This window comes from Chaetodon trifascialis, chromosome 7, assembly GCF_039877785.1.
Source record: "Chaetodon trifascialis isolate fChaTrf1 chromosome 7, fChaTrf1.hap1, whole genome shotgun sequence".
NCBI classification, from domain to species: Eukaryota; Metazoa; Chordata; class Actinopteri; order Chaetodontiformes; family Chaetodontidae; genus Chaetodon; species Chaetodon trifascialis.
Genome location: NC_092062.1, coordinates 20,521,437 through 20,658,889, shown reverse-complemented (window position 1 = coordinate 20,658,889; position 137,453 = coordinate 20,521,437). Strand labels below are relative to the sequence as shown.

Below are 137,453 nucleotides of genomic sequence, written 5' to 3'. Positions count from 1 at the left end.
ACCACACAAATTTTGCATAAATTTTACACATTAAATGACACTAGACCTGTCTGTGATAGTGCAAGGTAACTAGGTGTCTAAACCTCAATTTCCTGCACTCTATTGACTAAAGCATTGTTTCCTTACGTAGGGATACTTACATACATTTTACACATGAAAGGCACAAAAGAGCGTTACATAATTTACAGTATTGACCTATTAATATTCATGTCTGTTGGTCTGACCTCTCTGTCCTCTTTTCTCCATACAGATTTTCCACAGATGCAGTGTATCCGAGCTTTTGTCGCCCAGCAGCCCGATGAGCTCTCCCTGGAAAAAGCTGATATCATTCTAGTGCACCAACAAAGCAGTGACCGTAAGACCACCACTCTACCTTTCCCATCATTCCTTTTGCTTGATTGTAGAACTGCCCTGAACCTGCTATTATTATAGAATAAGCATTTAGTTACTCTATGTTGGGTGCTTTCTTCTTCCCAGATTGGGTAGAGGGGACCAGACTGTCTGATCGTCATCGTGGATGGGTGCCCGAGTCCCATTTGGAAACCATAACCAACTCAAGGGTCCGACAACGCAACCTGTCAGATGCCCTCAAACTGACAACGGCCACAGCTGCTGTTTGACCAGGATACTTAGAGTGGGACTAAAGTGAGGGACGTCCGGGATGGCTGTTGACTACAAACTGCTGGAAAAAGGACTATGGAGATTCAGTGCTTAGGCATTGAATTGTTCACAAGTGTGATGCAACTGAAATGCTGTAAGATTGCATCTCAATGTAGCATTGGGTGTCCCTTGTTTCACTTGGTGGAACAGTGCATTGCCTTAGAGCAATGTGTGAAGGCTGAGGCCTGCCAAAAAGACATTAAGGACAATGTGACTCTATTAAATGTTGTCTCCAGTACATTCCAAACATTGTGTGTACTATAATACATCAATAAACTGGTGTTTTAAGAGAAATAGTTTTAAAGGGAAATCAACTTTTTCCAGGAAATGTTATTTTTGGAAAATGTATTATTATTTGTGTATATTGAATGTCCATTGAAGAGTTCACCCCTGCATGCAGGAGTGCTGACGGGAATCATGCAAAATATGCAAGGCAGTTCAAAGATGCACAGGGCTTGCCCTGTTATAACATTTCAATAAATTCAGATTGGTGGAATAAAATCATTTTTCAACATGTCCATGCCTTCTTGAGAGTGGTCTGTAGCACATTTCCTTCATCATAAAAGCTGTTTTGGTCAATTGTAGATACAACTGTGACAAACTGTTCGTCAGCAGCAGTGTTGCACGTTCACAGCAAGCCTTTCCTGTGAGTTATATGTGACTGCTGGCATGTGTATGCAGGAGTTATTTACAGAACAATGAGAACAGTACATTTAATGAAAAAACGCCTCTCACGCTAAGCACGTAGCTCGGCAGAGGCGTTACCATACGTCGTACTGGCCCATTTTTTAAGACGTGCTATTGGTTTCATCTGCCATCACTCATAGAGAACGGGGCGCCAAGAAATGGAGACGGTCCGCAGCACTCATCCAATGAACGCGCTGTAACCCCGCCTTTGTCTTCTATTGAATGGACAACTTCTACTGTCAGTCTACATACTTATCTCTGATTGGTTACAGCTGTGGTCGGAGGGCGTTTCAGTATTTGTTGTTGTTTTCTTTCAGCAGTTGAGTCGACTAGTCGACATCTTTGATGTAGGTTGTATGCCATATGTAATGGCAGTATTTTGAGCTAATAATAAACCCCAGGTATTATTTTGAGAAACTTGACGACACAAGGGACCAGCGGAGATTATCTGTATTAGTCCTGTTTGGAGTGAAACTTGTTTGTTTTGTCTTTTTTGAAGGTACGTGAACAGTAACGTCTTGTTGACCCATTAGCTGCAGCTGTTAGCACTACTGTTGTTAGCTAGCACCACAAACAGCTGATTTCGGTACAGATAGCAAAAACACGCTTCACGTGCTGTATTACAGATGTGGAGACGTAGGTAGTTGATTACAGCGATTCGTGTTATTAAGTGGTTTGGTTGCTCTCTATGTAAGTATGCTAGAAGGTAGATAGTTTCACGTTAGCTGATCTCAGGACTGTGAAAAGTGACGTGGCCTCATTTCACGATGACCCAAACCATCGCGAGCTCAGAAACTCGTGATATGCACGCCGAAAAAACGAGTTTGGTCGACGGTATTTCCTGATCGTTAAGGGACATTGTGTGGATGAGTGTTTTCATCGTTAGCTGTACTCTCGAAGGTTACCCACCGATATTGTTATTTACTCCGCACCCAGCTAGCGGTCAACAGGGGCGTTTGTTCGGAGGTCCCTGATATAAAGATATTTGAAACGGAGACTGTTTAAGTTACAGACACTCCCATTTCTGACTGTATGTCGAGGAGTAAGATCTTCAGTCATGCGATGTGTATTTTATATCGTGATATCAGTGTATGATTATATATTTATCACATGTAATTATGTAGGAAATTAACTTGAGATTCAGTTCATAGATGAGCGGATTAGAATGTCTGTTTTGGGGTAAATCCTATTGGATTGCTACAAATGATTACTTTGATTATTGGTTTAAAAACCTTATTAAAATGTCTCGTTTTGATATTCAGTTCACTTGAGACACGACATAATTAATCAAGCGATTGCAGAATATTTTCTTTATTTGCCGAAAAATGGATTGAGTAATCCTTTCAGCTCTTAATTAAATACTTAAAAAACAAACAATCAAGTCCTCACATTGACGCAAATTTCCTATCAGTCAATTCATGCTATAGAACAGTCCTGCCCACTGATTTTCTGTTAGAGCTGATACTTGTGCTTCATTGAGTAAATCAGTCAATTGAGTAAAAAAAAAAAAATTATTGTCAGCAGTCTCTAATGAAACCATGGCTGCATTTCATCTTGCTGTAAACAATGATGTGCTCTTGAGGTGGTCAGTCACTTGCTGACTGAATGCACTGGTTGGTGAAGTCAGCCTGTGCTCTTTCTCCTTTGTCTGCCTCTGCTTGGTAAATAATGCCATTGTGAGGGACTTCATGTTTTCTGGTGTTGTTTGTTTCCTTGTGTTGTTTTCAGATGGGCAGTCAGTACCAGCGCTCAGTGCCACTAGAGGTGAGGAGAGCAGAGGGAGAGAGAGTTCGGGCCAAGCATCCTGACAAGATACCGGTCAGTTTTATCTCTGGCACATTTTTTAATAACATGGTGCATTTACTGTTAGTGACTGCTTGATAGTCACGCTTATATGTTGACTTATATCTAAAGCAAGTTCTCTAAATACAAAGATAGATCTATGATTTCTTCAATTAATTTTAACTGTGAAGTAGTGCAAATTAATTTTATGCTGTTTAGATTTTAGCACGTGAACACATCCTCTCTCTGTTACTGATGACAGTTTGCTGTTTGGTCTTTTCAACCAGATCATTGTGGAGAGGGCTGCGAGGTCTCGAGCTCCTGAACTGGACAAGAAGAAATACCTAGTGCCCTCAGATTTAACAGGTGAGTTATGCAAACACATGTTCAAACTTATAATAACTTTCACATCCAGCAATCTCGTGAGCTAGTTGGACCTCACAGATTTCCATATTGTCTCAGACGGGAACAGTTCTATCACCTGCAGTCTTACTGATGCTTATGACCAGCAGCGGCTGGCCCATAGGGGGCGCTGGGGCTCTGCCCCACCAGCTGTGGAGGGGAAAAATATTTTTTGTGTTTTTTTTTTTATCAATGTCAGTTTTACTTAATAGTGTGTGTGTGTGTGTGTGTGTGTGTGTGTGTGTGTGTGTGTGTGAGAGCATGCCTACATGCAATTTAAATCATTTAAACAACATTTCTACCAACTGACACTCATTAAACAGTGAATTTCCACTGACAGACTGACTAACCCTAAACCGAGTTTTTGTCAGAGCTGGTTCAACCGTAAGATGTGGCTGGCAGGTTCCGTTCAATTCAATAGTCCTTTATTAGTCCCGTGAGGGGAAATTTCAGTTTACAGCAGCATCAATAGAGCAGGTAGAGTAGTCAAACAAGTGCATGCAAATTAAAAACAACAATTATAAACAGAAGAATGAGATAAGAAGAAACATCGTCCTAAAAAAATTGTAAATAGGTGCAGCCTATGCACTTTTCCGTTTCCCCTGTATCCTGTTCAGAAGTGACAAATGTGATTCGACTTGGACAAAGACTGGACTAACTGACTTAAAGCACCTCTCCGAACGGATCAAGAAGCATGAGAAATCCAAAGTTCACATGGAAAACTGAGTAAAGCTAGCTGTGTTCAGTAAGATTAGCATAGCAACGCAGCTAGATGATGGGCACCGCATTGCTGTAAGAAGGCACAATGAAGAGGTAGATAAAAAACGTAATATTTTATCCAAGATAAAGTCTTATATAGCTTTAAATTGTTACTTTTTCTGTGAAACTGGAAACTATAAGATTAAATTATTATCGTGGAACTGTAGTCATTTTCCGACTGTTCATTTGAATGCTTATGCTAGATTAGGCAGGGAAATCTGTTGGCACACCAGCCCCACCAAGAATTTTTTTCACCAGCCGCCACTGCTTATGACAGATTCATTTTTGATGCTGGTACTGACATCAATATTTGGAAGTTTAAAACAAATCTGATGAGGATACATTGGCTGATTAGTATTTTGTTTTTTTAAACATAAACACATAAACAATCTGTCTATGGTTTATATGTTTTGTTTTGTTTTTTACACATATATTCAGTTCAGACATTTTACAGTTTCAAAATAAACTTGCCAGTGCTCTCTGGTGGACAAACCATGTAATGTTGAGACTGTTTCTAAAAGCAAACACAGATATCAAAGTACATACAATAAACTAACATCTACTGATTTATCAGTCTGGCTGATTAATCAGTTACAAAAAACCACCTTTGCCCTGACAAGACACATTAAACTTCAGACACATTGAAGTCCAGCTAACTTGCTGCTGCACAGTCCAAACCTGTCATAGCAGGAGAGGCACAGGTGTGTTTAATTGCAGTAATGGTGGCGGCACTTCAGTTTGATGAGATCCTGGAATTGTTGGCTCTCTGTCATGTCTAACTGCGACACATGCCATCGTTACAATTTCCACGTGTGCTTCTCCTGCTGTGACATGTTCAAATCTCTGCCAAGAAAAAGGTCTACTGGAGAGCCAGACAGTGTGCTTCAGAGTGAAACTGTACAGGATTCAACTACATTTGCTTGTAGCTTTATGTGGTTGAGAGTGATAAGATTTCTTTTAGTCATGCACCTGTTTTGTGTCTCTGAATCTGTCTCTAAGCTGACCTGTGACCTGGCCGTGCTCCACTCTCACATGTTTTCTCACTCTTCATATGAAATGAACTCCTGGGTGTGACCCTTGCTGACCATTGCATTCTCTCAATCTTGCCTTCTGTTTTTTTAGTTGGCCAGTTGTGCTTCCTGATACGCCAACGCGTGTCTTTGAGACCGGAGGAGGCACTCTTCTTCTTTGTCAACAACTCGCTTCCCCCATCCAGCTCCCCTCTTTCTGCTGTATACGAGGTAACTGCACTCCACACAGACCATAACCGCTACTTACCTGACCCTAACCTAACACAAACCCTCACCCTAAAATTTAACGATTTACATGATGGGGACCTGCATTTTGTCTCTACAAGTAAGGCAAGTCCCCACAATGTGACTGCAAACAACATGAGGATACACATATATACGCGTTTCCGCCACTTTTGGGCTCATTACACAGACTTACATTGATTTCCTGGACATTAACCCCAACCATAACCACTACTTGCCTAACCCGCACCATTACTCTAACTCTAACCATTACTCTATTTTATTTACCCCCTCTCATTGCTGTTATTATTATTATCTGATTATTGTTATTGACCTGTGTCCTTGTGCTTAACAGTTGTTTTATGTCTGTTCATGTTGTTGTATTTATTTTTTGTGATAATGTTGTTGGGAAAGAGATTTTAATCTTAATGAGGCTTTACCTGGTTAAATAAAGGATATAAAAAATAAACCTTAACCCAAGCCTTCAATCTAGAAGTTAATAATTTACATTACGGGGACTTGCCTTTTGTACCCATGAGGAAGGTGAGGCTTTTTATGAAATTGCCTTTTCACAGCTTCGTACATAAATGCATAGTTTTAGCTTAGACAGAAATGTTTTTCACCCCTCAGCCTTGACACGGCATTCCATGTCATCACAGTCGGACCATGCTCGACAGCTCTGCTTAGACAGCAATGTTGCTTCACTTTTTTGACCACAAATAGCCTGCCAGTAACCCACAATCATTTAAATATATGTGTAAAAAAAAGACCAGATTGATGGTGCTCAGCCATCAAATAAAATCCAGTGGGTTATAGCTCGCTCAAAACAGCTTTTAAAGCACAATAAGATATAAAACCAGCATAAATTTGGAGTCATTCCAGGAAATGAATTGTCTTAAAAGCTTTGTATGCCCCAAATAATCAAATGAGGCCGACAGGTACATTTCTGACTGCGTTTATCATGTTCAGACAGTACCACTGTGGTTAGTGCGGGCATGTCAGTCTGTGTATATCTTTGTTAGTACGCTTGTCACCCTGAATTATGCATCATTCTCCACTTTGTTGTGTTGCAGGAGCACCATGAAGAGGACCTGTTTCTCTACATGACCTACAGTAATGAGAGCGTGTATGGTGCCTGAGGGAGGACAAAAGACTGGAGAAAGAGAGAGACTGGAGAAAGAGAGAGAGACTGTCTGAAGAATTAAGAGCTAAGGCTGTTTGTAACACACCACTATTATTCTTTATATTAGTTTTGTAACTACAGTACAGGGTGGAAGAAAGGCTTTGCACAAGGCACAGGGCTCTGGGAGGTTTGCTTTACTTTTGTCAGTGTTTTGGGGTGAGCATAATGCATTTTTAGTACAGTTCAAGTCATGTTGATTCTAGGTGAAAGAAGAAAGAGGAAGGATGAAAAGAAAGAAAGAAAGAAAGAAAGAAAGAAAGAAAGAAAGAAAGAAAGAAAGAAAGAAAGAATGCATTGCAAAAGGAAGTTGTTGCAATTATGTTCAGTGAGCTCTCGTTATCTTTCTCAGTCATCTGTATTTAATGCAAATAGTATTTTTTTTTGTAAATTAATATCATAAACTTTTGTGAAAAATAAAGGTGAAAATGCATACATTTCTGATTCATTCTTTTTGTTATTTCTGTACGCCCGCGTGTGCGTGTGTGTCTACATTTGCCACACCTGTGGTTCTAGGTGTCATCGATTTAAAAAAACTAACAAGCAAACAAACAAACAAACAAACAAACAAGAAAACCAATCTCGGCTTATTAATTAATCAAAACCTGCTCACAGAGAATGTTGACATATTACGTATGCACACAAGCACCTTCCCCCAGAGCTGTTTGTACACAGTATACATGGGACTTGTGGGAAGGGCAAAGTCAGGAGAAATCTTCAGGGGGAAGTGTTCTGTTTTTACCGATCAGATGAGTCATATACTAACTGGACACTTAATATTTCACACCTTATTTCGCAACTGGCACTTCATCTAGGCTGCATTCGTGTCCGCACGACAAAGGTTACATAACGTTGCCAGTTGAATAGTTAGATCTGAACAACTTCCCAGCAAACCGAAAGTTAGAGAAACAGAGGAGAAGAGCCATGGAGATGAATAAGATCACCACAGAGGAGGAAAGATATGAAGAAGGGGTAAAAGCAAGTCAAGTGATGCTGAACGGCAAAACTGAAGGTAAGAGAAATGATTTTAATTGAGGAAATGCTTGATAGTAAGGATACAAAACACATGCTTAAACTGTAGAACTGCAATGTAAAAGTTTAAAAGATTGTGCTAAAATTTAGAGAGTTTATATAGTTTACTTGTGTGTAATGTTTGGAAGCAACGTGCAGATGCTCGTGTCTCTGTCAACATGTGTCTGTCTGTATTTTTGTCTGGCTTTAGGGGAAGCAGAACCAAACCCTTACTCTAAACTGCAAAGTCCACCTGAGGACGTCTATTCAGAGGCTTTTTACGCTGGCGCTCCAGACAAACCAAAAGCAGGTACGCTTTTGTATGGTGTGTGTTTAGTGCAGCTGAAACGCCCAAAGACATCATGTTTCAGCTTGCCTTTGAGCGGGTCTTTGAGACAAAATCTCAAACCAATGCAGCATTTCAAACTGCATTTTATTTTAACTGTTCAACTGCTTCATCACATGAAACATACAGTAAGATTTCAGTTTGAAGGAAAAACAAGGAACATGTAAGGACTTTTCATCAAGTTCCTCACGTTGCTGAGTGTGCATGTTGTCGTCATTAATTTAAAGAAGTCTAAGTCTTAGTCATGGTGCTGTCGAGAACTAGCTGCTGAATGACAAGAATTCATGATTTCAGTATTCCTCAGAAAACAGATTCATGCAAAATGAAAAAGGAAGCAGAAGAAAATTAGTGAGCGTTTGGCTGGGAAAACTACGCCCAAAGTGAGACTGTTTATCGCAGCGATCATGTCTGTTTGACTGCCGATTCAGGACAGGACAGCTGGGTCACTGTGGAAAATCTTTTCACTTCCTGCAAACAAAACATTTTTACATCTTTATTCTGTATTATAAAACTGAACTAGAGGGACATCAAGGAACATTTCACCTAATTTTACCTCATCATTTTCTCTACAAGGGCTCATTTAAATTATTTTAGACGAGCAATAAAATATTTACCAAAAAAATCACCCAAATTAATTTTCTTCTCTCACAACTTTAATGTTATTTTTTAAAGATTTGTTAGAGGTTTTTGCATTTTTCCGATCTAACTGAATAACTGTACAGCCTACTGCGTATTTGCAACATCGCATCAAAAAAGTAGGAACATGTAGGAAGAATGAACAACTAACTAAGTATTTGTATTACCCAATCATCTGCTAATTGTTTATTAAATTCACAGATTAATCATTTGGTCTGGATTTAGTCTGAAAATACGCAATTTCCTATTGCTCCACATATTCACATTGCTTGTTCTTTGTGGTTTTCAGTCACGCAGGACTGAGGAAACCTGCAAATTATAACGTTTGAGAAACTGAAACCAAAGAATTTTTGGCTGTTTTTGCTTGAAAAAATGACTCAAACAATTAATTAATTAATTATGCAAATTCTAAAGTGATTGTTTCAGCTTTAGCAGTAAGCAATCATTAATTAATCATTAGAGAAATAATTATTTTATTTACGTATGTATGATGGTAATTAGACTCAGTTTAAAAAATTCTCATGCAAACACGAACCCTCTGTGTTTCCATCATGCATGTTTCACCCTTTCTGCGGGTAATGTTGGCTCCATGAACATGAAACAAATTAACATGCCAAAATACATACAAATAGATCTTTATAATAGTAATAATGATATGCATTTCTTTTACTACACAGACGAATACAAAAATAGCAATTACAGATAATTTATGTTCTTTGATACTTTAAATGTTTCGTTTACATCATTTTTTTGTGGGGACGGAAGTAAAAGTACATTTCTGATTCATGCTCAGTTGATAAACACAAGCTATTCTTCAAAACAAACCTTTAATTATACGTTTGAATATATCTGTAGTTAAGTGAAAGCTGGAAAGTTAAGGCTGGGCTGAAAAACCGTGCCTGAATTCCATTCCACCGCTTCCGTTTCTGGGTGTGGGTTCTGAATAGAGCATAGTCAGTGTTATAAGTAATCTGTTTGCTTCTCTTGCTGTGACAGGTCAGGTCACGTTTCATAACATCCTTTTAATACTGTTGGTATGCAGCAGCAGCAGTAATTTTATGAGTTGCACTTGACACAATATTACAATAAACTGTGAATACAGATATGTTCAATTCACCTCATATTTGTTCTAAACACTGTTGAGTAGGCAAGCACAGGTTTGTCTATCATGTTTTCTGGCACAGTTTATCTCACACTTGATAGACTCCATGTTGTCCACTGCTCTTCTGTCTGAATATCTGTACGTTCTGACACGTCCACCGTTCTGTACGTCTGTTTTATGTCCTTTGTCATATTGCCCTGATCTAGAAAAAAGAAACTAGGGACATGGCCAAATAGCACAGCAGTGTATGTTAGCATTTGAAAAGCCTCTAATCCAAACAGTGCTTTATCACAATCAGCTCTGTTAGCCAAGAATGCACACAGGAAAAGGACTGTGGGCATACTCGACTCCAGTTTTAAAAAGCGCTCAGTGTTGCACACAGTTCCAGGAACTTTTTAGAGGAAAGAATAAACATACAGCAAAAAACAGGGACAAGAAAGCTGAACAAAAGTAGTAATTTCAAAAATACTCTTATGATACTATTACAAGTAAGTAAAAAAAAGAACAGACATGTACTATAGCATTGAAAAATCTGGAATATATTTAAAAAGCTGTAAAATATTTGTTGGAGCATATTTTGATAAATCCCACTTACATGACATTTTGTTATTGCTGTTTTGGAACCTTTTTGCTCATTTTTATTTATTTTTTTGGTGCCGTGTCTTTGTGACACTTCTGTTTTCATCTTCATTAGAGGCTGTTGCTTCTTACAGTTTTCTGATTTTTGATTTTGGCTTATGCTGCATTTCCTTGTCTTATTTGTGCTATAATTTTGGCTTGTTGGCATTTTCGCCAGCGCCAGGACTCCAGGACGCCAGGGTTGACCAGCGAGCACGCTGGAAGCTAATAAGGAACTAAAGAAAAAAATAAAGAACATAGTGCAAAGAAACGAATAAGGAAATGAAATAAGGTCAATAAAATGCACCAAAGCTACCGCATCACAGTCAATCTTTCCTTTAACTAGACTGAATTAAATTATCACCTCTTTGCTCACAAGAATTCAGAGTGAATACTTGGAGTGTTCGGCCTGTTCATCGTAAAGATAAAAATATTTTATTTATATGTCAGGTGGCTTCAAAAATGCCTCGTGAAGAGTCTTAAGCAAAGTCCGGTTTGATATGTGATGCACTTGCATCACTTATCTAGTGTGTCAAATCGACATCAGTGCTGGCTTTATGTTCTGTCTCTGCGCTGCGTTTGACACAAACACTCATCTGAAATCACCTCAAAGGAGAAATCCTATCTGTTGTTTTGGAATGTCTGCAGACAGGCGGCATCTGTCTGTGTCCCTCTGACACACACTCGTTCCTAAAGGGAGAGACAAAGAGAGATACAGTTTAAAGTTTTTGGGTATTGAAGGACAAGTCAAGCACTGTGCTCCATGAATAGAAATCAGTAAATGCCATATTGCCATGGTGACGAGACAAGGGGGGCGTCTTAAAACTGCACTGTTGCAGGCAGACGTGAGCCAGCAGGACAGGCAGAGGAAGCAGAGCAAGCAAGCTCCTTAGCAAAATCCCAGGACACTTTTCTCCATGTACATCAAATTCTGCCGCAGTTATGGCGAGGATAAAAAAGAGGAAGCCGACGATAATGTGTCACCCAAATCCAAGCTATCTGTTGATCTGGACGGGGAAAAAGGTAGGCCAGAGCAGGTTTTTCCCAGACCTGATGGTGGTTTGTGTGGTTGTGCTCTTTAAAATAGCTCGCTAACATCCGGCTGATGTCTTCTTCTTCAGACAAACAGATTGTGGGAAACACACGTCTGTACCGTGCGGTGTGTGTGCTCCTCGCAATAATCTCCCTGATCCTGCTGCTGGTCATCATTATCCTCGGTGTGAAACGTGAGTATCTGCAGCCATGGATCTGTTTTCATGTAATCACAAACCCCTGCTGGCCGGATTATGTTTGTAACGGCAAAGCAGAGTATGAAAGTTTTTCACCAGCAGTGCAGAAATAAAAAAAAATCATGTCAGAATCACATTGTTTTTATTCTATTTTTGCAGCAGACAATGGTGCAGGAAAACAAAGCGTGTCCGATTGCTTTGCTGAAGGCGTTCCTTTTTTTCCCTCACACTCCTCCCACTCTCCTCTGATTTCTAGTCCAGAAAGGACCCGCTGAATGCCCAGAAAGAGAGGGGGCTGTAAAAGCCAACAGGCAAAGTCCTTCATTTACTTCCACCTGCAGCTATGAGCAGTGCCAGGCTCACCTCCCCAGCATTGAAGTCAAATGTGAGTGTGATGCCAGGTGGGAAAATGCAATGCAGAAAACCTTGTACAAGTCAAAGACACATCCAGATCCAAGAACAACAAACTTTCTTCATCACCATGTTTTTAGAGACGGTTCTGCTTTCACAGCTTCTTGGGCATCAGAGGAAGTCGGATCATGTGCTCCTTTTTAGAGAATTGAGAACCTTTTTTTTTAAATTTAAACCAAGATTCAGCTATTTCTTTTTTTTTAATGATTTTTTTGGGGCTTTTTTTAGCCTTTATGACAGTGACAGCTGAAGGCATGACAGGAAATGGGACAAAGAGAGAGGGAAGACACGCAGTAAATGAGCCACAGATGGGCGTTGAACCTGCGGCCACTGCAGAGGACCGACAGCCTCAATACATGGGGCGCACACCCTACCAGCTGAACTATAGGGGTGCCCAATATTCAACTAAATTTAATCTGAATCCTTTTGAATTGCAATGGCCACATGGAGACACAAGATAGGAGCAAAAAAGTTAAGAAAAATCTAGATATAGACAAGAAGGAAAGGTCCGCTTTGGAGTTGAAAGTGCAATATTTGCCTCTGTGATGTCGTGGAGTAGTTGCATAAAATGGAAATATTCAAGTACACGTGCCTTGAATTTCTACTGCAGTAGAACACTTGAGTGAATGTACTTGATTACTTTCCACCACTGAATTGAGTTCACTCTGATTTGCAGAGCGAGCTCTTGTGACTTTTCCGCACTGAGACCTCTCTCCTTCCAGATCGCAGCTGTCCGCAGTGTGCTAACGGCTGGGTGACGTTTGACGGGACGTGCTTTTTCCTGTCCACCTTCAGGCTCAGCTGGGATGAGAGCCAGAAGAACTGCAGTTCCAGAGGAGGATCTCTGGCTGTTGTCAACGACCCGCTGTTTCAGGTGGATCCGATCATACTTACTTCCCTGACCCTGAAGTATAACCCTGCAGTTCATAACATAGTCATAACAGTGTATTGTTTTGTAAATCTCAGTGGTGCTCTGTCTTCTAGTATTTTCTGACCAAGGAGGGCAAAATGAATTACTGGATCGGGCTGAGAAAGAAGAACAACGCATGGACCTGGATCAATAACGCTGCTCTGCAAAAGGGGTGAGTCTTTGAGAATGGCTTAAAGGATTCACTGATGGTACGCGATAGACTTTCTGTGTGACTGATGGATGAATGGACTAAATGTCTCAGCTGTAGCTATCACATTTTATCTGTGCAGCCCTCAGGTTGTTTTTGTCTTTTTGTGGATTTCCATGAGAGTGGGTTAGAAATATATAAATATGTGCCAGTTTTATGTTTTGTGTTCTGGTCTGTATTTCTATGTATGCAACACTCTTTCAATATAAATTTACTCTCAGTTGCCACTTTATTAGGTACACCTGCACAATCTAATGCAATCCAACAGCACTGCCATCAATTAAACCTTTACCAAGTTTATCATCTTCAGTTTCTTTGGTGCTGTACTGGACTACAATATATCAGGACCTGTTTCTATTTTTTTTGTCATCCCCATTTATACACATTTGACAGCAGAATATTGGAAACACCACTGACCACCACGAACTATGACCTCAGTGCTTAAAACATATCACTGAACCTACACATCTCCAGCAAAGTCACTAAGAACTCAACATTATGAACGTTATGATATGAGCCAGATTTACCTGTGGTTACCTTCTAATAATCAATGTCCTTTTCTTTCGTTTGCAGCTATTGGGCAGACGACAGGACAGAGGGGGATTGTGGGATCCTCAACAGTGGAGACCCACCTGAGAAAAACTGGGTGACCGCTTCCTGCCAAGCCTACACCTACTTCATCTGCCAGATGCGGTTGTGATGGCTCTATCTTTTTTGACAGAATAACAAGCATCAAAATTCTCACAACAAGCATCAACTCCTCAATAACTCTGCAAATCATTCCTCTATCCACTTCACACTTCAATCAGTAGTAGCCAGCCAAAAAAGACAAGTAGCATCTTAGATGATAGTTTCATACTAAATACTTGAAGAGCTGTTTAGTTAAATTTACTTTTATAAAGTTATTTTCTTGAAGCACTTTGTCACCTGATTTGTATTGTAACCCATCAGTCAGAATTCATCATGCCTATAAGAAGCACCAATCAGGGTGCATCACTTTGCATACTGTATCTTTGTACTGCTGTCTGACTTCTTGACAAATAAAAGCCAGTTTGTTTCAACAAGGTTTTATTCTCATATAAAAATGTTCATGCATCTACATAATAAGTTGAGTGTCTATGTTTCACTTTGTTTTAGCTTAGCATATATTACTGCTACATATTTTCTATATTGCTATAAAAATAACGCACTCTTCTCTATAGCATAATACTGCAGGAGTAATTGCACCGTTGACTATATAGACAGATTGAACCAGCTGAGTCCTCTTCTTGCAAGTCTGTGCATTGACTTTCATCAACTTTTTACATCTACTTCAAATGTTCAGGACTGTAAGATGGTGGAAGGCCTTGGAGAATTCACTTCAGGCTCAGGTAGTGTCTTTTCCTAGACATATTTAATGTCCTGGTCTTCCTCCGACTCTTCCTGCCCCATTTCCAAACCCAAAGCACTGTGGCGAATCATCTGCCACCCCGTTAGAGACCTCCTGTTGTTAAACCCTCCTCTGTTTTTAGGTCTGAGCTTTGGGGTTCCTGACATCGACCCCTTTATTGCATCAATCTTCTCTTCCTTTTCCTCGTCTCTGGAGAAAGCTTTGATGTAACGCCGCATCTTTTGAAACATTGGATCGTTTCTGTCCTCAACCCTGCAAAGAGAACAGAGTAAAAAAGCAGTCAGAGTTGCTTCAATGGAAAATATTCTCACTATGTAAACTTTCATCAAGATCTTTAAAGTGGCTCTGCAGCAGTGTAGTATTGCACGTCCCTAAACTTGACTCAGAGGCAACAAATCAAAGAATGGACGGTCAGAAATGAAGCAGCAGAAGGGAAAATATCCAGACTTTTGATTGGAGGTATTGATCAAACTCCAGACACCTCTATTTCCCATAATGCAGCTGGACAGCGGTCTTCCCTGCCTTGTAAATTTTCAAATCTTTCAAACTCCAACCCTCAATTTGTAATGCACACGTTGAATGACACCAGAAAAGCCTAGGAGTGTTTCTCAACATCAGTAGTGAGCTAGTCTTCATGTGTAAAATGGCTGGAGTGCCCCTCTAATGTTAAAACTTACATAACAGAGCAAGGGTAAAAAGAATGTAGGTGGAGGAGGTGCGATACTGATGTCATAAGATCTGTTAGAGTGAGAGTTGTGCTTCTCACTCACAGCACAGCATGACTTGCGGCTGGCGTGCATTAAAGACTACTTAGGTTGTGGTTGGTGGACAAACTTCTCCCTGTGTGATTATTTTGAGCAAAAATAGGAAGCCTAAAAAAAAGTTTGACTGCTGATGTCATTGGATACTCTTAGTTTTTTCCAGTTTTTGCTATTGAAGGGGATTTTTGTCATGTTTCTTCTTCATTTTTAAAAAAAATTCTGCCTCTTACGATCGCCTACAGGGTTCGTCATGGACACTCATTTTCTACTAACGTCCTAAAAGTTTTGACTTGTTCACATGACGGATTTCTGGAGGCGTTTCGTGCTCTTCCTGATGGTTTGAAGTGGGCGGGACTCAATTTGGGAAAAGGCGAGGTCATGACTTTCTGTGCACCAATCAGGATTTAGCAACATTTGAATCAAAATGGCATGACGGTCAGCAGGGTACGTGCTTGTATTACCAGACTGCTGTCAACCAAGTCTGATCAGATCCCATCCACACAGTCCTGAGGAGGCAGATTAGCTGAATCTTTTAGTGTTAAAGTCTGAATTAAGTTTGATTGTTGCAGTTAGTAATGAATATCTACCATTCCATAGAAAATGGCTTTAAAGCCTCTGTTTCTCCTCCTGTTACTGCAGTACTGTCTTACCTGAGATACCAGCGCTCCCTCAGACCATAGTTGAGCCCACACACCCCGAGTCGAGGCCACAGGCAGCGGGGCAGCCTCCTCTCCAGCATCAAAGTTGTAGCTACCACCTGCACAACATCATTATAGCTGTAACTATGACAGTGTAACACACCGGGACATAACAATGAGGTGTTTCTGTGCTTTTAAGTTTGTGCCTTTGGATGCTTTATGCGTGAGCGTCACCTGAGTCCTCCAGAGCTCGTCTCTCTCCTGGGCCACCCTCCAGTGTGTGTCGCTCATCATGGCTATCAGTAGGTTTAGCAGGAGGATGTAGGAGACCACGGAGAAGGTGCAGTGCAGCACGTGGACGATCGGGGGGGTATCGATGGTGTGGTCCACGGGCAGATCTATGAGGCCCACACTGAGCTCAAACTGGGAGAAGAGGGTGATGGGGAAGGAGCGATATGCAGGAATGGACTCCGGCTCCTGGGTCATGTACACCATCCACAGGGCTGAGAGGAAAATTCAAATAAAACCGTGTGAGTGGAAAAGTCTAAATCCTTACCTTACAAGCTTTGTGAGGGTTAAAGATTTGTTTGTACATGTCGCCCAGAATATACTCACAGGTGGAAAAACCAATGAGCACAATGAAACTCAGCCACATAAACTTTGTCAGGTCTCCAAATATAATCTAGGGGGAAATGAGACACATGACATGTCAGTCTGCAAACACAAATAGGTGAACCTCAAAAACCAAAACAACTGAATGCATCTGCGTCACAAACATTTTGGCACAGGTGTGTGTGGAACAAACTATGTCTGCATGACTCATGAGCTCCCATCGCATGCACCACTGTGTCTGAGCCCCGGCTGAGCTGACTCCTACCTTCTGTATCATGATGACATAAGGGCCCAGCATTTCAAAACCTCGGGCGAAGAACATGACGTTGCTCCAGCCGAGAACTAAACACAGTGCCATCACCACAGCCTCTCCCTGCACCTCGCAGGCTCTGAACACACACAGCAGCACCACCAGGCAGGCGTAGCTGATACTGGTGGAAACAACAGCAGAAAGGTTAAAAGGCATTTCAGGACAGGGGGCTTTATTTTACTGCATAGAAGTGTTTCTACTCACAGGATCACATGGAAGGGGCCTCCCAGTGCTGTCTGGCCAAAATAGCGCTTTGCCCCCACTCTCAGTATATCAGGGATCTGTTGAAAAAGGGGACACAAGAGAACGTGGCAATGAAATGCACTGTTTGTAAGAAGACGGAGCATGAAGCATGATGGAGCGTAAATTCACCTCCAGCAACAGGATGACAAAAGCTCCCAGAACGCTGATGATCTCGCCTGCCAGCCGCAGGTTGTCCTCATATGTCACATAACTCTCCTGAGGCACAGAGAGAGGAAACATGGATGTATTAATATTAAAAGTATATTATAATTAGAGTGTGTGTCAGATGCTGCTGCACAATTTGACATTTACACAACAGCTGTGAGCTAAAGTCCCTGCTTTGTATTTAGTTTTACAGTATTTGTGTGATTACAGTTTGGTTTTAATGCATCTTCATCACATTACAGTAGTAATCTGCATGAACTTCTTTCTGTGCCCAAAATAATTTGAGGTAAAATGACTCTTGAGGTTCGGTCATAGATCAAGTATTTTTACTAGCACAGTATAGAAAGACTCCAAGTAAAAGTCCTGTATTCAGTTTTTTACTCAAAAGTATAAAAATACTATTATCATAAAAATAAAATATGTATTAAATGTACAAAGCCAGTACAACAGAGCCATATTGTAACTTCGTCATACACATAGTAAAAACTAAAGGCCCCATATATGTATACATATATACATATATATAAAACAGACATGTTACAGGTACTGGTATGCACAGGGTTCACAGTCCTGCATACATGTATTACAACATATCACATTTTTATGTGGTCAGTGTGAAGTACTTTAACACACATGGAGTGTTTTCTGGACTCGGATGGTTTTGTCCATGTCTGACTTCGTGTAGTTCTCTGGAGCGTCCTTTAGAGGGCGATATGTACAACACAGTGTGAAGGTCCCGATGTACAGCAGATACAGTAAGAGCAGCAGCCTGAGGCAAGAAAAGGAGAGAAAAGCACTGTGAAAAGAGACTGGCCATGTGTACAGTTCAGATATTTATTTCAGGGGTCATTTTTTACCTGAAGTAATGTTTTCCATACAGGTTCCACTTCAGACTAACCAGCTGCCTCACAGGGGTCACCTCCAGTATCCCTCTGGCCTGGACAGCGAAAACAAGATTTGACGTTGTTACTTCTGACCAAACAGTCTGCGATTTCACTAAAACACCGCCGCTCTTGAACTGTACCTCTCTCTGGTGACTGCCCACGATGAGCTCCAGCACTGACATGTTGTCGGCCCATGAGTCGATCTCCGTCAGGTCGTACAGGTTAGAGGTCAACGGGCCCAGACTCCATTGGATTAAACGCCTTTTATTAACCAAGTGCTGGAACGCCTGAAAGAGCCAGAGGGGATCACAGCAGTGAGGATGGGATTAGTCAAATAATCTGGTGCACCTTTCATGTTGGGCTTTCACCCTGTGAGCCCCCCCCACCGGGCTTCACTCACCACAATGTTTCCCTCTTTGGCAGCCAGTTTAAAAGGTGTAAGGCCTCGGTAGTTGGGCACCATGTCGAGTGGCACCGACTGGTCCAGCTCTGCATCGCGTGCCATAATCAGGTCAATGGCCTGGCACGCAATCGTCTTGTTGGGCTGCAGAACCAAAATGTGAAGCACTGTGTTACCTAGACAGAAAACAAGGGAATACAAGGACTGAGTGTGTGTAGACAGAGAGAGACGACAGAAGGCTATTAATGATAAAAATATGAGACTGATACACAGATGGAAAATAATACTGTGCTTTTCTCTAACTACAAGACAAAGTGTGTCATACCACGGTAATCCTGGACCCTGGTGCTGGCCCCTGCGTCGATCACCATTGAGATAATGTCCTCATTTCCAGCACACGCAGCAAACGACAGGATGTGCTCACCTGTTCATCAAATTTACATTTTTAAAAAACACCATTTGTTTTGTGTCACTTAGCATAAAAAACATATATTATATTTAATTTGCTAAATGCTCTGGTCCCAAACAACTTCCATTTTTATGCAAACACAGCCATTAGGAGCAATTTGGAGTTCACAGTGGCTGCAGTCACCCCTTACATTTCACTGTGAGCTTGCTCACAGCGAGCACGCTGACTTACCGTAGTATATGAGTCCTCCTATCCTCTTCCTGAAGTACAGACCGGTGACTCGAGGTGTAGCCACATCGCCCCCACGACTAATCAGATGATGAACCATATTGATGTTCTGATTCACCACAGCGATGTGGAGAGGAGTAACACCTGAGGCAGAGCAGACAGAGCAGAGCACATCAGCAAAATGAGCTGTTTTTAAATTCGCTTGCTGTGTCAGTGAGACTTAACCCCTGTGTCACCAGCGGCGGAAGACGTATTCAGATCATTTGCTAAAGTAAAAGTAGAAATACCACACTACAAAAGTACTGCGTTACAAGTAAAAGTCTTGCATTGATACTTTTACTTCAGTAAAGTACAGAAGTACAAAATGTATGTTTTGTCAGCAGTTATTGTCCTGTAACAAGTGTTCATATTTGAGACCTTTAGAACTGTAATAAAGGCATTTTGTAATTGGATTTTTCAAGGTGAACCTCCACTTATGCTACATTTACGTACAGATAATCCATCATAAATCTCCAATACAACTATTCACATCCAGTATTTCTTCACTGTGAAATATCTCTGGTTGCTCTGAGAAAAGAAAATGCACCATAGATCCATATTTCATCTATAATCTTATTTCATCTGTCTCGTGATGTGTGATTGTGCTCGTTTCTGTGTGTGACTGCATGTCAACCTTGGAAGAGCTCGGAGGTCATGGGCTCGTTGATGAGCTCAGGAGCTCCGTCCATCAGGGCCACGGCGGCGTCCAGGTTGTCATTCATCACTGCGACATGAAGGGCCGTCTCGCCAAGAGCTCCTGAGTGAGACGGTCACGGTTTCAAAGATTACAACTGACACTGCACGGCCCTGAAGTAACGGCTCAGTGAGGTTTTCACAGTTCAGCCTTACCTCTCTCAAAGATGTTTGTGGATGCACAGCTCAGCAGTTTCTTGATGCAACCAACGCTGTTCTTTTTAGCCGCATAGAACAGAGGGATGTCATTTATGCTGTGAGAGGAAGGACAGAAGAATACTCAGGTAAGGCTGTACACCTGCATGCCATTCATTTAGACATAACCTCTTGTTGAAGACAGTGGTAAATCTGAGTTTCTTACTGTTTGGTGTAGAGCAAAAATGTCTCATCCAGCATCTCATTCCATCCTTTCTTGTTTTGAAGGCGAAACCTCAGCTGGCTCCACCAGTGGTTGAGCTCGCTCGGAGCAGATCTGGCCAGAGACGGAGACATTGACACCTGATGTTCGACTGGAAGAAACAAATGCAAGGTGATGTCCACACAGAGGCACACACAGAGAAAAGTTGTCAAAATCAGTTTGGTTGTCGGACATGGATTATTCTGCTGTAAAAGAAAGTGTCTCATTCTTACCCTTACACAATAAAAGTGCCGCTCCTCAGCTTCTGGTGATACTCAGTCATAACACGTGGTCAAATTTGGAAACAGCACCTATGAAATGTCCCTAAAGAGAAGTGATATCCCAGTGGCATCATCATTATATATGACCCAGGCACGGGGGAGGAGACATGTGGAGGGATTGAGAATGAATGGGTGGAGAGGGAGGATGAGTGAACAGCGGACAGGTAAGACAGAGAGAGTGAGGCTTTAATGAGCAGGCAGACTTTCACCGCAGGTCAGGGCTGCCACAGGGAAAGTTGCGCTTTAAGATTCGAGTCACCGTTGCATAAGGAACTCCTTTACCATGCTGATCTGAAATTATTATCTGTTCTGTCACCTTTAAAGTGAGGTGACAATGGTCCTGCTCCTAATCCCAGTATATTACCCTGTTATCATCAGGCCTGTCTGCATTCCACTCACCACCACCAAAACCTGCATGGCCACTATGAAAATTCTGCAACATCATGACAGTCAACACATAGCAGTCATTGTTTCTAGTGAACCGTTAAGGAAACCTGTTTGGAAATTGCAGGCATGTAAGTTTGAACCCGGGTTTGTAATTTAAACCTGATATTAAGGCACAGTTTGTCCAAGTTGCGTATTATTATTCCTGTTGCTCTATTACCAGCTTCTCCAGGTGAAAGTCTGGATCATTAGGTGTTGTAAACATGGAGATGATGTATGATTGTCCGACATGCTGTATCTTGTACACACATGCACACCGAGCTAGTTTCATTCATAATGATTTAACATGTTGAGCACCATTGATGTGTCAACAGGAATGATCACAAACAGGGTAATTGCCACATTACAAAGACCATAATGATCATTTAGAGGCTGGCAACACCATGTCACTTTCCTCTGAAGGCATGAAAACAAAGCTCCATGTAGGTTTGTTTTGTTATCTTATCATTCTTTATTCCAGGAGAGCCCATTTGGAAAAAAGGCACCAACCGAATCTGGACCATGGATCTCATTTCCACACGTGTTAAGTATTTGTAAACTGCTGAATCAGTCCACTTTTACGACGTCTCTGGTTAGCTCGGATGTAGTGTGCAGGTGTTTTGCTGCACCATTTATAGGTCATGACTAACAGGTTGGTCAGCCACAGGATAAACTGGGTTTAGGAAGACTCTATAGGAGGCCCTGATAATGGTTGCAGATGTCGTGGTCATTTAGTATTGTGGAGATAATAGCTGTTTACCAGACGGAGAGCACCATCTTTAAGTAGTGTGATAAAGACCAGTGGTTTCCACTCTGTTAATGTCTTTATAAAGAAACAATAACACCATAAAAACATGATTTTGTGGTTTGTGTGTCTACTGTTTCTGGACATACGTACCAGCACTTCTTTCACAACACTGTGTTAATTAAAGCCGGGACATCACAGCAAACAATGATTACAGACATCTTCTGCTCCATTTGTGACAGTTGACGGATGCTCTTATTCAGAGTGACTTAACACAATGGAGCCCAGCGATCACAATTAAAGCAAAAGCATCACATTAAATAAATAGACTGACATGATTTCAAGAGTTTCAACATCATCATATAACTTTACCTCTTTTTCTAACACGAACTTCAATTTAATCTTTAAACTCTCAATACTTTCAACGTTAGTTTTTACTCAGTTTCTCCTTTTGCACCTTTAAAGTGAGATTAAACAAAACAAATGGAAAGTTAGGCATGATGTGAGTAATTCTCATATTTCTCTATAATTCAGCGTCATATACTTTGTGTTGAGAGAAGTATTCAGATCCTTCATTTAAATACGATTAGCAATACCCAGCGGTGGTAAGTAACTAAGTACATTTACTCAAGTTCTGTTCTTCAGTACAATTCTGAGGTTGTACAGGACTTAACTTGAGTATTTCCATTTTCTGCTTTTTATGCTCCACTAGATTTCACATGGAAATACTTCCTACCCGACTACGTTTATCCAACAGCTTCAGTTACTTGTTACTTTGTGTATTTTGGTTATTTTCCATTTAAAACACATCATGAACTTCTAAGACGTTCTTCTGTAAAAAAAAATCTCCCTCTCATTTAGTCATTTTATTCTGGAATTGGGTCTTTAAAGTTGTCTTCTATTATTACAGAAACGCGAAAAAACTGTCAGAGTGATGAGACTCAACATACAAACAACATTTAACCATAAAGCAGTTGAAATATTCTCACTGCACTGCAAAATAAGGTTTGTTGGGTTCCACTCAACACTTTTTAAAGTGGCTAAAATCAGCTTCACCTCAACCAACTGCCACAAAAGTGCTGCGTACACATCAGGGCATCAGTGATCATAATCCTGTGAAAGGGGCGATTTCCACAAGTACTTTTATAACTTTAAATATATCTTGCTGCTAATACTTCAGTACTTTAGTCAGATTTTGGACACAAAATCACACCTTATGCGTTTTATTGTTGTAGTACTACTTTTACTTGAGTAAAAAGTTTAAATACTTAATCGCAAAGCAGTTAAACCTGTAGAGTGCTCTCAAAGCATCCAAGTAAAACTACCGATCATGCAAACAGTCTCCTTTTGGAGTGTTTATACTGTTATATGGACATTCATTGATACGTAAGAAGCTTTTTAATGTAGCTGGTTGAGGTCAGCAACTAGACAGTATGTACCGCTGCGTCGTTTAATGCACAACATCATATTTTCTAAAACAATCATCGTTTTACATGCAAAATCAAAAACTGCAAAATAAATTCAGAGGATTAAAGGGAACAATATTCTATCATGAAATGTAGTGGAGGAGAAGTGAAGTTCAATACTTGAGTAGATTTACTTCTTTACTTTTAAATACTGGATATTGGAAGCATTTTGATCTGATCTGCAGTTTAAAATAAAGTTCTGAGGGTTTGAACAAAGTTTGGCCACTCAGCAAACCTTTTGGAAAACTGTCACTGGGACAATGTGGAGACCAGTTATCACGCAGCCGTCTGATATGATCCAGTAACACGGTGCAGTCGCATCAGACTGGCACAGTAACGTGGGAGCTTGCGTAAGCGCTCTTGCTATCAGTCCAGATCTGCTGTGATATCAGCAACAGCGGGACATGCGGGAAAACCAGTGTCTGTTCCTGAACTGCTGCTGATCCCAGCAGATCCCCGACTCAGATTCTACTCAAACCTGCTGATCTGTTCACTCTTTAACATTGTGAAGGTGATATTAGTTCATCAAGGTGAACATAATTGTATTTTACTTTGAGTGCAGTACACTTTCTCCGTTGGCTGCTGTTATGAACCATTTCATTTGTGTTTAATGTTCAAACATCAACCTTTCAGGCCATGAAAGATTGGCTGTTGGATGAATCTCTTAGGATTTGGTTCAGACATTCATATTCTCCAGAGGATGAATCCTAAAGACTTGGGGCATCACATGACTATTCATCGAGCCAAATCATTTGGTCAAAATTTAAATTTGGTTTGTGACTTTTGTTCAGTGCTAATTAGCAAATGTTAGCATGCTAACATGCTTAACTGAGATAATGAACATGGTTAACATTGTAACTACTAAATATCAGCATGTTAGCAGTCTTACTGCATGCTAGCATGGTAACATTAGCTCACAACACTGCTGTGTTTAAGTGCAGCCTGACAGAGCTGTTAGCATGTCTATTGTTCATCTTTTTGACATATAATAAATGTGTCCTTTAGTTGCATGTTTGGTTCGAGCGACGGCCTTTGTCTCTTTCATTCTTGGCTCCATCAGGTTGTTTTCATTTGGGACAATTTCATATACTGATCAAGCCCAAATAAAGACATGGATATTACTTTTTTTCACGTTGAGTAGCAGGTCAAATTACTTCTAAAAATAAGAAACAAGTACAATATTTTAAATAAAATCATATCATTTATTTTACAAATTTGCACAATTATGGAGTAGTGGTGAACACTCATACAAGTAAACACAGCTAATAATGTGTGTAGCCTGACACACTTGTCTCAAACACACTCGCACGCACGCACGCACGCACGCACACACACACACACACACACACACACACACACACAGCATCATGTACAGCATACACACGTTACAGACACACAGGTGCGTACTTACAAAGCATTTTCCCTCCTTCCTTCAAGTGTAAATCAGATCAGGTTTCGTCCATCTTTCCCATTTCACACATTCACAACGCTTCCATGACTCAGTGGCTTTTCTCTTGCAATCAAACAGAAAGAGGTGAAGTGTGAAACGTACACATAAAGGTGGGTGCTGTTCGGTTCTGTCCTCATCACAGATGGACGTTTGTGTTTGCAGCTGAGGTGAAGTTTGTAGCGTCACAGTACATGAGCTCTGTTGTCGCACAGAGAGTGAGAGTGAGCTGTACAAACAGGGCTGCTCTCAATCCCTGGATATGTCTTTTAAAAAGGGGAAAACACAGCTGAGAGTTTTTAAAAGCATCTTTTTGTTTTGGTTTTGTTTTCCCAATTTCATGGCAGTGATTCATGTCTTACCTCAGGGTTTGTGGTACTGATTTTGGCGTTTGTTGGAACACTGAACAAACAATACATGTTTCTGAAAGCTGATGGTGATGCCTCACCAGGCCAACCATAGGCTGCTAGGAAGTACAATGTTTTACTTTTTTGCTAACAGGTTTTAGCATTTGGCGTTTGAAGTAGAGAGGAAGTGATACAATTTTACATACTCAAAAAAAAAAAAAAAAAACGTGAGAAAAAGGCTTTGATTGTCTTCACGCAATTCTTTGTGTGGAGAGATCTCCATGAGTATTTTAACAAAAAAGCATTTTTATCTTTTTTTTTTTGCACTGAATGAGGGAGAGGGAATTGAAAAGTTTCAGGGAGGGACGGTCGTGGATGAAAAGGTGAGAGGTAGGACTGCAGATGGGTGAGGAGCGAAGAAGGCAGACAACCATAAAGTGAAATCTAGTGAAAAACATGGAGGGATCTTTAAAGTCGTCCTTCTCCTCAGCATCTCCCTAACCTCACTTTGACCTGGACTGCAGCTCCCATAGTGCATCTCTTCTCTGTTATTTGTGTCGAGTGACTGGCAGGAAGTCCGTTCCTCTGTTTCGCCCCTTCTGGCTGTAGTGTCGGGTTTTTCAGACTACATGGAGTGGCACTCGAAAGGTTATTCTCTTCCTGTTTTGGTGTAAAATGTGCTCCATTGAAATGAATGTAACAGAAACCAGACACCACAAGCACAGGAAGGTGAAAAGCACAGAAATCCATGGCACAGGTTGTACTGTAGGTGGATTTCACACCTCCACCTGCCCCTGCGTCAGATGGGCCCTGAGCTGCTGGGCTGCACTGACGATCTTCCTCTGATGTCCCAGCAGGCTCACCCCGAGATTCTGGACGTCGCTGAAGGAGAGAGCAGATGAACCGCGGAGTTTAGTTCAACGCTTCAGCGTGCTCTGTGGCCTCAGTTTTATTCTGAAGGACATTACTGGTTCGCATGTGTTAGTCCTTAAAAGCCTGTGGTAGCTCAGGCTTTTTATTAATGTTCATACTAGCCCTTATCTTCATGTTTTTTTAAAGACATCCAACTCACTTATCACATACTTACCAATTGTTGAAATGTTTTGTAATGCTCAAAAAAACAAGATGCGAGCTCAGCTTTCACAACTTTGATTTCCAAAAGAGTTGGAATGCTGAGTGAAACATCAGTTAAAGAGATGGTGATAATTTGCTAATCCTTTCTGACATATACTCAATAGAAAACAAAGACAATATATTTAGTGTTAGTCTCAGTCGTTCACGAGCGAGGATGGAGCGAGGTTCATCACTTTGTGAACACATGATTGGATAAAGGATGTTACTGCATGGGCTCAGGGACACTTTGTAAACTGTTGTCAGTAAAATGTGAATCAGGGTTGTACTCAGTTTGCAAGAGCATATAAATTATTGAGTGTGAAAGCTCGTTGTTGACATTGGAAATAGATGGAGTTTGCTCGGCTGTCATGACAACTGCTGGAAAATTAACCTTAAGCTGAGCTTCTTTTTCCCTTCCACTAAAATCTGACTCAGTTTTAAACAAGGCCAGAACGTGTTTCATTCATTAGTTATGTAAAACAAACTTTAATAATAAAGTAAAGACCATATACTCACTCCATGGTGAGCATGCTGACTCTGTCTAATGAGTCCAGGTGTGCCTGATCGAACTCATCCTGATACCTCTCCATCCTCAGCGCCTTCAGCCAATCACTGACTGTTGCCACTGCTGATAAGTCTGTGGGGGTGGGGCTGAGCAGCGGCTGAGAGCAGCTTCTGTAAATGTCAAAAATGAGAGCATGAGAATCCAGAAATACAACAGATTGTTCATCGCCTGCTGCCTCTGATATGTTTGGCCAGAATCTGCTGTCTCACCGCGTTGGCTCCGCCTTGAGGGAGGCAGGGTGCCTGATGAGCCGGTCCAAGGAGGACAGGAGCGAGTCGAAGCCTGGCCGGTCGCCTCGTTCAGCCTGCCAGCACTGAAGCATCAGAGAGTGGAGGGCTGGGGGGCAGCTGTGTGGGGCAGGGAGACGATACTGGTCTGCAACTGCCTTCATCACCTGCAGAGAGAGCGAGGGAGACCTTAGACATAAGTAGGACAGACGGTGTGAGGATTGTTGTGTAACTGCATTATGTAAAAGATCACAGACCACTCAGGGCTCGTAAGAGTGACTAAGAGGAAATTATGCAAATTCCAGATGTCTGACATTTTGTCGCCGTTTGAATATGGCTGTTAAATAAAGAGGAGGGGTAATAAATTACAGTTTTCTGCAATTTGTAAGCACCCTCCTTGTGTTTTAAGACAGAGCACTTTTATTCAACTAGATTTTAGAGGAAAACAGATTTAGATGTTGGATGTAAACAGTGGATGCTGCAGTTCACGGTGAGTGCCTTAACCCATAGAAGGCCTACCTTTAATGGCATATATTACACTGTAGTTGTTGAATTTGCACTGAAGCAAAGGATTTGGCTGCATTTCCAGTTAGCTGATCATGGCCTTTTGTGCTCAGGCGACAATCTCCTGTGTACTCACTTCCTGATTGCTCATGTCCCAGTACGGGCGCTCCCCATATGACATCACTTCCCACATAAGTATGCCGAAGCTCCAGACATCACTCGCTGAGCTGAACTTGCGATGCTGAAAGGCTTCTGGTGCCGTCCACCTCACAGGGATCTTGCTGCCCTGATGGAGGAAGACAGATGGTGAATTAGTGAATTATGTTACACTGGAATCACAAATCAGGAGTGTTTAAAAGCCACAGGAGCTCAATATGTACCAGTGAGGCGGTGTATGTGGGTATGTTGTGGTCCAGGCCCCTCATGAGTCGGGACAGGCCGAAGTCGGACACCTTACAGACCAGGTTGGAGTTGACCAACACGTTCCTTGCCGCCAGGTCCCGGTGGACAAAGTTCCTCTCAGAGAGGTAACGCATCCCTGCACCGATGCCTCTGAGCATCCCAACAAGCTGGAGGACGCTGAACTGTCCCTCGTTCTCCTGAAGGAGTTATGAAGGCAGGAGAAAGGGAAAGGAGAGGAGGAGCATCTTTGGTGAAACGTGTGCATTCACTAACAACATCCCGAAGATGTAAACATCGTGCTGTCTCACCCTGAGGAAGGAGTCCAGGGGCCCATTCTCCATGAACTCAGTGATGATTCTCTCTGGGGGGCTACGAGTGATCACGCCCTCCAACTTCAGCACATTGGGGTGGTCAAACTGTCCCAGGACCCCTGCTTCACTGAGGAACATCCCCCTCTCTCTGTCGGATGCCCCCCAGCGCAGCGTCTTCACCGCTACCAGCACCTCCCTGCGACCCAGCGGACGGTAGCGGCCCCGGGAGACCTCCCCAAACTGGGCTGGAGTGGAGAGGAGGTGGAACAGATTACACTGTGTTGACAGTTATAATCTATAATACAACTGAAAAGAAAATCTAGTATCAGGCCCACCTGCACCAATCACCTCCTCAATCTTGACATGAGTGGGATCTATCTCACGGGCGAACTCTTTGACAGCCTCGCTGGGGTCCTCGTACGTGGATGGGTCCACATAGTACTTAACTCCACCTGGAATTTAAATGTCAGTGGCAATATTTTAATACATTTATTATCATGACAGGAGGATGAGGTGATCTTTCACCGCCCTGCAGAGAGAAATGACTGTACACCATGAGGCGCATTACTGTATTTCTAAGGATAAATATTAATTTAGAAGACATGGGAAGTGTGATTCTATTTCAAAATAAGGTCTGTCCCATTCATTCAGACAGATGTGAAGCATTGGTCTACTTTTTTAGGTGAAATGAAATGAGGTTGCCCTTTTGTACAAAGCAAATATGCCACTTTCTAAGGAATCATTAACTTGACTGAACTGAATTTAAAGTAAATGAAATGACATTAAATTAACGCTCACCTCGGTTACTGATGTACCTCTGGAGTCTGTCGCTGTACGGACTCTCCCTCCTCTTACTGCGGCGCAAAAGCAAACAAAACAAGTGCATGTGATTAAAAAAAAAAACAGATCCTGTGTCTGATGGTGGGAACTGATCGGAAAATTATAGTACCTGCGAAATACCACCACAACCACAATCGCTGCCACCACCAGGAGAAATGCTGCTCCGCCCATCACTGACCCAACCAGCAGAGGAAGCCGATTCTGGATCTGCTGTGAATGTTCCTCTGCGGGAGAGAAGGAGGACACCATGAGCTGTTGAAACCAAGTACAAACACTGAAACTGAACAGACGTCAGTGTTGTTATGAGTACTTTCTAAATCCAGCCATTGTATTTTCACTTACAGTGGAATCTGATCTTAGATTTTCTGGTCTTATTGAAGCTGTGATTTTAAACTGTTGTTTTGTTATGGCTGTTGTTTTTGTGTAGACCCCAGCAACCACTTTGTGGGAGCTAGTGGGGATCCGGAGTGAGGAGCAAAGAATAAAGGATTTCACTGGTGTTACAGTGAATGAGCGTTGTACCCAGAGGCAGCGTGGTGAAGTAGATGGTGTTGCTGTAGGGACCGTAGCCCCGTTCATTTCGAGCTCTGATCTGGAAGGCGTAGATGGAGCCCGGAATCAGAGAGTTGACGGTCACTGTGTTGGTCTCACTGTACACACTCGCTGCGCTGTCCACATCTGAACCCTGAGGGACGCAGACGAAGGACATTTAGTGGTGACTTTTGTCATGAGTCAGTCTGGACGGCCGTGCAGCGTGTTTGGGAATGACTCAGTGTACCTTGTCATAGTATCTAAGCTGGTACTCCAGGATGTCTCCGTTGGGCCTGTCTGGCTGAGGCCACGACAGAGTGATGGAGTCTGGGGCTCGGCTCAGCTGGTGCATCATGGGAACTGTGCTGGGAACTGTGGGAGACAACCAGTGGTGGAGGAAATATTCAGATCCTTTACTTATGCAAAACTATCAATACTACATTGTGAAAGTGTCTTAATCTCAGGGTTGTGGGTTTAAGGCCCTCGTTGGGTGCTAACCTTTTACTGCATTTCGTTGTCTCTGTGTTGCACGATGACAATAAAGTTGAATCTAACCTAATAATTTTATCTGCTTTGGGTACTTAATGAACAGCAATGCATCATAATCTATAAAACCACCAGAAATACTCAACTCGAGTACAGGTGTCATCCTTAAATACAGCACTTGAGTAAATGTACTTAATTATAATAGTAATAGTAATAGTAGTTTAATAGTTGTGTTGATGCAATGGTGACCACAAGGGGGCAGTGTTATAGAGCATTTAGTAGAGCATGAAAGTGGAATAGACGTTTTTATGGCTCACCTCACAGATCTAGTTACAGTCGCTATACTGAGCGGCCAGACGTCAAAGGGAACTTTCTGGTTTTCCTTTCATTTAATCAATAGAGTCTGAGAGCAGACACAAGAAGGTTTTAGATTATTTAGGTTCTAATCGATCTTGATCAGTTTCTTGGAAAATTGTATAATGGACTACTTTTGTCTGCACAATCCTCCATTCTGCTCTCCTCTCCCCATTCATCTACTTTCTGTCTGTCTTTTTGTCTTCCCATCTCTCATTTGTCCCTTTCTTCCTCCACACTGACTATAATGGGATCTGACAGGATATTGTAACCTCGAGCAACCTCCCGTCCAGAGAGCAGGAGCAGGAAAGATGGAGCAGAGAGACAGAAAGAAAGAAAGAAGGAGAGAGTTTCAGGGGGAGAGAAACCCCAGACGGGCGCACGCACGCACGCACGCACGCACGCACGCACGCACGCACGCACGCACGCACGCACGCACGCACGCACACACACACACAGTATCTACACAAACATCATCATCAGAGCATCTTTTCTCTTTCATCTCATCCTTTTCATCCTCTCTGTCCCGCGCTCACCTGACTGGCTCGTAGTGAAATTGATGCTGGTGTATCGCACTGGAAAAGGGCTCAAAGCTGACACCTCATTCATGGCTTGCACCTGTCAATACGAAGAACACACAGATGTGACATCTGAAGCTTTTTTCTATTAACTTTTATAACATGCGTTCGTGTTTGAGAAACAAAGCGTGGCACATGCAGCTGTGTTGGCCAGCCAACAAACACCAGAAGATGGGAAATATTGGCCCATTATGAATAAGAAATAAGCTATGATTTAGTTGAGTGAATCCCAGCTAAATAATAAATGTTACTATGTATTTGCTGATGTGGAGCTTATGGAATAAAAGGGCCCGCCTCCTCTGTGGATCCGGGAAATGTTTCAACATTCACAGAAAATCCTTAAAAACAACTTCCAAACATCCACCAGTAGCCCAGACGAGCAGTTTAAAGCAGTTATTACTGCAAAATCAACTCTCATAGACAACTTAGACTATTTAAAAGGTGATAAGGGAGAGTGTTTTGTGCCTTTAACAGACACCTTAGCACAGTACCTGTATGAGATAAGTGACTCTGGTCAGCAGGTTGTTCAGAGTGACCTTGGTTTGTTTCAGGTTCGTCTGGGAGGGGCTGAAGGTGACGCCCTCCCCACACCAGGAGCACGACGTTGGGTTGGAGAAGGTGGCTGAGGGGCAGATGCGACACACAACCCCGTACCACACTTCGCTGCGGCCTCCCATGTCCACTGGAGGGCGCCACCTTAAGGACACCCCGCCGTCGCCACTCTCGTACTCCCAGGACAGAGAGACCGGAGCAGATGGAGGAGCTGTGGAGGAAACAGAGACATAGAGGGAAGGCTTTGACATACATAATGTAAGCGGTAGACACTTAGATGGCAGCATCTGCTAAAAAGTTTAAGATATGAAAGAAGCTGCATGCTGGCAAAGACATTTAACTATGTAAAGTAATGGAAAGAACTTTATAAAACAAAGTTTGGCAGTGACACAATTTGAGCTCAGTGAGCAGAAACTAAATACTTCACAGTTTTTTTTTCTGCTGGGGGAATTTAATGTCCATTATATTGTGCTAAAAAAAGAGGATGGATTCCGGTCACTGACTGTACATCTCGGTTCTCACAGTCCGAGTAAATGACAAATGACCAATGAGGCCTCTTGAACACCTCCCAGAGAGCCAGGCGTAAACAAACAAACCAACAAAGCTCACTTGTGCAGGCAGAAGAGTTGGCATCATTCGCTGACCGATAAAAGCCGCTGCGACATTCACACACACTCGATCCCTCTTGGCTGGTTCTGCTGTTGGAGGGACACACTGAGCAGGGAACAGAACCCGAGACGGACTTGAAGTAGCCCACCGGACAAGCTGTGGACAGACAGGAGAAAAACATGGAGGCTGGTGTTCATCCTCTGTTAAGCATCAAATAAATAAAGTGATCAGTGTTCACACTGAGTCAGTGGTAACCAGAACTGTGCCATGTAGGAGTCTGCAGGGTTTCAAGGTTATATCACACTGTCTCTCCCTGCTGGTTTCACATCAAACACATCTTCATCCAGAGGAAAGAGGACAATTTGAAAAGAGACACTGAAAAACAAATTCAGTGTCAAACTGAACTAAATCTGCCGTTTCTTCCATTTGCAGGTAAAAAAAAAACATGTAAAAAGTGTTGGTATCAATAGGAGAGCTTGACAGCAGTTGACAAAACAATCTTAACTCAGGGTCCACTGACTCGCTTGCTCTGAAACGACATCATACAGGTGGAGTTTGCTCAGCTGTGATGGAACTGCAGATGTAGATAAAGGAAAGTTTGAGGAGCTATAGCTCCATGACATGCTGGTCGAAAGCTCGAGAACAAGTGCACAGATGGACCAGATAAGAATGTCTGTGGTTTGGTTCATGATCACTGAAAGTCAAATAACTAAATAAACAAAATGTTTTCCACAGTTTTTCCCCTCGGCTGAGCAGAGGACCATCTTGGATCGTCTGTGAACTGGCAGTATTTTGTGAAATACACAGTTTGTGTACTTCCAATTTGTCCCGTTTTATTATTTTGGTCCATGGTGTCCCGGACAAAGTCAAACACCAGAAGCTATTTTGGGATAGAGCATCAATTTCAGCTTGGCTTGTGGTTCCCTTTGAGTCAAAAGTTCATCTAAGACATGGCGGTCTGCTGTTTGTTGTTGGCTTTGTCCAGCACAGTCATTTACTGTGTTTACAGAGGAAGTGGCCTGTGTTAGCAGAGAGCAGCAAAACCATCAGTCTCGAGTTCAAAAAGCACAAAATGGTCACACTGTCCCTACATCAGTGTGTCAGAGGAGTAGTTTGACATTTTCTCAGCTTATTTTCTTCTTTATAAAATAAGACAAGAAATCCATATAACTCTTATGTTAGTACAGTAAATATGAAGCTACAGCAGGTAGCCTAGTCACTCTGCGTCATTTTTACATATTGTTTTTAATACGGACCAAACAAATGAGATAAGACGTGAAATTGTGAGCTGTTAACCCTAACCCTAACCCTAACCCTAACCCTAACCCTAACCCTAAACCTAACCCTGTGAGTGCTGGTAGGCTGATTTTGTTAGCATCAAACACAGCCAGGCTAGCCGTATCCGCCTGTTTCCAGTGTTTGTGCTAAGCTAAGCTAACCAGCTGCTGGTCGTAGCTTCATATGTCGCGTACACACGTGTGGATGGAATCAAAGCTTTTCTTCCTCGTCTCAAACACTATAACAGTCAGGATGAAGATTCATTCTCGACCTTGGGAACGGGATGAATGACAAAATAATGTCAACTCCAAGGGCTGCTTAAAAGCCAATTTTTCTGAGTTGAACTGCAACGGTTTTACAGTCTTCATCAGTAAATGGAGCTAACGCAGGCATGGGGTGTGCGTAATAGCTCCAAAGCTAGTGAACAGATGTGGGAGCTGAGTTGAAGTGCCACATATCATTACTGTCCTGGGAAAACTATGCATCTCCAAAATGTCACCTTTCACAACCAAAAACAACCCTGTTTTCAGCATAATGACAACGGTTTTTCTATATAATGCAACAGGCGGCTTTAAACATCTATTTAACTCAAAGCAAAAGTCGGACATTCTGGGAAATATACTGATTGACTTTCTGGTGAAGAGTTAAAGCCAAGCTAGCAGTTTCCCCCTGCTTCCAGTTTTTGTGCTAAGCCGAGCTAACGAGCTGCTGGATTTAGCCTTACATTCAATGGGCAGACATGAGACTGGCTTCTCATCTAATTTTCCAAAATGTGAAGCTATTCCAGTAAGAAGTGGGAGAACTTTCTTATCCCTCATAGGGAAACTTTAGTTCATCAGTTTATCTTTTCACCAAATCTAATTTGACAGCAACAAAATGTATAATTACTCCCTAATGAAACAGAAAGCAGAGCAGAAACTCATAAAGAATTACATTAATAATAAATCCTGATCATTCAAGTAAAAATCAAAGTCTGCATATATTTCTCTCTCACACACACACACTGGAAATGCCATTTGAACCTGCAGGCTGTTATTCAGTTTAACGGTGGAAAATCTGTGAAATGTGCCAATTGTTAATGTCAACAGCAGGACAGTTGAGCGCTGAGGTCAAGGTAACACACACTTCACGTCATGCTGCTGCTGCCTGCCAGAGCGCCGAGTGCTCATCCTGAGCAGGACTATGAGAACACTGACAGGAGTGCCTCCGGATTGGTCTGCTGCCATTTTCACACTGTGTGTGTGTGTGTGTGTGTGTGTACACCTAAAGTAGTGTCAACTAAAGGTTGCATCGTTCAAAAGAGGTCTCTTTGGCTGTCGGCTAAATGCAGACTGTGTGTATGTTCTGATACAGTGAGGCTTTCTTGTACCTCTGAGTGTGTAAATGGCACACCTGACCCAGCCGCCTAAGAGAAGGATCCTCTCATACGGTTTTAAACAGAGTAAACACACTCCTAGAGATGGAGGACGAGGGAGGATGTGTGTTGTTTCTGGTCAGTGGGAGTGAACCCCTCACCTTATTTATATAACCCTGTCAAGAAGATGAAGCATGTCTCAAATCTGACATGCAGTATATGTGTGCGTGGATGCATGTGCATATGCTGGCTGGTGCCGGGGCAGCGTGGGAGTAGAAGATAAGAAGGCAAGAAGTGAAGGAGGGAAAGAATAAACGGATAAAAGGCTTTCTGTGTTCTCACTCGTCTCAGAGAGTGACTTTGCTTTCAAACAGGTGTGAAGAGGGAAAAATGGAGATAAGAGAGAAGTAAAAGCACGTTGAGAGACCACAGAGGGAGAATAAACTAGAAAAAGGGGAAGACGTGAACATGGACATGGAGGACCCAGGACAGTTGTCGGATGAAACAGGAGGATTATGAAGAGGAGGACAGCGAAATATCCTCCTTCCTCCATCTTTTATGTCCCTGCTGCACATTACCAGACGTGTTCTCTTACAGCTCTGACACAAAACATGAGTTTTCTACAAAGTCACCCCCCCCAGCCACCCCTCCTCCCATCCTCATCCACCTGATTACACCAGCCAATGAGAAAGCAAGCCCTCTGCCCTCTCACTTGATCTGCGACTCCCCCCTCCCCCCAGTGACATCCATCCATCCATCCATCCATCCATCCATCCATCCATCCATCCATCCATCCATCCATCCATCCATCCATCCATCCATCCATCCATCCATCCATCTTCTCAGCTATAAAGTTGACAGTTCATGGCCATAACGAACAGAGACACACATGCTTTTACATCAGTACACTCAGGGACATAAGGAGAGAGGAAGGAGGAGAAAGAGTGAAGAAGAGAGGAGTTACAGTGAGGGCTGGTGATGACAGACAGACATGGGTATTACATGTATTACAGGAATAAAAATAAATATGTGTGATGCCTGTTGACTGAAATTGATAAGTGTCATTTATCTAATCTAAAATATACATCAAACTTCATGTCACACCATTTTTCAGGCAAAAATGGTGTGAAATTTGGTCCCAGCTTGTCAAATTTGAAGGTTTTCTGTTTTTCTCTGTTTTATACAATAGTGAGTTTCACAGTTTTGGGTTTTTACTTTTTAAAGACTTTAAAGAGCAAATGATAAAACATTATTAATAACAATACTAAAATAATCATAAGTTGCAGCCCTTCTCACAGATTTTGAGTCAAGCGGCAAAATACTTTATCAAGAAACCTGATTTCAAGCAGGAAAAACTCAGAGATATTGTAGTTGTGAGAGAGCAAAAATAAATAAAGACAAACACCGAAAGAAGAAACATACAGATAGATAAGGGGAAAGGATTAGTTCAGCAAAGGCGAGACGCAGATAAAACTGAATCATGTAAAGAGATAAAAAATAAGTACAATTGAAAAGAGAAATCAATTTGTGAAGAGATAAACGGAAATAGAAAACAAAGGCAGCAGTGAGGTGAGTAAATTGATGTTAACATAATACGTTGGTATGTAGATCTCTGACCCAATTTCTCTCTTTCTCTTCCCTTTCTGTTTCATGCACTCATTCCCTCTTTTGGCTCCCAGCATAATCTCTCTCTCTCTCAGACACACACACACACACACACACACACACACACACACACACACACACACACACACACACATAAGCTCGGTCACAGATGCGACCACACAACAGGAGTGATGGGTACACATGGTTCCGACGGTAAATGCCTTCCTCCGTCCTTCATTTTCTCGACGTTCTGTCGTCCAGTGCAGCCTGGAAGCAGTCAGACTGAATCATATGTGCTTTAATATCATCCTTTTCCATATATGTTCCAACGGCACGTGACCACATGTAAAAGCAAGTCAACCTTTGTTAGATCTTCTCATATAATGAGCAGCTTTTCACGGCACAGCCGCAGTAACAGAAGGCGGACGTTATCTTAAGAGAAAATAATTCCTTCTCCTGCACGTATTCTCAAACATGACTGCACATTATTAAATGCACCGGCATCTCTTAGACAAATCCCTCTCTTCTTAAATGTTTACAAAAATCTTAACGCAAGAGAGATGTGAATGTTTCAAGTTCCCAAATGTTGGCCAATGAGGCATCGCCACTTAAAATTAGGAGATTACATGAGAGAAATGAAACTTGCTGTAGGTGGAGCTGTACTGTTTGTCTATATATAGGCCATTGTGTGCCGCTTTTTCCTGCTCCTTCCCAGCTGGAGTTTGATGAACACAGTATTCACCTTTTTAAACTGGACTGTAGTTATCATTGCGGACAGTGAGGATCACGTCCTCATTGTTTCTGTGAATTTGGGGATTGCAAAGATGTCAAGTTTTCACTCAGCAAATTACAGACAAATTGCTTATCTTCGTTTTTTGGAGCCTAAAATAACAGATTTTTTGGCTACTTGGGGGCAGTGGAAACACGTTGTGAACAGTGACATACAGTATCACCACTTTTGAAGGTGAACAGTTCATTTTGAGCTGATACGGTTAGCTTGTTAGCAAACACTTGTGTATAAAGACATCCAACAGAAGAGCATTATTTTGGTCTTCTGAGGGAAATCACTTTCTTTAGCAGCTACATGCTCCATTGTGTTCACCAGCTTCTCACTAATGGTGTAGGATCCACTGGATCTGTTGACAGATGTCAAATTGACGGATCCTATTCATTCTGTCAAGTGTTTGACAGATACAACACAGCGATTTGTGGGAGGAGCTGCCTTACCTGAATTTGCATAATCACTACTCCACCTCAAACTGTCATATAATGTGAATACATAAAAATGCAGTGGTATTTTTTGTTGCTAGTCAAGCCCAAAACGCTTGGGGAATTTTTATTCATGAAATCCTGTGTACCGCCCTGGCTCTAAAAACATCTCAGCTGAAACAGGCTTGAACAAAACAGTCAATGGTCTCATCATTACACCGGATCATCATGGCTCTGATGATCCAACAGGCTCAATAAAACTGACACAGACGGCTGATGTGAGGTAGTTATGCAGTGTTCATTTGTCATCATCGCCTGGCTTCACACACACAGCGATGTCCAGCCAACACTCAATATTGTATCTCATTGATCGTTTCACTCAACTGTGTGAAAACGTGACCTTTATTAATAGATTGGAAAAGCAACTGAATGCCAACAAGTGCCAGTAGTATGAGACAACATACCATGGTGGGAGAAAAAGTAAAAACTGCAATGAAATTGAAGCAAATCGCATCCTATTATCTGCTTTGAGGAAGATATGAGGAAGGGGATCAGACTCAAAATAATACTGTTCTTTAACGTCCTCCCCCGGCCAGATGTTCTTGTGGGAATCGGCCGCACAACCTCAGGATAGTTAGCGGACGTGTCTGTGCTAAGATTGAGCGCTGTGGGTGACAAATCAGGACAATCTGACAAGCTGAATATTTCACCGTCAGTGACACGCCACAGAAGACACCAACATACTTGAAAATTAACTCAAAGCCCATTTGAGGGCTCGGCACTTATCCTCGGCAGTGGATTAATATTGATTAGGAATCAGAGAAAAGAGCTTGTCTGATACAGCACTGCCAGCTCGGACCAGCTCGGGGAGCCCAAAACTACAGGAAAGTTTCATGTTTGGCTGAACAGGTGTAATTGTGCCTCATGCTCAGTTGTGTTTCTGGCGGAGCGTCCCGCCTCTCCATCTCTCTTGTGGCACGCAAACATCAGCGGAGGAAAAACATCCTTCTGTTTCTTGGTAGAAAAATAAAATAACAGCAGCTGCTTGTCATCTGCCTCTGTCTTCATCATTTTTCAAAAGACTGAAGAGTTTTTTTTTTTCCCCAAACTGAGCTTTGAATATTACAGTGGTCGTGTAGGAGCCTTGCTTGTGATAAACAGTTTTATAAATAATTGAAGAATGATCTTTTAATGTCGATCTGCCAAAATGCCAGCTGTGTTTTTATAAGCGTTTGACGTCTCAGTTGGCAACCTAATTCATCATCAGTCCGAATGGTGGAGTGTTGTTTTGGTGAGTCTGAATTATCAGAATAATCAGGCGTCACACATGTAGTAAATTAACAGCGTTTTCACAAGAGTTTCTCTCAAGTGATGTTGTCATTTCTAGCGATTCATTTTCATGTCAAACAGATCGGACCCTACGATCTCGAAAAACTTATGAAAATCATACAATTCTTATTACCTGAAAACGTACTTTTCCAATCAGCTTCTTACTATGAGCGATGGGGTCCTCTACGAATGCACGATAATCTGTTACAGCAGTTTTGTTTAATTCACATGAGAGATCTCTGTTTTCTTTTTCTGTGCTGTTTTCACTGGTTTATGTGGGTGGAGTTCAATTCAAAAGGTGATGTCAAGTATACCAAAAGTCTTAAGGAGTTAGCGGTTTAAGGAGTCAGCAGCTCTGAGGCTGTACTTAGTTCACTGTTTTGAATTTGGTGCTAATATGAGCATGCTAACATACTCACAATGACAATGTCAACATGCTGATGTTTAGGCAGGTGTCATTTTTACCATGTCCACATCTCAGTTTAGCCTGTTAGCATGCCAACATTTGCTAATTGGCACTAAACACAAAGTACACACAAGACTGATGGGAATGACGTTCACTTTGCAGGGATTTACAAACCAGAAGCTTTCTACAAAGTGAAATTTTGATGTGATGATGGCGCTAGATTAAAAGTTAAGCCTCATCAAAGTTATTACAGTTCATCCTGAAGAAGACGTGAATGTCTGCACCAAATTTAATGCCAATCCATCCAATCAAAAAGCAAAACAAATTCAACCTCATGGTGGAGTTAGAGGATAAGTCATGGGTGTCACCGAGCTAGTAAGTTCATCCACTGGAAACCACAAACGTCTGGACCAAATTTTGTGCCGATCCATCCTATGAAATATGAGATATTTCACAGCAGTGAGAAAATGTTCACCTGCCGGTGGCACTGGAAGTCCTTGAGCTTCATCCTCTGGGGATCACGAATGTTTGCACAACATTGTTTGGCAATCCATGCAATAATTGATGAGACATTTCCCTCTGGACTGATGTAATGGGCCAACTGGCCGACCGACTCAAAAAGCGAAAATGGCATCCATAGCACCATTACTGCTAAAACATGCTAGTCTCTTGGGCAGGTGCATCAAACGTTAATGCTAAATGAATGTAATATAAAAAGCAGCAAACACCATAGTTCAGTCAATACAGTACAAATGGTGTCTACCTTATTTTTTCTGTTGTTGAGTCTCAAGTCCTTTCCAATAATAATCCACATTACAGAGGACCCTGCCAATCTTAAAATAGAAAGCAATTAGAGCTGTGTGTAGTTAAAGGCAATCATTTAACACTGACTTTCATTTTCACTTGAGACTGAGGGGAGGAGTGTCCACCCAAGAGTCCCTTATGTGTCCCTAAAAATTATGTCTTGCTTGAGGGGGCAAACCTGCGTTGTGTGCAGTATTCTCAAATGGATATTAAATGGCATTAATTTACACTGTAGTGATTTACTTAAACAGAAAGGAGCCCAATAGAGTTCAAAGAAATGGTGAAATTGGAGAAAATACACTGCAATTTGTCCTCAAAGGGTACGGTTGATGTACTAAATAATGTCTTTCATGTGGCTTAAGATGCCCACTTAAAGAACTCGATAAAGCGTTTTGTTTTCTCAGAAGTGTTCAAACTGCTGGCAGCAGAAAAACAATGAGCATTTTGCAGAATTGCACAGCTCAGCAGAGTCCAGCCTATAATTGCTCGCTATTATTAAATGTCCTTGGCGCTAAATTCAAACGAGAATAAAATGGACGAGTTCGAACTGTTAAAGTTCGGTGCTCCACTTTCTGGTGAGAGCGAGGATCGGCTACAGTTAATAATGCTTGACGTCTGCATCGCCAGTTAACCATCTGCCTCTTTTCTCAACATTCCCAGGGAGCCAGAGAGGACAACAATATAATGATGCCAAACCACATCATTAGTCAGTGAAGTGATCAACAAAACATAATCATATGAGAGTTGGAACAAAAAGCCGGAGCAGCGTGGGCAACAATGTGTTAGATCATTCATAGACAGTCAGTGGAAGCCATTGCTCCGGCAGCTCAACAGTTTCGAGGGGTGATTTGTCAGTAAATATCAATCAAATGCAGACAAACACGAGCGGCGGGCCGAGTGCAGATGTAAAGCAAAAGAGCATGAACACATTTCACAGCTGACTTGGCAGGATTGGAGGATTAATTGTGCTGGAGTTAGTTAGACTTTGAGGGCCCCCATGCGAGGGAGCAGAGCAATTATGGCCACTGAAAATCCTGGTAGACTCCAGTTTTTCACTGTAATCCTGCCATTTAAAGCCATCAGACATATGTGGATGGAGTGGAAAGCACGTATCAGCTATACAGCAAGACACGCTCGTGCATTCGCACACAAACCATCCACTCGTTTGCCTTCGCGCCCTCTGATTTTTTTGCCCGCTCAGTTCTTTAAGTCATTAACTTGCATCCTCCTATCTTTCACTCTCCCTCCACCCCTCCATGTTTCGCCTCCACTCCCCCTCGCTCCCCCTGCGGTTTCTGTCACTTGTTCACAGACGAGTGGCCATTACATCGCCATGACCTAAATGTGTCACATCCCTCTCACTATGGCTCTCTCCCTCTCCTCCTCTCTCCCTCCTCCTGCTCTCTCCCTATATCCCTTCCTGTCCGTCTGGACATCTCTCAAATTTTTTCTACTTCTTTTGTCCCCTACTTAGAATCACTTTGAGAAGTGCAAACGCTGTTGACCAGTTTCTGCTGACCCTGTTATAGCTCTCAGCTGTCTGTTCCTCTATACATGTATCTCCTCTCCTCTACTGGTGCGTTGCCAGCAAAAGATCAATATATGATAGAGCAGCTCTATAGCAGCTGTATCACATCATCTACGTATGTCTGTAATATTCTATTGATGACAGACAGTATGTGCAAATCAGTATGAACGGACAACATACAGCATCTCTCCTTCTCATCTCAGCCCGACCTGACCTGCCCACCCTCGTTTCTCTGGTCTCTACATCAAGCACAGTTGTGTATCAGAGTGACAGCAGCTCCTTTCAGTATTGATCCAGATGTGTCACATCTCAGGAAATACCACGAAGAGAAGTGACAGGAAGTCAAGATTGGCCCAAAAAGTTGACTGATTACGAGGACTTTTTATGGACTTTTTAGTTAAAAGGAGTACTTCTGAATGCAGTCACTACTGTGTGCGTTTAATAGGAAATTTACTTATTAAAGTCAGTTAACAGGGAACGGTGGGTATCGCTCTTAAATTAGAAATTTGAACTGCCATTCGAACATGGTGAAAAGTTGAATATTTTATCTGTAATGACCTGGTCAAATCTAAAAGTCATGGTGTAAGCGCACAACAGGCCATGCCTCGTTCAGCATTCACAGAATGCAATGTGCATCTGATCTACTGCATCAGCAGACTTACTATTGTTGTTCTTTTAGTTAGTGCAAAATAGATAAAAACTAACAATGAGTTGTGAACAGATAATCATGGCAGAAGTAATGTGAGGAAGCTTTTGGATGAGATGGAAATATTGTGCATTGGTTGTAATGAAAAGACATTATGTATTTGCATTATGAGAAGTGAAGGATCTTGGGAGTTGGGGTATCTCAGCCTCTGCTGCTTGAATTGTGACCACTCTTTGCTTAAAATGTCACCTCCAAGTCAAGCAACTTCATCACATGACTGACATACTGAAGCTACTTCATATTTACAACCGAGAGGACATGACACAGATTAGGAATCAAGCTGATCAGTTTTCCTCCGACTTACCCAAACAGGCAGAACCATTGAGGTTCGGCTCATGGCCTTCATCACAGACGCATCCTCCGACGGGGACCATCCATTCCCCTTCAGCATTGCAGTGCATACGAGGGGGCGTGCCTCCCTGTGCTTTACTGTGAGGGACACATGTCCCGCCCACAGGAACTAAGGCGGTTGGCTCCGCCCCTGAGGGAGTCGCAGGGTAGGAGGCCAAGTAGAGGCTGGTGGCTGGACAGCGCCGGTAGAAGATAGAGACACCCATCAGGGAAACACAAGCTCCACTGTCCACGATGGCCAGGACGAATCTGAAACAAGGGTCCGATGTTAAGGTGGAGGACATTCAGAGCATTGGGAGTACTGATGTTAGTAAAAGACGTGCAGCAAAGTGTAGCACAGTGATGATTACCCATTGCGTGTGAGTGGAGCAAAGCTCCGTGTCTTGATGTTGATGCGGCTGTATCTGTTGGGTTGATACTGGTGAGGTGAGCTGGGCTCCACCTTGGAGAAACTCTTATCAGCTGCGATGGTGTCGATCTTCACCCAGCCCTCCCTGCTCTCCTTCTCTCCGCTGGACGGCTGCGGTGAGGAGAGAGCGGAGTGGACAGCAGACAGTGGAGGGAAAGATAATGAGCGGTCAAGAGAACACAAAATAACATGGAGAGAGTGTGGTTGACAGGAAGGAAAGAAGCAAACAGGAGGAAAATTATGGCTGTTAAAATTAGCCGGGTGATGACTAAGAATAGGAAATATACAGTGCATTAAATCAGATGAACATATCATAAATAAGAAGGAAAATGACAAGATGAAGCTCAGAGTTTTGCTGTATTTTTCCTCGGCTCATGTCTGATATGAGGCAGTTTAGTGAGAGGAGTAAACGTTGACTTAGATGTATGCGCGTCCCAGAGGGGGGTTCGTGCTCAAGTCCCTGCAAAGACTTTCAGCGCTGCAGTGCTTCCTGCTCTTCTGTGACTCTCCTCTGATTCCTCATCAGGCTTTGATTTGCATTTTTAAAAAGCATCTCCCCTCCCTAAGGAGAAATGCATTCATCTATACAAATACTGCATCAATCCCACTGTGACTGCGACTGCACATGTAGCTCAGGCAGTTCAGACTCAGCAGCTCGGAGAGAGAGAGAAAAAAAAGGAAAATAAAAACTAAATGCATAAATAAATACAACACATTTGGACAGGCAGTGTCAGTCGCTAAAACACATCACTGACAACACATGAGGTTGAGCAAATTTCCTGCAACTGTAAAACGCTCACTGTCGTATATCTTGTGCCGTAAAGATATAATTAGAGGGACTGAAGTGACGTTTCTGGAGACCACAGTGGCACATTTCTGCATCTTGTAAACCACAATCCTCAAAAAGTATGTCCTTCTCACCAGCGCAGCCAAAGGAGGCCATCAATCTCAACGGTTTTTCTTAAGCACAACAACAATCAGGATGATTATACAATTACTCCTTGCTATGAGATGATGAGAGGTTTTGCTGTTTTGGTGTAACATGGGCGTAACATCAATGAAAATTGCATTTTACTGCGCTTAACGATTCCGTCTAAAGGTTGTTGGCCTCAAGCGGTGATTAAAAAAGCAGAATAATGAGAAACATCAGACGAATAAGCCCTTGTTAAATTTGACTGTGATCAGACACACCTTAATTCGAGCACTTTACATTTCCAATTCAGCTATTTTCTTGAGGACGCTGAGCTGTATCATTAACATTTAACTCTTAGCTGATGAGGACTATTGTAAATCCAACTGTTGCATCTTACACTTTAACATAAACGCCTAAAATAACAGATTTACAAAATAATTTTAAGGTGTTACTGGTTTATTTACATATTTATAGCTACATGGACAAATATGTCCAATGTCCAATATCCGATTATATGCTAAGCACTTTAAAAGCATTTAGTCTGACATTATTAGCATAACATGTAATTTAAGGTCATGCTATTTTGGTAAAAACCTAAATCTCAACTAAAAAACAGTTTGTGTAGTGTTACATGTTTGAATTTCGAGATTTATAAATCTCTATTTTGTAAGAAACACTTGTGTTAGTGTGTAATTAGCTGAAGTTTGGTTTTACAAAGAGCTGCTGCTGGACTCCTGGATGCCCCGTGTTCACCACCAGGTAGAACTGTTACGTAGGAATTGATTTACCCCTTCAGCCATGTTGCACACTGACCTGCTTTAGTGTCCGTCCGTGTGTGTGTCGTCGTCCCCCCTCCCCCCGTTGGGAAAAACATTTGACTGGTGAAGTTAATAGCTGGGAATGAGCGTCTGCTGTGCTGCAATACTGCAGATTCAAACTGGGGAAATGTCTTATCTGTGCTTGTCAGACTTGTTTCGAGTGTAACTTTCTCCTCCTCTTAAAATAACAACATATTTGATATGTAAATACAACGATATGGTAATTGGATGGTGATTGCAATGGAGCACATTCAGTGTTGTCTCACCTCAGCTACCCAGGTCCTCTCCAGCTCTCTCTGGGTGTCGGCTTGTTTGTAGAACAGGGTGAGTGTCTCTCGGCAGGTGGGTGACGGCGATCGCAGGCTGGCGCAGTCACGCACCGAGAAACGCAACGTGACGAACACCCGCGGAGCAGAGTGGCGGTACAGGAAGGGCGTAGCCAACCAGTTGTCCTGCAGACGGGGGTTTTGGTTGACGTTGCAGACCTCGAAGGTTCGTATGAGCTTCCCCCGGTCATCTAGGACACTGACCTCATCCCACTGAGGGAGACAGAAACGATACCAGGAGCTTGTGGAAACTCAACTTTGTAAAAGAGAAACATGATCTTAATCAGGGAGCTCTTGAATCAGCCTGTATAAACTGTAAAACCCTGGCGTGTGTCTGGTCTGTCCACAGCGATGACGTTTCCTTACATCTTAAAAGATAGTTTACGTGCAGCAAAGCAAATAGTGAGCACATTGCCGGTGTTGCTGGCATGTGGGTCATGTCCTTTACTAACATCACACACTGATGTTTGACATCTTCATCCACAGATATGCACAATAGAGTATTTGTTTTGTTCCCATATTAAACACACACTGCTATTGAATCCACAATTGGAAATCTGTTCTTTATTGTCCCCAGTGATGTAGGTCATCTCTATGTCCTTGTTACCCACAATAGACTTTCCACTGTCTAATTAGGTAATCAATGATTATGAAACCAGGAGTTAATTAAACCACTAGAGCCATTAATTCAGAGCATAACGCATTTCAAGTGTTGCAGACAAAACCGTAATGATCAAGAGCTAATCAAATATTTATATGTAAAAGAAGTGAAGATGTATATATTCTGTTTCATGATTATGTGCACTGCTCTATGCTACACTGTCTTTGTCTCAGTGCACAGTGTGACACTTTGTCTTTTCTGCTTCTTGTGTGAAAATGTTCAACCAACGACAGGTGTGAAATGTTATCTGAGGCAAAGCTGAATGGGATTCCGTCGGCTCCTCAGATCAGTAGCTATGACTGAACAAACAAAGACCGACTGTGGATTAATTAAAGGACAATTGTTGATCTCCGAGGGTGATGAAACGCTCAGTGACGTATGAGACTGTCTGTAGGAGTATGACTGCTGAACTCCAGCATCTCTCAGCCCAGAAAGCTCAGAGGTCCGTCTGCACATGACGGACTGAATGCTGCAATGAAGATGACCCTCCCTTTGTGAAATTCATCTCTATTTCAGAGATTTTCCACGACAATTTCTGCTAGCATTTAATGAGTCCCACCCAAATGCAGTGAGGTGAATGGATTTCTGTTTCCACTTCCACGCCAGCAGCTCTACGAAGCCGTGCTTTCAGCTAACTTGACATAGATAACCTGCTGATTTTTTGCCACGTCGGTTTCCCTTGTTCGTGGTCTTATCATCAGGGTTTTTCAGAAAATATATCTCGATTTCACAGGAAAACAGACAGAAGACAATGTGGATGGTTTTCTCTCTTCAGCACAAAGTATCCAGTATCCAGAGCAGCGAGGACATTTCTGAAAAGACATGTTGATGCTGAAGTCCTTCTATTCCATTTCACTGGGCGGATTGAGGCGGACGTGTCAGACCAATGTTTCAAACTCTCAGCAAAAACATGACAAAAAGAATAAAAGGAAGCAGATTCAGCCAGCGAAACAGACAAACTAAAGGTCAATAATGGCATTTTCCACTTTAATATGTTAGCAGTGTAATCACGTAATGGTAGAATTGGCATGAGATGATATAAAAATGTCATGTCATGATTATCCTGGGCAAAATAATTCACAATATCATCCCGTTAATTATCAAAATATGCGTATAACTCTTAAAATGGCACCAAACCATACTGGAATCACTTTACCTTACATTTTGATCAGAGACAATTCAAAATAAATCCGGAAATCAATACGGGACTGTATTTTAGGGATGTTAGCTTTTTCAAGTCGCCCAGGTGAGCACATTCATGATCATCTCGATGGAAATTTACCACGATCAAGGATGAAATCTTACACTGTCTCATCCCCATCGTATAGTAACAGTGATTCAGTTTTATGCGACATGTGGTCCGTTTTTCTCTTGCACCAGTTTGGCATTTGCATGTATCATTGTTCTCGTGTGACGGGTGGTGGACACTTGTGCGTCTGACTTGTGGCAGCTGTTGTGTAATAAAATGAGCAGATTTTGTCATATTTTAGGGAATCTGAATACTTGTAGATGTACAATTCTATTTTACATTCTTTTTTTTTTTTATCTGTTTTTATGTCCATTCTGTTATACGGTGGTCTGTGGGGCAACACTGGGTTGTGCCCTATCGGCAGATAAGACCTATGAAGTGAATCAGCATCTGTATTTTTATCTGTTTTTTGTTCATTCTGTTCTTTCTATGTAAACCACTCGCTTGGTGCTTGTGATTTCTTTCTTGTAAAACACCTTGAACTGCAGTTCCTGTATCAAAGGTGCTATACAACTAAAGTTTCCAATTATTTTTATTATTACAAATGGATCTGGGCATGAGATGTACCTTCATGGAGAAAAAAGGAGCAGCACAGAGACTCGGCTCTGAAAGAGACTCCGTCACATGTCGAAATGTAAATGTAGGCGCAGAGCTTAGTTTCACCAATTATACAGTACGATGCCTCCAGGGATGAAAACGCTCTGCTTTAAGCTTGTGTAGCCCTGAGTGACAAGCAGGGCCTTTTCTGTTGTAACACAGAGGAATTATGTATTAGGCCTCATCATCATTATTCTCCCTGCAACAATAGCAAGAGGACAAAAGGTCCTGACACCCTATCAGGGTGCTTTTGGTGCGTGTGTGTGTGTTTGTGTACGTCCGTGCATCCCTGCATGCTCATGTCTCTTTCTCTGCGTGGCTCTGACAGCCAGTGCGAACAAAAATCTTTGTAGCAACACACACGAGAGAGTGCATTCATATTTGGTCAAATTGGAATAATGATAAGATCAGTGAGCAGATAGAAAGCGTCTGAGGCGCTGTCAGTCTAATGGAGGGAAAGGGCACGTTTTCTCTCTCCCAGGCTGTGATTCGCTCTCTGTCAGACAGGAGAACGAGGGGAATCGGATGGGGGGGACAACAGAGGGCACATGGTGGGATGGAGGGATGCAGTTGGGGAACAGGGATAGAGAAAAGTGAGGGAGCAGTAAAGAGAGAGTATGCGTGTGTGTGTGCGTGTGTGACAGTGTGAGGTGGCTGCAGTAAAAGCCTGACCATGGCGACTTTCAGGTACTGAGAGTAGCCGCTGGTATCTGTGTGGCATCGCGTGCAGTTTGCTTCTGTACCTTTGAGAAGAAAAAAAAAACATAAACGCAGCCTTCATTTGTTTTCTGACCCCAAACTAAAAACCCCACCTCCCCTCCTTCCTCTCGCCTCCCGCTCCCTTCCCTCTTGTTTTCTCCCTCACTTAGGAAGAAAGAAAGAAAGAAAGAAAAAGACCAAGAAAAAAAAAAAAAACGGGGCAGATTGGGGAGGAGGGGTGGATGAAGCATTGGAAAGCAGAAAAAAAAAAAAATAGGAACAACTCATCTTCATGATTTAATTTGAACCGAAATGCCAGAGAGCCAGAGAGCAATCTCTCCAGTGACGGAGGGCAGGGAGGGGCAGGGCCTCGGACACGACGCACACACCGAAGCACGAAGAAGCAGCGAGCGGCACGCACAGATACCCCAAGACATATGCATGTGCACACACACAAAGCAAACACGCAGTGGAAGAATGGCGAGTGGAAACAAGGGGAGGGAAAACAGCATAGACGGCAGAAGAAGTCGAGAGTCTGCCAGTTTGACACTGAAGGGAAATAGGGGGCAGAGAGGAGATTGAGTTGGGGGATAAAAGGATGAATATGAAGCAGAGACCCACTGGCTCTGGGACTGTGAAGGGCAAAGGGAGGGAAGATTAAAAGAGAGAGAGAGAGAGGCGCAGAGTCAAAGCTTGTCAGTACATTAAAAGAATGGAAAGACGGCGCGAGAGCGAGAAGAAGCAGGAGGAGAGCGCAGAAAAGAATATCCACAGACCCTCGAGCAAAAGAAAAGATGGGATGTGAAGAGAAAAGTGAGGAGAGGGTTAAAAAAAGAACACACACACACACACACACACACACACACACACACACACACACACACACACATGCACACACATACAACTTCCCTCTTTCTCTCCCCCTCTCTTGGTCTGTCTTTCTACTTCTCTCAGCTTGATGCCCCGGGTCAAATAACCATATCTCCATCTCAGGAGCACTTCTCATCCAGGGACCATAAAGAAAAAAAAAAAAAACTCATGCAACACACAAATGGATGACCTCCTATTAGCATCGCGATTCACAAATACGTCACATGCAAGGCCCGAATTAATCAAACATCAGGAACAATTATGGCCCCAAACTGGAGGCCGGACTGGGGTGATAATGACAGCGTGTAAAAGTTATAGTTTAGCGTTAAGTTGAGATAAAAAGCTTGGTGTGAGCGTGTATGCTCTCCAGATGTTGGTTCAAGGCTGCTGTAATTTCTTTTGCTGCTTTCTGAGCTGCCAGCATGCGAAATTCTGGTGGTCCGCTCAATCGTTAGCATATATAAATGTAGCGTTAAGCTAATTTTATTCCAGGCACTGTGTTTCCTCCGCGGTAACAAGGACAAGTCCTGTCCCACAGCTTCTCACATTGTTTGACTGATTATCTCAAACGTGACGACAATGAAGACAATGTATGTGTGTAATTATGAGCCATATTAGAACTGAGCCACAATCACTCACAGATGAATGAATTTAACTGACCCGGGAGTTGACCCTAACACAGTCACGCAAGTACACACACATGCACTCACACATGTCACCCCCCCCTTCTGGCCACCACACACACACACACTTATATTTACACAGCTTAAGGCGGTGCGACAACCTTAAATAAAAAGCAGCTCAAGAATGGGAGATCTATGGTTCAATCACTGCAATCTCCTCACAGATGGAGTCCAAATGAAAAAAGCGTTTTAGCCCTCAAGGTTGTCTTACAGGCAAGGCGAGACCTTGCTCAGGCTGTGCGCCACCTGCCAAAAGCTCCAGCAATCAATGTCAGATGCCAGACATTCAGCAAGATAATAACACTGACCTCAACCCTTAACTAAGCATACCCATTCATAACATTATTCCCAATCTTCAAGCTGAGCTCTGTCATTTTCTGCGCGGTGTAAATGTCTGCAGCGGTGAGATGTCCATCAAAAACAGCAGAGAGGTTTTATGGAAGCCTGCTGTTTATTTGAATCATTGCAATCAATGCAGCCTTGGAAAACGTGCCAGCCACCACAATGTATACTGCAGGGCTCATGCTCGCTTTTGATGTGTTAGAAATGTGTCAACACGGTGAGAATTGCTTTGTATTAACAGTACTGGCTTCATTTTAAAAGGACTTTAAGAGCTTGGGCACACACGAGCCGAATTAACATATACAGAGCAGAGCATAGAGATCTGTAGGCGCGGCCAAGTGTTTGTTTTTTGACAACCTAGCGAAGAAATGTAAATAATATGTAAATATTTTGTTCTCATTATAATCACATATTGGATCTTTAACTGTGACTAACACACATAATACTAAACACAAACATAATCATCTTTAATTTTATCAAATGTCAGCCAAAACGTCATCATTATTTTGACGATTGATAAATTGTTTAAGTCATTTTTCATGCAAAAATGTCAAATGTTTGATGTTTCTTACATTACAGTGAACTGAGTTTACTTGAAAAAAAAAAAAAATGGTGATGAGCCTTTTTCACCATTTTCTGACATTTTATCGACCAAGTAATTAATCAAGAAAATAAAGAGCAGGTTGATAAATAAGCAAAGACGACATTACTAACTTGACCCAACAGGACCATCTGTGTAGAAACATGCCTTACGTACAGTACTCTTGTGGTTGATCCCTTATGGAACAAAGCCCAACAAACAACGTGAATCTAACCTTAAACATAACCGTGCGTAACATGTGTGAAACACATTTGAGTGGCCTCCCAACTCGACTGCTTCGGTGCTCCAACAGCTGGAACGCACACTGACAGCGAGCTCCCTGCTTACCCCCGTGTCTGGATAGGTGGTCCAGCCCAGCTCTGACGTAGACTCTGTGGTGTCCAGCAGCATCACTGACAGGTAAGGAAGCAGAGACAAAGACAACGTATGAGAAAACAGGCAAACAAGTTTAATGCAACCGATTGCTGTGATTGGGCGAGTGCTAAAAAACAGTAGCCGTCTACCACTAGTCTTTTATCCTTTTGTTAAATAGCACCAGTTGTTGGAAGCCGGTCTACTGTCGGTGGAACAGGTCCAGGTTTTGTCCACATTTCTCTTTGATTTCTCCCCCATGCAGTAAAATCAGGGAGGGCTCCAGCTGTGCACATCTGTCAAACCTAATAACAGATCCTGAGAGATGATGCATTTTGGCACAAAGTTCTGGTGTTTAAAAAATTAAACTGATTGACCTGATGGGGCACCGTGATTAAAGGTCAAATTTCCCAACTTTAAAAGGCCATAACCGTTACTGTCACATTGTGTTGAAACTCAGCGAGCTGATGCTTCTTGTAGTTTGGCCCAGAGGGAACCTTCATCATTTCATGAGGGCCGACATGTTCACTGATGGCTTCCCCTTTTGTTTCAGGTTTTAACAGACATTTGTTCATTTCCAATGATCGAGGCTGAGAGCATGAGAATAGCGTGACTTTTATGTTGGAGTGTATTTTCCCATAATTTGCTTTTAGGTTTAAGTGCTTTAAAAAGCAAGCTGGCAAAGAAATCTCTCTCACACACACACACACACACACACACACAGACACACACAAAGTGACTTTAATGCTGAGTGCTGCGTGCTGACACATGGCAGCTTCCCACACAAAACTGAAGCCCTTGAATTTTCCATTAGTATTCCAAAACTGTGGTGGCTGCCGTTTCTTCAGTCTGGCTCAGTCTGTGCTCGGTTGTGCTGGGGAGACGCCGATTGAACGCAGGCCAAAGATTGTCATGCACACAGAGGTGGCGAAAACATCAGACTTTCTGTTTAGGATGCTCGCACAGCCGGAGTTAACGGAGAAAAACACACAGCGCCTGATTTCATCAGGCGCAACACTAATCACCTAAAGGGCTGTAGACACACACGCGGCACTGCGGCCTGTTTGCAAATAAGTCATTCTTCTCATTGTTGTCGTGCAATTTTTATGCTCTCGTTTCCATTTCACGTCACACACTCATTCGCCAGAGAGAGGGAGGCTGTCTCCTTTTCCTCTCTCTGACAACCAGACAAAGAGCAACGGAAATATTTATCGGCGTAATCATCACACACGCAGGATGGGATTTGAAAAGGTACCGCGTTTCGCAAAACACCAGCAACCTGCTGAGGCGGCTCAGTTTTTCTTTCTCAGGTGTGCGGGCTGGCGCACACACTGCCTGTCTGCTTCTTAACAAGTCAAATAAGAAAATGATATCACTTATGGCTTATGACATAAATTCACCCCCACCTCTCTGTTCTCTGACTGTGCTATAAACCGATTTTTTCTTTTTTCTTTTTAGGATTATACTCACAGATGGAGACCCTGCAAATCTGTCCTCCAATCCTTCATTTCCCTCCTCTTTTTTTTTTCTCTCTCCCCTCCAGTCTGTCGGTTTTCACCCACTAGCTTGTCTTCTTGTCAATCTTACTAAATTCACACATTTTTCCGTGGAAGTCCTCCAGGATTCGGAGAGATATGAATTGTATCAAGAAAAGAATACAAATGGGCTGTGACAGCGAAGGCTTACACGCAGCCACAAGCATCAGAATAAATAGTTTTCGGTGCGGCGTATGTCTGGACAGCTTGGCGGCTGGAATCGCAAAGCAAATCAGGATAAAATCAGCTACAGGCAGAAGACTAAATCCACCAAGCCAGGATGTCTAAAGCCTTTCAGGAGAATGATGATTTCCATTAGTGACATACCTTTCCTGCTTTGTTTGCTGATGCTTCTGTGGAGGCTATAAACTGAGTTTATTGGGAACAGCTAAAAGTAATGTGCTCTAACACAAGAGTCCTGCTTTAAATCCGTCCATCACAGAGGTTAGACTGTTTGGTTTTTAATGAAACTGTTTCAGAGAGGTGTAGATTCAACTTTAGGGATGTCGTCTGTGGTGAGAGGTATTGCATTTTACAGAGGGGTGTTTCTATTATTTATCCTGTCCTCTTAGATATCAGTCAGTGTGTGTGATGGTATGGAAACAGCCTTTTGATTAGTTTTCCAAGTTCTGTGTCTTTTGAATCAGAATCATCTTTCATATTTCAACATAATAAAAGATCGTTATATGTATGAACATGTCATGCGTGAAATGCATGCACTCACATATGTATTCTGACCTCATTAAGCAGCATCCTATTTATATCAGATAAGCACACACATGCACACATGCACGCATGCATGCACGCACACATACACACAGCAAATGTGTCACCCCAAATTCAATTAACCCTCTGCTCCGGGGCAGAGTCATGCATAAATAATATATAGCCAACTATTTTGACATGAATATTTATGCCTCTACTATTTAGCGTCTTGCCGTGAGGCCTTGGGGACCACAGGTCCTCACGTCGCCTCCGCCCTCCCTGCGACAAACCTGTACATGAGGATTACATGGAGGGGCGTTCAAAGAGCTTCATGCATGTCTCATTGCGTGACATTAGCATGTTGAATAATTCACCGTGGCATCCTAAGACAAGCGTTGAGTGCCGTGTTACACACACCTTTCAAGGATGAGCTTGGGCTGAGGCACCATGACCGGATCTTGTGTGTGAGTGCGAGAACAAAGTTGAACAAAGGAGAGGGACGTTTGCTGGCAGGTCCACTTGCCATTAAAAGCCCCTTTATTTAACTCTCAGACAGCTGCGCTGCAGCATCTCCGTTATTGGTCCATCTACGGGCCGAGACACTCAAAGTTTGTCCCTGACAGTTTGGAGAAGTGCTGAGTCTGCAATCTGGACCTGAGTGCTGTCTTAATGCACACTGTCTCTCACGTCGTCCTGCTCCACTCTGGTCTTTTACTCACTCTGCTCGATACCTTTCCCCCCTCTTTCTACCTCCGTTCGGTCCCTTGTCCCCTTTCATCTCCACCCTCTCTGCATGTGTGTATTATTTATCTGAAAAGTGACAGCGGGGTCGGCATTTCTGTACATTAAATAAGGAAATACGCTGTGCTCCATTATTGATGCCAGATGTGCTGTTTGTTTGGCTCGAGCTTTGATAGAGAGAAAGGACAGACAATAGAATGAAAGAGGCAGGATTACGAGGCAGGAATGAGAAGAGGAGGACAGGATTGTGTGTGTGTGCATATGAATGTGCTTCTTTCACTCTTTCCCCCTCTCTTCCTGTCTGTGGCGTGGGTGTAAACACTCTTTTCTGTTGTGCAGAGGTGACCTGCATTAGTTCATGACTGTCCCCGCTGCCACTCGAGTGTTCACTTCAGCTGAGTGACCCTCTCTCCTCTCTCCCCATCCATTTCTCTTTGCCCAACACTTTGTCTCTGTGTGGCCATGCATGCATCGACACTCTCCAGTGCTGAGTGTAGTGCTGTTGTTCACGTCACGCCTCTTTGATGGCAGATGTATGCTCCTTTACCGTGCATTTTCCGGGCAATAGAGCCCCCCGACACTCAGCAGAGAATTTCAGTGTTAATATTAACGTGGGCTAGAAGGGTGTGAGTGTGTGAGCGTGTAATATGACTTTACACCAAAGTAAATGCACCTGCAACGAGCTCACAGAGTCACGGAGCTCACAGGTAACAGCAAGTTTCAGGAACACACACGTGCACACGCACTTTCACAAAAAATTCCCACTGCCGGCGAGCGTTCTGTGGTCAGGTTGTGTTTTGTCTTTTGTCCACTCATCCACCCATCTCCACCCATTCTTTATGTGCTCCAGATGCTCCCACCCACAGACAGTCAGTCAAGGACAAGGCCTCCACCAAACCATCATTACAAACAACCACAGCGAGAGAGTGATACGCCAAGACAGACCGGGAGCAGGAGGAGGAGGAGGGCGGAGGAGTGAGGAAGAAGGGGGATTAACACAATTCCAGAAATAAGCATGCACATGTCAAAGGGAGTTATCAAAAACTCTAGAGCGGTTAAGCTGAATGAAAGTGCTGGTGCAACAAACAGTACTTAAGCCAGGTTAGATGACAGAGGAACATCTGCACTGAGTCGCAGAACAGGCAGCAACAGGCACAGGTAGGAGGACATTTCACAAAAACTGGCTCTCTTCCTTAATTACAAGACTTCTGCAAAGACTGCCTAGGTCGTTATCTGGGGCCTGGTTCTGGGTAACTACGTGTTAAAGGAACAGTTCCACGTTGTGGGAAATGCACGAGAAAGGAACCAAGAACTAGTGTTGTCTGAACGCCAATCGGCTGCACTCGAGGGTGGAGGTAAAAGTTGGTCATCACAGACATTTTCTCCCCTGGAAGGCATTCATAGTGTTGCACCGTAAAAGTGACGAACAAGTCAAAACCAGGCTTACTTTCACACCTCTACACGCCGAGCCAATCACACCATGAAGTGGGTGTGAAAAATGGATTGTCGGTTTCGCGGGGGTTTCACTAAAAAGCAGTTCTGACGGAGCGTACTGGCGTCTTTAGATGGGATCGATACCACTCTCAGGTCTGTTGGCTGAACAGCCAGCAGTCGGTTATCTTACCTTAGCATAAAGGCTGGAAACAGGGGGAAACCGCAAACCCGGCTCAGCCCAAAAGTAAACTCAAAGTACCTTAAACCTAAAACTCACAAATTAACATGCCTCATATTGTTTGTTTAATCCGTGTGAAAACAGAAATGGAAAAATGACTATTTGTGTTTCTACGGTGGGTTATGTGCTGGAGTTTTTCTTGGTCAAACAAATGAGATGCGACATGTTAATCAGGAACTTTTAAAGGTGCTGGCAGGCGTATTCTGTTTCAAATCCAGGCCAGCTGTTTCCTCCTGTTTCCAGCATTTATGCTAAACTAAGCTTACATCTCCTGGCTTCATATTTAGTGTGCATACATGACAGTGGCATCAATCATCTCCCTGCAAGAATGAGAACAAGCGAATTTTCCAGAATGCTGATCGAATCCTTTAACCTGTTCAGGTATTCCTACACTTCACTCTCCTCTCCTTCGATCGGAGGGTTGCAAAACAGCTTAGACACATTCTGGGTGTATTATAGGCATAGAAAGGCTTGGATTTGTCATGAAAGAAGCAGTCATGACAGAATTTAATGAGGCCCAGTAAACCGCTGCTGGCCAACAATCGTGTGGAAAAATACTCCTCAATGGTGCTAGAGCAGAGAAAGTTGTCCCTCCCTCTATTTAAATGTTCACCCATCAAACGAAATCGAGACTCATTTTCATCAACACCTCCACCCTCAACAGCCACTACGAAGGAATGCAAATCTGAGACGAGATCAGTTTACTAGAATCTCATTGTGCCATTTATGAATAGCGAAGCCTTCAACAATCAAACTTTGTTCTCACCCTGCTCAGCCGATGCCAACACGCAAACTGCCAAGTGCAGCTTTAATGTGAAATTCAAAACTGCAAACTACATTCCACTGTGTCACAGCAGTCCATACCACGTGTTCATCTTTCAGTTACATTTTGGCTCTAAATCACTGCCTGTCTGCACAGGCGTATTATCTGTGACTCTATCTGCAACGACACTGACTGACTCAAAGCAGAGAGTCTTGGCTCGCAGCCGCCTGAAGGCTTCAACCCCTCATATCACAAATGGCAGATACGTGAGTCATTTCAGGAAAAGTGGCCTAATGTCATTACGGAGCTCTCAACAGCCACAGAAAATTATGTTGCTTTTGAAAATGACATGCAAAAACACTGCTAAAAATAACGCCCGGTCACAGTCGAGTGTTGCAGTGTCAATGATGGGGATGCTGTGACCTCCACTTCCCACCAGCATGCGATCTCTGTCTCTGCAGCTTGGCGAACACGCAGGCAGGAGGGACGAGAAAAGGAAGCTTTTCAGGGCTGCTGGTGGCATCTGTCCTGCTGCACTCCCACTGTGACAAGCTTGCCATTTATTTTCTTATCACACTTTCTCTAATTTATCATGTCCTGAAAAGGCGGCTTATGACACCCAGGATAAGGATAGTAATCAGTCTCATTAATGCCGTCAAAGCCTGCCAGCGAGTGACGGCAGGAACGATGGCCCGGATGACCTTAAAGTGAGAACGTAAACATGGCTAAAAGTTTATACAGACTGGTGAGTAGATGCACGGACAACCAGTGGTGGAGAAAGTATTTTCTGCTCTGGTATAAAAAGACTCCATCATCAGTGATTAGGTCGATCAGTAAGTCCTGCATTCAAAATCTTTGGCTGCAAAGTGCACGATCAAAGTAAAAGTACTTGATGTGCAGAACAATGGTCCCTGTGACTGGTGTATTACTACATATACATCTATTAGAGAGCTAGAATGGTAAATTGGACAGTTTGATAATTCAACCGGGATAAGCTTATAGGTATCAGTGAATATATCGCCCTATGTTTTGGCTAATTTAGTTTTTCCATTACATAATGTGTCCAGCAGAGAGAATCGACAGGTTCAATTTCATCTGTAAAATGTCTGGTTTAATACTCATCTTTGTCACAAAATAAATCTCATTTATCCGTGCCAAGATTCTTTATGTTACATGTTTATTACATGTTTATACTTTTATACTTACTAAAATTACCATTTTCAGATTTTTGAAAACTACCAAACACTGGTATAATATGTAGTATCAGCATGTATCTGTTGAGTTATATCCTCAAACTGGTGTGTATCAATGCAGATGTAGTGCTGTTTTATTGCTGTGGCTGGTGAGATATTTACTCCACTGGTTCCCAACATAGGGATCAGGGCCCATGAGAGGGCCAGAAGATAAATCTGGAGGGAATTTATAATTCAGCAATCACATTACTAATGCCAGTAAAGCTTGTTCACTGCCTTACTGAAAGTTAGATGATGGGTTTATCAGTTTGGTCTCTCTGCCTTCAGTCGATAGTGCAGGAGCTGGAGGTGGGGGGTGCTGCTAACGTTAGCCACGGGTATGCCTACACTGAGAGTCACCTAGTTTCATATCAAATTGGAGGTTGTGTAACTGTGCAGCTGAAGTTGGGATTTCCGCGAAGCTGTGAGCAGTCATCAAGGGGAGGCTCGCAGCTGGATGGTCAGTGAATGCTAAGGAATGTAAGACTGCTGCGACAATATCTCATTTTCTATTTATGCATGTGTTAAATATAAAATGTGACGTGTGCGTTTGGAGGACTTGGAGTTGTTTAAATGCACCTTTGACGGTAAGGTGCTGAATAATTAAAGCAACAAGTACTGAGAAGAAATGTGTTATTAATGAAGAAACAATTACTTTCTCACGGAGTAATGTGTAAAGAATAATTGACTGACTGACTTAGTATCTTGGAAACATTGGGAACCACAGGTTAAATCTCTAACCATGCACTGTATTTTATAACCTTGTCAAAGGTTTTTTGTAAAATCTAAATCTGAAAGGTAAATTTAGCTGTCAGATAAATATAGTGGAGTAGAAATGCGCAACATTACCCTCTGAAACGTGGTCAGAAAACACCTGCAAACACCTGGTTTGATTTTCATACACAAAAAAATCATTCACATAAATCAGTTTTGTTCCCGGTTAACACTTTAGTCTCCAATTTGTGCACCCTAAACTGCAGATTAAACTACCGTTTCATTGTATGACATAAGTTTGACTAATGATACGAGGTTCATTTGTGGATATGCATATCTCAGTGAGCATCACTGCAGCTCCACTCATCCATGACCGAAAGGGCTGGAGGGGCATCAGGTGTGATGATACACAGGCTCCTCCTTTAGTGTGGCCTGTTAATCCAATGTGAACACGCAATCCTCGACACAGATCTAACAATTTAGAGGCCGGCCATGTGGCTCCACATCAATACCTCACATCAACAATGCATGTGGGCGAATGCATCGACACTTCCACAGGCAGCGTGCGAGAGTGACAAATCAAAAGCCCTGTCACTCACACGCTCTGCAGTTTGTCAGCATTCAACGAGGTGGCAAACCAGCTTTTATACTCTTCACTGCACGAAATTAAGGCAAAAAAAGATAGACCCTTCTTTCTGGTTTGTGCTGTGAAAACAGACAGGAATAGGGGTTGTTAGAGGCGGATACACGGATGTACTTCAAAGGCAGCAGACAGACAATAAACAATAGAAAGACAGACAGCAAACATATCACTTAGCCAGTCAGTCCAGACAGACGAGTGATCTACTGCAATCAAAGTCGAGGCAGACGCCAAATCCTTCCTACGTGACATAACTACGTAAATGTTTCAGTTTATGTGGATTTATATGGACGTCCAAGCTATTGGGTTAATACTGTATTACGAAGAGCTCTATTTCAATTACACAAACAGAGTCAGTAGGCCAGTAACACTGCAGCCTCTCTCCCTCTCTGCCATTCTGTCTCATCTTAGTCCAGGCCATCTGTTACAGACACAGCTCAAATCATGTGGCGTGAGGCTGACATATAAGTTACCTCTGTTATAGGCTATTACTGACACACACCTCGCAGTAAACTAAAGCCAAAGGGAGATGAGCATGAACAGGTGCAGCTCCTTCCAACGCGCAGCCAGATGCTTTGAAAGTAATTGCGTGCTCATGGCTGAAACCCTCTCAAGTGTTGGGGACTGGATGCAGGCGCTATGTATAGGCAGACGCCAAAGCATACATTCAACGCTCACACATTTGTACAGATGCACAAACACACAGACACAAACACATGCACGCGCAGACACACAGAAAGGCAGCTTGAGTCACCAAATTATCATCAGGTTTCTCAAGTCAGCCCACTCTGATGTGAACACTTCATAGATGGAGTCTCACTTAACTATCAGCCTTTCCAGACACTCTCTCTCTCTCTCTCTCTTCCTGACTCGCTCGCTCACTCTGGCACTTTTAAAGACATCTAATATTTCCATTAATATCGAAAAAAGTGTGAAGTTAAGAACAGAGCAGTGGAGACACATTCATTGAGGAGACAAGGGGTACTTATAACGGCACTGGAGAGGGGGCAGGGGTCTCTGGCTGTCACATCCGTGAGACCTTGAGTGACACAGGGGCCCGAGGTGGTGGTGGTGGGGGTCACCAAATACATAGGCAAAGAGAAACGGGTTATGCAACTTATTATTCATTTGTCTCCTGCCTTATTTCCATATTCTTTTGTTGTGGGAGCTTGATAGGCCCTGGCACGCACCTGGCACTTCCAACAAAGTCCTATCTGATGTGCGCACACACGCGCGCACAGATGCACTCAAACACAATACAGAGCACGCAAAACTAACGCACACAGGGCTGTGTGGGCAGGGGGAGAAGGTGGTAATTATTCAGGGAGCCAGAGCCCCAAAAAATTGAGGATGAATGGGACTTTCTCGAGGTGCTGCGGCCTTTCGTGCCACAGTTTCACACACTGTCAAAGTGCCCAGCGCTCCCAGAGAGCCACATTCTTAGAGAGCTACAACAGAAGCGTACCAAGCGTCCATCCTTCACTTGTGGACTCATTATGAGCACATGATGGGAGCGCTGTGCAAACTCTCCATCCCGCAATGCCCGTGAACACAGAAGTGCAATCACAGAGGTGACGTGAATAAATTCAAGTAAAAGTTTAGTTCTTACCTTCCTCCGCTGAATTAGGCTGGAGAAACACACAGAGAGACAGAAAGACACTCCACATCTCCACTACAGAATGACACTGACAGAGAGAGAGGGAGGGAGAGAGCATGAAAGAGGGAGATAGAGTGAGTGTGTGTGAAAGAGCGAGAGAGGGAGGGAGGGAGAGGTGGGTGAGAGAGGGGGTGGAGTCTGTTTGCTCCCTTTATCTGAGAGAGAGAGAGAGAGAGAGAGAGGGAGGGAGTGGGGGGGTGGATGAATGAATGGATGAGGGAAGGAGAAAAATATTTACAGAGCAGCACATACAATAAGTACACTGCCAACGGAGGAAGTAAACAAAACGCTGTTGTCAGAGAGACGGAGGGAGAGAGGGAGAGATCAGAAAGAGTGAGAGGAGGAGAGTGGGAGACAGTTTTTTTTATATGAGAGAAACAAAGACAGAGAGAAAGCATGGGAGACTCAACAAGAGAGAGTGACAGAAGGAGAAGGAGGTGGAAAAATTAATAAACAAGTTTGCCTGGGCTCTAAAACAACTGTCTAGACATGTCTAACAGCGTCAGTTCCAGCTCTCCTCCAAATCCTCACACACATTTGACTGCGAGGCCGCCTGGCAGACTGTGTCTCAAACTGTGGCATCCCTCACATGTCTGGACGCTGTGCTAACTTGCATTTTTTCAAGCTGTGGCATGTGAGAGTGTCCAACTTCTTTTCTCCCCCCTTTTTTTTTTCTTCCTGATCTCTCTCAGTTGTACCTTTTATGGAAAATGAGTATAATTCAGACACATTTTTGGATGCTCTCCATCCTTCGTGTGGCTTCGTGCTTCCTCTTCCTAACACCCCTCCCCCCCTCCCCCAGACACACTCCTCGCCTCACAGCATTGCTCATCCAGACAGCATCTAGACACGCACTTAGACACACACACAAGCACACGGACCTGAACGTCCCTCTGGTCCGTGCACGCCACCCGCTGGTCAGAGCGCAGCACTGCAGCTTGTTGATGGGCTTTCATGCCCCAGTTCACCGCAATGAGTAAGACTTCAGTAGACTCTTGCAGGGAGATGTTGCCCATTGGCTTGACACAGTTAGATGGCCCCATTCCCAGCCAGCCGGGGGCCCTTGACCCAAGGCTCTTCGCTCTGAGGGGCTGAGGTACAGAAGGTACAGTGGAGAGGGAAATGGATCACAGCCCGGCAGTTATTAAGCGGGGAATGAAAACCTTTTGATCCATTTTGAGAAACTGAGTGCGCCAGCAAGCTTGAATAAACTCTGTCATGTACATTTTGTAAAGCTGAAGTGATTATTGATTAATCAGTTGGTCAGCTACCAGAAAGGTCACCTGTTAATCAATCAGTTAAGTAGATTTTTAAGCAAAGATGGAAAAAAAAACAAAACAAAACAAAAAAACAACCCACTAGTACCAGCTACTCAAATATTAATATTTTTTTTGCTTTTCTTAGATTTCTGTGATAGTAAACTGAATATGTTTACGGCTGTTGGTTGACCATAAATAAATAAATAAATAAATAAATAAAGATACTGAGAGGTCACCATGAGCTCTGGGAACTTGTGATGGGCGATTTTTTCTTTTTACTGACAATCTGTCAGCAGTGAAGGCTACAGAGTTAGCAGAGTTAGCTTACTTTAAATCCCTTAGCGTCAGATGGCCGCAGGTTGCGTCAAATTCATTTTCCTCAGAGTCATTAAGTCAATTAAATGTGAACACAGAGGCACCAGAAACATATTTTCAGATTCACTGTGACTTACAGTGTCCGATGTCCGTCGCGAACAAGTCCATAAATCGTAGAAAAGGACGCTCCTCATAACTTCAGGACTTGCCAGAAAATAATCAGTTTTTGTTTTTTGCAGTTTTGTTTTCAAACTGATGGTAGCTAATTTGGCATTTTCTAAATCACGCCAAATTATGTAAAAAATAATGACACCCCCCACCCCACCCCAAAGGAACCAAAGCTGTAAATAGTTACCTAACCTAATCGATGGTAACTGCATACTTCCTGTCTTCTTCTTCTTCTTCTTCTTCTTCTTCTTCTTCTTCTTCTTCTTCTTCTTCTTCTTCTTCTTCTTCTTCTTCTTCTTCTTCTTCTGAGGTTTTACGGCAGCCTGTTTGCATCTCTCAAAGAATTATGGGAAAACTTGGAGCATAATTATCCCCCAAATGAAATGATAATGAGTGACAAGAATAATGATAATAAGAGTGACAAAGGCCATTAATATTACATTTTCCATGTTCTACTACAAATACTCATCTCATCTCATCTCATCTTCAACTGCTTATCTGGGGTCGTGTCAGACCAAATTATAACCTAACCCGCATTTTAAATAATTTGAGAAAATAGGTACATTGAGTGATAATGAAAATAATCTTCAGTTACAATCCTGGGTTTTCAGTCTCCTTCCTAAAAACAAAATCTACAATTTGCATGATTTCCCTTGAATGCATGAACAAGTACATGCATAAAACAACAGCAAAGACCTGTAATATTAAAAGAATGTTTTCTTAAAATACATTTTCAGAGGAAATCCTCTGTGGGGTAAATATTCTCTTGCATCTCTACATGCATTCTGGTTTGGCTTTTGAAGCTGTGTGACCCAGGAGGAAACGTGATCTCATAACTCCTCCTCACACACGCACTCTTAAAAATGTCAACACAATCAGGAATACACCTTTTTACAACCCTACTGTTCAGCAGCAGCAGCAGCAGCAGCAGCAGCAGCAGCAGCAGCAGCAGCAGCAGCAGCCACAGTGAAGAACTGAGATCTGCTTTTCAGCTCACAGCTTTATTTCAGTATTTCAGAGTGCTGGTTAGTTCTGTGTTGAATGACTGCACAGCTAACTGAGGTTTTGTCGCCACAGTGCAGGAGTGGGTACCAGACAAAATACCTCACGAACCTCTCACACTTTCACTTAAGCACAGGCTGCAGCTCCATTAAACATTCATGACAAGAAACTTGCTTTGACTCATAGTTTTACAGACGGAAAAAAACAGACTCTTCATGCTCATAATTCAAGTCACACATTCCCTTAAAAGATGGACAACTTTATTTCCTTTTTAGTTTCTCAAAGCAAGTGTCACTCATATTATTACGGCAGAGAACAGAGGACATAATAATAGAAAAACAGGAAAGGTCATCTCTTATCTGACTCCCAAGGACACTCAGTCTTCCTCAGTTCTGTCTGCTGTTGAGCAACATAGTGACATTTATCATAGTAACAGTATTTCCATAGTGCAAGACAAATCAGTGGATGTAACATACAGTAGATGAAACAGAATTATGAGAAACAAGCAACCAAAACCATACACTCCCTAACACATATGGCATATTTACATGTAACAGAGAGCCACACACAATACAAGCAATCATTATGAAGTAGTCTGACTACCAAAGTGCAAACAAAAACACTGCTGAGCTTAAAACATTGACAAGTGCTTCCTTATGAGCATGCGCACATCCAGAGGAAGATGCAACTGTACAAACATTCGCATGACATTTGGAAGCTTGCATACTGTGCTGAGATAGTTGATCATAATACAGGAACTGAAGATTCTACAATATATACACAATTTCAGACAATTAGAAACAAATGCAGACGATAAGACATTTTTTGTGCGTTAACCATTGAAATAAATACAGTTTAGTGTTTTTATTCAACGTCACTGTTCAACATGGCTAATGTCTTGTGAGAGGCGTGTTGTCATTTAATTATCGGTAGACTTGAACGTGTTTCAGCACACTCCTCAAACAATGGTTTAACACTGACGAGCACTTTTGATTCGATGTCACAATATTTTAGAGATTGTAAGACATTTTATTTCATGACCTGTGATTCAGAAGTTACTGCAACCTGCAGATGTCAAAGGAGTTTCAAGTACAATAACGGATAAATGCATTTTTTATGCCATAACAGTCAGAAGCCGATTATGCAGTATAACACGATGAGCCACCTGAGTTTTTGTATCCAAGTGCTGTAATGCATACTATAAACAACTGTAGTACAACGATTTCTCTGTCACCCTGGTTGTGCAATGAACTCATTAAACACAAGAGGTTAGGTTGTGTTTTAAAGAGCAGTAGGAGACTTCTTTCAGGCTTGGCAGTGCTAAACTACACCTCATCCTCTTACAAACAATATACCTGATGCAGACAGCACTGATTTACAAAACTGTCCTTGTTGTTACGTATTTATCAGCATAAACATTGCTGACTTCAAACAACACACAAACATCTTCTACTCTCATGGGACGCTGTGCTACAGGGTGAGGAGAAATATTTATTTTCTTCGACTGTGTAAAACATGTTTGAGTCGGCAGCACCTCCTCCATGTTTATTCTGTCTATACAAGGCAACATGGTTCCCTCCCCCAAGGCACACCAGGCAGGCAGACAGGACTGCAAGTCAGTCTTTTTTTTTTTTTTTGGGTCAAACCACCGGGCTCCAAAACCGGCTTTTCAAGCTTGACCTCAATACGTAAAACCCCCAAATCCTGCAACCTTTTAACACTGGGGGTAGCTGAAGATCTGGGACTTAACAGAGAACATACGTTGATCCTCTTATATGGCAAGATACATGGAGCTGGCACTGGGAATGTCAATAAATATTAAGTACTGGTAATTCACTTAGGTTTGACCCATGTTTAAAGTATAATTACACAGGATTCTGTCAATTATTTTAGCATTTGTAACAGCTGAATCTTTAAAAAACATTGAGTTTAATTTTTTTTTAAAAAGGCACACTAAATACATAAAAATCTAAAATCTTATTTCTGCATTAATACACTGAGTTGGCTTTTTCTAAACACATCCCCACTGCTCAGTCGTCATTTGTGAGTTATGAAATATAACTCCTTACAATATCTATGTGCTTGGAACCTGTTGTCTGTCTTGTACCCTGTTCCTCCTTCTCTCTAAGGACGCTCACGGCTTCTCTGGGAGATCGACCATGGGAACCTTCTCTGTGGGGGACATGGGTGCGGTGTCTTTGCTCTCTGGCAGGCCGACGACCACCGCCTCAGGAGCCGGGGACTGGGAGGATTTCCCTGCACTGGCAGCGAAGCCCTGAGCGATGTCATCAAAGGTTCTCCCTTTGGTCTCGGGCACTCGCAGGAATGTGAAGATGAAGAACAGGATGAGGAGGATCATGAAGATGATGAAGACGTATGGACCGCAGAGTTCCTGAGAGAAGAAGAGAGAGATGTTTGTACAGTTACTCCATGATAAACTCATGTACATCTGAAGATTTTCAAGAAATAACGTGTTCATACCTCCAGTTTAGGGAACCCCAGCCCCACCAGGAAGTTGGCAGTCCAGTTGGAGAAACCAGAGACAGCCATGGCAGCAGGGCGGGGCCCCTGGGAGAAGAGCTCTGCCACAATGAACCAGGGGATGGGACCTGGACCCATCTCAAAACTGGCAACGAAGCCGAACACAGCTACTATGGCCAGGTAGCTTAGAGATGCGTTGGTCTTCTGCTCAGAAAGAGAAACAAAGAGTGTGAGGAGATGTAATGAGGAAGCAAAAACCTCGTGGGACAAGAGCAGTTATACAAACATCACTCACCACCAACGACAGGGAGATCGTCATAAGAAGGGCACAGATAGCCATGCCAGCCAGGCCAATCAGGTGCAACGTCCTTCGCCCCACCCGCTCAACCAGGAAGAGCTGGAGTCAAAACGAGACACAGATTTATTAATAATCCAAAAAATATAAGACACGCCTTGTATTGAGACACTGCATGTGTAGTCATACACTTACAGAGACAACAGTAAACACAGTGTTGACAACTCCAGCTCCTATGGTGGCGTAGATGGGCTGAGTCACACCAGCTGTGTCAAATATGCCTGTAGAATAATAAAAGACCTGGACAGGGAGACAGAGGAAGACTTAGTGTTATTCAAGTGAACAAAATAAATGCAGTTTGTTAGCAAACAGTTGTCTGTTGTTTGGTTATGGTTGGGTAAGCGTACAGGGGTTTTTAGAGATTGTGAGCTAAAAAAAACAACAAAAATTTCTAAAGACATAAACAAAAATCTGCTGGAAATGATGCTGATGAAAGCGGTGAGAGTGGATGAAAACTTTTCATTTTAAGCTGTGGGACATACTAAAATGCTCTGTAATATGAAAATTTGATAAATGTACCATCAACTTTTTGGAATAATTACACAGCGGAAACTAACACAAGTTGCATTTTGTATAACTCTTCTAGCTGCTGTGCTACAGTTGATATAGGCCATGAGTGTTGATGTGTCTGTCAGAGTTCAATCGACGTCCCGGCCTTTAGCCATAGGCGATAGCAGCTCAACTGTGGTTGTCAGGTCAGACGCAGCAACCGATAACGCTTAGTCAGCCTGGTTACATGACCTCATTAACAAAATACCGATTACAAACCACTGGGTTTGTCTCTTTCCATTGACACTCAGAGGCTTAAATTATTCCACTCAATCTAACATTGCCTGGAGCCAAGAAGCATCTCTTGTCATGCGCTTGTCATAAACATTTGTATGATTTCAGTGAATGCTCCTTTAAAGATTCATGTGTGAGATGACAGGTTTATACTTCCCTCTCACTTCAGGCTGACATGTGATAATTACATCCTTAACGCTCCATTATGGGACCTGATGTTTACTCACAGCGTTGATGCCGGACAGCTGCTGAGAGAGCTGGAGGATGATAGCGATAATGATGGGTTGACGGTAGTTTGGGGAGCGGAAGAGTTCGAGGATGGTCACTTTCTTTTCCATGGCCATCTTCATCCCTTCTTCCTTCATCTCCTGGATATCATCGCTCACATCTTCACAGCCGCGCAGGCGCACCAGCGCTGCATAGAGAAGAAGGGACGAGTGAGAGGAAGTCAGTACATTATTTATGTAAATATAGTGTATAGAAAGGCTGGGAGGGTCTTAGAAAATGCTACATTGTAAAAGTTTAATTAAATCACAGGGCCGCCTCATCATGCCTCAATCCGCAGATCATTAAAAATTCACGGGTAATTCTCGATTCAGTCTCATTAAAGCCTAATGTAGCCGTCTTGTTAGCATAGTGCAAGCCGTCTCAAAACAGACCTTTTCTTGCCTCGTCCTCCTGGTTGAGGACAATGAGCAGGTAGCGGGGGCTTTCGGGGCAGAAGGGCAGCATGATGCTCTGCAGGACGGCAGGCAGGATGGTGAGAGCCAGCAGCAGAGGCCACAGAGTGTCTGAGCCGAGCAGAGCCTCCAGGCCGAAGATCTAGAATACACAAACAGCAGGGGATGAAGTGCTTCATTCGCCTCACCAAACATTTTTGACTGTCTTTGAGTTTGAGGTTGTTTCCTTCTATACGGTCCATTGATCAGGTGACCCTTAACCATGAATATGAATAGAGGAAAAGCTGATATTGATATTCAGCTCATAAAGTAAAATATTTTGTTTGCAAAAGCTGGCACAGTATCTTATATTATCCTGCAGAAATCCTCAGCTTCTGCACAACCAAATGTAAGAACATCGATAACGTAGTCACCACATCAGAGCATCATACCTGTGCCACCAGGATGCCAATAACGACGCCCAACTGGTGCAGGGTGCCAAAGGCTCCTCGGACAGCGGTGGGAGAGATCTCGCCGACGTACATGGGTGTCAGTCCCGTGCACAGACCGCAGAACACACCAATGATCAACCGGCCAAAAATGACCATCTCAAAAGATTGACACAGCAACGACAGTCCCATCAAACCGCCTCCGAGCAGAGCCAGGACATTAGCGAGCAGCATGGACTTGCGCCTGGTGATGAGTGACAAGGAAGAAAGAAGAGCAAAGAGAAAAGCAACCATAAAACACATGTCTAAATAAGGAGGGCTGCAACTATTATTGTCATCAGCAATTAATCTGCAGCTTACTGTCTCAGTTAACTCCATGTTCCAGACTTCAAGACATCACTTCATATGTCCTGTTTTGCCCAACTGTCCAAAACTGAAGACGTTTTAATTTGCTGTCAGATTTGATAAATCCACTCATGAGAGACTGAAACTAGCAAATGTTTTCCATTTCTGCTTGATAAATGACAAACGATTAATCTGTTTTCAAGGATGCTGAATAATTTTCTGCCAATCATTACGGTCTTAGAGGAAATAAAGCAAAATAATTTTGTTTGCTGATATCAGTCACATTCAGGAAACTGCACTGAGAGTCATGAAAAGGATTTGGTTGATTTATTGTCTGTCATCCTGCACCATAGCAGTTTATTATTGATGTACTCACCTGCCAAATTTGTTGACCATGGCTCCAACAGAGAAAGACCCGATCATGCCTCCCACACTGAAGATGGCCACAGAAAAACTCCACACCATGGTGTTGGTTCCTGGGCTGAAAGGCTCCCCGTACCGCGCCATGGACACATTCTGGAAAAACCTGCGCAGTTTCTGTCAAATCACAGAAATAGGTGGTGGAATAAGAAGTGACTCCTTTTAGAAAGTGTTGTCTTATGTGATTTGTGATTTTTAAAAAATCACTTTGGAAGTTTCTGACACATCCACACGGGGGCAATATAGCTTTCTCAACTGCTCTCAAAAGAGACCAGACACACTGAAAACATCATGACTAGCACCATGACTCTATTATACGCCCACTTGCAAAACGGCACATGCAGAACAAGACCATAAAAGCATTACATTTATTCAGTGAGTGGCATTGAAACAGTGCCCTTACCATATTAATATCAGAAAATGAGAACATGTGCATCGGATCTATTGTGAATCCAGGAATTATGCCCACTCCTTTAATTGTGAAACCTCATCATGAACCATTAAAAACACTACATGTTCTGCCATGTGACTAACATGATGCAAACACACACACACACACACACACACACACACACACACACACACACACACACACACACACACACCTGCTCTGGTGCATTGATGACGCCGGTGTTGTAGCCAAACTGTAGCGAGCCGATGACTGCTGTTGAAACACAGTAGAGAAGGTAAAACGTCACCTTCTTCTTCGGCTGTTGAGAAAGCAAAAGACGGACAGATATGGCAGATTAAGACAATGAGCAGATGCAGTTTATGTACAATCATCCCCTCAGTTTTGCGTGGCGGACATGGCCTGTTCCTGGCTCCACAAAGCTCTTGTTGTTCATAGTGACACTGGTAACTACACACAATGAGCCTTTCTACATCTGCCCTCCCTCCTTGTTTTCAGCTTTTTGCATTAGCAACTCGCAGCGCGACTGTGAAAACTAGGTGTTACAACACTGCACAGGCTCCACGATTTGCAGCTCTTTGGTATTTCTCAGCTAAGTAGCTAAAGACACCTTGAGAGAATAAGACTGAATCCTGTTGAGAATGTTTTTCCCTGCTGGTTTCAGAATTAAAGTGGGCTTAGCTCAAAATAATAAGCTACTACACCTGACATTAATCCCTTACATGGCAGTGCTCCCTGCTGGGGAGTGAAATTTGCAATATGTAAAAGTATCCAACCAAGCAGAACTGAACGTAGTAAATGGTTTAAATGAAGTCTGCTATGTGGCAGCATCTAGCCAAAAGCGGAAATCCCCAATCAAAGTTTCACTTTGATTACACAGCTAATGTCAACATATCTTTTACATTTTCTGTAATACATCAACTGTCTAAGAACATTTGCAAAGCGTGTTACTTGTAACCACAGGCTACTGGTCAAGGGCTGATGTCCAAATAGACTCATTAATGGAAAGAAATCCATTTCATCCAGTTTAATCCATCTATTTTCAAAATCTGCCAGCTTTATCGAAGCTAACTCGCCTACACAACATCAGTGAAACATTCATGATGCTAATTAACACATTGTTTTGCACAATTTGTAATCACACTCGAGTCTAAAACAAACACTTCCAGTGACAAACATGTGCAAAGACAGGCACAATGAGCTTTGGTTCACTGCACATGATATGACTATCTGCACAGATAAAATAACAAATTCCTCAAACGTCATGAAAGGGCATGTTCGTTGGGAACGACCTGCCTCATTATGAAGAGCATTTTGAAAGCAAAGGGCAGTTCAAAGAGTCTCCTGAAAGGAACTGCCTGTTCATTCATCTGAGCAGCCACCTCCTTTTTCTGATTTACTGCGATTCTACAGAGAACTTGAGGTTCTTCAGCTCCTTAAAAAATGAAAGTGTTTTGGGTAAAGGGCATTTGTTGCTGCTCCTATCAGCTGCTCATTAAGTTACCATAAACCACCACATGGGTCAGAATGAAACAGCACACACGAGGAAGTGATGAATTTCTTGCAATAACGATAACAGAATATTTGCCACACTGAGATAGTGACAATCAGTTATAATTACGCCACAGGGTGTTTCTAGGAGGAACATCGTGACCTCGTCTCATAATGAGGACTAAAACAAGTGGAACGCTCTGGTGTTAGTCATGTGAACTATATGTGACAGACAGACAGACAGACAGACAGACAGACAGACAGACAGACAGACAGACAGACAGACAGACAGACAGACAGACAGACAGAGAGACAGATACAGTGACACAGGAAACGCTGCATACACGATAAAAGTGACAGTGAAGGGGAAACACAGCAACAGAACAGAAGCATGCCAAAGATGAAGGGACAAAAAAGGAAAATGTAGAAGACGTGATCGAAGATTTGAGAATATAATCACATTCAATCTGTTATCTTAAAAAAGAGAAAGAAAATAACATTGTATGACATGTTTGACTTCCACCACACGATCGTCTCACATAACCTAAAGGGGGATTAAAAACATGTACGGCTGGTGTGGTGGGGCAGATCAGGTGAGGAAAGAATGAACGAAGGCTTGTGTTTGTGGTTGTACATACTGTATGTTTATGCATGTGAAACTCACAACTGTATCTGCAGCGACATGCTGGTGTTGAGTAATACCTAGGCAAAATAACTACGTCTCTAAATCACCCTCTTGCTATAACAGCGTCAATGAATAAGGAGTGGCCACATTATGTGGTCGCCCAGGCGTGTGTTAATTCTAGAGAATTTGTGTGTGTTCTCTCAAATTATTATTAGAGCATACCAGGTAACTGCTGATGACCTGCCTGAATATAATACAAATACTGACAGCTCCGACAAGCTGACGTTTAGACTGCTTTGACAATGTGGACATTTGGACATGCGCAAATCCATGACAATTTGGAAAGGCACGAAGACCATGTGATAAGACTGAAAACAGCTACTAAATGAATCTCTTAGCTGTGGTTTCCAATGTCAAGAATGAAAGTTAAAGCTCAGTTTCAAATCTGTCATTGGGGTTATTTCCTGTTCTTACATCTGGTTCACTTGTGCTTTAATATGAGATAATTACACAGAAAGAATAACAACTTCTCTGCAACACTTCATGTTTTTGGCTTACATTGCACTGAGTCTTTAAATATTTGACTTAAGAGAGCCAAACGTGTTCTATGTCGATTCAAGGAGTGCACTCTAATATTGACTGTGGCTTGGAGGCTGGTTACATCAACACTCATTATGTGAGAATCTGAAGAAACAGGCATGACAATGAAGGAACTGCATGCAATACGTTTCAAAAGACAAGCCACAGGGAAGGTTTGCGAAAGCACTTACTAGCGGGCAATTCAGTCAGTTGAGATGTTTTACATTGTCAAAATTTAAAGTTGAACATTTAATGAATAACACTAACTCTTGTGTATATCACACGATGCATGCCCTTTTCCTCTGCTCTGTTTTCGTCCTTCTCCTCATTTCTACTTCTCCTACTGCCAGTCTCTCAGCCCATCTCTATGCAGGATACAAATAAAAGCAAGAAACTAAAACATACTCAAGTTCAAACTTGCCACCCACCAGCCCTGTTTCCCACTCTTTCTCTCTTAGTCACGCTCTGAAATGCTCATCATCAGTTCCTGCCCTTGCCAGAGAGGAAAATTACAGAATTGCCAGCCTGTGACTCGTAAATACCACACGCTTTTTCATTAGGAGGTGTTGCCTCAAAACCGGCTCTGAGTGAAATAAAACAATAGCAAAAGCCAGGCTGACACTCTTCCTCAGGAACCGCTGGGAGTTATAACTGAAAGCTCAAATTAACATGGGAACAGCAGTATCACGTCTGCAGGGGTTAGAGGTTGAAATTGTTTGGAAAATACATCAAAACATTACCGGCAAACCTTGCAGCTATAGAGGAAACAGTTCTATTTACCTTATCATCCTCCATCCGCTCCATCTTTTCTGCTTGACAGACGATATTCAGGAGAAAACTGCAGCCACTCTTCAGATCACAAGTTGAAGCTTCTTAGACTGAGCTGTCTCTTATTCCTTGTGACCACACACAGCGTCTATGCAAACAGTCAACAGGAAAACCTGACAAACGCAAGAGCAACGTGACAAACTTTAAGCAAACATTCATTACAGTTTCTCAAGGATAAACATTTAAAGAATCTGATCATCATCATCATGATGTGGGTTATAATAGAAACAATGAATACACAAGAGTAGACTCACTCTATCCTACAGACCTGAGTGTGGAGCACTCTGCGGCAGCTGAAGCACTTGTCTGCACTCAGTTCAACAGGAGTCAGTGCCCAAAATGACAGCAAACCCCTCCCTCTGCTTCCGTGTTCAACCTCCTCTTCTGCTCTCTCTAATTATGAAATGAAAAGAGAAAAGTGATGTAACTCCTTCTTTTCACATTAAATTACTGTCGCTTAGCTTGTTTTAATCAATACACTGGGTAAAATAACATCTCAATGAACTGCAGCGACTATAATAGAGCACATTACTGCGATGGAGCCGCATGTGATGCTGCGCTGATCAAGTGAGGTTTTACTAAAAATGCTCTCTGCGCGCACTTGTGTCATTCTAATATGTGGACTTTAACGATACAGACATGGAGTCTAGCACCCCAAATTAGCACATGAGCAACACTTTCTTACCTGAGACAAATCGCATGAATGAATCAGCAGGATGAGTAAAAATAAATGTTTGTTTACCGTTATGTGGGATTTGTGCCAGCCTTTGTTTATCCAGTAAAGCGCTCTTGTCAAGACCTGTTTGCTATGACAAATGTTCAGTCCTCCCTCCCATCTGTGTGTTTTTATAGAAACTGTTACACGTTCACCAGCACGTTTCAGTGCTTCAACATTCCCCTCAACTCTCTTACTCATACTTACTCGTATGCGTGCGTAAAAGGCGCACGCAGTCTTCCCATCCTGTCGAGTCACTTCGGGTTTACTCGTCTCGGGTCGTAACGGCGTAGAGGTATTTCCGCTCAGCTGAAGAAGGGGGACGTGCTCGGGCGAGCGTACGGAGTAGCGATGGAGAACAAACGGTGTCGGTGAAAGGAGGCTCTGTGCTGCTGCTGGCCCGTCGGCTGCCCACCGGGGGCGCGACAACAAAAGGCAATGTGCACGGAGTTCAGATACAAAGCCTGGTCATGCAGAAATCATGAGACCGGCTCAGTGGGTGGCAAACAAACGGGGAGCCCTCCTAATTCTTCATCAACTAATCTTCACAGCCCACCTAAATCCCAGTCTGGAATTTGTCAAGTTCCCCAGAAAAGTGAAATTGAGGTGGGCCATTGTAAAATTCCCTTGGTGAGCAGGTTGGGTCCGTATTGTTTTTTGGCAGTTTTAATTGGATACCAGGGACTTGCGTCTGCTTTTGGATTTGGGTGACGGCATGAATATGGAAATGCTCATCTGTTAAAGTTAAGTCCAAAGAAAACAACTCCAAGACATGAAAGTGTGTCTGCATCATCTCTGTACAACCCTGATTTAAAAAAAGGGTTGGATACTGATAACGGCTTTACAAAGTGTTCCTCAGATCATGTAGTAACATCCTTTATACAATCATGTGTTCACAAAGTGGTGAGCCTCGCTCCAATACTTGCCTGCGTGCGACTGAGCCTTTCCAGGATGCCCCTTTCACTCCCAATCATGGTACTATCACCTGTTACCAATGAACCTGTTTACCTGTGGAATGATCCAAACAGGTGTTTTTGGAGAATTCCACAACTTTCCCAGTCTTTAGCTGCTCCTGTCCCAACCTGTGTGAAACGTGTTGCTGCATCGATTTAACAATTAGAATATATTTACAAAAATCAATTAAGCTGCTGAGATAAAACATTAAATATATTGTCTTTGTTTTCAGTTAATATGTCAGAAAGGATGATCACATCCTGTTTTATCTATGTTTTACACAGCATTTAGAAATTCTGAGGTCACTAATACTGCCCCCCACCCGCCCCAACCAGTGGATTTTGACCATATGACAAAAATAAAACTGAATAAAAGAATGAAAGGCATATTTTTCATATTTCATTCATGTGCTTACATGTTCAATTCAGCTGATCAAGTCAAAGTAATCAAAGATCAAAATCAGCTGGTGGAACATGCCTGTAGATAACGGTCCAGTTGGACATAAATACACACATCTATTCCTGAGCTGAGCAAGTGGAAGCTTTTTGACATCAAAGCTAAACACAGATTGATTATTCATTTAATCATTTATTGATGCTCTTATTTTGATGATCTACAAAGCAAAGTGATTCTGGTATGAGTTTTAAAGCAGCGTCTGGCCTCAGTAAAGGGAGATTAATTGAACAATACACCCAGCTGACATCTATTTGAACCTTTGTTAACTCATAAATGGCTTGTTAATGAAACTTCGCACATTTCGTCAGAGTTAGAAGTCGCTCCGACATCACAGGAAAGAGTCACTATGATGCAAACAGGAAAGATTAAAAAAGGGTTCCTAGGAAATGTTCAGAGTTCAAACCACATAGTTTGAAAGCATGATGACTGTGGACATATAAGGCCTTGAATATGACATTATGAAAACACAGGTTACATATATAATGTAGAAATTAAAATTCTTTAGAATACCTTGAATCTGCTAAGCCTACTTTCGGTCAGGTCCACTCAAATTACAAGTTGACAGCAAGAGCCCCGGGGTAAGAAAGTGACAGCTGCTGTAACAGTGACATTACATGAAAAACATCAGGTTCTGTCTACTGTGGGTGTGCAAGTCATCTGTGGAATCACAATCACATCATTCAGTATGGAAATAAGTAACTAGAAAAAAAAGAAGGAACTAACAGAGAGAAGACATGCAAATAATCAGGCTGGGAGCCTTCAGAGCTCTGCATGCTTCCGATAAATCTCTTCATTCATTCTTCAGGAAATACACCTCAATGTCCCAGCATCCCATCTGGGTCCTGTCACCTGTTGCCAGGAAACCAAACCTGCAGCATGTCCTGCAGTGACCCAGTCTGAGTCAGCGAGTGAAATTATAAGATGTTTGCAGAGGGCAAACACATATAACACAGATAGAAGTCCTCTGTGGAAATAGAAGTTGTTTTGTATGAAGGATTCACAAAAAGAGGTAATGTTATAGTACATGGAGAGCAGAATGCTTCACAGTGGTTCAACCAGACTGACAGATGAGGGCAAAAGGAGACAAATATCCATCTGAGCAACAGTTAAATGAGAATATAAGAAATCAGGTCAGTGTAATTACTCGGCATCAAAGTCTCTGTGGATTTAAAAAAGAGCAGGTGCCTTTTTCACTGTCCAGTGTACAACAATGATTACAATAAACTGGAATAAACAGGTGTGTTGCTTTAGTAAAGCTATTATAAACCTTCCATATAGAGATAGAAGGCTAGTCTGGAGTTGACCCACTGAATGTAACCACTGAGTAGACTGCAGAGGGCCCAAAGAAAAACAGGCTCCTAAAATATTTAGAGCCCAGTTGCACCGTTGTGGTTCAATAATGATCGAGGGTCAGTTACTCTTTTAGGGACTGGAAATCAAAATCAAACTCAAAGGGTATTTTGGGAGAAAAAAATAGGCAAAACAGTATTCTCAATGTTATTCAATACAATGGAGACATTGAATAAATGAAAATGTTAGTAGCTGAATTCTTTTTCTTGAACTGTTTTTGTATGAATAACATATTTGGTGTTTGAATCATACTGTCTTCACCTGTGTTTAAATAGCTGTTATTGAAGGAGAGAAGGAAAACATCAGTACAAGAGGTGATTCCAAACGTTTGAACGGCAGCGTATTCCCATAGACCTGTGGAATATCACAACAAACACAGACAAGTGAGGTTTGAAATGGCTGTGCATGGCTCCAGCACGACACCTCAGGTATATTTGGTTCATTGGGATCTTTTGTTGGTTGTGGGTTTTGTGGATAATCTGGTGGTTCATCATCGACAGGGTTATAAGCCAATTGGAGGGGCTTGTTACAGAGGGATGGAGGGTTTAGAGAGCAGTTTATTACAGGTTTTACTCTTAAAATTTGGTGTAACACTGCCACCCAGTGCATATGCCTCGCCATTGACTCATGTTGACACCCATTGACCCTGACCAGATAAACTCCACAATGACAGTTCTCTGACAGTCACAATCTTATGAAAACATTGTTGTTTCTTGCGAGATTTCACTCACTTGACGATCTGTCTTTTGTATCTTTTCTAAAAGTTCACCACCACAAGTGACAGTGTTATCACCATCAGTAACAAGCAAAGCCTAAACAGAAGTTTATTTGGTCTGCAGATCAACACGGAAGAGGGGAACACACCCCCTCTGACATGTCAGGACAAACTGTAACATACCTGAAGTGAATGGCTGCCAGTGGAGGATGTGGTGAGCTGATGATAATCAAAGCAAGACTGCAACTATGGTCGGAGGACTGTGGTGCCAATAGTGTAAGTGTTACACAATTCATGAAATCAAGGCCGTCAAGCTTAAAACGGCCTATGGTGACAATGTGAACTAAGCACTTACATGAAATGAATCTTAGTCTACCTTCACCTGTCTGACCGCTATGTGATAATGATACAAATGAAGAGCGGAAATGTGTTTGCAGTGGAGGAAATACGACAGTGTGGTTGACTGCCTCCACCATCATGTGCTTCGTATGTTGGGTATTACTCTTGAATGAAGGTAATGAATAATAAAATTCAATAATGCTTTTAGCTAAAATCAGCAAAGCCTGCATTTTTACAACCCTTTTAACAAGTAATGGATATCTTACGTCTGTTAGGACAGATGAAAAGTTTAAAGTTGATCTTTCCATTTCTATTTTTCCTGTATCCACCTCTGATGAAATACTCTAATGCTTTGGTTTCTTTGAATAAGTTCATTTAAGCAGTACACATCTGTTGAAGGGTGCAGCTCTAAGCCATCACAGCGTATCCAACCTATTAATCACCTTCCTTTGGTTGTCAACATGCAACACTGACTCAGAGCATTGAATTAATCCAAACACTTCCGACACTGATCCTCAGAGAATTAATGTTACCCAACATCAACACGCTTAATCATCGATACAGTTCAACGGTGCCACAGTGTGGTAGAAATTGAGTATTACACCAATACGAGCAGCTGGTTTATCAACACTGCCATCCTCTGGCAAGTCTTTGTTATTGTTGCTTTGAGTTTTCACAGCAGACAGACCTGAGGGTGTTTCATTGAGGACTAAATGAGCACTTCTGCAGATTGCTGTGCATACTGCCATTTCCAGTGTTTATATAATTACCAGGATAGCTGAAGAGACACTGTTGGCAAAACCGGACAGACTGCAGGTCTCTGCAGGTTAAACTGAAAATCTTAATGGAAACAAAATTCAAGCGTAAAACCAGTTTCACTCCATAACACTACACCTATATATGACTAGCCATACACATAGAGAATTTTAGTAAAATAATCAATCACTCAGAGATTTTTTAATACAGATGTGCAGACACCCTAATGATTGGAGCTCAGCCATCTGAAAGATCTGCCCCACAATACCTGCCCTGCCATCAATTAGATATGATTAGGTGTCAGTGAGAAGAAGACGTTTCCAGTTCATCTCCTCCTGAATAGGCACAGCTACTTCACAATATTAGCTTCTCTGGCAGCCAATCCGACATGTTTTGTTTAATTACAGATTTAAGAAAAATACTGTCTGACTTTGAGGAAGTTATTCCAATATAACAAGGTGCTGAAACTGTATCATGAACAACACCCTTTTAATTACATCCGCACTGTATTTATTGATGAATCAATGCCAGAGAGTAGTTTACAACAGCAACAGGAAAAAAAACTTCAGACCTCTACATGCAGGGAAAAAGTTGTGCGTGTTTTAAGTTTTAACTGTAACATCAATGATGATTTGAAAGCTGTTTGAAGATGTCCTTGGGCAAACTACAGAGATAACGGTGCAAGTAACAGAAAGTCCTGCAGTTGACTGTCCTGATCAAAAACATATTTCAGATCTTCCCCGGGAAACTTCCATCCTCCATCTGCTCGTCCCATTTGGAAACCTGTTAAGAGACAGTAGAAACAAACGTTAGCCCTCTCTGACAAACTAATGCTTAACTTTGAATTGTTGCTTTACATCCACGGTAGTTTCCTGTCTATCACTAAAACACACCACCAACAGAGATTTGAGCATAAGGTTCACTCTTGACCTTGGGAATGGTATGTTTGTGAAAATAGTCTCACAGCTGTTACATCTGATGTCAAAAATCTCACCTCAAATTAAGGTTGGATTACGAGCTTTTCAGAGCTTTCAATTCCAGCTGTGAGGCTATTTTCGCAAAACATAAATAAATGATGGAATATGAACTCTAAAAGCAGTAAAAAGAGGCAAATTGTATTTACTTTATAGTCCTTTATCACATACAACTAAATGCATGTCTCAAAGAGCCTCAGATTCCAAGCGGCTATGTAGAGAAAACTGATCAAAGGTCAGTAACAGAACAAAATGAAGCAAAACCAAACACACAAAACAGAAGATCAAGAGGGTAGAAAACAACAATCCTATCTGGCCTACATAAGGTAGCCTCGTCTGTCCAGGACTAACACCTGAGCACACTGAGGAACTAGCAGAACTGGAATCCTGTAACTCACCCAGTTCAGGGGACAGAGGGTCTTGTAAACCCTCTGGTACCAATCACAGGGAGTCACATCCTGGTCTCTGGCTGACAGGGCTTTGGTGCACCTATGGAAATCTGGAGCAAAAAATAACAAAAGGCTTCAAGGTTACTCATCTGACACACCGCTCATACTAAAAACACCACAAACAACAAGTCACACAGATGGAGGGACAGTCAGTACCAGCATGATGACGTCTCGACAGAACAAGTGAACGACAGGGGCTTATCTTGTTTTCTGCTTGTGCATATTATTAACAAGGCGTTTGTACCTTCTTTTAATTACCTTCCATAAAACTGGCCAATATTCCCATTGCAAAGATTAAAGACATACTGGTTTTTTCATTTCAATGAAGGAATCAAAATACTGATTACAGTTGAGCGTCAAAATGCTGTATTAATACGACCAATGTCATGTGGAGGTCATATTCTAAACACTTTTTCATGTGAAAATGTTCCTTACAGTTGATTGATGACTGACTTCCAAGCATTCACTCTCAGCTTTCTTACAGTGCACCATCTAAGTTTGACTGCTGTAGCTTTACAATATGTTCTAGATCTATACAAAGATTTTAACTAAACAACCACAAACCTGCTGATATAAGCACATTTTACTGATGCACCTTGTATCAAAATGTTGCATTCATCTGTAAATGCTTTGATACTAATTTCATGCATAATTTGATGTTTATCTAACATTACAAATTTTACAGAAGTACATTCATTCTTATACACATAATGACGAGTTCAGGCATCGATCAGTTTTCATCTGTAGTGCTTGCTCTATGTCTGAGCAGTTTTTTTTTTAAAGTCTTATGAGCAGGTAATCACAACATATTGATCCATGTCCTCACCCAGATAGTTCTGGAAACAGTTGCGGGTCTGGTTGGTGTTGGGGAATCGGGCGTCAAAGGGAGCAGTCCTGTAGTCCTTGATCTTCTCCTCAATATTCGCAGCCATCTTTATAAGCTTACAACGTCTACACGACACTGAAACAAGGTACAAGGCGGATATACTTAATGTTGCAACAAGCTCCTAAAACGCGTTAGATGACAGCTAACGCCAACAGAGCTATCACAGCGTAGTGTGTCAATGTTAGCTGGCTAACCTAAAAATAGCGTTGTGATCAAAGTTAAATTTAGGTTAGCCTTTACTCAACGCTCGTTTATCATACGAACTAAGGATAAACATAGGCAAGCTAGCTGATTAACTTTTGACCAAACAAATCTTAGAACTATGACACGACAACATAGCTTTGAATACAAGTTAGCATAGTTTACATAGCCTCGCAGACTTGCTAACAGCTAGCTCGTTGCTAATATGGTAGCATATCTGGATCTGATTGTTAGCTAAAATATTTGAGAACTCTTAGTTGTTCCAACAGTATTTGTTTGGTAGAACATTAGAAAGTCAGAGAAAGATGAAAGTTAGTATTAACGACGCCAGATTTATGAGTTACCAGCAGCTAACCTTGGGACGTTTCTTGTTCTGTCCTCGGTGCTCTCCGGAAAGATGTCCTTCCTGGTCACGCGCGCAAAGGATGCTGGGACATCGGGTGGTGGGAATGCCTGACACAGGAGACATCCCGTACCTAACGTTAGTTATCAGGTGTATAAAATCTGTTAAGTGAGCTTTATTGAGCTACAACGACTGTAAAATGATCAATGACACGTGTTTGCTCTGGGCATCATCCATGTTGTGACTGAAATTCAGCATAACATTCAGCTTTATTTATATAGCACTTTAAAAACCAGAGAGAAGGGAGGCACCTGTAGGGGAGAGGTCAGTTCAGTTCAGTCTAATGCAGCAGGGACAAAATAGACCAATTACAGTGAAATATCTAATATTGCTTTATTGATATTTTTCACCTCAGCAGTTAAATAGATCCATCCAAAAGTACATTTAGGAGAAGCAGCGTTGACAGGCTAGACAAACAGCTAAATTTAGTTATTGTTAAAGGTAAATCATTTTGAAACGTCACATTAGGTTTCCTAATCTTGGATGCAGAAATGGCCTCAACTCACAAGACTACAAGACTAACTGATTTCAAGGTAAAATCACCTTAATACAATACTCCACCTGAATATGTATCCTTATAGCATCAAATAGGCTTGTAAGTGGTAGACAAACTTGAGAGCTAATTTAAGTTTAGTACATTTTTCTCCAGAGGACTGCAGCTGTGGTAAGCTTGATTTTTCATTGCTTACAGTGAATTACAATTTTTTTAAAGTGGAAAAAAAGTATAAAACCAACACAATTCCTTTATTCATCTTTAATCTCATTGTGTGAGATATATAATAACTAATTGGCTTAGGTTGGGTATTTCAAGTCAAAATATATAAAGTCTGAGTCAAAGTCTTCTTCATTTTCTCAAGTGACATCTCAAAAAATAAGATTCTTGACTCAAGTCTTTGATGGGAAGAAAATACAACTTTTATGATGTAACCAGCACACCCTTTGAATTCCTTTGTTCACATATTTCTTTTCAATGTTTGACAACATCGCTCATTAAGCCTATATTCTGTATTTGCCTGTTCCACATGTGACTAAATCTGTCACGCCTCAGTCCCCCCACGCCTGGATGCCGTATGATTTACTGCTCAAAAATAACGACTGGTGAGAAGGCTAATGACAGGACTGATTTGTTGAATTAATATGATGCCAAAAGTGACGACTGAGATAATATCAGGCTAATGTCACAGTTACAGCACATGTTGGCCGCATTTGAATTGAAGTATTCTGTTGTCTCCTCCCTCAGTGGCTCCAGAAATCTGAAAACAGTGGAGGAGCCTTTGAAATGGGACAAGGGTTACAGAACCGTTATGACGTATTCGGTCTGGAAATGCAGATTTCGGACAATCTAGCCCCTGAACTTGGACACAGTGACAGTCCCCTTTCTCTTTCCATCGCCATCTTCCTGTCGAAGACGAGGTCAAAGATCACAGGTGTCTCTGTCGCTCCCTCCAGCTTCCTGTCTCACTGTGTGCATTTCCTTCATCCTCTTTTCAGCAAAAAACTTCAAACTGGGCTGCCTGCGTGTTCTGTGATGTGTTGCGATATTTGTTCTGAAATTGCAACGTAGTACCAGATTTAAATGGCCACAATCCTGATTGTGGCTTTAAGAGTCTGTTGTAATTAAACTTTATTAGGACAACACTGACACCTCATTTCTGTAATCTAGACAGACCAAAAGATAGGCATCTAGATGGCTTTGTGGTGTGCAATACAGTATATATCATTCCAAAAAAGATCTCAAACACTCGTGTGTGAGTGTGTGTGTGTAAATTCACCTTTCTCTTGCTTTCTACCAATCTCTCTCTCTCTCTCTCTCTCTCTCTCTCTCTCTCTCTCTCTCTCTCTCTCTCTCTCTCTCTCTCTCTCTCAGTCAGGATATAGGTGTTGTCCACTGCAAAGGAAGGAAATTCTGTCACTTAGAACAATGGGCCCGTTTCTCTATCTATAGACCCAGAGAGGCTGTGAGCCAGAGGGAGAGAGGGAGCAGATCTTGTCCAGTTAGAAGAAAAGGCTATTTCAGTAAAAAGAAGATCAACTCAATGGATATGGAGATTTAGAGATGTGCATGTAGATGTGTGACAAGTTTAGGCCTTTTGAAAATGGAAGTTTGTTGTGGGGAAAAGGAAGCACACAAAGTTTTTCGGTTACTTTGAGCTGCGTATTTGCATTTCGGCGGCTAAGAATCATCATAACGCACTGTAGAAGGATCAGAAGTAACTGTGGGTGAGTCTTTTCAAAATCTCAGACCAAAAAGCATTTGAATGTCTTTTATGTACCACTTGGATTTTGTGTTTTTCAAAATATTCCACCACAACATGAAGGACTCATGCTCATTAAAAAAAGGGATCTTGGAGAATGACAACAGCCGATTTTAGGTGCAGACAGACATGTCAAAATATGAGATTTGCAGTCTGGTGAAATCATACTTGAGTTTGTCAGTTGCATTCATCTGGTAGTTTTCCAGAGGAATACAGTGATTTTGTTTAGACCTCCAAATTCCATCTGTAAGGGGGGGGGCAAGTGTGAGCCTTAATTTTGATGGTAATTTACATAGAAATAACACTGAGAAATGGACAGGCAGTGACCTTTGGAGTGGGTATTTCCCTGTCAGTGTAACAGCTGGACCTGAGTCCTAAAAAAGATGCTTCCTGTTTGAGAGTGGGAATTCACGCTATGACTTTCAGGGGCTGATTGGGGTGTTGTGAGTTAACGTCTCTCTGTTTGTTTTCACCATGTTGACAACCTGTTGTAGGTATCCTGTTGGTATTTTTTGATGGTGACATCATGCCATTGTTATATTGTTTCAATCCTGGCATTGCTGACACACACGTTCCTCACGACTGGATTAAGCAGATGATACACTGCAGATTATTGAGTTAAAAAGCCACATGTTTTCTGCATGTCTCTCTGTCCCTCTGTCAGATGGAGGGGTCTGGCAGTCCTCGCTTCAGAAAGCTCCATTTCCCAGTGGGTCTGTGGATCAACTCGCCCAGGAAACACTTTGCCAAGCTAGGGGGTCGCTGGCCAAGCGCCATCTCTGTCAAGTCAGTCTGAAGTTCTCTTGAACTCACTTGTTTAAATCTCCTGTTTTGTTTCTGTGTCATGTGTATTTGTTCTCAGGTTATGCCACGTTCATGCCATTATTGCTTGGTTAGAGTTCTGTTCCCATTCTAAGTATTGTTGAATGAAGAGTTTATGCATTGATGTCATCTTATCTGACTTCTGATGTCATTAGCATCCTTCCAACTCTGTAACCTTTCCCTTGTATTATTTTAGTCCTTGTTGTTTGTCTGTGTTTAGTCAGTCATAATTCACAGCTGACTGGTCCCTTCCTTTCTCCTTCCTCTCTCCTCCATCTGTCTTCCCCTCTCTTGTTCCCAGGTCGACCACCAGCTCTGACGCAGCCTCCCTCCACGAGGCCCCTTCTGCTCCTTCCTCTTCCCTTTCTAACTCCACCCCCTCGCTGGCTTCCCCTACCCCATCCCCATCTCCTTCCCCGGCCTTCCTCAGGCCACGGCCTGCTGGGCCCCAGTCCCGCACAAAGCGCCTATCCCATCTCTTCCTGCGAGGGCGCTCGAACAGCGACCGGGACCGGGCGGTGGGGGAGAGGGAGAGAGAAGTTTGGGCTCATTCAGCTGCCCCCTCTTCGCATCACTACTTGCCCCCTGCCTCTTCCTCTGCCCCAGGCCTGATCAAGATCTACGGGGATGCCCTCTCCAGTGGGGCCAACTATCGCTCCCTGCTGGCCAACATTCACTCCACGGCCAGCCAGCTCATCGCTCAGGTCATCACCCGGTACACTGAGAGAGAGAGGGAGGAGACAGATGACGCAGGTATGAGAGAGGGAAATTTTCTCTCACTTGGACCTCTGCTGTGACCCATTACTGGGAATTGTTTGCTCAAAATTTTTTAACCAATTGGGAATGACTTAATACAAACATAAACCCCAGTGTTATGGAAAAATAATTACCCCCCCCCCCTTCCTCCATTACCTTCTAGTTCTCCAGAAACACAGCCCAGAGGACTTCCTGTTGTGTGATGTCATTGGAAAGCCCATCCAGCAGCCAGATGGAGCTATCAAATGGGAGACAGAGTGCCGGAGAAGTGTTGCCCCATGGGAATGTCCCTTGTTGTTAGTGGACATGTGGCGGCCTAAGGACGGATTTGAGCGGCGCTTTGAAATCCAAAGAAAGGAAGACTATGAAAGAGAAGAGCGGGAGAGGGAGAGGGAGCGTGAGAGGGAGGGCGAGAACTATCAAGGTATGTTTAAGACTCAACAGGCAGGTATGTAGCATGCAAAGGAGCTCTTAAACATGACGTAGAGTCCGACTAACCGATCCTCTGATTGTCTGGGCAACAGGTGTGCGCTGGCGGCGGAGCAGGATGTCGTCAGGGGGCGGCCCAGAGGAGAGCGAACGTGGTCACCGCGGGAGGAACACGGAGCTCAGGAGGAGCATCAGTGACATGAACCTGAGTCTGCGGCGTCGACAAGGCAACCATGTCAGCAAAGACCCACGTGGCTCCGGCAACCGGCCTAACAACAATGGAGGGGTGCAGGACAGGAAGAACATCGTGAGCATGATCAACCCACAACCAGGAGAGGTAAAGAAGACGATGTGGTGAGAAAGAAATGAATGAATTGTGCATTTGGTGTTCTAACCATCGTGTCTTCACCTACTTTTTCAGGTTAGAGCTTCAAAAGCTGAAGCTAAGGTTGGGTGGACGAACCAGCCAGCACAGGACGAGAGGGATTATTCAAACTGTGACCTGGAAGTGATGTCACAAAGTCTGATCCTTCCACCCACAGACCGACCCTACTTTCTGTTGCTGCAAGGTTACGACCAGAGCAAGGCAAGACATGCTGACAGATGATATCGCACGCACAAATACTCACAAACAACACCCACACACACGTACACTATGCAAACACAGGTCACACACACACACATTTACTTGTTTACTCTGTCATAAGGTGCATTCACACTGATGTGCAGATATGCAAACTAATAGGCATGTTGTAGAGGATTTGTGCAGATGTACACGCGTGCACACACCCCGTACATGACATCATACCTGCATGTCTGTAATCGCCACATACCATCAGGGTTTCCATCACTCAGCAGGCCTCTCCCATTCAGCATCCTGCACAAAACAGCCCCAGAACAGCACAATGCCTCAACAATTTATCCAACGAAAGCACAAAACCCCTCTGTGTACATCACTCGCACACAATGACCTCACACAGGTCTCCATTGTAGCAAACTGTGACACACTTCGTACCTTATCAACTGCCTTCTGTTCAATTTAACTCCTCTAAGATGGAAGATTGATATAAACCATCGCACTTAAAGATAACAGACCTCCCTGACTTTCCTCTGCTCTCCGCTCTGTGTTTTGTTCAGGATTTTGTTTTGTACATCATGGTGGGACATACGCATGTGTTTGGAAGAAAGCCCACAATGAGGGAGCGGGAGAAGGATAGAGAGAGGGAGAGGAAGGGGAAGAGGCTTCTGAAGGTGGAGACGTTCCTCTCTGCTCCTGACCTCTTGGCCAGACATTTATTGGTCAGGAGAGACTCGGCTGTTCCCGAGACGCCCACTGGACAAGGTACTAAAACAGTCACTGATTTATATCATACTTAGATTCATGGTGCACTTGTTGCATTACAGTGGACTTGATGTAATTTCATTTTATTGTAGCTTTGATGCGGCCCTTCAGAGGAGGTGAAGTCACTCACAACGGAGTGGCCCTTTACAGGGAGACGGTCTTAAAGCCAGGGGATGTGATTGGTCTGGGGAGCCACTTCCTCTTCCTGTATCGTGACCCCCGTGTGGTTCCAGCTCCACCGCTGGCACTGACCCTGCCATGGCAGGCGGATGTCTCCACCACCTGCTGCCCCTCAGGGTTGGTGGACAGACAGGAAGCACTAAGGCAGTACTTGGGATCTACAGAGGCAGTTCTGAAGTTCCACCCTCGTCACGCAGATTCCCTGTTACAAGTGAGACAGGAAGAAGGAACTGTAGTGTTTTCTAGCTGTCCTTGTACTGCTTATCTGTTATTGTGGCCTTGATGACATACATTGTTGTGTTTATCCCTTACTTTTCTCCTAGGAGATAATCTCCAAAAATTCCTCTCCAGACTCTGGGGGCGGGCCTTTAGCACCTGCTTATCTCCTGTCAATCATGATAGATCATGCCTCCAAACACCTGGACCCCGCTCTCACACCACAGATATTACTCAAGTCAGCCAATCTCATTAAAGAAATTGTCTGGGTAAGTAAAGAAAAAAAACCAGCTTGATATGTAAAATAAAATATGTCATGTGGGGTGCAGCGTGGACCTTTATTGTATGTCATCTCCCTTCCTCTCATTTTCTGTCATCTTTCTGCTGTTAGCTCTGTAATCAAGGCAGAGAAATGTCCAATAAATACTAAGAAAATCCTACTCAGGTACAGTGGTGCTCAGAGCTAAATGCTAACATTGGTAAACTAACTCACAATAACAGTGCTAACCTACTGATGTTAAGCAGATATAAGATGTTCACCATCTTTGTTTAGCATTTGGTAATCAGCACTAAACACAAAGTGCAGCTGAGGCTGATGGAAATGTAGATTTGCGGGTATTTGGTCATGAACCAAAGTATTGGACAGTGGATGTTTTGACTTGATGAAGGTGCTAGATTAAAGGTCAGGGGTTCACCAAAGTTATTATTACTGAACCTAGATGGGAAATAAATGTCTGAACCAAATTTCATGGCAATCTATCCCATAGTTGTTGAGACATTTCACTCAAAACTCACACTCATGGTAGTGCTTGAGGAAAAGTCAGGGATGACCAACGTCAGAGGGATTTCGTTCTCTGGGTAGCATGAATGTCAGTCCGTCCAATATCTGAGTTATTTCAGCCTGGACCAAAGCAGGGATCCCACCAACACTGCCACTCATAGAGCCATGCTAGCCTGGCTACAAAACAACAGCTCAACATGTAAAATGAGCTGTGGCATGTTAACCAACATGATAAAACACCTCAAAGCTTTAGCAGCAGTTCATCTCTGGAGCTCATAACAAGTGAACCATTATTTACTGACTGCTTGTCAGAAAACATCAGGTCGGCAGGTTGAGAGGGGCACATTCAGTGAGACAGAAAAACCAGCAGACAGACGTTTGCCGTTCATTGTGGCCTGCTACGTTGTGGACAGGAGCGAGGATGAGCTGATGTCACTGCCCTTCTGCTGGAAAATGTGGTGTAATTGTCCTGGCTACAGGGCTAGACTGCTCCCCCTCCTCCACCCCCACACTAAGCCAAGATGTCTCTCCTCTCTTCTGTCTCCAACTCTCTTTACAGGATAACATTAAGGAATTTGGGGATAAGCATCCCACGCAAAAGTAAGAACATTTTTGTTCTACGTCATGTTTCCTCTGTTTAGAGATCTCCTGCTGAGTGATTCATGATACATTTGTGCCTGTGCTGTTATGTCTCTGGTAAATTTTTGTAGTATGATGAAAGCATTTTAACACAGTGATGTTGGAAACTGGCTGAAATATAGTTGAGTAATGATAACTCAGTCTATTTTTATTCAGTGTGCTGCGCTTCTCCTTCAAAATGCAAACAAAACACTGACAGGAGAATGTTCACAATCATTTTACAGCTCATATAACTTTGACATCACATAATTGTGTCCAGTTCCCCAGAGCAAGAAGGTGAGATAAGCACGCCAAACGTCCTGAAACTGTCATCTGACCTTCGACCCCTGATGTTCTGGATGTCAAATGCCACAGAGCTCCTTAACTTCTTCCAGGTCAAAGTTGAAGCCATGGAGAAAGAGTGGGAGTTTGAAGGTGAGAGTGATTAGCAGCTGTGACCGTTAAAAGAAATGTCAGACCTTCGGGAATGTTAGAAATTAGAGCAGACACAAAATCCTTAATTCATTTTAATGATTGTGTCCTGAAAGCCCCCGGAGACCCTCTTCTGACAGCTGACATGGACACCTGCTCAGAAGCTCTGGCACAGCTGGATGATGTCATTATGCACACCTTCCAACAGTGCGTGTATCACCTCACCAAGGTAAGACAAACGCTGTGTCCCAATTCCACACTAATTCTGCATGCTGCCTTTCTAATTGTCACTGTGTACAGTTTTAGCAGTTAGTAGACAAAAAAATCCTCATAATTTACCATCTGACATGTGCGGCGCCAGATGTCAATCAAACTGGTACTTTGGAAAGCCACTGCCAATTAAGCCCCACACAGAGACAGCAAAATGTCTTTCTTAAGAGTTAAGAAAAGGCTTTTTTTTGTTTTCCAAGATTCTGGAGCTGTCTCACCACCACCCACAATTTATTTTAATTTTTTCCAGCTGTGAGCTGCTCCTCCATTTCCTTTGTGCTTTGCATTCTGGGAGAATAATGCATTAATAGGACGTTTGAAAATCAATCGTATTTAGTATGCTTACTGTCTAATTTCAGTAAGCACACCACCCACTAAAAACCTGCTTAGGATTCGAATGTATGATAGATTCGGGACTTGTCTACATGTCTACAGCCACGCTGGAGGCTCACATGCCCACAGTGACAAAGCTAACATGCTGATCTTCAGCAGCTATGATGTTAAACAAGGTCAGCATCTTAGTTTAGCGTGTTAGCTTGCAAATGTTTGCTAATTAGCACTAAACACAGTGCAGTGCAGAATCATGGGTATGTCATGTTTGCAGGTAATTAGTGATAAACGACAAAAAAACATTTGACCTGATGACAGCGCCAGAAAAAATCAGCAAAGTTATTAGAATTATGTGTACGAAATGACATGGCAGTCCATCCAATATTCGTATTAAACATCCATCCATCCATTGTTTATACCCGACTATCCCTTTTGGGGTTGCGGGGGGGCTGGAGCCTATCCCAGCTGTCAATGGGCGACTGGTCACCAGTTGATTGCAATATATATATAGACAAACAACCATTCACGCTCACACTCACACCTAAGGGCAATTTTAGAGTCACCAATTAACCTAATGAGCATGAGAGAACCCAAGCATTGCCCGGAGAGAACATGCAAACTTCACACAGAAAGGCCCCGTCCGACCCGGGGATCGAATCGGCGACCTTCTTGCTGTGAGGCACGTGCACCGTGCCGCCCCTCGTATTAAACACATGAACTAAATTCCTTTCCTTTCTGTCCACAAAGACCCTGTACTCACTCCTTCCAGCTCTCCTGGACACCAACCCATTCTCCAGCGAGGAGAAGGAGAAGGAGAAGGATGGAGGTGCAGAGGGAGAAGAGAAGAGAGGAGAGGAAGGCGAGGTGGACGATGTGTCCACCTTACCGCCCAAAGTTGCAGGGCTGGTGGAAGTGTATCGCTGCTCTCTGATGCTGTCACGGGAGGCGTGTCTGTCCCCGCCCCTCACCTCCCAAACCTTTGGCTACCTCTTCTTCTTCACCAACACCTCCCTGCTCAATACTTTGCTGGAGAGAGGTGAGAGGTTAAAGTGGGCTGATTTAACTTTTGCTGAACTGAACAGATGAGAAGAGTCAAACAGTCATATTAATCAGGAATGCCAGTTTTATAGCAATATCTAGTTTCTAATATTAGCTAACAGTAAGCTAATGGTCATACCAGACCAAGTAAGGCTGTATCCACAAAGAAGACTAGACTGGGTTATTTATTCTTTCAAAACTGGTTCACTTTAAAGGTCAGAGTTCCTCTGAGTCACATTATCAGCAGGGTTATTAGTGCTGTCTGCACGCTAATGTAGAAGTCTCCCGTGTTATTATTGTCAAACAGAATTCTATCCAATTGCGTGTTTTTCGGAAATTGACTTTTTTTTCTTTCTGTTCTCTCCCATTAGATGGGCTATTTTCGTGGTCCAGAGCAGTCCAGATCCGTACAAACTTGGACCTGGTTCTGGACTGGCTACAGGGGGCGGGATTAGGAGACATAGCCTCTGAGTTCATGAAGAAACTGTCAGTCACCGTCAACTTCCTGTGTATCCCCAAGACTCGACTTATCCAGGTAACACAGGGACATGCACAGTGTGACTTCTAAGCCCTACAGCCAAAGAGTATTGACTGTTATCTCTCCATTAAACTCTCATCTTCCAGTCGTCCTGGACCTCTCTACAGGAGGACCATGTCTTGTTAAGCCCTTCACAGCTACACCACCTGCTCACCCATTACAAGCTGGGTCCAACCAGAGCCCCACCGGCATTATGGGCCCCTCCACCAGGCACGGAGCTGAGCGGAGGTAACACATAATAAATAAAAATAACAAGGGTGAGAATTCAACCATGCAATTGAGACAGTGAAATTATCTCTTATGCCAATTGTTTGTTTTCCTTTTGTGATTTTTCAGACATCTTTGAGAGCTTCCTGGACCACCCTCCTCTAATCCTGCCAAACGAGACTCCACGCCTTGACCTTTCCAAGCCAATCCCAAGCTCTGAGCTGCAAAAGGAAGTGACACGTCTCCGCACCTTCTTGTGGGGACTCGACCAGGATGAGCTCCCTGCCAATCAGAGAACTCGGCTTTGAGGAAGCCCATATTTGTCTCTCCATGGATGTCTCGTAGGAGTAAAAAGAATATCACCAGAAACAGCAAACCAAAAAAATGCACTCCACAAAAAACATAAACTGGACATGTTTTCTCTGTTTTGTTGCCTGGTTCTTGCAGTTTTTTCATGACATTTCCATATCAATTCATTTATTCATTTAGATATTTTCGAGTAAGAGAAATGTATTGGCTTTGGTATGTCTTTATAAATTTTATTCTAAAACAGGGAGTGAAACACGACGGCTGTTAGGTCACTTACTGTTTGGCTTGGCTTTCACGTATGTTTTAAAACTACTTGTTTTGAATAAAATACTGAATTCTAGTCCGAACAACAGTCAGTTTCTGCATGATCTTTGACAAGCTTGTTTCCCACAGTGGGGCCCCTTGGGCTTGGCACCCGCCTCATCTTCAAACACCAAAGGAATATTCCACAAGGTGGCAATGCAGGACTCATTCCCCTCTGACGCTAAATGATGAGTCTGCAGGTAGAACTGCTTGACTAAGGAGGCAATCAAAGGACCGCTCCAAAGGCTCATTCTCATTTCCTGTAATAATGGTAACATTCTACAAAGGGTCATGACTCAAGCAAGCAAATGAGACTGTGACTACCACACATAAAGGCTACCTTTACCAAGGTGATCTGTCATAAAGGTAAAAGCTGGTGACTTACAGTAAGAGCAGGGGGAGATTTTCATTTCCCTTTGGTTGGTGTGACACACTCAAGTGGTCTGATTGGTAGGATTTCCCATTTCACTAATGTGGTTCAATACACTGGGCCTTTTAAAAAAATCCATCTCATTTGGCAGAAATTAGCAAGTGGCTGCCATGTGCAGACATCAGACAGGTGATATCATCAACAGGAGTGAGTAACATCTTAGCTTGAACCTGACCTGTCACAAATTTGTAATATCCAGTCAATTTCACCGTCTAGTCAGCCAGACTGCTTTAGAAACCACTTTCTTTGTTTTTAGAGTGAAGCTCTATGACGTCTTGACAGACCCAAGTTATCACGCTCCTCCTCTGGCGTCCGGCCAAATGGCTTCCTTTCTTCCGGTCAGCTTCGCAGATGAATTCCTTTACGGTAAAAAGCTAAAAAAAAATCAGTCTCGTGAGAGACCCCTGCTTACATCATCACTGTTGCCTCCGGTTCTGTCTCCCCAATTTCTTACTGTGCTGACATAAGAAAAACATGCTATTGAGAAAGGCCGCTTATAGGTCATGAATCACGAGAAGAGGCTCCCTGTGGTCACATTTATCAATTAAGTGATTGTAATCACTCTCATTTGAAATTCAATGTGGTTTATGAGTGAGAGTGAGACTGTGTTTGTGTGCTAATTTCAAGTTTCCAGTAATGCCAAACAGATGTAGTCTGTAGCTTTATAATTAAACACAGATGGGGTTCAGACTGGTATCGGTCTATGCTGATTGTACAATATTACAATAGTCTTTGATACAATACGGTGACCAATATCTGAGTACTATCAAGTTGCATGTAAGGTTTAGTAAGCCAGTGACACACACACACTTTTCTGTGATCTCAATCACTGACACAGACAAAATGTCATACACACTTTCACCCAGAATTGTGTAGTCATACTCACAACCCTCTGTCTCTCTCTCTCTCTCTCTCTCTCTCTCTCTCTCTCTCTCTCTCTCTCTCTCTCTCTCTCTCTCTCTCTCACACACACACACACACACATGCACTAAGTAGAGTTCTTAACCCAGGTGCAGAGTCCCACACCTGTTGTAGCAGCTCTCTGTAATTAGCTCAACGCAATTATCATTGGTGGATGGAGGGGGGCGTGTGTGTGAAGACAATGGGGCAGTTATTCTCTCCCTATCATCTCCTTCTCTCTCCCTGCTCTCTCCCTGTCGAGTAATGAAAGATTCTTCCATTCTTCAAAGAGACGGAGTTTCCTACAAAACAGCTGAGTCAGAGGAGAAAAGAGAGAAGGATGAAAAGAAACAGAGAACAGTAGGGAGGCAAGTGCGGTAATGCAATGCTGCTGGTGTGAGGCCCAGTGGACCACAGTGATTGTGTTCACTGTTGTTACACACAGGAGTCATTTTCAGGAAGCGGAGAGGGCCCATGGCTCTCACACTTAATGCTAACAGCTACAACCTGGCACGGCCTCAGCATCTATTTGTGATCTGGTAACACTATACCTGAGCCCTGCGTCATCCTAAAGCCCTCAGTATAAGGAGGTTTTTCAAGTCATACGTCAGGGGAAAGGCCAGAATGTGATGACTGTGGGGCTACTGATGGAGGTTGTGAGACATGTTTTATCAGGGAAAGTGTGAGAGTTTAAGTCAAAAGTAGTCATCATCGACAAATATTTCGGGGTTCCGGGATAAATTTTGTTTTTTTAATCCTGGTCTCACATGGCAAGGCGAGCAATACTTTTATGAGTGTGGCTTCCAAGAAATAAAGCCAAATGTCTCATTTGGGGTCACAGACTGAAAATATTTAAAGACCTGGCCGTATGAGACACAGTCAGCAGAGAGTCAGCTCTCATCTGAAACAAAGTCAGAGCGGAATATTGTACATGGCTCCTGGCTAAGTCCTGTGTTAAGGCCAGGAAGGAAACAAGAGAGCAGGGAAATCTGTGTTAGGTTGCAGACAGACAAAAAGACAGACTGGGGGTGTAGGAATCTGCACGAGGTTTGAGACGAGCGGTGAGAAGGTCAGAGGTGCCGGGGGGGGAATCAGTTAGCTGCAGACAGACGACGGACTGTGGCTGCGGACTTTAGGTGGAGGAAATGGACAGCGGGGCCTCAGTGAGATGACTAAAAGGCCAAGAGAAAAGCCTTGATCTGTTTTCTCCTGTTACGTCACCTGAACGTGAAATGCACACATAAACACACAAACTTTTTTTTTCTGGTCCACACATGCTTGCCCCTACACACAAATGTACACGGGCGCACGCAGGGATATAAAGAAGCCCTGTGAGGTCAGATCCACCAGGCTGAGGCTGTCCACTGTTAGTAGGACTAGCCAGCTAAGCCTCACAGTCTCACTGGCTGCTACAACCACCACCACCAACCACTGTACCCTGCCTTGCCCTGCCCTGCCCTGCCCGGCCTCCTCTCCACTGGCGGCTGTCTGTCCTGGCCTGCTGCTGCTGCTGCTGGTACTCCGGGGCAGCAGAAGCAGCAGCAGCAGCAGTGTTTATGTGTGTGCTCAATTTGGGACAGGGCCAGCGCCACCAATTTGGAACTGGTGGTCTTTTCCTCTTTTCTAAAATGTCCTCATCTACCTTTCCCCTCCTTTCTTCTCCTTTCCTCCTCTTTTCCTCCCTCTCTCTTTCTCTCTTATTCTCGCTCAGTATGTTTCTTTCGGGCCGGGGGGCCTGTGGGCCTGTGGGTAGGGGCCTTATTCCATCAGCCTGGGGCTTCTGTCAGAGGCTTGTTCCATTTTGCGTCATGGTGTTGACTGAGCGGACCCCACACTTAACTCCCATAGAGCTATGGGGTTGGGCGGCAGGGCGGCCGGCGCGGGCTAACGCGGCCCCGTGTTCAGCGTGGTAATCTGATGGCCATGTTTATTTTATGCAGCTCTCCTTTGATGGAGCAGAAAAAGTCTTTGGGCTTTTTGTTTCAGCACTTTCACTGCCAGGTCAGAGGTGCTCGCCGTGGTTACGCTCAGGAAGAATAATATTTGCCCTTATACTCGCTCCAAACAGGCTTTTTTCCATATTAGTGTCAGGGATACTCTCTGGGTTTCTGCCTTCCACTGATTCGGCACATTGGAGGTGAAGGGTGGTGGGGGCCCGCACCTCAAAAGCATCGCTCCCTGGAGGATAATGAGGGTGTTCCACAGGTCGTCCCCGGGGCTTGTTCCTATACCCCTGAGTGAACCCCTGTCACACTCCGCTGCAGATCTGAGAGACAGCCCTGCAGCCATATATATATAAGTCCCAGTAGTGAAGGAAAACACATACATAAACACATGAAAACACTCTCCCTCCTGCTTGGCTGCCCCGGACTCCACCTCAGCTGTCAGTCGTCCAAACCTCCCAGGGGTTCGTTTTAATGGAGTTACCAAAAAAACAGAGTTACCTTTCCTTGTCTGCCTGCGCCTTTCACTGCCTCACCCCAAAGCTCACACACCCACCTATCTTTCTTGTGTCAGCTGTTTCAGATGGGTCGAAAAGCCAGGGAACCGCACAGAGTCATTAGAAGAGGCTTTGACCTAAACGTACAAGAGAGAGGAAACCGTCCACGTTCACTGGATCGAATTCTGACCCTAATTTGTTCTGCGCAACCACATCATGAAGTACAAATAAAGTCTCATGTATTGCCCCTCATCACAATGTTCTGCGCTTACTGTGTTGAGCTTTACAATGTTGATCTGACCTGGGAAAGTGTTCTCCGAGTGGCGACTTAACAGGACTCGCTTTGTCACGCAAGAGCGCTTTTGACTTTGAAGATTAATTAGTATGTAGCCTTAGAGAAAAGAAGCCCAGATTGTGGCTGGAATATTGTTGATCTAGCTCGATTTTGTTATTGTAATTGGCCAAGGTTTGTGCTGTCATCATGATATTACAGGAATGAATCATTGTCATACAAGATAAGACACCCTGGGGAGTTTTATATGGATAATGTTTCATTTCCTTCTCGGTTGTTCATTATTTATGATCTGAATACAGAAAAGACTGGGTTAAGGCCAGATGGGAACAATAAGCACACATACACACACAGACGCATGCATAAACAGAAACTAGATCACCATCAACTGACTTCGACTCTTATCTTTCCAATGGAGATGAATGGAAAACTATGTACAGGAAGGACTGTTTACACCTCCTCCATATATCCCATCATCCACCTTTCTGTTCTAACACATTTGGCATGTTTCTGGCCCCCCGTGTGACTGTGAGGTATGTGCTTACTCACAGACGGAGCCTGTACTCTGATGTAATTCAGGGGAAACAGGGAAACGAGAAGTGGGGGGGGGGGGGGCTACCTTGGTGGTAGGTAATCCAATCCCACCTCTTGCAATTTAGCAGCTCAAAACAATTACCGACCGGCTGCCCCCAAATCAGCACCAGCAGCCAGACAAAAGAGAAGTAGCGTTGGCGTGCTAATAGACGCTGATGTAAAGTCAGATTTAGTAGGCCACTACAGAGAGGAAGCTAATCTGGATCAGGGTTTGGTAATGTCGTGCTCGCTGTTGAAACGGAGCCTGAAAGCCTCTGCAGATGGCACCGTGTGGGAGACAGTAGAAAAGCCGGGTCAGTGAGTCATAAAGAGGTGCTGTCGGTCAAATCCAAGGATTCATCAGCCAGAAATCTGCCTGTGAGATGTGCGTGTGTCCTACTCTTCCCACTCACTGTCACCCAATCAGGGGCTGATTAAAGGGGATCGCCTTTCCTGTGAAATGCCTCTATCTCTACTCCCGCATCCTGTCAAGCAGTTGTCCCTTGCTCACGCCCAACACCCTTCAGACGGGTGATCGCCTGTTTTACGTCTTTGCCATCGCTATCTGTGTTCGGTCATTCTCCTCCATGGCATCGCTTTTTTTTTTTTCTGATCCCAGCTCTATCGCTGCTCATTGCTTCTTTTCTCCATGACCGTTTCACCTATCTTTCTCCACTCATCCCAAACCCTTCCCATTCCTTTCTTTTCTCTTTTCATGTGTCACCATCCCATCCTCGTCATCACTCTCAGCTTCCAAGGATAGAAACTATCACTGTGTTTATTGTCTCAGTGTCAAACATAAACCTGTGTCTGTCCAGGCATCCTGTTCCATCCCCTCCCATCCCACTCTTTGTCGTCATCCCTTTCATTTCTTCCCAGTGATTGTCCATGGGTCTGTTGTTTCTGGGCTTTTAGTCCAGTCTGCTGTGGGGAATTTCCTTCTTATCGTTCACTGGGCCATTCTTTGCATTCCTGGCATGCTTCCCGGCACTACCGGGGGTCCTGCCAGATGCGAGGGCGTCTGTAATACAAGGCAGACGCTGAGGCCAAGTGACACCATTCATACATCCAGCGGTGACCTTCTGATGAGAACGGACAGACATGATTGATGAACAGAAAGAGGATGAGGAGCCAGGGAGAAGAGGGAGTGGGAGACATAAAAAGACAGTGGCAGCGGGGGCGTAATGGTAATGCGTGTGAACTCTGTGCCAAAAATAGAACATTCTGGATAGTTTTCATTTCTAAATCCTTGACTCATGGACTGTTATTGATAAAACCAGACATGAAAAGCATTTAAATACCTCCTGACAGAGCGGTTTGTGGCTAATTGGGAACAGCAGGGGGTCAAAGTGCACACAAACACTGGGAACAAGAATAGCAAGATTAGAATAACTTTCATGTCATTCCTCTTAGTCACAGCCCTCCAAGGATAAAGGTGGTTCTCTAACTGCACACTAAACAAAGCTTTTGTTAGTTCCCACAATGAACGAAGGTCAAGAGAATAAAACCGGAGAGACGTTGGGATTGTGACAGGTCGTGCAGATGTACAAGTAAAAGATGGCCGTCTCAGACTTGTCAGCTGGAGATAGTGATAATGGTGGTTATGAAGAATGCACGCAAACACATCACTTCCATATCTTTCACTCACTATTCCAGAGATTAGATAGTCTGTCCAAGAGGCATGAGGGCTAGATAGTTCACAGTTTATATAAACATTTACAGTAAATGTTTTCCTTCCAGAAGAAAATGCAAAAAAAAAAAAAAAAACCCAAACTGCGATACGACAACTGCAGAAATTTCAATCTAAAAAAGGAAGACAGTGTGTCTTCTGTGCCGTGTTTTCACCGCTTCAAGTCAAAGTCACTTCAAACCAAAGTTGACATTTCAGTGAACTTGAGGTCCGCCTCCCCTCCCTGTGCGGTCAAAGCACAGCCTACTGAATGTGGAGAGAGGTCTTTTTGATTTACAAACATTTTCAAATGCACTCTGCCTCCAAACTGTTGTGCTCAACTCTCCCATCCGTGTTCGTACGTGATTTCAAAACATAAACAGTGACAACGTGCGGATATGAAATTTCCTTTCCTGTGTTTGCTCTTCGTTATGATGAAATTTACACACTCCGCATGGCTGACGCACAGGAAGTGGTCAGTGGAACGACGGGAGAATCAATACAGCTGGCCATGTGCTCTGTTATAAGTAGTGTTATCTGCCATCATTGTTGTAGGAGGTTGATTTATGATTGTCGTCGTGTAACAAGCGTTAATTTAATGAACAGCCCGTGATGGAGGGGCCCGATGTGCGTCAGCCTTCACAGAAAACAGCCAGGCCATGTCAGGTTAAAGGGGGTAGTGGGTTATAAATTGTTTTAAATACTGGAGTGAACTGTCTAACAGACGTAAGCATATGTGTGTTTCTGTGAGTTTGTTTGTGTGTGTGTGTGTGTTTGTGTGTGTCCATCTGTCTGCAAAAGGGCATCCTCCCACCCCCCCATGTGACTGAGGTCACGTCACATTGACAAAGTGACTCGGTGGAGCCAGCTGCGACGTCACACCAGTCCTCTTCCTTTTGTCTTCCCGCTCCCCTCACTCTTTCCCCATCACCGCTCCAGGCCCCGCTGCCCCCTTGCACACACACACACACACACACACACACACACACACACACACACACACACACACACAGAGCCCTCCCCCCTTCCCCCTGAGAGTTTGTCAGCAGCTTCCGTAGAATAACACGACAACAGACTCAGTGTGTGGCTGACGCAGACGCACGGCGCGCCGGCAAGTAGTGGTCAGCTCTGATACAGTATACATCACTCACACACACAGATGTAGTAACTCACCACAGACACAGTGCAAGACTGACAAAGAGACAGAGAATGCACAAGTAATGTCTCCCGGATAACTATTCTGCACGCTGAGGAATGCACCAAAAATAGCACCTTCACTTTCTTTCTGCTCCCTTTTCTCTCTTGCTTTTACGATGAAAAGTTCTGCACTGGTGCAGAGATGTTGCAGCCAGGTGATAAAAATAATTCACCGTTTACACGCACATGCTGAATTACATGTGCTTTCATTGTTTAAAGCTCGTCCTGTGCACCAGACTGCACCGGAGAAAGACGGGGGGACCAGGAGGAGAGGGGGATGCGAGGTGGAAACGAGTGAGTGAGTGTGTGAAAGAGAAAGTAAGAGGGAGCTGAGGGGAAGCAGTCTGAAAAGAGGAAGAGATGGGGAGAGAGAGGGACGCAGACAGGACACGCAATGACAGGGGAGGAAAGAATGTTTAGGGCGACTGAGAATGGCGGTGAGAGGAGCGGGAGGGAGAAGCGGAGGAGAAAGCGAGAGCTCTGAGACAGGCCTGGGCTCTCCGGTGTATTAACACCAGTCTGAGATGGAGGGAGCAAGCAGGGTAGATGGAAAGAGTGTTTGCACAGTAAAAAGTTCCTTTTGCGTGGGTTGCTTGCTTCCCGCTGTACCCTCCTCCTCCTCCTTCCTCTTCTCCTTCTCACACTCTGTCTGTGACCTATTGCTTCAACTAATTCATTCAGAGATTTCCTCACTGGCAGACGCCAAACTGCTTGTACGCAGTGAGAGGGGAACGTGAGCAGGTGAGCAACGCAGAGAGGGAGAGGGTTTCGGCTGTTACACATGCATGCACGCACGCACACACGCATGCACACGCACACACATACAGTGTGTTTTGTCACATACCATGGGGTTTGGTTTCCAAACAAAATGAGCCTCGTAAATGTGTGTTTAATAGAGAGCTGATTTAAACATTTTGCTCCCCCGGTTTCTGCCGGGAGAGACGTTTGCCTCATGCTCTCCCTTTCATCCCTGCATCCTGCCCTTTGCACGGCTCTGTGAGCTGAGCCAGTGGAGGAAACCTGCAATAATGATGCTGGTTAATGTCCTCCTTTAATGGTCTAATAAAAAGGCAAAGCAACAGATGCGCAACAGCCATATCTGCCTCAACTGGGCAGCTCGCATGAAAAAGGAAGAGAGCAATTGACACGCATAATTAGTAAATCACGTCCATGGGGAGCTGTCTCAACTAAAGAATCGCCAAGGGGGTGGGGTGGGGTGGGGTGGGGTGGGGTGGGGTGGGGGGGTTGGGGGCAGGGTCTCTTGTCATATAGCCATTTGAAAGAGGACAACAGCACTTTAACACTGATCACTGACATTGAGACGGAGAGAGTCAGAGACGTCACTTTATTGCCCAATGACTGCAGCCCCCTCCTGTGTGTCACTATTTCTCCCTCCAGCCCCCCCTGAACTTTTAACACACTCACTTGCTCTCTGACGTAGGTTGAAGTACGGGGGGCAAGCGGAGGGAAGAAGGGGGGGGTGGCGTGATGATGGCAGTGGGTACCGAGTTAGGGTAGGGGGTAACCATGACGATTCCCGCAGTGGTGGAGGAAGTAATGAGCTCCTTTACTTCAGTGAAATACTAATATTACTTAAGTAAAAATATATATGTATAATCAGGGAAACGTACTTTAAGTATTGAAAGTAAAAGATGTCCCTGTGACTTTTCTACATGTCATTAGATTATCATTACTGATGCATTAAAAGCAGCATTTCACTGTTACAGCTGGTTGAGGTGGAGCTCATTTTTAACTAGTTTGTACAGGACAGCAACTAATGATTATTTTCATTATTGATTCATTAGTTTCTCCATTCATTGATTCATAGTTACCATTGCCAATTAATTTTCTGTCAATCAACTTACTTCAGCTCTACTTGTATAAACTGTTGAGTATCTTATAAGCTCTATATTTTCATGCAAACATGTAACTAAAGCTGTGAAGTAAAGTAGAAGTCCTCAGATTTGCACTTCAGTACAGCACTTGAGTAAATGTACTTAGTTACATTCCACCACTGCCAGATGGGATACCCTGCCAGAATCATACACTTGGCAGCGAGCTCGAGAAAATGAATGAGGGACAGAATGACGGAGTAGAGAGGAAGAGAAGAGGAGGAGGAGGAGGTCATGGGGAAACTTGAAAGTGCCCTGTTCTAGGAGAGTAAATATTAACAGTAATAGGTCGGACCTTTGGTTTTGCCTTTGAACGTAATCGCCGCGGTTGTTTATTCAGGCCCTGCTGGAATCCCCTGGAGGAAATGAGGGTGCAACATAAAAATGATGAATTTATTACTACTCCTTCTCCCATGATCCCTTTTACCATCGCAGCGGCGTTGCGTCACAGCCAATGTTTGCACTGTTTACATATGACACTCTGAGGTAAGCAGAACATGAGACTTAACCCTAAAACCCACAAGACGACTTTATCATCCACCTGGACATGGAAATTAACCCGCAGCGACAAACATTTATGGGAAAACCCACATTAACAGAATGGGCTGATTTGGTATTTGTTACCATAATCAAACTACAACCCTAATTAAACTAAAGCAAACACTGAAAAAAATCCCCAACGTGTAAAAATCTATTCTTGCATAAGCTCTTCCTTGTCAGGTAAATAAACTACTCACACTCATTCTGAAGTTGCTTAAATCAAAGTGGCGAATGAATCACGCAGCTGTGTTGATTAACAGGCCGGCAAAAGGTGAGCAAAGAGTGTGAGGCATTCAAATGATTTGAAGCCTGCGTAATAATGTGTGAATACATGCCGTGGCGCACAGGAAACCTAGTGTAAAAGCATGAGCGAATTGAGCGAAGCTTGTGTGAGTAAAGTTTGTCTGGCAGCGAGGCCTGGCAGACCCTGTCACAGGTTCCCCTTCCTCTCTGATGTCTTTGAGGTCGTAGTCTGAGTGTCTCACTCTGTTTCTCCTCCTATGGTGGTTTACACAGATTGGTGATGTAATGGGTAGCATATGAAGGCCACACACAAACACACACACGCAGACGCACACACAAACACTGATGCACATGCACGATATACAGACACCGCACTTATACCACCACATACCCATAATTACACACATATACTGTACGCACACCCATTTACACAAACCCTGGATTCCCCCTTTTCCAACAGGCATGCGCCAGTGTGCGCTCACTCTCTCACACACAAAAACAAAAAGTCTAAACAAAGATACACAATTCGTTTTATTTTGCGCGCCGACATCTATGCATACGTGCGCGCGGACACGCCACACACACACTTAAAGGGTACCCATCCGGTGTCATGGTGTGTGAGTGATCAGCGCTGGCGGACGACATAACAGAAGGCTGTGTGCTTCAGAACCACCCAGGAGACCCCCATCATGAGAGGCAGCCCAGAGAGGGAATGAGGGAGAGTGACTAACTTCACTTTTTCTTTTCTTCTCTCCCCAGCTGTGTCTTCAAACGGCCCTTTGATGTGGCAAATTAAAAAGAGCGAGTGTGTCAATATCTCCCTACGTCCAACCGCACTCATCTATTTCCTCCCCTCCTTCTGCCGCTCTCCTCCCCTGCCTGCTTTTCTTCTCTACTGTTGACCCGAGAAAACAGAGTATGACCCTTTTTAACCACAACAACTCTGCCACCCACTCACTGCCACCAGGCCCTCATCATTTGGAGGGTGTTTGTTTGTCTGTGTAGGCCCACCACTGGACTGGCAACTCTGTGTGTGTATACTGTATGTGTATGAGTGTGCGAGCGTGCGCATTCAGGGCCCACCACTAATTATTTTCTAACCACACCATGAGTGTATGTCTGTGAATGAGGGTCTCCTAATCTCACACCCAGACTCAAAAGCGCTTTCTTCCCTTCCCCTGGTCTCTCTCGCTCCCTCTCTCTCCCTTTGTTTGTTTGTGTCAGTAGCCAGGTTTCCACTCAAATAGAGCAAAAATCCTAACCAAATTTTCAGGAAATTGGCAAAAGAAAAGGCCTGTTTGCGCCCATTGAATATTAGGAGTTGAGATAAGCAGTGCTGATTCTCCGTTCAGGTGCCATTATAGCACTGCGGAAGAAGAGGGCGCCACAAGATGATGTCATTAAACGACCTCCAGTCAAACTTCAAATGATGTGAGGGAAAAAATGATGCTGGAAGTTTAGCCTTTCTGTTCGTTTCATGTATTAATGTGTTAGTGCAGGTGTCACATCCCGCTCATCGCTCTGCACAGATCTCATATTTGTACACATTTCACTCCCTTGTGATATACAGTATGTGTACGCTATGATGCATTGACTGTCCCTCTGTGATGACTGGAAATCATTCTTGCCCTTTGCAAAAGCAGGCCACACTTTACTGCACCTGACAGGGTGTTTCCAGACTGCCTCTGCGCGTGTGTGTGTGTGCGCATGTTGATGTGTGTACAGGAGACTGTTATGTTTCTACATGTATCAGAGTGTGTGTTTCGGAGCTACAAAGTGCCATTTTGGTGTGTTTTTGGTCTTTTAGAGCAGCATGTTTTTCTTTGACTGATCGAATGTGTGCATCTATGTGCATATCATGTGCGTGTGTGTGTGTGTGTGTGTGTGTGTGTGTGTGTGAGGTGTCGACCCCATCAACCACCCTGCGCCCCTCAAACGTGTGTCTGTGTTAATGTCCTGCGGTGTGTGTATATGCGTGTGTGTCCGCTCACTGTTTCTATGCAACACTTTCAGAGGCCCCTTCTGGTCTGGACAACACCTCTCTCCTGCTCCTATCCGTCTCTCACTCCTCACTCTTTCCTTCACCCTGGAGAGGGAGAGAAGGAGTGAAAAAAAAAGAGAGGAGGTGGGTGGGGGGGCAGTGGAAATAACAGGCTGCTGTCTCAGGAGGGGCTCTGAAAAAAAGAGCAAGGGGTGAGAAAAGGAGGGAAATATGGTAGAGAAAAGGTGTTTGCTGTGAGTCTTAGCTGTAATACAGGCGATGTGGCATGTGTAGCCTAAATTAGCTGTGAATTAAATAACACAAGCGAGAACACACTTCCTGTGACATTTCACCCTTGAATACAGCACATAACACCGGGTGAGCACAAGAAAAAGAGAGGGCAGGTCAAACTGGAGGCACAGAAAGACACATGGTTACATGAGATATGCTGATACACATGAAAACAATGGGCTTTTTAAAACGTCTGCAGTGATAGAGAGAGGCAGGGGGGAAGAGATTTGGAGATGGGAAGATTAAAAAGAGGTAGATGGGACTGATTGGTGCAGGTAGCGGGATGCGACGGAGGAAGTGCTGGAGATAGCGACGGCACAGGACGGGGAGAAAGTGATAGAGGAAAGAAAAAAAAAACAACGGAACAATTTTTTTTTTAAGTTTCGCAAAGGGAGACAGGCAGCAGGGAGGGGAGGAGGAAAGAGGGAGAGAGAGAGGAGGGAGAGAGAGAGCGAGAGAGAGAGAGGGAGGGAGAGAGAGAGAGAGCGTGTGTCTGTGTGTGTGTGTGTGTTTTTATGAATGAAGTGAGTCACTGCCGATGTGTCATAGGCCCGACGTCTTTATAAAGGAAGTTTTAAACAAGCCTAAACACTTCACTGCGCGCAAAAAATTGGACTTACCACACTCGCATCCCTCTCTCTGCATTTCTGTTGCCTCTCTCTGTCTCTCCAAACTGTCTAAGTGTCTCTCTGCCTTCAGCACTCCATAAAGACTCATCTCAAACTTTAACCAAAGACAGAAAAGTTTGACTTTTACCTTCCTCTCCTGACTTTCTCTCTGAGTGCCTCAGTCATCACTCTGCTCTCTCATTCATTCTCTCTCTCTCGTCCTGACAACTTTCCTCCTCACTCTGACTTCAAGAGTGCGAAGAAGAAACCGGAGCACGTGACAATTTCCGGAGTTCAATTTATTTATTAATTTTCTATTTATTTATTTATCTGCGTTTGTTTGCTGGTTTACCTAACTCTTGGATCCGAATCAATATGAAATGTAAGTGTTTGTATGAGCGCATTTGAATGCCTAATTGCTTTAATTGTTGATTATTTCTTTTACAGCTTTATTTTATTTTCAAACGCTTTGTTTTAAAATTGTGCGTGTATGACGTTTGTGTGGCTGTTAGCAGCTGTTTTGCCGTCCTTTTCAGACTAAATGATGTCATAGATTTTTAGATTAAATTAAACAATGAACTTACTTCTGACTTTCAGTATGGACAACTTTACTCTCCAAACTGCAAAAGTTAAACTCGACTGGGAGCTCAGATGCTCCTGCAGTGTTATTTTGGCTGCGATTCTTGTGGTTCACCTGTAATTATCAAGCATTCATCATTTCAACAGCACTGTGGTTCCCTTTTAATACTTAGTCTACCTTGTATTTGAACTTGAAAGGAAAAGAATGAATGAGCTTACTGTTAGAGAGTTGACTTGGCTGGGTCTATATAATTTATACCACCAACTCACGTACCTATCCAGTTGCAGGTGTGACAATCAGCAGCATTCATTTCGCTGCTTATGGTAAAGGAGTGATGATGATATTCAGTGTCAAAGCCCAGCTTTTAATGATTTAATGATTTGCATTCAGCCTGTGAAAACATGACTCTGACACTGAAGCTCTTCAGGATTCCTCTGCCAAGTCTGGAGCTATTGTTTATATTATGGTGCAATATCTTCCCCTGGAGCTGACAGCCGTGGCCTGAGGTCATTATCATTATGGCGAGATGACAAGCGCCTCTCCACTAATTGCTTCCGTTTTCTTCTGCCCCTGCAGTGCTGCTCGACTCCTCCTCATCGCTCCTCTTCTCACTGCTATTGGCCCAGCTGCCTGTGTTCACGTCTGCCTCTCCAGTACCACAGCGGCGGCCCAATGACATGGATAAACTGTCCAATCAGACCAAAAATCTAATGAAGCTCACCCAAGAACTGCTGGTAAGTCAAAATGTCGTCATGGCGATTGCCAGTCTCAGCTACTGATTGGAGGAGAGGCTAATGAGCCCCTGACCATCCTATGCTAATTGAATTGTTAGTGTGAGGGTGGAAGAGGATGCTGGTCATTGTGCCACAGCCTGTCTTGATTGATCTTCCTCTAACTGGATTTTGGTGTTAATGTCACCTCTCAGTTTTGGTTACATCACTCTTTAAAGCAGCACTAACTTTCCACCATGAGTTGTTGTGGAAACTGTTTGGCTGAAGTTTACCAGGTTTACTCAGGATTCAGTTTGACTTAAGCTGCTTTCATTGATGACAGACTGGCTGGAGTCCATATGCATGCTTAGATCAGGGCAGCAAAAGCCTCAGGGGAGATTTGACTGAGTGATCTCACTTTTAATCCACGCTAGACTTGGAAGGGAGGGGAGGTCTGACTCAGCAACCTCCTGGTCTGCCTGGTCACCTGACTGGTGGCGGTAGCAGGAAGATTGGTGGCCAGGTCGGTGCCTATATCCAGCTCAGTGAACGCGCAGTGAAATTAATAGGCTTTATGGAACTGAGATGAATAAAAACACATTCACAGCAATGATCTAGCAAGATACACAATGTAGTCAAGGGGACAGAGAAACAAAACAGAAAGTTCTAGGAATCCGTTTAATGTCTCCCATCAAGACAAATGTAGAACTACATATCAACACTGTACCTGTATCCAACTAAAGCTGGACAGCCAAGCATATCATCTGTGAAATGACAGCAAAGTATATCACATGCCTGTTTACATAGAAACATGTTTATGTTCTGCGGCTAGACTGTGGAAGTGAGGAAGGAATTGGAGGAGTTTTTTTTCTCTTATGAAATGTGAATCACTTGCACCGTACTGACAACTCTGGCAGACTCTGACAAATCTCATTTTGTTGACAGTCAAGTGGTTAGGAAAATCAGATCTGAGAACATGGCCAAGATTTGGCTCCAGCTGGTGATTGTGTATCAACACTGTGTTTTAACAGGTGAAAAGAAAGCGGGATCGTATCTCTGGATCTTTGGTTACACATGACTGATCCAGATTCTATTTTTGCATTATGCAAATCTTTAAAGCCTTTTGTTCAGGGGATGAAATCAAAAATAGCCACAGACTCTCTCTAGTCTTGGTTAGTAGATAATGTTCAGAAAGTGTGTGTGTGTGTGTGTGTGTGTGTGTGTGTGTGTGTGTGTGTGTGTGTGTGTGTGTGTGTGTGTGTGTCTGTGTGTCTGTGTGTCTGTGTGTGTGTTCTGTACATGCGGGTGGGTTTGTTACTTTAAATCAATGTTACAGACCATTGTGTAGCAGTAGTCTAACCTGGGATCCAGATGTGAAGGAACCAGCATCATCAAAGGGGGTTGGGGACAGTATTAGACAGTGTTCAGTAAATGGAAGATTTATTTTTAATTTCTTTCCTTATTGTGTGGAATTCCACTAAAAAGAGGACAAAGTTAGGAAAGATAAATAGAATGGGAATCCATGGAAAGTCCCTGCAAAAAGGCAATGAAACTGATGCTTTAAAGGGAGAGAAGAGTGTGTGTGTGTGTGTGTGTGTGTGTGTGTGTGTGTGTGTGTGTGTGTGTGTGTACACATAGGTCCATATAAGTTTTCCGACTCAACTGTGTGTGTGTGTGTGTGTGTGTGTGTGTGTGTGTGTGTGTGTGTGTGTGTGTGTGTGTGTGTGTCTGTCTGTCTGTGTGTGTTCGCATGCATGCAGTATGGGTGTGAATGTGTCCATGCATTTGTGTGTAGGCATTTTTGTGGCTGTGTGTGTGTGCATTGAGGGTTCTGTAAATAGTCATGGTTGTGTAGGTGCGGTGTTTAGAGTTATGCTTTCGGTCGCCACAGCAAAGTGACTTGATAAAAATCAAAAAGATTTATCACATTCCAGTATTTGCATTCAGGAAGAAAAAAGGCTGGATGCTAAGTTCTGTCGGGTGAGGTCATGATCTACGATGGAGAGAGCAAGAAAAGGAGGATAAGAGGGAGAATTAAAGGCTGAGAAAGATGGAACAAAAACCACAAGAGATGAAGAGATCAGAGAGCCAACTAGATGACAAGCCAGTGGTGTATGTGTGTGCATGCATGCACATGTGCACGTGATGTTGCATGTGCTTATGCACCTGGTATGAGACAGAGAGGACGAGGGGGGCAGGGGAGAGGGTAGGGAAGCAGGGGATAGAAGGGGACAAAAGCAACGGAGACAAAACATTGGACCACAAACATAAGTGAGCTCTTATGAAAGGCTGATGGAGAGACATGTGAAACAATGCGGCACATTCATCACCAAAAACATCAACACAAACAACTGGAGGCAAACAGTAGAGCAAGGAAAACAGTGGATAACAGGTTAAGGAAGCATTAAGTACAGACAACCTGTTTACACAAAACATTTCTCAGCACTCATCATCCTAATGTTGTTATGTTCCTCTACTGATTGGAAATGACGCAGGCCACATCAGTCATCTCCATTTTCCCCCATTCATTACTGAATCAGGCATACATCTTTAGTGCTAAATTGTACTACTGTTGATCACAGCTGCCTTCTAAGGTACAACCACATGAACCTGCACTCAGGTTGTTTGCCCCCCTCTGGTGGCCATGATGAGCACGACATCTGCTGTCTGGACATAGTTTACAACACGACTCTTGCTGGGCAGCAGCACTGCGTCATTCCATCTTTTTATAGCTGTGACCCTGGAGTTTCCCTACAGCCCTGTGTTGTCTGTCCCACTTGGAGCTTTCTTAGTCACTGCATATGTTGTTATCCGCGCTCCCTGTAGAAAACATCCTGTGGGTTCAGGTCATTTACTCTTATTGTTGACATTTGGGGTGGCTGAATGTGGGTGAACTCACACTGACCTGATCAACCACGCTCCCCTCAGTGAGAGCTACTGTCTCTAAGCACAGAAAACAGTCATCCGATCGAGGTGCTGGACTAATACTTTCCTCATGTTGCCGTGACTCGTCTCAGGATGAGTAAAATTGCACTGATGCAAATTGCTAACTGCCTGCTCTGTGTCTTGTTTTCTCTTTCAGAGGGAGCATGCATTTGATGCAGATGTGGAGCCCCACAGGTTCAGATCCCTGCCAGAAATGAGCAACAGATCAGCCAATGATCTCAACAATCTTGAGGTAATGCTCTGATAATGCATTTGTGTGTGACTGTGTGCATGTGTGTGTGCGTGCTTGTGAAGGGAGAGGGGCTGGTCTGTTTCTTTTCGCACAGTTACATCTTGCCACACCCATGCTAAGTCTCTAAAGTATGTCTGTGTTGTTTCCAGCTGAAGCCCACACTCTCTCAGCTGCATGCTGACCTGAAGCTGTACGAGCACCACTTCGAGTGGCTGAACAAGGTTTCGAAGAAGCACCACCACCCCGCATTGCCCAAGCTGGTGGAGATGATCAGAGAAATGAAATCTCTCATCAACCTGCTGCACCGTCAGGTAAAGAGCTCGGTTTCTCCTTTTCATTCTCAGTTGATTTCAGTGTTTAATTTTCTCTAAGTTTTAGCAGAAAACTGTCATTTTCGACAACAGTTTGCTACCACTTTTACATTTACCCTGTGGTAAATAAATGAATAAACTGCTGTTCTGATCTGTTTGTCTTCCTCTTTTCTCTCCTCCAGATGCTGAGAGTTGAAGCACCGAGGCTGACTCCAGCGACCCCCTCCCTCCCCCCTCACCTCCCCTATCAGTTTGATGTCCTGCAATCCAGTCATGAGCTTCTTCAACACTTCAAGCTCTTCTGTGATTGGGCGTACAGAGCATTCATCAGCCTCAAGCCCAAAGTCTCTGCAGTACAATGATAATCCAAGCACATTCACTCTTCTCCTTTCAACTACTTGGCTGCAGAGCCAGTGAGGACAAGTGGAGTCCCGCCTCAGCCAAAGGGGAATAATGACCATATCAGTGTGCATTGCAGTTAGTAGCATCCCTTAAGAGGCCCAAACGTCAACCAATGACATGCGTGTTGAAGAATGTGTCTTTCCATCAGAGCCAATAAGGATGCACTATACTGCAGCCAGTTACAACCATAAAGATTTTTGTTAAAGCAAACCGCCAGTTTAACTACAATGATCATGTCATGATTCCCCAAACTTTTCCTAAAGGCCTTGTTCATGACCATGTTATTTATGTATTTATTTATTTATTGACTGTCAGTAATTTATTTAATTTTATTTATTTGAAATTGTAATGTGTCACTCTCATCTTTATTTCTGTATTAACGTGAATTTATTTGCCCACATCTCTGTAATCTTTCTTTTTGTCTTGTGTCTCACTGATCCTCAAGAAAAACACAGTAGCACTTCCTGAACCTATAGCTCTGATAATGACTTTCTTTGCATTTGTGTATTTCTTCAGCGAGTAATTCTTCCAGTAGATGTAGCATACATTTGGGACAGCCAAGGTTTTCACTATCTCTCACTTACAGTGCCCTTAAAGTAAACAGTTGAGATGATGTTAATGTTATCTTCTTTCCGTGTTGAACATGCCACGTCGTAACATATCAATTGATGACCTATGAAATTAATCATGTTTATCTGAAAATGTCAAGGTGGTAGCCGAAGAGAAGTGAATGCGTTCTTTTGTACCACAGGCAGAGTGTCTATTTTCAATGCCTGTTTCTCGTGTTCCGCATGAGGAGGCATATTTAACATTGTGGTAAAGTTGAATGAATGTGCCCTGTTGCTGAGCACTGATGGACCTGATTAGATTCTTTGCACAAACTTGTTAGGATTAGCCTCTTGGATGAGTGAGATGGCTGATTTTGAACCTGTGCTTTGGGGTAGAAAAGTTTTTATTATTATTATTATTATTATTTTATTTTTTAGTTTTTAGTTTAACACCCAAAGCCTTAAAATACTATGTATTGTGACACTATGTTCTGTACAGGTGTACATAAATGTACAAGAATGTAAATTGTTGTATACAGTGCTTTTGTGTATTATGTTGTTTTCTACGATATAATGTAGATTACTTCACCAATTTTATCACTATAAGTTCTGTCCATTCCTATTCTAGTATTTGTTTCAGTATTGACTATTTATTTAAGTAACTTGGTGGAACTATTTATTTTGTGCTGCAGTGGAGCAAGTCTCCTATCTTTTTGTACTTTTATACAGTTTTTATTCTTATTTACTATTATTATACCATTATGTTTAAATTATTGTTGTAACATCAAGATGCCTCTTCCACACACTGATTGGCCTCAATGTGAAATATGTGCCTTGGTGAAATAAATACTAAAGAATGTGCACAATGGATTTCAGTATGTCTTTGATAACCATGGTCCACCTAACCAACTACGTAAACCGAAACAGAAGGGAGTCAGGGCAGTCACACTGGTACTACGTTACCCAGGAGTCTGTGCGCCAGAGTCAGACTAGAACGAATACATATCCGTTGTGAATTAAGCTTTATAAATTACTTTTGGAGATCTCGGAGTGTTGATACATCATTGATACGCGGTTTCCGTTAAATTTGATTAGAAATGATTTTTTAAAGTAACATTTAAAAACGTCAATCTGTCTGTTGAAGCTCCTGGCCAATAGTAGTAGCTCATCTATTGCAGCAAACAGCCAATCGCTGTCGCTGTTCTTAGAAGGCGGCATCGGGCGGAGAACTGCTGTTAGTTTGCGCTGTGTTTATTGTTAAGGTTGTGTGGATTAGCACTGCGGTACCCAGTTCATTTTAATAATATTAACAATATAGCTTTAAGATGAGGTAAAGATGCTCGGTGAGTACTGCTTCGGCCTGAATTCATGCACATCCTTATCGAGCAGTTTAATGACGCTATTCCGCATTGACGAGGGCTAGTTTAACTTGGCGTTAAATGAAGGCCAGTAGCTGTTTTTGTTGATTCAGTAAAAACTGATATTTCCTCTGGGTGTTGTGTGTCGGTTCGCACAGCTGGTTGATAAATTAAGATACCTTTATAAAGTAGCTTCATGTGTAACTTAGCTGTCGCCCCTGTGTGTGTATTGGTAGTAAGCACCGCACTGCGGGGACGGACAGACGCGGACTGACGGCCAGAGGAAAGACAGCAGGGAGGGGGGACCAGCCTCATAGTCAGGAGGGAGGGAGGGAGGCAGGGTGGAATTTAAAGGGGACATTCTTACTAGGAGTTACCAAGTTATAACACTGCATGTGTTTCCATTTGACTTTGTGTCAGACCTGTCCTCAGCTCTCTACTTGGGATGACAGCTGGTGTTTCCAGTGGCTGACAGGGAAAGAATTTATGAAAGACACAGAAGAAAATATGAACGAAGGAAAGGTGAAAGAAAAAACCATGATACTGCACCAAAACTAATCCACGCCTGCATCCAAGGAGTACCTTCATCTGCTACCAGCTTGCTCTGGTAATGGCTAACTCAGTGGCCTTAGTGGTCCAAGCAGAACTTTTACCGCCTCAGTCCACCGCCTCCCTCTCTCCTTTCCCATCCCTTCTTGGTTCAGGAGAGGATGGTGAGGACGATAGGGACAGAGGTGAGCTTGTGGATGGAGACAAGGCAGTAGTAGAGGGTGGAGTAGAGGTGGTTCTGGACATGGTGACGTCGTCCGTGCCAGGCCCAGCCCAGCAGCCCGAGCAGTCGGACCATCCCTTCCAGTGTATGGACTGTGGGAAGAGCTTCAGGTGGTCGTCCAGGCTGACCCACCACCAGCGGAGCCACAACAATGAGAGACCATACCGCTGCAACCTCTGCCCCAAGGCCTTCAAAGGCTCCTCTGCTCTGCTCTACCATCAACGGTACCCATAAATCATGCATATATAATAAAAGTATTTGGTGGCAGCGAAAAAGATGTATCACATATAAAAGTATTGCAGTGTGTAATGACTGTTATGTAACGCTGTCTTCCTGAATGGTTACTCTCCTTTTGCAGGTCTCACTCAGGGGAGAAGCCTTACAAATGTCAGGACTGTGGCAAAGCCTTCAAACGCTCCTCTCTGCTCCAGGTGAGATGTCAAACAAAGGTATTTTATGGAGGAGGATGTCTGGAAAAAGGGAATGCTTATAAATCTACCTCTTTCCATCTCCAGGTCCATCAAAGCGTGCACACTGGAGTGCGTACCTTCTTGTGCCCCTATTGCCCTTTGACCTTTAAATGGAGTTCTCATTACCAGTATCACCTGCGCCAGCATACTGGAGAGTGTCCATACCCCTGTGACACCTGCCCCAAGGCCTTCAAGAACTCGAGCAGTCTGCGGCGACACAAGAATGTCCATCTTGGTCTCAAGCCTTACACCTGCTCAGTGTGTAACAAATCCTTCACTCAGTCTACCAACCTGAGGCAGCACATGAGGATACATACAGGTGAGAGGCCCTACATCTGCAGTGAGTGTGGACGAAGCTTCACGCACTCATCAAACCTGGCCCTGCACAAGAACTCACACTCCAACCTCAACGCAGGAGGGAAAGAGGGAAAGAGGGGAGAGGACGCAAAGAAGGGAAATGAGGTAGTGGAGGTGGTGGTAGGGACTGAGGAAGTGACATCGTCCATGCTGACGGACATGGTTGGATTTGTGAGCCAGGAAGGAACTGATGGAGTCGGGGTGGGGATGGAAGAAGTGTTCCTGTCAGCCACCTCGTCCGGCCAGAATCCGAGCCTTCTCCCCCAGCTCACCCTCACATCCTCAGGGGGGGACGTGTGTGCATCGAGGGCCATTGGGACAGAGGTTCACCTGAGCACAGACACCGGGGCCAGTGTGCTGCTGTACAGCTGTGGCAGCTGCAGCCACACCTTTGGCACACGAACAGACCTAGAGGAGCACCAGTCCATTCACATGGCTCCAGAGGAACATGGGGCCAGTGCAGAGGCTGGGCCTGGAGCAGGGATGGAGGTTGGGGATGGGCTTGTGGGAGCTGGCCACCTGCTGGCTGATTTTGAGGAGGTGGTTGAGACAACGACAGTGGCTGAAAATGGACACACGACAGAGGTGCTCCTTGGACTGACAGAGGGAGCAGATGGCAGCAGTACTGTAAGTGATTGGATCAAATGTGAGAAGAGAATAAACCCCTCTATATTATATTAAAAGAGAAAAAGTGAAGTGATTACAGCCTGTAGATAGGGAGTCAGGTCATCAGGGGGGTTGTATGTAGCCTGGTTACAGACCTCTGAATCACAGATTTGTCCAGCAATTTAAAGAGATCTGATTGATGGCTGCGCCCCCAGGCTAGAGAAACAATTGACCAATTAGAGGTAACATAAACAGAGTGTCAGGCTAAATAGATGAAGTGAAACAAATGGCAATTCGGTCTGATTATTACTGATTACTACTGTTCGTAATGTGGTATGGAATAGAATGACAGTACTCACGAAGGTCAAAACAAACACTCATCTGTCTACATAACGTAATTACCTGCCTACCCTCTAAAGTGCTTGACTTCAATCTGAAGGTTTTTTTGATATGCATTACTTCCTCTGGTTTGTCCTCAGAATGTGGGCACCACCCAGGCCCAGTTTGACCTGCTGCAGAGCTTCACTGAGGTGACTCAGAGCTCTGAGACCGTTCAGCCAGAGGCCAGAACCACATGGGCAGGGCTGTCGTGTGGCTACTGCAATAAGACCTTTAAGACCAGTGGTGGCCTCAACAGACATGTGTCACTGGTGAGAATGCTCTTCTTCTAACACAGTTATACAAATTGCAGGAATGTATTTGAGCATTGAAATTAGTATCATGCATTTTGATTTATCTATCCTAAAATCGTCTTTGCCTCCTGTGTTCCCCTTCTGTGCGTCCAGATGCACTCTCTTTCATCACAGTCCCGCTCCCAGTTCAGCTGCTCCGCCTGCGACCGCTCCTTCCCCCTTCTCTCCTCACTCCTCACCCACCAACACTCCCACACCCCTGAGCAACGTCTCCTGGCCGAGGCAGAGGCTGAGATAGTGTGCCCTCCTTCCCTTTCCCTGTCTCTCCCCCTCCCCTCCTCTCCCAGCCAGGCTGACAAGCAGCAGGAAGGCCAGAGGGAGATCCACGTTGACATCATTGCCGTCGGTGAGGAGCACGAGGAGCAACCGGCCAAACCGACCAAGGCCCCCAGAAAGACGGGAGCCAGCAAGAGCACTCCTGCTGGAGGTAAAGGCATTTTCAAAGCAGAACAGACACAGAGCTGCATGGCTTAGCATGGAGACGGTGATTGATTTGATCATACAATAGGAAGTATGATCCAAGCACTCCGCTCCTGTGTTTTGGTATGATATGCTTTCCCTACGCACTGGCAGTCCTCTTTATGCAAAGCTAGCCTTGCTGCATCCAATATCAGATTGGTTGTATAATACATTTATAGCAGCCAGGGAACTTTACTTGATGTTTCTTTTTCCACATAAAGAGGTTGTTCTTTACTGTGATTACAACAATAGTTGACTTTGTTTTTTATTGTATTTTATATCATTTTCAATTCCAATTTTCACATGCTTTCATACAGAGAGGCCATACCGCTGTTCAGAGTGTGGAAAAGCCTTCAAAGGTTCATCAGGGCTGAAATATCACATGAGGGATCACACTGGGGAAAGGCCCTACCGCTGCACTGAGTGTGGAAAAAGCTTCAAGAGGTCATCACTGCTTTCAATCCATCAGAGGGTAAGGCCCACTGCAAGAAATTTACACACCAGTTAGGTTTCCAAATGAGAGAATCATCACTGCGGAGCTAAAGCTTATCATTAATGTCATCGTAAAACTTAAGATTTCTGTAGTTTACAAGCACTGCAGCTGCCAAGTGTGGTTCACAGCCACACTGATGAATGCAGAGTGCAATAGACAAATCCAAAAAGCAAAACACTCCCCCTTCAGTGCAGTAACACGTTCTGTAGTTACAACTTTCTTGTGACTGAAGTGGCTGTTATCACACAACGCTTCAGTTGTAAGAGTTGTTCACCCATTTGGATCTTTGCAGTCTTGGGCAGCATTTATCAAAAATAATGACTTTTGTTAAATTAAATTGATTTCATTGCGCTCTTGAAGTTTTGCTTACTGTAGTGAACACTCAAAAAGCTGTATTTACGAATGCAATAACAGAAAATGATACTTTTTTTGCAAAATAAATATGTACTTAAGTATGATTGAGTGTTAAAACATGTAAAAGAAATTAAACCTAATGCCTAAAAGTGTAAATTTATTTATTTTTTTCCATGTTCACCTTACCCAGGTACACACAGGCGTTCGGGCTTTTCAGTGCCCCCACTGCCCTCTCACTTTCAAATGGAGCTCTCACTACCAGTACCACTTACGGCAGCACACAGGCGAGAGGCCATATGTGTGTAAGGAGTGTGGCAAGTCCTTCAAGAACACCAGCTGCCTGCGGAGACACAGTCAGATGCACTCTGGACTGCGGCCTCATACCTGCTCCATCTGCTCAAAGTCTTTCTCGCAGACGTCGAACCTCAAGCAGGTGAGTACGGCCTGCGCAGGTTCAGCTATGAGCTCGTCTGGATTTTAAACTGTTTGTATTGAACAGATCTGTCTTAACTCATCACCTGTTTTCTTCATTTGTCTCCCCTCTCGTTGTTATTCCTCTACGAGCAGCATGAACGCACCCATTCTGGTGAGAGACCCTTTCAGTGTACACACTGCAACAAAAGCTTTACACACTCCTCCAACCTCCAGCTCCACCTTCGCACGCACTCCTCAAGCAAGGACTTCAAATGCCCGTACTGCTCCAAGGAGTTTGTCATGCACTCCTACTTGCAGAGGCACATCCGCACCCATGGCAGTGGTGTTCCCCTGCCCTGCCCTGGTGGTGGAGCTAAAGATGGAGTGGCTGTGAAAGCCAGTGTTGGAGGAGTAACAACCACCACAACCCTGCTCAACCCCATCACCCTGGAAACCTCAGGAAACCATGGCAGCCTGATTGTGTCCCAGCCAGCACTTAATATTCCCCCTAACACCTCCCAGAACTACTTTATGATTCAGACAGCCAGCGGCCTGCAGCTCATTCCTCTGTCATCCCCCACACCAGCCCCTCCACCTCCTCCTCCTCCACCACCGCCGCCTCCGTCCCAGCCCCAAAACTTCTTCCTCCTGCAGTGCCCCTCCAACAACGGCAGCCAGTCCAGCTTGATTCTTGTCCCGACAGCAAACAACCCTCCACCAGCTCCGGAGCCTCAGACCCTCCCTGTGCTTCAGACTATCCAAGCTCTGCAACCCGTCCTAAACCAAACACAGACTCAGATACCCCATTTTCCGACCATATCACAGCAACAGCAGCAGACCAGGATCATCATCACCAACAATAATAATAATGCAAGCACTCCTGCTGCCACGCCAACACGCACTCTCTCAGCCAACTCCCTGCTGACCAAGCCCATATTAGGGAAAAGCACACGGACAGCACGGGGCAGACGGGGACGTAAACCAAAAGCCACTCTTCAGAAATCTGCTGCACCTCCTGTCAGTCAGGCTGCAGGTGGAGCTCTTTTAGTAACAAACTGTCATGTGACCAGTGTCACACAGACTACTACTGCTGCTAGTACAATCACAGAGTCATCACCATCACCTGTATCCACAGTGTCCCACTGTCCCCTGGCAACATCTTGCACTACTGTCCCAATTCTTTCATCTTCTACCACTGTAGCCTCCACAGTGGACACCTCAGGACCTCCATCAGCCATTTCCATGGTTAGACCAGCCACCACAGTAGCCACAGCATCAGTTTCTACATCTGTCCCTGCCACTCTGGAAAGGAACCCCCATACCACTGTGGGGCAAATAAGGACAGGGGAGACCATGGCTGGGAAACAGTTTGTGCTATGTTTTGAAAATGAAGGACAGGCAAAGGAGGGGATGAATATCGAGGAGGGCGGGGGGTCATATGTGTTACAGTTTGAAGGGGATGCATCAGGAGAGGCAGTGGATGGAGGAATGGGTGGGGAGGGAAAATCACTTGTGTTGCAGTTCAAGGCAAATGGGCAAGGTGAAGGGGAAAAGGGGGGAGATAAGGGAGGGATGATGTCACTTCTGCGTGAATGGGGTGGGGAAAAGCAGGGAGAGAGACAGGCTGGAGAGGAAGGCAGCCAGGGAGAGTCTTATGTCCTTCATTTCCACACTGAGGCACAGGACAGCAGCCAATCCAGCGCCACCTTCAGCCAAGGGCAAGAAACAAGCTTGCAGCTTTCCTGCACACCTACCCAAAGCTTGGTGCCGCTTGATGGGCAGGAGGTTGTGTTTGAACTTGGGGGTGAGTCCAAGATGGAGCAGGAAACTGAGGAGGGTATGCAGATGATAGCCCTGATAGAGGGTGAGGGCGGGATGATGGGAGAGGAAGGGGCAGGTTGCAATGCCACCAGTGGCAGGGTTACTGAGGGTGGATCAGCCATGGAAAGTATATTTCAACTGGGAGGCGGAGAGGAAATCGTCATAATTGAGGTCAGCACCAGTAGCTTAAGAGAAGGAAGAATGGAGAGGGGAGGGGATGCAGAGATCTCCCAGAGCAGTGAGGTGAAATTTGAGAGTGTAACAGCAGAAGTGAAGGAAAAGTCTGTGAAGGAGCACAACTCCACAGACAGCACAGAGGTGCAAACATCAGCTAAAGACACGATGCGAAATGGACCTATACCTAATAAAGAGATGCAGTTCTCTAACTAAGACTGGTGTGCATGTTAGAGGAGAAGAAAGTGTGTGTGAGTGAGTAAATGAATGAATGAGTGAATGAATGAATGAATGAATGAATGCCTCACTATTTGTGGGCTCAGTGTGTTAGCACTTTAGTCAATATGAACTCTCCTGGAACTGAGGGAGAACATGCAGTTAGATGAGTACTGTGTTGTAATCCCATGGTGCCACATACTAGAAATGTTATACATTCAAATAGGCTGTACATGGACCTCGGACTGTTCCTAAATATATCAATTTCAATGATACTGTCGTTGGCAGTTTAAGTAAATACGTTTTTGTGAACATGTTGTACATTGTTGTACATGGCCCACTTTCTTCACAATGTTAAAAGTAAATAGTTGACAATTGTTAATAAATCTGTCAATACCTTTCGTCATTTGCATTTTTGCTTTTTGTCGTTTGACATATAAATGTTGCATTTGGAGCGCCGTTTGCGCCGTTACGTCGCGTTTGTCATTCACGTAGCGCGTACGCAGTGCGGATTGTAGATACGCAAATAGCGTTGGTCGACTCATTGAGAACGTGCGATGGGACGTAAATCAGAGTACGTCTGTATTCAGAATTCCTCCTTTCCGCAAGAAACGACTCTGGCCGTTGAATAAAGCGTGCCAAACCTGCGCGGACTTCACAACAAACTGGGGAAAAACGTTGTATGCAGTGTTTATCCCAGGGTTCAGGTTATTTCGAGTCGTGTGGTGCGCAAGGTAAGCGGAAATGTGGGGTGAGAGCGTGAGCAGGGGGTCTAAATATGTCAGGACAGACCGCAGCACTTTGTAATAACCATATAAGGATTTGAACGAGGTCTCCTCACTTTCGCCTGTACCTTTGGTGAAAAGCAGAATGGCGTGTAAAACGCAAGTAACGTTACAGAATGATGGTGACACATGCACGCTACAAATCCTCGATAATCCCCATCTGTCTTTGTTGTTTGCAGCTAGCGTGGCTGTGATGTGACACTGCAAGTGCTGGCTCACTGTGGAAGAAATGTACTGCATTGCTAAATATGATTGTCAGTTCATTGACCCAATTCAGAGAATAGAGACCGCCATACGACATTAACCTCTGTCAGTGTGCAGCGGGATCGGCTTCACTGTCACCTGTTCTGCCAGAAAATGTCAACCTTCTGTCCGTGCACTCTCCCTTAAATAAGTGTGTTTTTGCAGGGTTCCTGTTCGCACACTGTGGATGTTGGAGTTTGCATAGAGCAAGCAATCCTCCTGTCAGAGAGTAAAGGGTAAACATGGTGAAGCTGGAGCTGCATCAGGTGGTGATGAGGAGGATGAAGGAGGACGACATAGAGGTGGTCAAAGCCCTCATTAAGGTTGGTGCAATAGAGTTAGACATAGTGCTTTAATAGTGGTTGGAATTTGCTTTTGTCTTTGTGAAGCTCTTGCTGATTTTTTCTCTCCAGGAGGGCTGCGAGGGCACAGAAAACCGTCTCATCCTCCACATCCTCACTCGTCCGCTCTGCCTCTTCATCCTGGCTGTTTTCTCCTCAGTCCTGCGCTGCCTCGTCCATTCTTTTATCCTGGCCCTTGCTATTCCTGTCTTCCTGCTAATTGTCTTTCTCAAGATCACCATGCCGCGGTCCACAGGGGTCCTGGGCAGCAGCCGCCCCTACTGGGACTACGTGGGAAGCAGCTACAGAGGGACACAGGATGAGACACTGCAGAACGCCTACTGTAGAATCAGCGGCAAGACACCCGTGACTAAAAGGGTTGGTCTTCTGGTTTGCTGGAATAGGATAGTTTTCACTTAATTCTAGTGACCATATGTTGCAGCCAAATAATATTATTTCTTTTATGCAGCCAAGGCGCAGAATCGGAGCCAAAGAAAAGGACACAGACATGTCAACAGAGAAGATCACCCCAGAGAGGGAACAGACTGCGGGACAGGTCTGGGTGGCAGACTGCGATGGTGACATCCTCGGGTGCATCTTCCGGGAAAGCGAGAATCGAGCCGGCATCAGGAGGATTTGCAGGTTGGTGACGGGCTCCTGGTACCGCAGGGAGGGCCTGGGCCGGCTGCTGGTCCAGAGTCTGGAGCAGAGAGAGAGGGAGACTGGTGCTCACAGAGTGTACGCACACATCCCCTACCCCTCCAAAGTGGGGGAGGTCTTCTTCAAGAAGCTTGGTTATCTGCAACTTGGGGAGGGGAGTGATGAAGATGACGAGCAGGAGAGGAAGCTGGAGAGTCCGGAGAGAGGCTTTCTGGGATACCCCCTCACGAAGGTGTTTTATAAAGACCTGTGATTCAGGGGCGATGGACTCATGTGGAGAAGAAACTGGAAGGAAGATCTAAAGGTAAAGACGTCTGTGGATCTCTGCTGCAACATGTTTGGATATTTGTTTAAGTTAATAATTTATTGAATATTTGTGTTATTTATGCCAGTATTTATTTACCTTGTGTGCTGCTGTTTGTTTGTTTTAAGTTTATTTTTTACCTTTTCATCATGTAGAGTACCATCTCGCCATTTTCATAAATCACGCTGTTCTCATCATTTTGTAATGAAATAAAATATTTCTGTGAAATGTGTTTCCTAAATATGTGTTTGTGTGGTTCTTAAACATTTGAGCACAGTAAATGTGTGTGTGTGTGTGTGTGTGTGTGTGTGTGTGTGTGTGTGTGTGTGTGTGTGTGTGTGTGTGTGTGTGTGTGTGTGTGTGTGTGTGTGTGTGTGTGTGTGTGTGTGACTGCACACATTTGTTTCTGTGTGAAACCATGCAGATGTGTAGGAGGATGTACAGATACTGTATAGGAAGTAAGTGTGGTTTATGTGAATGTGCAGAATTTAACTGCTTTTATCTTTCTGCGCTCTTCGGGCGTCGTTGCTCTCCTTCTTGTACAGTATGTGGCTCTGTGAGTCTGCAAAAACAGCGCTGCTTCCCTTTGCTTCCACTTTCTCGTTCTCACATTTTGATTTTCTTTGTTATATTTTATGTTGAGAATTCAGAAGTCTTCAATTTTTATGTTGTAAACAAAATACTTTAGTGCACTAACTGCTGCTTGAGCAACTGACTGACAGAAATGAATGTAATCTTTTCTTTATGTTAACTGTCAAGTTAAAATTAAACTTCATGGTTACAACCTCTCAAATGTAGGGACTTGTATGCTTTCTAAAACCTTAATACCTTTGAGTTTTCAATTGTAGTAGCCTCATTAAATTTTAAATTAACTGATTAATTACAAATATAAATAAGTTTATAATTAAGGTAACTGTTGCTGCACTAAAATATGCAGTTGATTACAAAGAGTTAATCAAAATCTCACATAAATCTAGTCTGTAATTATAGTTTAAAAACTTAGCACATACATTCATGCATCTGGTATCCTGACTCAAGAATGTGTGTGGTTTGCAGGTGAATGACAGTTTATGTGACTAAGTAGGGAAATGCACACAGCCCCAGTCTGAGGCTAACCTTAATATGGTTAGCAGGCCTCACGCTCACATTGCGCAGCTACCTACACATCTAACCTCAGACGATGTCAGTATAGCATCAGTGAGCCACAGATAAACACCACAGGATGTTTGCACAATGTTTATTTGTGTGGGAAAGAGGCATATCTCACCTGATGTGAAGACAAATACAGGCTTATACTGCAAACTGTAAATCATGCAAACTGGAGTGGAAAATCACAGCCCTTTAATTAACTTTGATGAAAAAGCTTAGACACCCAGTAACATAACAGTGTTATTACTTGCACGAGTAAGTGTGTGGTCAGCCCATTTTCACCTCGTGAAAGCTGTATTTTTACTGGTGACACTTTTTGGTCATCATCAGGTTGTTTCTTCATGACTGTCAAAAGAGCAGACACCTGTTAAGCCGGGCCTCTACCCGCCCGATCTGTAGCTATTATTGTTGTCAGGAAACAGATGTGAGTTCACACACTGGAAAGAAAGTCTGTTTGTGACTGTGGTCATGTGCGTCTGCACGGTATGGCTGTGTGAGTGTTTGAGTGCGCGTGTGCAGGGTGTGGGCGGGTGGGTTTCGGAAAGTATGACTTGGCATTTCCTACACCCGGTTTCTGCCCCTGACTACGGGTTAAATGCACAGCCATGTCTGGCCATACTGTACTACTCCACCACACACACACGCACACAGGGAGAGCACAAGAGCTGTGCATGTGAGCGTTCATGTGTGACTGTGAGATGACCTTGGTCAACTGTGGTCAAGCACAGAGCTGGGTGGGAAGTGGTTACATATAGTTTGGCATTTGATCAGCCTCTTGAAGTCGAGAAAAGACACATGCACACAAGATCAAATGTGCAGAAACATTAGCCTTAGTGCACCGTCAGAGTAATGCAATATGATGTGAGGTCGCTCAGACCATGCAGACACACATACACATGAATCACTCCAAATTTTGGGGCACCACACAATCATAGGATATATTAGATAAATTTGTTCCAGATGATGTATAACATATAGACTGTGTTAATGACATGCTCATACAGATGGCTAACACACACACACACACACACACACACACACACACACACACACACACACACACACACATACACACACACACACACACACACACACACACACACAGATGAGCTCCAAAAACAGCCACCCTGGGAAACGGTGAATTCCCCAAACCACAGAGTGCATGAGAGGGTGAGGGGAGTCATGGGAAAGCAGGATGCCTGCATGCAGTGCCACTGAGTGCGCAGACTAGGCCAGAGCTAAAACAGACATAGCAAAGAAAAGACGAGAGCAAAATAATACACATCCTGATTTGGCAAGGACGGATGACAACATCTGATGGTTCAAAGGCTCATGAGTGAGATTTATCCACACACTGTGGTCAGTCAGCTGGCCGGCCGTTCTAGCAGACACGTAGGGTGAGGGAGGTCAATTACAGTTCTGCTCCCAGCCTGACACAGTTTGGGAAAACCCAGATCACAGGACAAAGTAGGTGTCAGGGCCTCCAAGGTCTGGATGTTCCCAGACCTTGGAGGTCTTGACACGTGTCCACCAAATCTTGGGGCCCCGAAGAGGTGGGGGTCTAGGTAGGTGGAAAGGCTGAAAAGCGGGAGAGGTCAGTGGCGATTCCGCTGTAGATCGAGGTGAGAAGGTATCTGGAAAGTTTTTAGTTAATGATCTGGTGAAACCAAAGCAGAGACGCCAGTGACTGGATGAGTCTTTAGTGTTTGGAAAGTTCCAGCCAATTGGCTGAGTTTACTGACGTCTGTGAAAAACTCCAAAGGTTACAAATCACGTCAAACACTCCTCTCATGTGTGGTCACTCAAATTAAGTTGTATTGTAAAATCTGTGTTGTGTAATCTGCCTCCCCAATAACATTCCTTTATTGCCTTGTGCCAAATGAATGGTTTCGCCTCAATCATGACGATGTTATATTTTTCAAAACACATAAAAGCCATGATGCCATTCAAAAGAATTTGGCAAACAAGTAATTTATTTATAGATTTAATTGTTCTGCAGCGAGACAATACAACCCATCCATCTCGTTCGTATCACGCCCCTTGAACTTACTTTGAAAAATCTTTCTGTCCAACCAGAAGCTGCCTCTGTTGTATGCAGGATGTTTATGTTTAGAGATATATGCTCTCAGTTCCCTCCCTTTAACCCCCCAACACACACACACACACACACACACACACACACACACACACACACACACACACACACACACACACACACACTTTCACTCTTTCTCATTTACCTTCATTTATTGCCCACGCCTGCTGAGTGACAAAGCAAAGCGCGCCTTTCAAAATGATTACAAAGCTAGACAGGTGAGCAAAATGGATACGTTCTAATTATATGTCATATATGTCTTTCTGTTTGACTCGTATTTATATGTAGATTACACGTGCATGCTCTTAAATGGAAAAAATATATATATAAAAAAAAAAGTTTTTAACAAACGTTTATTAACGATTACACCTCGATACCGAAGTAAGATATTTGTCAGAGGAATTCTGTTTCAGTAACTATGGTACTGTACCACCTTTCAGCACTACAAATTGAGGTTTCAGTATTAATGACTTTCGCTAAAAGTTGTGAAACTGAGAGCAAGAAAAAGAAGCAGTGAATGTTAGTTGTCTTATGACTGTCCGTCACTCACATTTGGTTAACCACAGGTTTTACATGAGTTTATTGTGCTAACTTATTGCATTAAAACTAGAATGCATGTGAGTCATCTGACTAATAATACGGTAAAATGGTGATTTTATTAGTTCCTTAACAGAATTTGTCTCAGACTTTCCCGGCATAAAATGATTGTCTTTGCTGAAAGCTACCGAGATTATCAGTCACCAACGAGTTTGCTTTTGAGAGTGGCATTATTACTGATTAAAATGTGTTGGCTGATAAATTCCCAGCACTGTGTTTTTGTAAATGCATGCAGCCTTTAAAAACACTTTAAATCTTCTGTAGGTGTACTGTGCTGCACGCTGTAGTGTGGTTCTCTCTTCTGCCTGCACCACATTTCATTACGTCACAAAAAAGGCACGTTTCTCATTTTCTCCCTTTGTCTCAGTGTGCTTTTGCCACGAAAAAAGTTCATCTACCATTACAAGAATGTGCGCTGGGCAAGAGGCCGGCATGAGACATACCTCTGCTTTGTAGTGAAGAGGCGAGTGGGGCCAGACACCTTAACTTTTGACTTTGGACACCTCCGCAATCGTAATGGCTGCCACGTAGAGGTGAGTGATGTGGGTCAAGATGGGGGAGTTCAGGAGAAAGACAGAAAATAACGAATGCATTTCTCTGATATGTCCATAGTTGCTGTTCCTGCGCTATCTAGGAGCCTTGTGCCCTGGTTTGTGGGGGTATGGAGGTACTGGAGAGAGGAGGCTCAGTTACTCCATCACGTGGTTCTGCTCCTGGTCTCCCTGTTCTAACTGCTCCATCAGACTGAGCCAGTTCCTCAGCCAGACGCCCAACCTTCGCCTCAGGATCTTCGTCTCTCGCCTTTACTTCTGTGACATGGAGGACAGCCGTGAAAGGGAGGGCCTAAGAATGTTGAAAAAAGCTGGCGTGCAGATCACGGTCATGAGTTACAAAGGTGGAGGCAGACGTCTGTGTACATGTGGCAGATGTGTATATTTAAAGACAGAAAGTCAGTTTTCCTTATCATGATCCTTCCCTGGATTTAAAAAACAATGATTATTTCTTTCTCTCTTTTCAGACTTCTTCTACTGCTGGCAGACATTTGTGGCTCGTAAGCAGAGCAACTTCAAGGCCTGGGAAGAGCTGCACCAAAACTCAGTGCGCCTTACAAGAAAGCTCCACCGCATCCTCCAGGTAGACGTTAGACCACCCTGCATGCTTTTTTAACGGGATCAGGTCAAACCAAAAATGATTTTTTTTTAATGACGTGTTTTCCTTCTTTCTTTCTCAGCCCTGTGAAACAGAAGATTTAAGAGATGCCTTCAAGCTTCTTGGACTGTGAAACACAACTGTGACCTCCTCCATTAATTATATCATTAAGTCTACTGAGAAAAATACATGTTGGTGTTTGTTCATCACTACAACTGCTAAGCTGAGAAATGAGAAAAAGTGAGAAAAAAAAGCTTTCAAGTTGCTGCAAGGCTTTTAATATTAGATAGATGCTGCTTGTTGTTTCTGTAGCAATATGACCATGTGAAATAAAATAATATACAGTCAGATTTTGTCTTGTGTTCATGATGTTAACTCGTGTTACGGAGCTTGCGAGGCGTTAGCGTAACTTAGCTAATAGCTTTTTAAAAATGACTAGAACTACTTCGCTAAGCGGTGAAGTCAGCTATTTTAACTGCTGATAGTAATGATTGTAACGCATTGTTAAAGGACAGCAGATTAAAGGGGCATTCCAGTGATAAATTACTGAACTTTCATAAGTGCATTAAGTTGAACTGAAAGTTTTTCTGTCTGGTAAATGCTCACTTCTTTCAATCTTCATGGTCCAGTATCTAATGTAAGCTTTCTGTAAATTTGTACTCATGTGATGTCACTGGAGTACTTGTCTTTGACTTGCTCAGATAAACTCCCCGTGATGAGTGAACTGACCTTTGCGTGTAAAATTGGTGGCATGCCCCTTTAAGGGCATCCCCAACACCGTGGCAGTGAAAGCAGGGTTGTGCGCAAGTACACCATCTATTACGGTCGCGTAGCCACTAACGCCGCGCGGACACACGACTCACCGTCACCACCATCACCGGCGTGCACCCGACAAGTCAAGATGGCGACCGAGGGTCAGTCTGAGTACGAGTCGGTCCTCTGTGTCAAACCTGAAGTCAACGTTTATCGAATCCCACCGAGGGCATCCAACAGGGCTATCAGGTGAGGGGGGTGGGGCGGGGGAGGGGGGGCAGCGGCCTGACGTGCTTTCTGACCCAGCATCCGCGAGCTGCAGCCGTTGCCTCGGCGACCTACCCACCGAGCTCATCCACTAATCACGCAGCCTCAAGTGCCGGCGGCCGTACTGCTTGTGTTGTCGTCGTGGCTTCGTGTTTACAAGGTCATTACGGATAACGCGTAACTGGCGGTTGGCTTTTATACCTGCGCTGCGTTACCCCACTCACGGTTAACGGGGACGACACTGGATTGGCCACATTTCTGTCGTCCGTGTGTCAGCTTCCGTCCAGTAGCACATCAGACGATGACGTTTAATAACTGCTTAAAAGTCCAAGTGGTGACACAGGACAGCTAGCTGATGCTCTGTTTACAGCACAGATTCTCATCTTGGCTGTCTGACCCTTCAAGTAAACTTAGCAGAACAGCATCCCTGAAGCTGGAAAGAAGTGTTGCTCAAGGACACTTAAGTAGGGTCCATGCTTTTTGATGACAAGGGGCTTTAACATCCAACTGAAAGACAGTGTTCCCTCTATATAAGCTTTTAAGTGACCATGCCGCAAAGCTGCTGTGTGGTTAAAAAAGGTTGACATTGAATTGTTTACCCCATTTTTCATTGGCTGGTGCTCCAGCCTGACCCGCCACAGCTGCATCTGAGTGGACATAACACCAGCCAAACAGTAGCATAGGCCTGAGTCCCACGAGACATGATTGGTTAACCAGTGACCATATGTATAGTGAGTAAGGGTGATGATGTAATATTTCAGCCTCAGGTCTCAGTGAAATGCCCGTCGGATGCCTTAGTCACGTTCAGTTCACGTAGAAAATAGCCGGCATGGAGCTGGAGCGTGTGTGTGAGTGTTGGACGAATCATAACAATAACATACACAAATGTCCTTTTCTGTCTCCTTTTCCTCTCGCCCTTTCTTCCCCTGCGTCTCGACATCAGTCTCCATAAACCGCTGTCACCGCTTCACCTACGTCACACCGTCTCCCTGACTGCTTGTGTGTTTGCGTCCCCAGGGCTGCCGATTGGAAGCTGGACGCTCCTGACTGGACGGGACGCATGCGTCTGACGGCCCGGGGCAAAGTGGCCTACGTGAAACTGGAAGACAAAATCTCTGGTGAGAGAGACGCAGACAGGACAGTGCCGTTGTTTACTGTCTCTGCCGCTGCTGTAAATCATAGTCTCATGCTTCGCCATCTCCCTCTCTGTTACTCATTTATTCCAAGGTGACCCAGCAGCCCCATGTCCAAGCACGCGCTTCATTTTGAAGCAAACAGGCTCAACATCTCTTTTCTTTTCACTGTATTTCACATATTTGTTCGCTTGCTTGCTGTCCTCAAATGATACCTTTTATTGGCCCATTTTTGACTACTAGAATCCATCATACATATTTTTTCTTACGCAGAAAAAACATTTAACGTCCGTCCCTATTTTAAATCGAAGAGTTTCTTACTAAATTCAATGTGAATTTCTTTAGTCTCTCTTTGTGATCCAAATTGCCACTGGACCATTTCGCCAAATAAATGATGACCATATTTCTTTTGTCCCAACCTACAGGGGAGCTGTTTGCTCAGGCACCAGTGGACGAGTTCCCTGGCATTGCAGTGGAAACAGTCAGTGACTCAAGCCGTTACTTTGTGCTCCGCATCCAGGACGACAACGGTGACTAAACTGTTTGTTGCTCAGCCATAAATATTTTGTAAATGTGCCCATAATTTAGAAGAGAACAGAGGATGAATCACAGTTTGATGCACCATTATTTTTTTAATGCGAAATCTTGGAAACTGTTCATTGTAGCATGCAGATTAAATCAGGTTAAGCATGTTTTTGTGCGTACCGTCTCACAGATCTCATATTAAACTTGTTTATTGTGCACGTATCTGTCATAGGACGCAGTGCCTTCATAGGCATTGGCTTTGGAGACCGAGGGGATGCCTTTGACTTCAATGTTGCCCTCCAGGACCACTTCAAGTAGGCAGCTGCTGCTTTATAGTGTGTCATGAATCATAACTAATTCAGCGCTGAATTTATGTATTACAGTTAATTAAACAAACTTTAATCCTTTCGCATCTCATCTTGTCTCCCGTCCTCGTCTTCTCCAGGTGGGTGAAACAGGAGGATGAACTTAAGAAGCAGGCACAGGCTCCAGACACCACTCCTAAACTGGACCTCGGCTTCAAAGAAGGACAGACCATTACTCTCAATATTGGGGTGAGCTTCTGTTCAGTCAATGCAGTCCTTTTCATTATAAAACCACCACATGCATACCACTGTTTAAAAACGGAAACAGTGCTAAGTGACCAGGCAGTTGGTGAACTTGTACAAGTACACACACACATGCATACACACACACACACACAATCACCCGGTTTTTGCTTCTCCTAATTGTACCTTCTCCAGCAATCAAAAAAGAAGGACCGGTCCCGTCCGCAGAGTTCAGGTGGTTTCGGGCTTCTTCCACCTCCTCCTGGGGGCAAGTTAGCCCCTCCCCCTTCATCCAGATCTACCAATCACAACACACAACCATCTGCAGGAAGAAGTGACACTGGTAGGTGACTGTAATGCTACAGTCTGCCTTGTGCTTCATGACTGATTGCAATTTTTTATTATTTCTAATTATTATTTTGTGATCTTAAGAAGCCAGTGTGTCAAAGTTACTCATTATTACCCCAGTGGTCCATTGCATCGCAGCTTTACGTCCATCTTCAAGCTGCAGGTTGTTCTAGATAGGTGCAGCTGTTTCATTTACAGTGGGATGTCGAGTGTGACCTGGCCCCTCAGAGGTTATACAGAATGAAAGTTCATGTAAATGTTCGAAATAAAGCAAAGGAAAGTTATTTTTTTGTTGAAAGCTTGTGTTTCCTTGGCCCTACCGGGGTTTGTTTTAAAGCTGTTTCCAGTGGAGCACTTGTATCCACAGTCTTTACAGTGAAAGTGATGAGAGCAGTGTTTTACTGACCTACAGGAGTACTAGCCAAAACTATGAGGTAGACTCTAGTTGTAAAATAAAGGAATTTTCCTTTAATGTGGTTCTTTCCCCTCTTCCCTTTGGCCCACTGTAGAATTGATGTTGCATCGATCCATTTATCTTACAAAACTTAAGTAAGTGTCATATTTTTCTGTACGTAAGGTATCTCGCCACGCACATGGTTTCGGTTTCATGTGCTGAGGTTTGTCTCTGAGATGTCTGCAGCCCTGTGAATACAGTGTAGGTGAATGTAATGTTGGCTGTGGTGCTCCAAGCAGAGAAAAACATTTGAACAACTCAGCAGCAATTTGTCTTTACACAAACGATTTCTCCACTGTGAACAGTTTTCATTGTAAATGTTCTCTGCCAAAGAAATAGTCCCAAGCAAATAATAAGGTGTGTGGATTGTGCAGAGTAAGTGAGATACTGATTGCAGCACAAATGAAATTCAGCTCACCTCCGTTGTGTTCGAGTGGTGTCTTCAGTAAATCTTGCTGAAAGTATCTGCATGGCTAGATGCCACTTGGGTAAACTGACCCTTCAGCAGAATATATCGTCAGACTTCATCAGAGATCTATATTTTTGTCACTTTTTCAGGCGTGCATCATGCTTCTGTTTTGTTTTTGAACCACCAGGTTTTTTGCTCGACCTGGACTCCAGCAACTCCAACTCAGCGGCGCCATCCAACCCCGCCACCACAGCCAGCTCCGACCTGTTGGGAGACTTTGACTCTGTGTCCTCGAAGTGAGGAGGGATTCATTTTGTGTTTCTCCCTCTTCTTCTCTCTCTGTAAATTTATGCAGCACTTTTTGCAACTTTGTTTTCCCCGTGATGGGGTCCCGTATCTCTCCCTGCCAAGCAGGGTAACTCCCTGTACTACTTTGTTTCTGTTCAGTTCAGTTCCTCATGGCTGTTGCCCTTAGCCAGAGATACACCCCACCCTCAAAGTCCAGTCTTAATTAGAGAGATTTAGAGCTATAGGCCATCTCCACCATCTGTCCTTCCCCATCCTTCTTGGGGATCGTCTTCCCTCTCCCCTTCTGTATATCCTCTCTAGCGCTCTAGTTTACATTCTCCTGTTTGAACTCTGCCTTCGCCAACTCTCAACGTTTCATTTGCTCATTTCTATCGTAGAGTATACATCATGGAAATATGATCAAGGGAGACATGATCAGAAACATCTGATGATGAAATTTAATAAAATATAATTGTGAATGAATTTTATGTACAGAGAATATTTATGTCAATGTATATATTGTCAGTAGTTTGTAATTATTGTCGTTGCTGTTGTCGTACTGTAGCTTATATTTCTCCAAGTTCCCAGAAGTGGGACTGACGATATGCACTGACTGGCAGTCTAGTCTGTCTGTGTAGTTAGTAATGCATAAAGTCCACATTTAATGCAGGGATTGTTCAAATCTCAGACTTAGGTTATAGTGAAGTTTACCACAAAATGATTTTACTTGAACGAAGCGTGTAAAGCTGTAGCTGATTTACAGAATATTTGCGCTCTCTAGCACTCTCTAGTGGGTCTTTGTGGCTCTACAGCATCGTTTTGAGAGAGATGTCAAATCGAGCTGCAGCTGTTGAACACATATTTCACTGGGGATGGGTCTTGGGCACTGTGTGTATTGCTTTAACTGTAGATCAGTACAAAGAGAAGTAGGAATGTTGGATGCGATTGGGTGTTAACAAAAGCAAGAAGCATCAAGCGCTTTTATCTTTGCCTCAAGGGAAAACGGATGATTTAGTTCATGTTATGTCATCTCAACTCAGCACAGCTGTTAAAGATGTGACTGGTGAGTCATTAGGTCGTCACCTCTCTCCTGCTCAATGAATAGGTCCGTGTTTCTGCATTGCTCCGTCAGTCTGGGTAGAGCTTCACCTCCTTCGTTCTTTACAAGGAGGTGCTCAGGTCTCAGGCCTCAACCGCAGCATGTCGTACTGTACAAATGAGTTTGAACTGTGTGAAGATGTGATGTTATGTATGGTATTCTGATGCAGACAAATGCAATGTGGGACCAAGTTAGTTTGTGCTTGATGCAGTTTTTTTGTTTTTTTTTTGGTGATATTGCATACTGGCAGGTGGATTATGTTGCGCTGATATCACATGCACATGTGTTGTGACAAATGACAGTAAAAAGTGGCGTGATGATGGATGTTGACTGAAACACGCAGAGATGATGTGAGCGTAAAGCCCTGCTGGTGTTTGTCAGTGTTTGTTTAGGGTTTAAATTATATGCATCTCTCCCAAATGTTACTTGTTATTCAAACTGTATATGTGTATGGAAATGTATATGCAAAGAAAAACATAAAGATATCAATCAATAACCATAACTTTCATTTGTTTTTTTGTTTTTTTTCCAAATCAACAGAGAAATCAATAAACAAATAACTCGTGAACAAATGTAGCTTTATTTTTTGGATACAATAGTGCACTTAATGCTGGACTGCTGATGAGTACCTTGCAATCCACGACACAGTGGGTCTTTCTTTGTACAATGAAACGACTCAGTGCTGCTATAGGCCCATTACTACAGTACTTTAAAATGGGTCGTAAACCATGATTGACATGATCTGTGTCCAACAACACACAGATGAAATGAGCACACCTCCAGTATTCACACACAGAAGACTAATACATAAACATAGATATGACTCAGCACACTTATGTGTGTGTGTGTATGTGTGAAAGAGAAAGAAAGAGACCCCCAGGTGGTGAGAGGTGGATTTATGGTGTTATGGGCTGTTTGTATGACGACGATTCCTTGTTTGTGTCTCTAAGGGGCACTGTGCTCACTGGTGGTCACGTCGCCATCCTGGGCCCATCAGGCCTTGTTTGCCCAGGTTTTGGGGTTGCTACGGCGATTGTGACAGCGTTTCCTATTAGATGACCTCTCAACACGCCTGGGCCACCCGGACAGCTCTCTGCACAGTTCAGCTGAAACACATGAGAGACAGGTGTCTGTAAATGCATGTTCATGTACCCCAACATCATGCTTGTTTACTTAGAGAGCGCCTCACCTTTCAGATACTCGTCCTGTTGGCACACAGTCCTCACGCAGATCTCATTGTTGATCACATAGACGCGAGGAAGGCTGCATCAGAAATACAATAGCATCATGAGGACTGTAAGAGAGCTGTGGTGATACTGTTCAACCTGGTGTGACAGCGTGCAGCTGCACATCTGATGACATCTGACGTTTGACTGGTGATTAAGGGTTTACACATTTTTTAGATTAAATTGGCTAACAGTAAATAAAGTTTGAAAATTATCCCCACATAGACCGACTACAACAATAAAAAATTGCTTAAAAGTTGATGCATCAATAATAATTCAATAATATCATTTGTAATATCAAAACACTGACAAGGGCTGTTCTGCTGCATACTGATTACCTTTTAAAGTACATTTTGCTGGTAACTGTAATATGCTTTTATTCAAAGGCACTGAATCTGCCTCGCACTATGAGCAAGAGAGTGTGACATGAACATGGCGTTTTCTGTCAAAGTGAGAACAGTTTTTGTTGTTTCACATGAGAGATTTCTGTATTTCTGCTTTTGTCTCTGCTCTCATCACTGTCTCTAAGTGGCTGAGGAGGTGGTGTCACATGCTCTTATCCACCAATGAGAGTTCAGCAACATTTGAATCAAAATCTGGTGACAGTTGAAGGTTGCGTGCTCTCAGGTTGACAGTCAAAACGTGATCACACCACACTCACACGGTCCTGATGAAGCAGATCAGTGTTAAATTCATAATTGATAAAAACCAAGGATAATGTTTGTGAACTTTAACTGTAATTGCTGCTTACATTTAATGCCAGAGAGAAGGGTTTGCAGGGGCTTTAAGGCAGGACTTTTACTTGTCACTGAGTATTTTTACATCGCTGCCTCACTACTTTTACTTTCTGAGTGCCCATTCCACTTCTGATCTCTATGATACTCCGTGCGTGCTCAAGAAACAATCATGGATGATGCTATACACAAACACATCATTACTAACTAATAAAAGTCATGCTGCAGGTAAACTGCAGATCACCTGTAGAGACAAAGAGCGCCGATGCATCTCTTGATGGGCCGGTGAACCGAGTACATCCTGGTGCAAGGATACATCTCCTCCCTACAGTCTGCAGAGACAGAAGATAGATGACATTGAAATTGCATCAGTCACAGTGTCAGGATGAAGCACACAAAGCACTGTGCCAGCAGTTCATGGGGCCTCCTGAGAGGCAGCTCAGGTCATCTCCAATCTGCTGTCACTCACTGGCTGGCAAGGTGCCTCCAGGTGCCTCAGTGCTCTCTACAAACACAGAAAGAAAACACAATCAGATTTGGATCACATGCTAAGCAGCGACCCAGCGCAATGACTCACAGGTGGACAGATGCCATGCAACACAACTCGTCCTGATCTAACGTGTGAGGAGAAGAGCATTACCAGTCTGCTGCTCTTGGGCTACAGCTGTGAGCGCTGTGGAACAGAAACCACATGAGGGGAGTGTTTCGCAGCATAAAAACAAACACACAGCGACTCAACCGTAATTAAACAGGATGATTTGTGTGTACTGTTTGGCAGCATTACCGTGGAAACTGCAGAGGAGCAGGACCACTGGAAGGCTGCCCATTCCTTCAACTTGTAAGAGGTGAGCTTTACGAGCTGGAGGAAAGCGAAGAGGAAAAGAGTACAGGGTGATTTCACAGAGTGGAACTGTTCAATATCCTCGCTCAACATTCTTGTGCTGTTTATGTTTCCTTTAATCCGCTTGGTCACTGTAATGTTTTCCTTACAGTTTTTGCTCCAGCTAAAAACACAGAGTAGCGCCATGATTTTGGAAATCAGACAAGTTGTTGAAGAGTGCCTGATGTCATTTTGCTGGGGAATAGTCTGCACGGCGTATACTTGTACACTTCCTTCTGCTTGTAAACAATTACATAAAGCAGCAGTGGAGCAGCTATTAAAAGCAGTTTGAAATGACACTTTCTACCTGTGGAAGTGTGTTTTTCTCCTTTCCCTCACTCCTTTTCTCCTCCTTCCCTCTCTTCTCTCCCACCCCGCATCATTCCTCTCATGATGTGTCAGTGTAACTGTGGAGTCCAAGACGTGAGTTCTCTCAAAAGAATGTGTTTTTTTTTTTTGTGCCCTATTTGAGCACCCCACCGCCCCTCCTCTGTTACAGTCGCACATTCTTTTCCAACTTTCTTTTCATAGAACATATCGCCGCTTTCCAACTGTAAGATCATCGCTAGCCCCTCTGAGCATCACGCTTTTGTCACAAGTTGTGTCCTTTCTGCTCCGATAATCCCAGAGTCACACATTTGCAATTACTGAACTGAGAACTCTGGATTGTCCTGGTTTAGCTCGGTGCATGCCTCTGTTGATCTGTTTGTGAGAGTGACATGTTTTTCACTGCTTGTACTTCCTGAACTCTGTATGCAGCCACGCATCACACCATTATAAATATAAAGTCTGAAGTGAATCAGTTAAGCAGCCAAGCATCCACTCTTTACGTTTCATGTTTACATCAAATCAATAGGAAATATCAATCATCTTCAGTTACAGTCTTTGGATGTGAGGTATCCTGCATGTACAGATGCCACTCAGTGTATTTCCTACAGTATGTGCTAAAATCAGGTGAAAAAGAAGCAGAATTAACTCATACTCACAACTTTTGCTGTCGTCCACAACTGCTTTAGTTTTATGAATCTTTTGTCTTCTCCTCTTTCTCCTCCTTCCCTCTCCTCCCACCTCCTCCCCCTCCTCCCCCTCCTCCCCCTGTCCTCCTAACCATCACAGTTTTCTTGCTTTTTGCTTTTTTTCCTGCCTCAATCTGGTCCAAAAAAAAGAAGAAGAAAAAAATTGCATGCAGCGACAATCTGATCTCTTTCATGTGAAAGTTGTTTCCTTTGGTCCATAAACACCTTTTTATTGGTCATCTTGATGAGACATTTTATTTGACAGATAGACAGTTCCAGTATCTCAGTGTACACAAAACATTCAGACTGTCATCATCCACAAAAGTAGGGCAGCTGCTCTTGGTCATTGAATAAGCTCTGTTACAAGGCACACAAGTGACAGAGCACTTTTCTTGACCTCAATGCTCATTTCTTTAACTAGAACTCAGTCTCTTTGAACATATATGTAAAAATAACACCGACTATTTAAGATAATAAGATCAGAGATGCTGGTTTGTCTGAGTCTATTTTCTACTCTTGTTGCAGGAGATTAGATGAGCATCAGCATGTTGTGTTTGTCCTGAAATCAGCTTGTTGTCGTTTTAGTGGAGAAAATGAAATAGTGAGGCAACTGAAAGACACACATGAACAGAGGCATCCAGCCCCACAGGGCCTCATATTTGACTCTTGCACCATGTGATATAACCAGCAGGTGGAGCAGCGCACACAGACGATGGTGCTTGGGCTGCTCATGCAGTCCTACGCAAGGGTCAGCAAACAGTGAAGTGAGTTTAGGACGTCTTTGATTTTCTCTTAGACTACTGTACTGTAAGTTAAACAGATATTAGCCACCATAACCCAGGTTATCTCTGCAGGAATAGCCAGTGACAGTATATCTCTATCATTCATAGATAGATAGATAGATAGATAGATAGATAGATAGATAGATAGATAGATAGATAGATAGATAGATAGATAGATAGATAGATAGATAGATAGATAGATAGATAGATAGATAGATAGATAGATAGATATAGTTGGTTAATATAAAACAACAACAAGCATATTAACTCAGCTGACCTAATAAGAAAACTCAGCTGACCTGACCTGAACTGAAAAAAAATCACCATGTGGATTCCGAGAAAGGTTGTGATCCATGATAAGCTCAAGGTGCTTATACTCTGTCACCATCTTAGTCTGCTCTTCTTTGATGTCTTTTGAGACTATTTCTGGTCTCAAAAGTCAAGACAACAAATAGATTTACTTGCAACATTTGCAAATGCAAAACTTTAACTGTTGGAATAAGTGGAATATTAACGAATATGGTGGACAGTTTGCCTGTATACATAATTAGACATGTCTCATGTGTAAGGTACAATTCCTTAATTATCAATCTACATAAGCCATCTTTCAATT

At 43.5% G+C, this 137,453-nt stretch overlaps 14 protein-coding genes across 19 annotated transcripts in view; 9 read left to right on the top strand and 5 right to left on the bottom strand.

Moving 5' to 3' along the window:
- The window catches only part of arhgef5 (Rho guanine nucleotide exchange factor (GEF) 5), an 11,843-nt gene extending 10,666 nt beyond the window's left edge, over positions 1-1,177 (top strand). Inside the window, exons 14-15 of one of the 2 annotated variants that reach the window (XM_070965788.1) lie at positions 251-355; positions 478-1,177. In XM_070965788.1, coding sequence (XP_070821889.1) covers positions 251-355; positions 478-620 — 248 coding nt within the window. In that variant the 3' untranslated portion in view covers positions 621-1,177. The remainder of the gene's footprint in view (positions 1-250; positions 356-477) is intronic. The other variant, XM_070965790.1, reaches the window with a different exon arrangement.
- Positions 1,178-1,652: 475 nt separating this feature from the next.
- On the top strand, positions 1,653-7,160 carry LOC139333421 (gamma-aminobutyric acid receptor-associated protein-like 1). Its single transcript, XM_070965807.1, has 5 exons — positions 1,653-1,846; positions 3,076-3,165; positions 3,417-3,495; positions 5,413-5,531; positions 6,617-7,160. Exons 2-5 carry the CDS (start codon positions 3,076-3,078, stop codon positions 6,680-6,682), a joined length of 354 nt encoding a protein of 117 aa, XP_070821908.1. The 5' UTR covers positions 1,653-1,846; the 3' UTR covers positions 6,683-7,160.
- A 299-nt stretch (positions 7,161-7,459) lies between these two features.
- Positions 7,460-14,297, top strand: LOC139333417 (early activation antigen CD69). 2 transcript variants are annotated; one of them, XM_070965795.1, is made up of 7 exons: positions 7,460-7,735; positions 7,946-8,044; positions 11,558-11,662; positions 11,922-12,050; positions 12,799-12,950; positions 13,061-13,158; positions 13,768-14,297. In XM_070965795.1, exons 1-7 carry the CDS (start codon positions 7,648-7,650, stop codon positions 13,892-13,894), a joined length of 798 nt encoding a protein of 265 aa, XP_070821896.1. In that variant the 5' UTR covers positions 7,460-7,647; the 3' UTR covers positions 13,895-14,297. The 2 variants fall into 2 exon arrangements, with proteins under 2 accessions (XP_070821896.1, XP_070821897.1); XM_070965796.1 differs by lacking the exons at positions 7,460-7,735; positions 7,946-8,044 and adding an exon at positions 11,135-11,459.
- On the bottom strand, positions 14,260-20,676 carry trpv6 (transient receptor potential cation channel, subfamily V, member 6). Its single transcript, XM_070965793.1, has 17 exons — positions 20,597-20,676; positions 20,328-20,475; positions 20,123-20,220; positions 19,908-20,030; positions 19,238-19,378; positions 18,923-19,021; positions 18,598-18,773; positions 18,338-18,484; positions 18,171-18,250; positions 17,947-18,082; positions 17,278-17,364; positions 17,110-17,186; positions 16,861-17,026; positions 16,599-16,665; positions 16,218-16,486; positions 15,996-16,102; positions 14,260-14,836 (listed from the first exon to the last, which is right to left on the bottom strand). Exons 2-17 carry the CDS (start codon positions 20,456-20,458, stop codon positions 14,578-14,580), a joined length of 2,163 nt encoding a protein of 720 aa, XP_070821894.1. The 5' UTR covers positions 20,459-20,475; positions 20,597-20,676; the 3' UTR covers positions 14,260-14,577.
- A 3,789-nt stretch (positions 20,677-24,465) lies between these two features.
- Positions 24,466-60,953, bottom strand: ephb6 (eph receptor B6). Its single transcript, XM_070965791.1, has 19 exons — positions 60,845-60,953; positions 51,210-51,274; positions 45,121-45,393; positions 43,065-43,234; positions 42,668-42,963; positions 32,145-32,300; positions 31,475-31,746; positions 30,942-31,023; positions 29,813-29,937; positions 29,557-29,719; positions 29,144-29,258; positions 28,993-29,048; positions 28,530-28,646; positions 28,192-28,439; positions 27,862-28,080; positions 27,618-27,767; positions 26,960-27,144; positions 26,702-26,860; positions 24,466-25,954 (listed from the first exon to the last, which is right to left on the bottom strand). Exons 1-19 carry the CDS (start codon positions 60,948-60,950, stop codon positions 25,849-25,851), a joined length of 3,063 nt encoding a protein of 1,020 aa, XP_070821892.1. The 5' UTR covers positions 60,951-60,953; the 3' UTR covers positions 24,466-25,848.
- A 2,926-nt stretch (positions 60,954-63,879) lies between these two features.
- slc2a3b (solute carrier family 2 member 3b) lies at positions 63,880-73,917 on the bottom strand. Of its 2 annotated transcripts, XM_070965961.1 has the most exons (12): positions 73,803-73,917; positions 73,329-73,453; positions 73,013-73,173; positions 69,734-69,838; positions 69,085-69,245; positions 68,367-68,607; positions 67,915-68,077; positions 67,483-67,670; positions 66,608-66,712; positions 66,413-66,514; positions 66,118-66,321; positions 63,880-66,028 (listed from the first exon to the last, which is right to left on the bottom strand). In XM_070965961.1, exons 3-12 carry the CDS (start codon positions 73,034-73,036, stop codon positions 65,771-65,773), a joined length of 1,551 nt encoding a protein of 516 aa, XP_070822062.1. In that variant the 5' UTR covers positions 73,037-73,173; positions 73,329-73,453; positions 73,803-73,917; the 3' UTR covers positions 63,880-65,770. The 2 variants fall into 2 exon arrangements, with proteins under 2 accessions (XP_070822062.1, XP_070822063.1); XM_070965962.1 differs by lacking the exon at positions 73,803-73,917 and having other exon boundaries at positions 73,315-73,373.
- Positions 73,918-78,097: 4,180 nt separating this feature from the next.
- cox6b2 (cytochrome c oxidase subunit 6B2) lies at positions 78,098-81,258 on the bottom strand. Its single transcript, XM_070965808.1, has 4 exons — positions 81,211-81,258; positions 80,595-80,729; positions 79,718-79,818; positions 78,098-79,128 (listed from the first exon to the last, which is right to left on the bottom strand). Exons 2-4 carry the CDS (start codon positions 80,698-80,700, stop codon positions 79,075-79,077), a joined length of 261 nt encoding a protein of 86 aa, XP_070821909.1. The 5' UTR covers positions 80,701-80,729; positions 81,211-81,258; the 3' UTR covers positions 78,098-79,074.
- Positions 81,259-83,168: 1,910 nt separating this feature from the next.
- On the top strand, positions 83,169-92,126 carry rasip1 (Ras interacting protein 1). The gene is made up of 16 exons (XM_070967398.1): positions 83,169-83,478; positions 84,178-84,299; positions 84,637-85,088; positions 85,255-85,515; positions 85,616-85,857; positions 85,942-86,106; positions 86,658-86,862; positions 86,955-87,253; positions 87,366-87,527; positions 88,599-88,639; positions 88,938-89,092; positions 89,206-89,318; positions 90,437-90,725; positions 91,099-91,262; positions 91,352-91,493; positions 91,602-92,126. Exons 2-16 carry the CDS (start codon positions 84,178-84,180, stop codon positions 91,778-91,780), a joined length of 2,991 nt encoding a protein of 996 aa, XP_070823499.1. The 5' UTR covers positions 83,169-83,478; the 3' UTR covers positions 91,781-92,126.
- A 13,389-nt stretch (positions 92,127-105,515) lies between these two features.
- il11a (interleukin 11a) lies at positions 105,516-110,526 on the top strand. Its single transcript, XM_070966886.1, has 5 exons — positions 105,516-105,522; positions 106,297-106,454; positions 109,513-109,608; positions 109,758-109,919; positions 110,102-110,526. The coding sequence occupies exons 1-5, from the start codon at positions 105,516-105,518 to the stop codon at positions 110,279-110,281; spliced, it is 603 nt and encodes a 200-aa protein (XP_070822987.1). The 3' UTR covers positions 110,282-110,526.
- Positions 110,527-112,090: 1,564 nt separating this feature from the next.
- On the top strand, positions 112,091-119,454 carry znf628 (zinc finger protein 628). Of its 2 annotated transcripts, none has more exons than XM_070966897.1 (9): positions 112,091-112,212; positions 112,648-113,223; positions 113,358-113,430; positions 113,515-114,453; positions 114,912-115,082; positions 115,218-115,551; positions 115,901-116,055; positions 116,621-116,863; positions 116,998-119,454. In XM_070966897.1, exons 2-9 carry the CDS (start codon positions 112,838-112,840, stop codon positions 119,053-119,055), a joined length of 4,359 nt encoding a protein of 1,452 aa, XP_070822998.1. In that variant the 5' UTR covers positions 112,091-112,212; positions 112,648-112,837; the 3' UTR covers positions 119,056-119,454. The 2 variants fall into 2 exon arrangements, with proteins under 2 accessions (XP_070822998.1, XP_070822999.1); XM_070966898.1 differs by having other exon boundaries at positions 112,140-112,212; positions 112,932-113,223.
- A 139-nt stretch (positions 119,455-119,593) lies between these two features.
- nat14 (N-acetyltransferase 14 (GCN5-related, putative)) lies at positions 119,594-122,176 on the top strand. 2 transcript variants are annotated; one of them, XM_070966538.1, is made up of 4 exons: positions 119,594-119,789; positions 120,249-120,406; positions 120,497-120,802; positions 120,894-122,176. In XM_070966538.1, exons 2-4 carry the CDS (start codon positions 120,326-120,328, stop codon positions 121,335-121,337), a joined length of 831 nt encoding a protein of 276 aa, XP_070822639.1. In that variant the 5' UTR covers positions 119,594-119,789; positions 120,249-120,325; the 3' UTR covers positions 121,338-122,176. The 2 variants fall into 2 exon arrangements, with proteins under 2 accessions (XP_070822639.1, XP_070822640.1); XM_070966539.1 differs by having other exon boundaries at positions 119,661-119,789; positions 120,020-120,406; positions 120,894-121,699.
- A 2,654-nt stretch (positions 122,177-124,830) lies between these two features.
- Positions 124,831-126,628, top strand: aicda (activation-induced cytidine deaminase). Its single transcript, XM_070966992.1, has 5 exons — positions 124,831-124,850; positions 125,597-125,762; positions 125,842-126,124; positions 126,248-126,363; positions 126,461-126,628. The coding sequence occupies exons 1-5, from the start codon at positions 124,831-124,833 to the stop codon at positions 126,509-126,511; spliced, it is 636 nt and encodes a 211-aa protein (XP_070823093.1). The 3' UTR covers positions 126,512-126,628.
- A 561-nt stretch (positions 126,629-127,189) lies between these two features.
- On the top strand, positions 127,190-132,768 carry LOC139334014 (adaptin ear-binding coat-associated protein 1-like). Its single transcript, XM_070966748.1, has 7 exons — positions 127,190-127,380; positions 128,416-128,516; positions 128,957-129,061; positions 129,289-129,370; positions 129,502-129,610; positions 129,800-129,947; positions 131,003-132,768. Exons 1-7 carry the CDS (start codon positions 127,280-127,282, stop codon positions 131,113-131,115), a joined length of 759 nt encoding a protein of 252 aa, XP_070822849.1. The 5' UTR covers positions 127,190-127,279; the 3' UTR covers positions 131,116-132,768.
- mfap5 (microfibril associated protein 5) lies at positions 132,764-136,091 on the bottom strand. The gene is made up of 7 exons (XM_070966749.1): positions 136,029-136,091; positions 134,947-135,021; positions 134,803-134,835; positions 134,632-134,667; positions 134,407-134,494; positions 133,392-133,465; positions 132,764-133,308 (listed from the first exon to the last, which is right to left on the bottom strand). The coding sequence occupies exons 2-7, from the start codon at positions 134,987-134,989 to the stop codon at positions 133,196-133,198; spliced, it is 387 nt and encodes a 128-aa protein (XP_070822850.1). The 5' UTR covers positions 134,990-135,021; positions 136,029-136,091; the 3' UTR covers positions 132,764-133,195.
- Between the last annotated feature and the right edge of the window lie 1,362 nt (positions 136,092-137,453).

What these genes read in the sequence shown, in the direction of transcription:
- LOC139333421 (XM_070965807.1), top strand. Translation starts at nt 3,076, where the DNA reads ATGGGCAGTCAGTACCAGCGCTCAGTGCCACTAGAGGTGAGGAGAGCA. An exon ending in AGCATCCTGACAAGATACCG is followed by an intron (nt 3,166 to 3,416) that starts GTCAGTTTTATC and finishes CTTTTCAACCAG; the next exon opens with ATCATTGTGGAGAGGGCTGC. An exon ending in CTCTTTCTGCTGTATACGAG is followed by an intron (nt 5,532 to 6,616) that starts GTAACTGCACTC and finishes GTTGTGTTGCAG; the next exon opens with GAGCACCATGAAGAGGACCT.
- LOC139333417 (XM_070965795.1), top strand. Translation starts at nt 7,648, where the DNA reads ATGGAGATGAATAAGATCACCACAGAGGAGGAAAGATATGAAGAAGGG. An exon ending in GCTGAACGGCAAAACTGAAG is followed by an intron (nt 7,736 to 7,945) that starts GTAAGAGAAATG and finishes GTCTGGCTTTAG; the next exon opens with GGGAAGCAGAACCAAACCCT. An exon ending in TCAACGACCCGCTGTTTCAG is followed by an intron (nt 12,951 to 13,060) that starts GTGGATCCGATC and finishes TCTGTCTTCTAG; the next exon opens with TATTTTCTGACCAAGGAGGG.
- trpv6 (XM_070965793.1), bottom strand. Translation starts at nt 20,458, where the DNA reads ATGTCTCCGTCTCTGGCCAGATCTGCTCCGAGCGAGCTCAACCACTGG. An exon ending in GACCTCCGAGCTCTTCCAAG is followed by an intron (nt 19,379 to 19,907) that starts GTTGACATGCAG and finishes GCTCTGCCTCAG; the next exon opens with GTGTTACTCCTCTCCACATC. An exon ending in TTGTCATCCTGTTGCTGGAG is followed by an intron (nt 17,187 to 17,277) that starts GTGAATTTACGC and finishes CTTTTTCAACAG; the next exon opens with ATCCCTGATATACTGAGAGT.
- ephb6 (XM_070965791.1), bottom strand. Translation starts at nt 60,950, where the DNA reads ATGCTCTCTCCCTCCCTCTCTCTCTGTCAGTGTCATTCTGTAGTGGAG. An exon ending in GCCTAATTCAGCGGAGGAAG is followed by an intron (nt 51,275 to 60,844) that starts GTAAGAACTAAA and finishes CTTACCTGTCAG; the next exon opens with TGATGCTGCTGGACACCACA. An exon ending in TGAGGAGGTGATTGGTGCAG is followed by an intron (nt 28,440 to 28,529) that starts GTGGGCCTGATA and finishes TCTCCACTCCAG; the next exon opens with CCCAGTTTGGGGAGGTCTCC.
- slc2a3b (XM_070965961.1), bottom strand. Translation starts at nt 73,036, where the DNA reads ATGGAGCGGATGGAGGATGATAAG. An exon ending in TTGGCATCCTGGTGGCACAG is followed by an intron (nt 68,078 to 68,366) that starts GTATGATGCTCT and finishes TGTGTATTCTAG; the next exon opens with ATCTTCGGCCTGGAGGCTCT. An exon ending in GGAGGACGAGGCAAGAAAAG is followed by an intron (nt 67,671 to 67,914) that starts GTCTGTTTTGAG and finishes TTCTCTATGCAG; the next exon opens with CGCTGGTGCGCCTGCGCGGC.
- cox6b2 (XM_070965808.1), bottom strand. Translation starts at nt 80,700, where the DNA reads ATGGCTGCGAATATTGAGGAGAAGATCAAGGACTACAGGACTGCTCCC. An exon ending in CTGTTTCCAGAACTATCTGG is followed by an intron (nt 79,819 to 80,594) that starts GTGAGGACATGG and finishes TTTTTGCTCCAG; the next exon opens with ATTTCCATAGGTGCACCAAA. An exon ending in CCCTCTGTCCCCTGAACTGG is followed by an intron (nt 79,129 to 79,717) that starts GTGAGTTACAGG and finishes GTCTCTTAACAG; the next exon opens with GTTTCCAAATGGGACGAGCA.
- rasip1 (XM_070967398.1), top strand. Translation starts at nt 84,178, where the DNA reads ATGGAGGGGTCTGGCAGTCCTCGCTTCAGAAAGCTCCATTTCCCAGTG. An exon ending in GGAGGGCGAGAACTATCAAG is followed by an intron (nt 85,516 to 85,615) that starts GTATGTTTAAGA and finishes TCTGGGCAACAG; the next exon opens with GTGTGCGCTGGCGGCGGAGC. An exon ending in GATAAGCATCCCACGCAAAA is followed by an intron (nt 88,640 to 88,937) that starts GTAAGAACATTT and finishes AATTGTGTCCAG; the next exon opens with TTCCCCAGAGCAAGAAGGTG.
- il11a (XM_070966886.1), top strand. An exon ending in ATGATCTCAACAATCTTGAG is followed by an intron (nt 109,609 to 109,757) that starts GTAATGCTCTGA and finishes TGTTGTTTCCAG; the next exon opens with CTGAAGCCCACACTCTCTCA. An exon ending in TCAACCTGCTGCACCGTCAG is followed by an intron (nt 109,920 to 110,101) that starts GTAAAGAGCTCG and finishes TCTCTCCTCCAG; the next exon opens with ATGCTGAGAGTTGAAGCACC.
- znf628 (XM_070966897.1), top strand. Translation starts at nt 112,838, where the DNA reads ATGGCTAACTCAGTGGCCTTAGTGGTCCAAGCAGAACTTTTACCGCCT. An exon ending in GCTCTGCTCTACCATCAACG is followed by an intron (nt 113,224 to 113,357) that starts GTACCCATAAAT and finishes CTCCTTTTGCAG; the next exon opens with GTCTCACTCAGGGGAGAAGC. An exon ending in TCAACAGACATGTGTCACTG is followed by an intron (nt 115,083 to 115,217) that starts GTGAGAATGCTC and finishes CTGTGCGTCCAG; the next exon opens with ATGCACTCTCTTTCATCACA.
- nat14 (XM_070966538.1), top strand. Translation starts at nt 120,326, where the DNA reads ATGGTGAAGCTGGAGCTGCATCAGGTGGTGATGAGGAGGATGAAGGAG. An exon ending in TGGTCAAAGCCCTCATTAAG is followed by an intron (nt 120,407 to 120,496) that starts GTTGGTGCAATA and finishes TTTTCTCTCCAG; the next exon opens with GAGGGCTGCGAGGGCACAGA. An exon ending in AGACACCCGTGACTAAAAGG is followed by an intron (nt 120,803 to 120,893) that starts GTTGGTCTTCTG and finishes TCTTTTATGCAG; the next exon opens with CCAAGGCGCAGAATCGGAGC.
- aicda (XM_070966992.1), top strand. Translation starts at nt 124,831, where the DNA reads ATGATTACAAAGCTAGACAG. An exon ending in GTAATGGCTGCCACGTAGAG is followed by an intron (nt 125,763 to 125,841) that starts GTGAGTGATGTG and finishes ATATGTCCATAG; the next exon opens with TTGCTGTTCCTGCGCTATCT. An exon ending in CACGGTCATGAGTTACAAAG is followed by an intron (nt 126,125 to 126,247) that starts GTGGAGGCAGAC and finishes CTCTCTTTTCAG; the next exon opens with ACTTCTTCTACTGCTGGCAG.
- LOC139334014 (XM_070966748.1), top strand. Translation starts at nt 127,280, where the DNA reads ATGGCGACCGAGGGTCAGTCTGAGTACGAGTCGGTCCTCTGTGTCAAA. An exon ending in ACTGGAAGACAAAATCTCTG is followed by an intron (nt 128,517 to 128,956) that starts GTGAGAGAGACG and finishes CCCAACCTACAG; the next exon opens with GGGAGCTGTTTGCTCAGGCA. An exon ending in TGCAGGAAGAAGTGACACTG is followed by an intron (nt 129,948 to 131,002) that starts GTAGGTGACTGT and finishes TTGAACCACCAG; the next exon opens with GTTTTTTGCTCGACCTGGAC.
- mfap5 (XM_070966749.1), bottom strand. Translation starts at nt 134,989, where the DNA reads ATGGGCAGCCTTCCAGTGGTCCTGCTCCTCTGCAGTTTCCACG. An exon ending in GCTCCTCTGCAGTTTCCACG is followed by an intron (nt 134,836 to 134,946) that starts GTAATGCTGCCA and finishes TCTGTTCCACAG; the next exon opens with CGCTCACAGCTGTAGCCCAA. An exon ending in AGCCCAAGAGCAGCAGACTG is followed by an intron (nt 134,668 to 134,802) that starts GTAATGCTCTTC and finishes CTGTGTTTGTAG; the next exon opens with AGAGCACTGAGGCACCTGGA.